The following is a 144,179-nucleotide window of genomic DNA, read 5'->3' as shown; positions in this document are numbered from 1 at the left end:
GAATCAAGCTATCCTGGCTGAAGAGGGGTGAAACCCCGAAACCGGTCCTAGGATGCTTGTTTCCAGTCCAGGGAGGACCTGGCTTGGCAGTTCGGTCTGGACTGTACCCATGAGGCACAGGGTCAAGACTGATTTGCATATGGCTGGGTTCAAACTGGAATGGCATGGTGAGCAAAATAACGATGGATTTAGGCCCAGATCTCTGTACTGGGGTGAATGTATGACATTGTTCTGCATTCTGTCCATCAATTGTTGTTTTTGCATTTGTCACCCCGAGTGGGACGGGTATGCTCAGACGTGAGTCCCGTGCTCTCCATGCCACTGGAATCAAGCTATCCTGGCTGAAGAGGGGTGAAACCCCGAAACCGGTCCTAGGATGCTTGTTTCCAGTCCAGGGAGGACCTGGCTTGGCAGTTCGGTCTGGACTGTACCCATGAGGCACAGGGTCAAGACTGATTTGCATATGGCTGGGTTCAAACTGGAATGGCATGGTGAGCAAAATAACGATGGATTTAGGCCCAGATCTCTGTACTGGGGTGAATGTATGACATTGTTCTGCATTCTGTCCATCAATTGTTGTTTTTGCATTTGTCACCCCGAGTGGGACGGGTATGCCCAGACGTGAGTCCCGTGCTCTCCATGCCACTGGAATCAAGCTATCCTGGCTGAAGAGGGGTGAAACCCCGAAACCGTTCCTAGGATGGTTGTTTTCAGTCCAGGGAGGACGTGGCTTGGCAGTTCGGTCTGGACTGTACCCATGAGGCACAGGGTCAAGACTGATTTGCATATGGCTGGGTTCAAACTGGAATGGCATGGTGAGCAAAATAATGATGGATTTAGGCCCAGATCTCTGTACTGGGGTGAATGTATGACATTGTTCTGCATTCTGTCCATCAATTGTTTTTGCATTTGTCACCCCGAGTGGGACGGGTATGCTCAGACGTGAGTCCCGTGCTCTCCATGCCACTGGAATCAAGCTATCCTGGCTGAAGAGGGGTGAAACCCCGAAACCGGTCCTAGGATGCTTGTTTCCAGTCCAGGGAGGACCTGGCTTGGCAGTTCGGTCTGGACTGTACCCATGAGGCACAGGGTCAAGACTGATTTCTATATGGCTGGGTTCAAACTGGAATGGCATGGTGAGCAAAATAACGATGGATTTTGGCCCAGATCTCTGTACTGGGGTGAATGTATGACATTGTTCTGCATTCTGTCCATCAATTGTTGTTTTTGCATTTGTCACCCCGAGTGGGACGGGTATGCTCAGACGTGAGTCCTGTGCTCTCCTATGCCACTGGAATCAAGCTATCCTGGCTGAAGAGGGGTGAAACCCCGAAACCGGTCCTAGGATGCTTGTTTCCAGTCCAGGGAGGACCTGGCTTGGCAGTTCGGTCTGGACTGTACCCATGAGGCACAGGGTCAAGACTGATTTGCATATGGCTGGGTTCAAACTGGAATGGCATGGTGAGCAAAATAACGATGGATTTAGGCCCAGATCTCTGTACTGGGGTGAATGTATGACATTGTTCTGCATTCTGTCCATCAATTGTTGTTTTTGCATTTGTCACCCCGAGTGGGACGGGTATGCTCAGACGTGAGTCCCGTGCTCTCCATGCCACTGGAATCAAGCTATCCTGGCTGAAGAGGGGTGAAACCCCGAAACCGGTCCTAGGATGCTTGTTTCCAGTCCAGGGAGGACCTGGCTTGGCAGTTCGGTCTGGACTGTACCCATGAGGCACAGGGTCAAGACTGATTTGCATATGGCTGGGTTCAAACTGGAATGGCATGGTGAGCAAAATAACGATGGATTTAGGCCCAGATCTCTGTACTGGGGTGAATGTATGACATTGTTCTGCATTCTGTCCATCAATTGTTGTTTTTGCATTTGTCACCCCGAGTGGGACGGGTATGCCCAGACGTGAGTCCCGTGCTCTCCATGCCACTGGAATCAAGCTATCCTGGCTGAAGAGGGGTGAAACCCCGAAACCGTTCCTAGGATGGTTGTTTTCAGTCCAGGGAGGACGTGGCTTGGCAGTTCGGTCTGGACTGTACCCATGAGGCACAGGGTCAAGACTGATTTGCATATGGCTGGGTTCAAACTGGAATGGCATGGTGAGCAAAATAACGATGGATTTAGGCCCAGATCTCTCTACTGGGGTGAATGTATGACATTGTTCTGCATTCTGTCCATCAATTGTTGTTTTTGCATTTGTCACCCCGAGTGGGACGGGTATGCTCAGACGTGAGTCCCGTGCTCTCCATGCCACTGGAATCAAGCTATCCTGGCTGAAGAGGGGTGAAACCCCGAAACCGGTCCTAGGATGCTTGTTTCCAGTCCAGGGAGGACCTGGCTTGGCAGTTCGGTCTGGACTGTACCCATGAGGCACAGGGTCAAGACTGATTTGCATATGGCTGGGTTCAAACTGGAATGGCATGGTGAGCAAAATAACGATGGATTTAGGCCCAGATCTCTGTACTGGGGTGAATGTATGACATTGTTCTGCATTCTGTCCATCAATTGTTGTTTTTGCATTTGTCACCCCGAGTGGGACGGGTATGCTCAGACGTGAGTCCCGTGCTCTCCATGCCACTGGAATCAAGCTGTCCTGGCTGAAGAGGGGTGAAACCCCGAAACCGGTCCTAGGATGCTTGTTTCCAGTCCAGGGAGGACCTGGCTTGGCAGTTCGGTCTGGACTGTACCCATGAGGCACAGGGTCAAGACTGATTTGCATATGGCTGGGTTCAAACTGGAATGGCATGGTGAGCAAAATAACGATGGATTTAGGCCCAGATCTCTGTACTGGGGTGAATGTATGACATTGTTCTGCATTCTGTCCATCAATTGTTGTTTTTGCATTTGTCACCCCGAGTGGGACGGGTATGCTCAGACGTGAGTCTCATGCTCTCCATGCCACTGGAATCAAGCTATCCTGGCTGAAGAGGGGTGAAACCCCGAAACCGGTCCTAGGATGCTTGTTTCCAGTCCAGGGAGGACCTGGCTTGGCAGTTCGGTCTGGACTGTACCCATGAGGCACAGGGTCAAGACTGATTTGCATATGGCTGGGTTCAAACTGGAATGGCATGGTGAGCAAAATAACGATGGATTTAGGCCCAGATCTCTGTACTGGGGTGAATGTATGACATTGTTCTGCATTCTGTCCATCAATTGTTGTTTTTGCATTTGTCACCCCGAGTGGGACGGGTATGCTCAGACGTGAGTCTCATGCTCTCCATGCCACTGGAATCAAGCTATCCTGGCTGAAGAGGGGTGAAACCCCGAAACCGGTCCTAGGATGCTTGTTTCCAGTCCAGGGAGGACCTGGCTTGGCAGTTCGGTCTGGACTGTACCCATGAGGCACAGGGTCAAGACTGATTTGCATATGGCTGGGTTCAAACTGGAATGGCATGGTGAGCAAAATAACGATGGATTTAGGCCCAGATCTCTGTACTGGGGTGAATGTATGACATTGTTCTGCATTCTGTCCATCAATTGTTGTTTTTGCATTTGTCACCCCGAGTGGGACGGGTATGCTCAGACGTGAGTCCCGTGCTCTCCATGCCACTGGAATCAAGCTATCCTGGCTGAAGAGGGGTGAAACCCCGAAACCGGTCCTAGGATGCTTGTTTCCAGTCCAGGGAGGACCTGGCTTGGCAGTTCGGTCTGGACTGTACCCATGAGGCACAGGGTCAAGACTGATTTGCATATGGCTGGGTTCAAACTGGAATGGCATGGTGAGCAAAATAACGATGGATTTAGGCCCAGATCTCTGTACTGGGGTGAATGTATGACATTGTTCTGCATTCTGTCCACCAATTGTTGTTTTTGCATTTGTCACCCCGAGTGGGACGGGTATGCCCAGACGTGAGTCCCGTGCTCTCCATGCCACTGGAATCAAGCTATCCTGGCTGAAGAGGGGTGAAACCCCGAAACCGTTCCTAGGATGGTTGTTTTCAGTCCAGGGAGGACGTGGCTTGGCAGTTCGGTCTGGACTGTACCCATGAGGCACAGGGTCAAGACTGATTTGCATATGGCTGGGTTCAAACTGGAATGGCATGGTGAGCAAAATAACGATGGATTTAGGCCCAGATCTCTGTACTGGGGTGAATGTATGACATTGTTCTGCATTCTGTCCATCAATTGTTTTTGCATTTGTCACCCCGAGTGGGACGGGTATGCTCAGACGTGAGTCCCGTGCTCTCCATGCCACTGGAATCAAGCTATCCTGGCTGAAGAGGGGTGAAACCCCGAAACCGGTCCTAGGATGCTTGTTTCCAGTCCAGGGAGGACCTGGCTTGGCAGTTCGGTCTGGACTGTACCCATGAGGCACAGGGTCAAGACTGATTTGCATATGGCTGGGTTCAAACTGGAATGGCATGGTGAGCAAAATAACGATGGATTTAGGCCCAGATCTCTGTACTGGGGTGAATGTATGACATTGTTCTGCATTCTGTCCATCAATTGTTGTTTTTGCATTTGTCACCCCGAGTGGGACGGGTATGCTCAGACGTGAGTCTCGTGCTCTCCATGCCACTGGAATCAAGCTATCCTGGCTGAAGAGGGGTGAAACCCCGAAACCGGTCCTAGGATGCTTGTTTCCAGTCCAGGGAGGACCTGGCTTGGCAGTTCGGTCTGGACTGTACCCATGAGGCACAGGGTCAAGACTGATTTCTATATGGCTGGGTTCAAACTGGAATGGCATGGTGAGCAAAATAACGATGGATTTTGGCCCAGATCTCTGTACTGGGGTGAATGTATGACATTGTTCTGCATTCTGTCCATCAATTGTTGTTTTTGCATTTGTCACCCCGAGTGGGACGGGTATGCTCAGACGTGAGTCCTGTGCTCTCCATGCCACTGGAATCAAGCTATCCTGGCTGAAGAGGGGTGAAACCCCGAAACCGGTCCTAGGATGCTTGTTTCCAGTCCAGGGAGGACCTGGCTTGGCAGTTCGGTCTGGACTGTACCCATGAGGCACAGGGTCAAGACTGATTTGCATATGGCTGGGTTCAAACTGGAATGGCATGGTGAGCAAAATAACGATGGATTTAGGCCCAGATCTCTGTACTGGGGTGAATGTATGACATTGTTCTGCATTCTGTCCATCAATTGTTGTTTTTGCATTTGTCACTCCGAGTGGGACGGGTATGCTCAGACGTGAGTCCCGTGCTCTCCATGCCACTGGAATCAAGCTATCCTGGCTGAAGAGGGGTGAAACCCCGAAACCGGTCCTAGGATGCTTGTTTCCAGTCCAGGGAGGACCTGGCTTGGCAGTTCGGTCTGGACTGTACCCATGAGGCACAGGGTCAAGACTGATTTGCATATGGCTGGGTTCAAACTGGAATGGCATGGTGAGCAAAATACCGATGGATTTAGGCCCAGATCTCTGTACTGGGGTGAATGTATGACATTGTTCTGCATTCTGTCCATCAATTGTTGTTTTTGCATTTGTCACCCCGAGTGGGACGGGTATGCCCAGACGTGAGTCCCGTGCTCTCCATGCCACTGGAATCAAGCTATCCTGGCTGAAGAGGGGTGAAACCCCGAAACCGTTCCTAGGATGCTTGTTTTCAATCCAGGGAGGACGTGGCTTGGCAGTTCGGTCTGGACTGTACCCATGAGGCACAGGGTCAAGACTGATTTGCATATGGCTGGGTTCAAACTGGAATGGCATGGTGAGCAAAATAACGATGGATTTAGGCCCAGATCTCTCTACTGGGGTGAATGTATGACATTGTTCTGCATTCTGTCCATCAATTGTTGTTTTTGCATTTGTCACCCCGAGTGGGACGGGTATGCTCAGACGTGAGTCCCGTGCTCTCCATGCCACTGGAATCAAGCTATCCTGGCTGAAGAGGGGTGAAACCCCGAAACCGTTCCTAGGATGCTTGTTTTCAGTCCAGGGAGGACGTGGCTTGGCAGTTCGGTCTGGACTGTACCCATGAGGCAAAGGGTCAAGACTGATTTGCATATGGCTGGGTTCAAACTGGAATGGCATGGTGAGCAAAATAACGATGGATTTAGGCCCAGATCTCTCTACTGGGGTGAATGTATGACATTGTTCTGCATTCTGTCCATCAATTGTTGTTTTTGCATTTGTCACCCCGAGTGGGACGGGTATGCTCAGACGTGAGTCCCGTGCTCTCCATGCCACTGGAATCAAGCTATCCTGGCTGAAGAGGGGTGAAACCCCGAAACCGGTCCTAGGATGCTTGTTTCCAGTCCAGGGAGGACGTGGCTTGGCAGTTCGGTCTGGACTGTACCCATGAGGCACAGGGTCAAGACTGATTTGCATATGGCTGGGTTCAAACTGGAATGGCATGGTGAGCAAAATAACGATGGATTTAGGCCCAGATCTCTGTACTGGGGTGAATGTATGACATTGTTCTGCATTCTGTCCATCAATTGTTGTTTTTGCATTTGTCACCCCGAGTGGGACGGGTATGCTCAGACGTGAGTCCCGTGCTCTCCATGCCACTGGAATCAAGCTATCCTGGCTGAAGAGGGGTGAAACCCCGAAACCGGTCCTAGGATGCTTGTGTCCAGTCCAGGGAGGACCTGGCTTGGCAGTTCGGTCTGGACTGTACCCATGAGGCACAGGGTCAAGACTGATTTGCATATGGCTGGGTTCAAACTGGAATGGCATGGTGAGCAAAATAACGATGGATTTAGGCCCAGATCTCTGTACTGGGGTGAATGTATGACATTGTTCTGCATTCTGTCCATCAATTGTTGTTTTTGCATTTGTCACCCCGAGTGGGACGGGTATGCCCAGACGTGAGTCCCGTGCTCTCCATGCCACTGGAATCAAGCTATCCTGGCTGAAGAGGGGTGAAACCCCGAAACCGTTCCTAGGATGGTTGTTTTCAGTCCAGGGAGGACGTGGCTTGGCAGTTCGGTCTGGACTGTACCCATGAGGCACAGGGTCAAGACTGATTTGCATATGGCTGGGTTCAAACTGGAATGGCATAGTGAGCAAAATAACGATGGATTTAGGCCCAGATCTCTCTACTGGGGTGAATGTATGACATTGTTCTGCATTCGGTCCATCAATTGTTGTTTTTGCATTTGTCACCCCGAGTGGGACGGGTATGCTCAGACGTGAGTCCCGTGCTCTCCATGCCACTGGAATCAAGCTATCCTGGCTGAAGAGGGGTGAAACCCCGAAACCGGTCCTAGGATGCTTGTTTCCAGTCCAGGGAGGACCTGGCTTGGCAGTTCGGTCTGGACTGTACCCATGAGGCACAGGGTCAAGACTGATTTGCATATGGCTGGGTTCAAACTGAAATGGCATGGTGAGCAAAATAACGATGGATTTAGGCCCAGATCTCTGTACTGGGGTGAATGTATGACATTGTTCTGCATTCTGTCCATCAATTGTTGTTTTTGCATTTGTCACCCCGAGTGGGACGGGTATGCTCAGACGTGAGTCCCGTGCTCTCCATGCCACTGGAATCAAGCTATCCTGGCTGAAGAGGGGTGAAACCCCGAAACCGGTCCTAGGATGCTTGTTTCCAGTCCAGGGAGGACCTGGCTTGGCAGTTCGGTCTGGACTGTACCCATGAGGCACAGGGTCAAGACTGATTTGCATATGGCTGGGTTCAAACTGGAATGGCATGGTGAGCAAAATAACGATGGATTTAGGCCCAGATCTCTGTACTGGGGTGAATGTATGACATTGTTCTGCATTCTGTCCATCAATTGTTGTTTTTGCATTTGTCACCCCGAGTGGGACGGGTATGCTCAAACGTGAGTCCCGTGCTCTCCATGCCACTGGAATCAAGCTATCCTGGCTGAAGAGGGGTGAAACCCCGAAACCGGTCCTAGGATGCTTGTTTCCAGTCCAGGGAGGACCTGGCTTGGCAGTTCGGTCTGGACTGTACCCATGAGGCACAGGGTCAAGACTGATTTGCATATGGCTGGGTTCAAACTGGAATGGCATGGTGAGCAAAATAACGATGGATTTAGGCCCAGATCTCTGTACTGGGGTGAATGTATGACATTGTTCTGCATTCTGTCCATCAATTGTTGTTTTTGCATTTGTCACCCCGAGTGGGACGGGTATGCTCAGACGTGAGTCCCGTGCTCTCCATGCCACTGGAATCAAGCTGTCCTGGCTGAAGAGGGGTGAAACCCAAAACCGGTCCTAGGATGCTTGTTTCCAGTCCAGGGAGGACCTGGCTTGGCAGTTCGGTCTGGACTGTACCCATGAGGCACAGGGTCAAGACTGATTTGCATATGGCTGGGTTCAAACTGGAATGGCATGGTCAGCAAAATAACGATGGATTTAGGCCCAGATCTCTGTACTGGGGTGAATGTATGACATTGTTCTGCATTCTGTCCATCAATTGTTGTTTTTGCATTTGTCACCCCGAGTGGGACGGGTATGCTCAGACGTGAGTCCCGTGCTCTCCATGCCACTGGAATCAAGCTATCCTGGCTGAAGAGGGGTGAAACCCCGAAACCGGAACTAGGATGCTTGTTTCCAGTCCAGGGAGGACCTGGCTTGGCAGTTCGGTCTGGACTGTACCCATGAGGCACAGGGTCAAGACTGATTTGCATATGGCTGGGTTCAAACTGGAATGGCATGGTGAGCAAAATAACGATGGATTTAGGCCCAGATCTCTGTACTGGGGTGAATGTATGACATTGTTCTGCATTCTGTCCATCAATTGTTGTTTTTGCATTTGTCACCCCGAGTGGGACGGGTATGCTCAGACGTGAGTCTCGTGCTCTCCATGCCACTGGAATCAAGCTATCCTGGCTGAAGAGGGGTGAAACCCCGAAACCGGTCCTAGGATGCTTGTTTCCAGTCCAGGGAGGACCTGGCTTGGCAGTTCGGTCTGGACTGTACCCATGAGGCACAGGGTCAAGACTGATTTCCATATGGCTGGGTTCAAACTGGAATGGCATGGTGAGCAAAATAACGATGGATTTTGGCCCAGATCTCTGTACTGGGGTGAATGTATGACATTGTTCTGCATTCTGTCCATCAATTGTTGTTTTTGCATTTGTCACCCCGAGTGGGACGGGTATGCTCAGACGTGAGTCCTGTGCTCTCCATGCCACTGGAATCAAGCTATCCTGGCTGAAGAGGGGTGAAACCCCGAAACCGGTCCTAGGATGCTTGTTTCCAGTCCAGGGAGGACCTGGCTTGGCAGTTCGGTCTGGACTGTACCCATGAGGCACAGGGTCAAGACTGATTTGCATATGGCTGGGTTCAAACTGGAATGGCATGGTGAGCAAAATAACGATGGATTTAGGCCCAGATCTCTGTACTGGGGTGAATGTATGACATTGTTCTGCATTCTGTCCATCAATTGTTGTTTTTGCATTTGTCACTCCGAGTGGGACGGGTATGCTCAGACGTGAGTCCCGTGCTCTCCATGCCACTGGAATCAAGCTATCCTGGCTGAAGAGGGGTGAAACCCCGAAACCGGTCCTAGGATGCTTGTTTCCAGTCCAGGGAGGACCTGGCTTGGCAGTTCGGTCTGGACTGTACCCATGAGGCACAGGGTCAAGACTGATTTGCATATGGCTGGGTTCAAACTGGAATGGCATGGTGAGCAAAATAACGATGGATTTAGGCCCAGATCTCTGTACTGGGGTGAATGTATGACATTGTTCTGCATTCTGTCCATCAATTGTTGTTTTTGCATTTGTCACCCCGAGTGGGACGGGTATGCCCAGACGTGAGTCCCGTGCTCTCCATGCCACTGGAATCAAGCTATCCTGGCTGAAGAGGGGTGAAACCCCGAAACCGTTCCTAGGATGCTTGTTTTCAGTCCAGGGAGGACGTGGCTTGGCAGTTCGGTCTGGACTGTACCCATGAGGCACAGGGTCAAGACTGATTTGCATATGGCTGGGTTCAAACTGGAATGGCATGGTGAGCAAAATAACGATGGATTTAGGCCCAGATCTCTCTACTGGGGTGAATGTATGACATTGTTCTGCATTCTGTCCATCAATTGTTGTTTTTGCATTTGTCACCCCGAGTGGGACGGGTATGCTCAGACGTGAGTCCCGTGCTCTCCATGCCACTGGAATCAAGCTATCCTGGCTGAAGAGGGGTGAAACCCCGAAACTGTTCCTAGGATGCTTGTTTTCAGTCCAGGGAGGACGTGGCTTGGCAGTTCGGTCTGGACTGTACCCATGAGGCAAAGGGTCAAGACTGATTTGCATATGGCTGGGTTCAAACTGGAATGGCATGGTGAGCAAAATAACGATGGATTTAGGCCCAGATCTCTCTACTGGGGTGAATGTATGACATTGTTCTGCATTCTGTCCATCAATTGTTGTTTTTGCATTTGTCACCCCGAGTGGGACGGGTATGGTCAGACGTGAGTCCCGTGCTCTCCATGCCACTGGAATCAAGCTATCCTGGCTGAAGAGGGGTGAAACCCCGAAACCGGTCCTAGGATGCTTGTTTCCAGTCCAGGGAGGACCTGGCTTGGCAGTTCGGTCTGGACTGTACCCATGAGGCACAGGGTCAAGACTGATTTGCATATGGCTGGGTTCAAACTGGAATTGCATGGTGAGCAAAACAACGATGGATTTAGGCCCAGATCTCTGTACTGGGGTGAATGTATGACATTGTTCTGCATTCTGTCCATCAATTGTTGTTTTTGCATTTGTCACCCCGAGTGGGACGGGTATGCTCAGACGTGAGTCCCGTGCTCTCCATGCCACTGGAATCAAGCTATCCTGGCTGAAGAGGGGTGAAACCCCGAAACCGGTCCTAGGATGCTTGTTTCCAGTCCAGGGAGGACCTGGCTTGGCAGTTCGGTCTGGACTGTACCCATGAGGCACAGGGTCAAGACTGATTTGCATATGGCTGGGTTCAAACTGGAATGGCATGGTGAGCAAAATAACGATGGATTTAGGCCCAGATCTCTGTACTGGGGTGAATGTATGACATTGTTCTGCATTCTGTCCATCAATTGTTGTTTTTGCATTTGTCACCCCGAGTGGGACGGGTATGCTCAGACGTGAGTCCCGTGCTCTCCATGCCACTGGAATCAAGCTATCCTGGCTGAAGAGGGGTGAAACCCCGAAACCGGTCCTAGGATGCTTGTTTCCAGTCCAGGGAGGACCTGGCTTGGCAGTTCGGTCTGGACTGTACCCATGAGGCACAGGGTCAAGACTGATTTGCATATGGCTGGGTTCAAACTGGAATGGCATGGTGAGCAAAATAACGATGGATTTAGGCCCAGATCTCTGTACTGGGGTGAATGTATGACATTGTTCTGCATTCTGTCCATCAATTGTTGTTTTTGCATTTGTCACCCCGAGTGGGACGGGTATGCCCAGACGTGAGTCCCGTGCTCTCCATGCCACTGGAATCAAGCTATCCTGGCTGAAGAGGGGTGAAACCCCGAAACCGTTCCTAGGATGCTTGTTTTCAGTCCAGGGAGGACGTGGCTTGGCAGTTCGGTCTGGACTGTACCCATGAGGCACAGGGTCAAGACTGATTTGCATATGGCTGGGTTCAAACTGGAATGGCATGGTGAGCAAAATAACGATGGATTTAGGCCCAGATCTCTCTACTGGGGTGAATGTATGACATTGTTCTGCATTCTGTCCATCAATTGTTGTTTTTGCATTTGTCACCCCGAGTGGGACGGGTATGCTCAGACGTGAGTCCCGTGCTCTCCATGCCACTGGAATCAAGCTATCCTGGCTGAAGAGGGGTGAAACCCCGAAACCGGTCCTAGGATGCTTGTTTCCAGTCCAGGGAGGACCTGGCTTGGCAGTTCGGTCTGGACTGTACCCATGAGGCACAGGGTCAAGACTGATTTGCATATGGCTGGGTTCAAACTGGAATGGCATGGTGAGCAAAATAACGATGGATTTAGGCCCAGATCTCTGTACTGGGGTGAATGTATGACATTGTTCTGCATTCTGTCCATCAAATTGTTGTTTTTGCATTTGTCACCCCGAGTGGGACGGGTATGCTCAGACGTGAGTCCCGTGCTCTCCATGCCACTGGAATCAAGCTATCCTGGCTGAAGAGGGGTGAAACCCCGAAACCGGTCCTAGGATGCTTGTTTCCAGTCCAGGGAGGACCTGGCTTGGCAGTTCGGTCTGGACTGTACCCATGAGGCACAGGGTCAAGACTGATTTGCATATGGCTGGGTTCAAACTGGAATGGCATGGTGAGCAAAATAACGATGGATTTAGGCCCAGATCTCTGTACTGGGGTGAATGTATGACATTGTTCTGCATTCTGTCCATCAATTGTTGTTTTTGCATTTGTCACCCCGAGTGGGACGGGTATGCTCAGACGTGAGTCCCGTGCTCTCCATGCCACTGGAATCAAGCTATCCTGGCTGAAGAGGGGTGAAACCCCGAAACCGGTCCTAGGATGCTTGTTTCCAGTCCAGGGAGGACCTGGCTTGGCAGTTCGGTCTGGACTGTACCCATGAGGCACAGGGTCAAGACTGATTTGCATATGGCTGGGTTCAAACTGGAATGGCATGGTGAGCAAAATAACGATGGATTTAGGCCCAGATCTCTGTACTGGGGTGAATGTATGACATTGTTCTGCATTCTGTCCATCAATTGTTGTTTTTGCATTTGTCACCCCGAGTGGGACGGGTATGCTCAGACGTGAGTCCCGTGCTCTCCATGCCACTGGAATCAAGCTGTCCTGGCTGAAGAGGGGTGAAACCCCGAAACCGGTCCTAGGAGGCTTGTTTCCAGTCCAGGGAGGACCTGGCTTGGCAGTTCGGTCTGGACTGTACCCATGAGGCACAGGGTCAAGACTGATTTGCATATGGCTGGGTTCAAACTGGAATGGCATGGTCAGCAAAATAACGATGGATTTAGGCCCAGATCTCTGTACTGGGGTGAATGTATGACATTGTTCTGCATTCTGTCCATCAATTGTTGTTTTTGCATTTGTCACCCCGAGTGGGACGGGTATGCTCAGACGTGAGTCCCGTGCTCTCCATGCCACTGGAATCAAGCTATCCTGGCTGAAGAGGGGTGAAACCCCGAAACCGGTCCTAGGATGCTTGTTTCCAGTCCAGGGAGGACCTGGCTTGGCAGTTCGGTCTGGACTGTACCCATGAGGCACAGGGTCAAGACTGATTTGCATATGGCTGGGTTCAAACTGGAATGGCATGGTGAGCAAAATAACGATGGATTTAGGCCCAGATCTCTGTACTGGGGTGAATGTATGACATTGTTCTGCATTCTGTCCATCAATTGTTGTTTTTGCATTTGTCACCCTGAGTGGGACGGGTATGCTCAGACGTGAGTCTCGTGCTCTCCATGCCACTGGAATCAAGCTATCCTGGCTGAAGAGGGGTGAAACCCCGAAACCGGTCCTAGGATGCTTGTTTCCAGTCCAGGGAGGACCTGGCTTGGCAGTTCGGTCTGGACTGTACCCATGAGGCACAGGGTCAAGACTGATTTCCATATGGCTGGGTTCAAACTGGAATGGCATGGTGAGCAAAATAACGATGGATTTTGGCCCAGATCTCTGTACTGGGGTGAATGTATGACATTGTTCTGCATTCTGTCCATCAATTGTTGTTTTTGCATTTGTCACCCCGAGTGGGACGGGTATGCTCAGACGTGAGTCCTGTGCTCTCCATGCCACTGGAATCAAGCTATCCTGGCTGAAGAGGGGTGAAACCCCGAAACCGGTCCTAGGATGCTTGTTTCCAGTCCAGGGAGGACCTGGCTTGGCAGTTCGGTCTGGACTGTACCCATGAGGCACAGGGTCAAGACTGATTTGCATATGGCTGGGTTCAAACTGGAATGGCATGGTGAGCAAAATAACGATGGATTTAGGCCCAGATCTCTGTACTGGGGTGAATGTATGACATTGTTCTGCATTCTGTCCATCAATTGTTGTTTTTGCATTTGTCACCCCGAGTGGGACGGGTATGCTCAGACGTGAGTCCCGTGCTCTCCATGCCACTGGAATCAAGCTATCCTGGCTGAAGAGGGGTGAAACCCCGAAACCGGTCCTAGGATGCTTGTTTCCAGTCCAGGGAGGACCTGGCTTGGCAGTTCGGTCTGGACTGTACCCATGAGGCACAGGGTCAAGACTGATTTGCATATGGCTGGGTTCAAACTGGAATGGCATGGTGAGCAAAATAACGATGGATTTAGGCCCAGATCTCTGTACTGGGGTGAATGTATGACATTGTTCTGCATTCTGTCCATCAATTGTTGTTTTTGCATTTGTCACCCCGAGTGGGACGGGTATGCTCAGACGTGAGTCCCGTGCTCTCCATGCCACTGGAATCAAGCTATCCTGGCTGAAGAGGGGTGAAACCCCGAAACCGGTCCTAGGATGCTTGTTTCCAGTCCAGGGAGGACCTGGCTTGGCAGTTCGGGCTGGACTGTACCCATGAGGCACAGGGTCAAGACTGATTTGCATGTGGCTGGGTTCAAACTGGAATGGCATGGTGAGCAAAATAACGATGGATTTAGGCCCAGATCTCTGTACTGGGGTGAATGTATGACATTGTTCTGCATTCAGTCCATCAATTATTGTTTTTGCATTTGTCACCCCGAGTGGGACGGGTATGCTCAGACGTGAGTCATGTGCTCTCCATGCCACTGGAATCAAGCTATCCTGGCTGAAGAGGGGTGAAACCCCGAAACCGGTCCTAGGATGCTTGTTTCCAGTCCAGGGAGGACCTGGCTTGGCAGTTCGGTCTGGACTGTACCCATGAGGCACAGGGTCAAGACTGATTTGCATATGGCTGGGTTCAAACTGGAATGGCATGGTGAGCAAAATAACGATGGATTTAGGCCCAGATCTCTGTACTGGGGTGAATCTATGACATTGTTCTGCATTCTGTCCATCAATTGTTGTTTTTGCATTTGTCACCCCGAGTGGGACGGGTATGCTCAGACGTGAGTCCCGTGCTCTCCATGCCACTGGAATCAAGCTATCCTGGCTGAAGAGGGGTGAAACCCCGAAACCGGTCCTAGGATGCTTGTTTCCAGTCCAGGGAGGACCTGGCTTGGCAGTTCGGTCTGGACTGTACCCATGAGGCACAGGGTCAAGACTGATTTGCATATGGCTGGGTTCAAACTGGAATGGCATGGTGAGCAAAATAACGATGGATTTAGGCCCAGATCTCTGTACTGGGGTGAATGTATGACATTGTTCTGCATTCTGTCCATCAATTGTTGTTTTTGCATTTGTCACCCCGAGTGGGACGGGTATGCTCAGACGTGAGTCCCGTGCTCTCCATGCCACTGGAATCAAGCTATCCTGGCTGAAGAGGGGTGAAACCCCGAAACCGGTCCTAGGATGCTTGTTTCCAGTCCAGGGAGGACCTGGCTTGGCAGTTCGGTCTGGACTGTACCCATGAGGCACAGGGTCAAGACTGATTTGCATATGGCTGGGTTCAAACTGGAATGGCATGGTGAGCAAAATAACGATGGATTTAGGCCCAGATCTCTGTACTGGGGTGAATGTATGACATTGTTCTGCATTCTGTCCATCAATTGTTGTTTTTGCATTTGTCACCCCGAGTGGGACGGGTATGCTCAGACGTGAGTCCCGTGCTCTCCATGCCACTGGATTCAAGCTATCCTGGCTGAAGAGGGGTGAAACCCCGAAACCGGTCCTAGGATGCTTGTTTCCAGTCCAGGGAGGACCTGGCTTGGCAGTTCGGTCTGGACTGTACCCATGAGGCACAGGGTCAAGACTGATTTGCATATGGCTGGGTTCAAACTGGAATGGCATGGTGAGCAAAATAACGATGGATTTAGGCCCAGATCTCTGTACTGGGGTGAATGTATGACATTGTTCTGCATTCTGTCCATCAATTGTTGTTTTTGCATTTGTCACTCCGAGTGGGACGGGTATGCTCAGACGTGAGTCCCGTGCTCTCCATGCCACTGGAATCAAGCTATCCTGGCTGAAGAGGGGTGAAACCCCGAAACCGGTCCTAGGATGCTTGTTTCCAGTCCAGGGAGGACCTGGCTTGGCAGTTCGGTCTGGACTGTACCCATGAGGCACAGGGTCAAGACTGATTTGCATATGGCTGGGTTCAAACTGGAATGGCATGGTGAGCAAAATAACGATGGATTTAGGCCCAGATCTCTGTACTGGGGTGAATGTATGACATTGTTCTGCATTCTGTCCATCAATTGTTGTTTTTGCATTTGTCACCCCGAGTGGGACGGGTATGCCCAGACGTGAGTCCCGTGCTCTCCATGCCACTGGAATCAAGCTATCCTGGCTGAAGAGGGGTGAAACCCCGAAACCGTTCCTAGGATGCTTGTTTTCAGTCCAGGGAGGACGTGGCTTGGCAGTTCGGTCTGGACTGTACCCATGAGGCACAGGGTCAAGACTGATTTGCATATGGCTGGGTTCAAACTGGAATGGCATGGTGAGCAAAATAACGATGGATTTAGGCCCAGATCTCTCTACTGGGGTGAATGTATGACATTGTTCTGCATTCTGTCCATCAATTGTTGTTTTTGCATTTGTCACCCCGAGTGGGACGGGTATGCTCAGACGTGAGTCCCGTGCTCTCCATGCCACTGGAATCAAGCTATCCTGGCTGAAGAGGGGTGAAACCCCGAAACCGTTCCTAGGATGCTTGTTTTCAGTCCAGGGAGGACGTGGCTTGGCAGTTCGGTCTGGACTGTACCCATGAGGCACAGGGTCAAGACTGATTTGCATATGGCTGGGTTCAAACTGGAATGGCATGGTGAGCAAAATAACGATGGATTTAGGCCCAGATCTCTGTACTGGGGTGAATGTATGACATTGTTCTGCATTCTGTCCATCAATTGTTGTTTTTGCATTTGTCACCCCGAGTGGGACGGGTATGCTCAGACGTGAGTCCCGTGCTCTCCATGCCACTGGAATCAAGCTATCCTGGCTGAAGAGGGGTGAAACCCCGAAACCGGTCCTAGGATGCTTGTTTCCAGTCCAGGGAGGACCTGGCTTGGTAGTTCGGTCTGGACTGTACCCATGAGGCACAGGGTCAAGACTGATTTGCATATGGCTGGGTTCAAACTGGAATGGCATGGTGTTAGACCTGGCACCTTGGCGTGAGTCTCCCTTCCTCTTTTTGTCGCTGTGCCTCATGTGTTTTTATGGTGTTGGCCGCTCAGCGCGCTGTGCCACTGCCAACCAGTGTCGCGGTGCGAGTGCTCCCTATGTAAATTGTATATGTTGGTTGGATTCCATGATTGGATTGTTTGATTTACTGTCAGACCCCAGTAAAGGGCGCCAGGGGCGCCAGGGCATGTAAATGCGAACACCGCTGGTGGGCTTGCAGCACTGGTTGTGCCACCCACAGAAGCGGCCGGTAAAATATGTCTGAGGTCTGCCACCGCAGAACCTGCGTGCAGTCTGGTACTGACATGCTGACCGGCAAGTGCCCACACTTGCCAGTCCCTAAAACCTTCCCTTAGCTGCATGTTAGTCACCCCTCTGGTAGGCCCACGGGCAGGGTGCGTTGTAAGCCTAAGGTAGGACAAACCCGGATGCGTGGCATGTCCTAGTAGTGAATTACCGCCATCTTGCTGTTCACTACTGCAAGGCTACCCTGTTCTCATAGGCCAGTATGGGACGGCCTGGATTATTACACCCTATGATCCTAACCGACCCAGGGAACATGGTAGAAGATCGAGTTTAGTATGCCTGAACTCGGAATAATAAGGTACATCTTTTCGCAAGGTTGATTTTAATATTCCGGGTTTGCAAATGCCGCTTTTAGAAAGTCGGCCTTTGCTTGCCTAAACATTTCAGCCGCCTCTGCGTGATGTGTATCTGATGTCTGGCTGGTGTGAGTGACAGGGCTGGGGGAACCCAGATGGGCAGGGCTAGGTAGCCTGATATGAATAGGACGATCGACAGGTAGATGGGTGGGAGGAGTGCTCCTAGGTTCTGAATAGGACAGTGCTCCGCTACCTCGATGCCGGCTCCACCCCCTGTGGAGCGTCTGATGACTCTGCCCTGCACTCTGAAAGAAGAAGCCTGCATCGCGTAAACAAAGTGCTCAGAAACCGGACTGAACTAGGCAAGGGCCCCCCTGGCCTGGGAGAACAAAAGATTTGTGGTATAAATGGAGGAGCCCTGCTCCTAAGAAACTAGATCCGCTTTTGACCAAGAAGAATCTCTGCCTGAGGAGGAGGCACCGGGAAAGCTGTAGGAGGAAGACTGTCCCTATCCTGGGGGATTGGCCTGCAGTGGTGACCTTGCTGCCAAAGGAGAGAAGAGAAACTGTTGCTGAAAACTTTACCTTACTTTTACTTTCAAGACTTGTGCTTTTCCAAAACGATCTCCAAGGGCTTGGAACTGAGCTTGCCCCCTGAACTGAGCCCCAGGACCATTGGGCTCTACCTGATCTTCACTCGCCTGCTGCTGGACTGTGGTGCCCTTTCCCTCGCCGGAGCTGTGACCCTCGTGCCCAGTCCCTCCTTGAGCCGTGACCAGGTCTGCTTAGCCGCCCCCGCCTTGGGAAGAGCCTCGCTCGATCGGAGCCGCTCCCCCTACGCTGTGCTGGGCTGCCCCGTCACCTCGCTCGTTGGAGGCTCGCTGTGCACCTTCACCCTCCCGCCGGAATCGGCGTTTGTGAGCATCTCCAAGCCTCGGACGGCCCGGACGCATCTGCGTGCCCGGCTGCCCCGCTTTGTTCACCCGCCACCTGCAACACCCCGCTCTTGTCGTGAGCCTGAAGATCAGACCCCCCTCGTGAAGTGTGGGAGCCCCGGACGCCGCCTCGCTCTTCTGTCGAAGAGCCGCTGAAATCCCGCACCCGCCTTTGCGTCAAGAAACAAGGTACTGTACTTACGAACTCGACCGCGAGCTCGCATCGGATCCAGGGTCCGCAACGTTCTTATTTCCCTGTCATCTGCTGTGTGCTCCCCGGGGCGCTGCCTCAGCCCGAAGTGCGCTGAGGCCTACAGTTACCTTGTGCCCGCCTAAAGAACTTTCCGTAACACAAAGAGAACTTTACCGTACTTCCAAGAATTGTGGCCCCATCAGTTCAACGTTACTGGGCCTTGTATTTGAATCTGCTGAAACTACATAAAAGCTTATTTTTATATACTTCCTGATTGGTGTCCATTTGTGGTGCATGCAAGGGGTTTGCTGTATGTGTAATTGCATTTGCTTAACCGTGTACGCCTGAGACTTAGCCTAGACTGCTCGCGCCACGCACCTAGAGGGTGAGCAGGGGTTATTCTGGGGAGTCATCCTTCGCCCTGACAAGAAGTAAAGGGTCCCTGCTTGTTGTGGGTTTACACCTGCGTCAACCAGAGCCCCCTCATTTCTAACATTGGTGGCAGCGGTGGGATTTACGGATTTGCATTTGTGGTTTGCGTATAGTGAATCACTGATCACCACGTAGTGAGAGCAGACCAGTAACACAGCCACAAGGCTAGCATTTGTTTTTGTTTTGCCAAGAGTCTCCGTTGTTAGAGCCATGCCTGGTTCACTTTCCGCCGGAAGGGCGGCTTCCATAATCTCTGGATTTGAAGACGTAGATTGGGAGGAAGACGCACTTCAGAATCGTACCAATGAAGACTTGAAAGGTCTTTGCTCCAAGTTCAGGATTGCCCAAACTGGATTGAAAAAGAAGGAACAAATTGTGAAGGCGCTGAGGGCCTGGTATGAGTCAAAGGCACCAGAGAATCAGGTGGAAGTGGTTCCACCAGAAAGTGTCCATGAGTTTGGCAGATGCCTGTCGCCAGAGGAGTTGGCGGACAGGGCAGCAACCCGGGCACACGAGGTGGAAATGGCAAAACTTCATGGGCAGATGGATATGGAAAAACAAAGATTAGCCATGGAAGAAAAGAAACTACAATTAGAGCATGACATGAAGCTGAGGGAGCTGGAGCTGAAAGCAAAAAGTTTGGAGCTTAATCCCTCTGGTGGCAGCACACCGCCAGTACCGGCGGAACCAAGAGTTTATATTCCCAAAGATGTAGTGAAGGAGTTCTTCAAGAATGACGACATCGGGCAGTGGTTCAGAGCCTACGAGGTAGCCATGTCTTCCCACCGGGTCCCTGAGAAAGATTGGGGAGCGGGGTTGTGGGGACGGTTCCTGAGTGAAGGGCGGGACACACTGTTAGATTTACCTGCTGATGTTCATAATTCTTATGCCCATATGAAGGAAGCATTGATGGCTAGGTATGGGTTGACCCCTGAGTTATATAGACAGAGGTTCAGGGGTTGCACTAAGATTCCCAATAGTACGTATGTGGAGTATGTGACTTTCTTTTGCAGAGCGCTGGATGGTTGGGTAAAGGGTAGTAAGGTGAATGATTATCAAGGGCTTCTTGATTTAATGGCATGGGAGCACTTGTCCAGTAATTGTTTTCCTGAGCTACGCCAGCACCTGATCGATAGTAGGCTGACTAACCCTAGGAAGCTTGCTGAGGAGGCGGACCGCTGGGTCAGTACCAGGGTCCACAAGGGTACCGTGGGGGATTCCGCCAAAGGTGGGCAGGGTCCCCAGCAGAAGAGTGGGGGGGACAGGGGTAAACAGAAGCAGTTCCAAAAAGGGCCCCAAAATAGTCCCCAAGGGAACCAAGGGAAGGGTTCTCAGCCTCCCCCACCCCAGAAACCGACCGGGGCCCCGACAGGTCCTCCTGTTCAAAAGGGGCCCGTAAGATGTTACAGGTGTAACAATTTGGGGCATTTTGCCTCTGATGTGAAGTGTCCATTGTTTGGTAAACCCGCGCCCACTGGTGCTCCACCCCGGCAGGTGACTAGTGTAGCCTTGGGGGAGGAGAGGGATGTCCAAGGTGGGTGGGGTCCCGCAGAGATGTCCCTGGTCTCGCTAGGAGACCGTGAAGTGGTCCCTCCAACCCAGCTGCCTGAGAACACTAAGAAGTACAGGCAGTGGGTGACCATAAATGGCCATAGAGTGGAAGCTCTTAGGGATACAGGAGCCAGTGTGACAGCTGTCAGGTGTCACCTGGTGTCTCAGGAGCAGGTGGTCCCCAATGCATTCTATCCCGTTGTTGCCGCTGACAACACAGAGAGACACTGCAAGGTGGCTCAGGTTCCCTTTGAGTGGGGGGGGGTCTCTGGTACTCTTCAGGTAGCTGTGAGGCCCGCCATGCCTGTAGACTGTTTGTTAGGGAACGATTTGGAGAGCTCACCTTGGGCTAAGGTGGAGCGGAGTGCTCACCTGGAGATGTTGGGTATGCCGGATTGGGCGTGTGTCACCACACGGTCCATGGCAGCCAGTAGAGGTACTCAAGAGGTCCTGGAGCCTGAGAGGGAGGCCCAGGAACCGGCCTCAGAGAGAAGGAGCAAGGGGCGCGGGAAGCCGGCCCCTGAAGTTCCCACGGTCCAGGAGGGAGCAGACCTTGAGGGGGATGCCCTGGAGCCTACAGGGGAGCAGATAGCTGAACTGGGAGACCTGCCGGAGCTGACCCATTGGCAGCAGGAAGGGGGTCCCACCAGGGAGGACTTTTGCAAGGCACAGAAGGAGTGCCCTTCTCTCGTGGGTATGCGGCAGCAGGCTGCAGACCAGGCCGCAGGTGATCAGTCAGGATCACATTTCGTTTACTGGGAGAACGACCTCCTATATACAGAGCCTAAGGTTGCTGAGCCTGGGTCAGCCCGTGCGCTGGTGGTACCCCAGGACTTCAGAGCCTTCCTACTGGGGCTGGCTCACGATGTGCCATTGGCAGGGCATTTGGGGCAGGACAAGACCTTTGAAAGGCTTGTCACCCACTTTTATTGGCCTCAAATGCGCAGGAGTTCAGATACTCACTGCAGGACATGCCAGACTTGCCAGGCAAGTAGAAAGAGTGGAAGGAAGCAGAAGGCTCCACTCCAGCCATTCCCTGTGGTCGGTACCCCATTCCAGCGAGTGGGGATTGACATTGTAGGGCCACTGGACCCCAGGACAGCGATGGGCAATAGGTTCATCCTGGTCCTGGTGGACCATGCCACCCGGTACCCGGAAGCCATTCCTCTAAGGACAGTGACGGCCCCCGTGGTGGGACGGGCACTGATGGGAATTTTCTCCCGAGTGGGATTCCCTCTAGAAGTGGTGTCTGACCGAGGTACCAATTTCATGTCCAAGTACATGAAATCTCTTTGGCAAGAGTGTGGTGTAACCTACAAGTTCACCACCCCTTACCACCCCCAAGGAAACGGGTTGGTTGAGAGATTCAACCGAACCCTCAAAGGCATGATAATGGGCCTAGAAGGAGCCATGAGGCGTAAGTGGGACGTCCTCTTACCATGCCTTCTCTTCGCTTACCGTGAGGTGCCACAGAAGTCTCTGGGGTTCAGTCCCTTTGAGCTTCTGTATGGCCACCCAGTCAGAGGACCTCTAAGTCTGGTCAAAGAAGGCTGGGAGCAATCTCCCAGGAAGCCTCCCCAGAATGTATATAGTTACATGCTGGCCTTCAGGAATCAGACTAGGCGATTCAGGCAACTTGCTGAGGCAAATCTGGAAGCCAGCCAGGAGGAGATGAAGCGGTGGTACGACCAGAATGCCACTCTGGTAGAGCTTCAGCCTGGACAAAAAGTATGGGTCTTGGCCCCCGTGGAGCCGTGTGCGCTCCAGGATAAGTGGACCGGTCCCTTTGAGGTGGTGGAGCGCAAGAGTCCTGTTACCTACGTGGTGGACCTGAAGTCTCCTAGGAACCCCTTAAGGGTCCTACATGTCAACCGCCTCAAGCCCCACTTGGAGAGGTCCCAAGTGGGCATGCTCTTGGCAACAGATGCTGGAATGGAAGAGGAGACAGAACCTCTTCCTGACCTCCTGTCAGCCAAGGAGCAAGATGGGTCAGTGGATGGTGTCATCCTCTCTTCCACTCTGACCCCTGAGCAACAGAATGATTGTCGCCAGTTGCTGGGACAGTTTTCTGACCTGTTTTCCCTGGTCCCTGGTGTCACTGATTGGTGCGTCCATGATGTGGACACTGGGGATAGTCCACCTGTGCGGCACAAGGCCTACAGGGTGACTGACAGGGTGAGGACATGCATCAAGGAGGAGGTCTCCAAGATGTTTGCACTCGGGGTAATTGAGTCTTCTAGCAGTCCTTGGGCCAGCCCCGTGGTCTTGGTCCCAAAGGCTGCAGCACCGGGAGCCACACCCGAACTCCGGTTCTGTGTGGACTACAGAGGACTCAATTCGGTCACTAGGACAGACGCCCACCCCATCCCCAGAGCTGATGAGCTCATCGATCGGCTAGGGGCTGCCAACTACCTCAGCACGTTTGATTTAACGTCTGGGTATTGGCAGATCGCCTTGACCGAGGGGGCCAAAGAGAGGTCAGCATTTTCCACCCCAGATGGGCACTACCAGTTCCGGGTTATGCCATTTGGGATGAAGAATGCCCCTGCCACCTTCCAGAGATTGGTCAACCAGGTGTTGGCTGGGCTGGATTCGTTCAGTGCAGCCTACCTGGATGACATCGCAGTGTTCAGCTCCACTTGGGAGGAACACTTGCGTCACCTCTGGGAAGTGTTGATGGCGCTGCGCAAGGCAGGCCTCACGATCAAGGCGAGTAAGTGCCAGATCGGGCAGGGTTCCGTGGTGTACTTGGGACACCAAGTTGGGAGTGGCCAGGTGGCACCCCTTCAGCCCAAGATAGAAACCATCCTGAATTGGGAGGCGCCCAAAACCCAGACGGAGGTGAGAGCCTTCCTAGGTCTCACCGGGTACTACAGGAGGTTTGTCAAGGGGTATGGCAACATGGTTGCCCCCTTGACAGCGCTGACTTCAAAGAAGCAGCCCAGGAAAGTGATTTGGACTGACACCTGTCAGAAAGCTTTTGAGGCCTTGAAAACTGCTATGTGCACGGCGCCCGTGCTCTTGGCTCCCAACTTCTCCAAAGAGTTTATCGTTCAGACAGACGCTTCAGAGCATGGTGTGGGGGCTGTGCTTTCACAGATTAATGAGGAGGGCCTAGATCAACCCGTAGCCTTTCTTAGCAGGAGGTTACTTCCACGGGAACAAAGGTGGAGTGCTATTGAGCGTGAGGCATTTGCTGTGGTCTGGGCGCTGAAGAAGCTAAGACCCTACTTGTTTGGGTCTCACTTCCGGGTTCAGACGGACCACAGGCCCCCCAGATGGTTGATGCATATGAGGGGTGAGAATCCAAAGCTGTTGAGGTGGTCCATTTCCCTACAGGGTATGGATTTCACGGTGGAACATCGCCCTGGTACAGATCACGCCAATGCTGACGGTCTGTCCAGATTTTTCCGCCTTAGTGATGAGGAACTCCCTGGGGTAGGGTAGTTCTCCCCACTTTTCAGCTGGAGGGGACACGTGTTAGACCTGGCACCTTGGCGTGAGTCTCCCTTCCTCTTTTTGTCGCTGTGCCTCATGTGTTTTTATGGTGTTGGCCGCTCAGCGCGCTGTGCCACTGCCAACCAGTGTCGCGGTGCGAGTGCTCCCTATGTAAATTGTATATGTTGGTTGGATTCCATGATTGGATTGTTTGATTTACTGTCAGACCCCAGTAAAGGGCGCCAGGGGCGCCAGGGCATGTAAATGCGAACACCGCTGGTGGGCTTGCAGCACTGGTTGTGCCACCCACAGAAGCGGCCGGTAAAATATGTCTGAGGTCTGCCACCGCAGAACCTGCGTGCAGTCTGGTACTGACATGCTGACCGGCAAGTGCCCACACTTGCCAGTCCCTAAAACCTTCCCTTAGCTGCATGTTAGTCACCCCTCTGGTAGGCCCACGGGCAGGGTGCGTTGTAAGCCTAAGGTAGGACAAACCCGGATGCGTGGCATGTCCTAGTAGTGAATTACCGCCATCTTGTTGTTCACTATTGCAAGGCTACCCTGTTCTCATAGGCCAGTATGGGCGGCCTGGATTATTACACCCTATGATCCTAACCGACCCAGGGAACATGGTAGAAGATCGAGTTTAGTATGCCTGAACTCGGAATAATAAGGTACATCTTTTCGCAAGGTTTATTTTAATATTCCGGGTTTGCAAATGCCGCTTTTAGAAAGTCGGCCTTTGCTTGCCTAAACGTTTCAGCCGCCTCTGCGTGATGTGTATCTGATGTCTGGCTGGTGTGAGTGACAGGGCTGGGGGAACCCAGATGGGCAGGGCTAGGTAGCCTGATATGAATAGGACGATCGACAGGTAGATGGGTGGGAGGAGTGCTCCTAGGTTCTGAATAGGACAGTGCTCCGCTACCTCGATGCCGGCTCCACCCCCTGTGGAGCGTCTGATGACTCTGCCCTGCACTCTGAAAGAAGAAGCCTGCATCGCGTAAACAAAGTGCTCAGAAACCGGACTGAACTAGGCAAGGGCCCCCCTGGCCTGGGAGAACAAAAGATTTGTGGTATAAATGGAGGAGCCCTGCTCCTAAGAAACTAGATCCGCTTTTGACCAAGAAGAATCTCTGCCTGAGGAGGAGGCACCGGGAAAGCTGTAGGAGGAAGACTGTCCCTATCCTGGGGGATTGGCCTGCAGTGGTGACCTTGCTGCCAAAGGAGAGAAGAGAAACTGTTGCTGAAAACTTTACCTTACTTTTACTTTCAAGACTTGTGCTTTTCCAAAACGATCTCCAAGGGCTTGGAACTGAGCTTGCCCCCTGAACTGAGCCCCAGGACCATTGGGCTCTACCTGATCTTCACTCGCCTGCTGCTGGACTGTGGTGCCCTTTCCCTCGCCGGAGCTGTGACCCTCGTGCCCAGTCCCTCCTTGAGCCGTGACCAGGTCTGCTTAGCCGCCCCCGCCTTGGGAAGAGCCTCGCTCGATCGGAGCCGCTCCCCCTACGCTGTGCTGGGCTGCCCCGTCACCTCGCTCGTTGGAGGCTCGCTGTGCACCTTCACCCTCCCGCCGGAATCGGCGTTTGTGAGCATCTCCAAGCCTCGGACGGCCCGGACGCATCTGCGTGCCCGGCTGCCCCGCTTTGTTCACCCGCCACCTGCAACACCCCGCTCTTGTCGTGAGCCTGAAGATCAGACCCCCCTCGTGAAGTGTGGGAGCCCCGGACGCCGCCTCGCTCTTCTGTCGAAGAGCCGCTGAAATCCCGCACCCGCCTTTGCGTCAAGAAACAAGGTACTGTACTTACGAACTCAACCGCGAGCTCGCATCGGATCCAGGGTCCGCAACGTTCTTATTTCCCTGTCATCTGCTGTGTGCTCCCCGGGGCGCTGCCTCAGCCCGAAGTGCGCTGAGGCCTACAGTTACCTTGTGCCCGCCTAAAGAACTTTCCGTAACACAAAGAGAACTTTACCGTACTTCCAAGAATTGTGGCCCCATCAGTTCAACGTTACTGGGCCTTGTATTTGAATCTGCTGAAACTACATAAAAGCTTATTTTTATATACTTCCTGATTGGTGTCCATTTGTGGTGCATGCAAGGGGTTTGCTGTATGTGTAATTGCATTTGCTTAACCGTGTACGCCTGAGACTTAGCCTAGACTGCTCGCGCCACGCACCTAGAGGGTGAGCAGGGGTTATTCTGGGGAGTCATCCTTCGCCCTGACAAGAAGTAAAGGGTCCCTGCTTGTTGTGGGTTCACACCTGCGTCAACCAGAGCCCCCTCATTTCTAACACATGGTGAGCAAAATAACGATGGATTTAGGCCCAGATCTCTGTACTGGGGTGAATGTATGACATTGTTCTGCATTCTGTCCATCAATTGTTGTTTTTGCATTTGTCACCCCGAGAGGGACGAGTATGCTCAGACGTGAGTCCCGTGCTCTCCATGCCACTGGAATCAAGCTATCCTGGCTGAAGAGGGGTGAAACCCCGAAACCGGTCCTAGGATGCTTGTTTCCAGTCCAGGGAGGACCTGGCTTGGCAGTTCGGTCTGGACTGTACCCATGAGGCACAGGGTCAAGACTGATTTGCATATGGCTGGGTTCAAACTGGAATGGCATGGTGAGCAAAATAACGATGGATTTAGGCCCAGATCTCTGTACTGCGGTGAATGTATGACATTGTTCTGCATTCTGTCCATCAATTGTTGTTTTTGCATTTGTCACCCCGAGTGGGACGGGTATGCTCAGACGTGAGTCCTGTGCTCTCCATGCCACTGGAATCAAGCTATCCTGGCTGAAGAGGGGTGAAACCCCGAAACCGGTCCTAGGATGCTTGTTTCCAGTCCAGGGAGGACCTGGCTTGGCAGTTCGGTCTGGACTGTACCCATGAGGCACAGGGTCAAGACTGATTTGCATATGGCTGGGTTCAAACTGGAATGGCATGGTGAGCAAAATAACAATGGATTTAGGCCCAGATCTCTGTACTGGGGTGAATGTATGACATTGTTCTGCATTCAGTCCATCAATTATTGTTTTTGCATTTGTCACCCCGAGTGGGACGGGTATGCTCAGACGTGAGTCATGTGCTCTCCATGCCACTGGAATCAAGCTATCCTGGCTGAAGAGGGGTGAAACCCCGAAACCGGTCCTAGGATGCTTGTTTCCAGTCCAGGGAGGACCTGGCTTGGCAGTTCGGTCTGGACTGTACCCATGAGGCACAGGGTCAAGACTGATTTGCATATGTCTGGGTTCAAACTGGAATGGCATGGTGAGCAAAATAACGATGGATTTAGGCCCAGATCTCTGTACTGGGGTGAATCTATGACATTGTTCTGCATTCTGTCCATCAATTGTTGTTTTTGCATTTGTCACCCCGAGTGGGACGGGTATGCTCAGACGTGAGTCCCGTGCTCTCCATGCCACTGGAATCAAGCTATCCTGGCTGAAGAGGGGTGAAACCCCGAAACCGGTCCTAGGATGCTTGTTTCCAGTCCAGGGAGGACCTGGCTTGGCAGTTCGGTCTGGACTGTACCCATGAGGCACAGGGTCAAGACTGATTTGCATATGGCTGGGTTCAAACTGGAATGGCATGGTGAGCAAAATAACGATGGATTTAGGCCCAGATCTCTGTACTGGGGTGAATGTATGACATTGTTCTGCATTCTGTCCATCAATTGTTGTTTTTGCATTTGTCACCCCGAGTGGGACGGGTATGCTCAGACGTGAGTCCCGTGCTCTCCATGCCACTGGAATCAAGCTATCCTGGCTGAAGAGGGGTGAAACCCCGAAACCGGTCCTAGGATGCTTGTTTCCAGTCCAGGGAGGACCTGGCTTGGCAGTTCGGTCTGGACTGTACCCATGAGGGACAGGGTCAAGACTGATTTGCATATGGCTGGGTTCAAACTGGAATGGCATGGTGAGCAAAATAACGATGGATTTAGGCCCAGATCTCTGTACTGGGGTGAATGTATGACATTGTTCTGCATTCTGTCCATCAATTGTTGTTTTTGCATTTGTCACCCCGAGTGGGACGGGTATGCTCAGACGTGAGTCCCGTGCTCTCCATGCCACTGGAATCAAGCTATCCTGGCTGAAGAGGGGTGAAACCCCGAAACCGGTCCTAGGATTCTTGTTACCAGTCCAGGGAGGACCTGGCTTGGCAGTTCGGTCTGGACTGTACCCATGAGGCACAGGGTCAAGACTGATTTGCATATGGCTGGGTTCAAACTGGAATGGCATGGTGAGCAAAATAACGATGGATTTAGGCCCAGATCTCTGTACTGGGGTGAATGTATGACATTGTTCTGCATTCTGTCCATCAATTGTTGTTTTTGCATTTGTCACCCCGAGTGGGACGGGTATGCCCAGACGTGAGTCCCGTGCTCTCCATGCCACTGGAATCAAGCTATCCTGGCTGAAGAGGGGTGAAACCCCGAAACCGTTCCTAGGATGCTTGTTTTCAGTCCAGGGAGGACGTGGCTTGGCAGTTCGGTCTGGACTGTACCCATGAGGCACAGGGTCAAGACTGATTTGCATATGGCTGGGTTCAAACTGGAATGGCATGGTGAGCAAAATAACGATGGATTTAGGCCCAGATCTCTCTACTGGGGTGAATGTATGACATTGTTCTGCATTCTGTCCATCAATTGTTGTTTTTGCATTTGTCACCCCGAGTGGGACGGGTATGCTCAGACGTGAGTCCCGTGCTCTCCATGCCACTGGAATCAAGCTATCCTGGCTGAAGAGGGGTGAAACCCCGAAACCGGTCCTAGGATGCTTGTTTCCAGTCCAGGGAGGACCTGGCTTGGCAGTTCGGTCTGGACTGTACCCATGAGGCACAGGGTCAAGACTGATTTGCATATGGCTGGGTTCAAACTGGAATGGCATGGTGAGCAAAATAACGATGGATTTAGGCCCAGATCTCTGTACTGGGGTGAATGTATGACATTGTTCTGCATTCTGTCCATCAATTGTTGTTTTTGCATTTGTCACCCCGAGTGGGACGGGTATGCTCAGACGTGAGTCCCGTGCTCTCCATGCCACTGGAATCAAGCTATCCTGGCTGAAGAGGGGTGAAACCCCGAAACCGGTCCTAGGATGCTTGTTTCCAGTCCAGGGAGGACCTGGCTTGGCAGTTCGGTCTGGACTGTACCCATGAGGCACAGGGTCAAGACTGATTTGCATATGGCTGGGTTCAAACTGGAATGGCATGGTGAGCAAAATAACGATGGATTTAGGCCCAGATCTCTGTACTGGGGTGAATGTATGACATTGTTCTGCATTCTGTCCATCAATTGTTGTTTTTGCATTTGTCACCCCGAGTGGGACGGGTATGCTCAGACGTGAGTCCCGTGCTCTCCATGCCACTGGAATCAAGCTATCCTGGCTGAAGAGGGGTGAAACCCCGAAACCGGTCCTAGGATGCTTGTTTCCAGTCCAGGGAGGACCTGGCTTGGCAGTTCGGTCTGGACTGTACCCATGAGGCACAGGGTCAAGACTGATTTGCATATGGCTGGGTTCAAACTGGAATGGCATGGTGAGCAAAATAACGATGGATTTAGGCCCAGATCTCTGTACTGGGGTGAATGTATGACATTGTTCTGCATTCTGTCCATCAATTGTTGTTTTTGCATTTGTCACCCCGAGTGGGACGGGTATGCCCAGACGTGAGTCCCGTGCTCTCCATGCCACTGGAATCAAGCTATCCTGGCTGAAGAGGGGTGAAACCCCGAAACCGTTCCTAGGATGGTTGTTTTCAGTCCAGGGAGGACGTGGCTTGGCAGTTCGGTCTGGACTGTACCCATGAGGCACAGGGTCAAGACTGATTTGCATATGGCTGGGTTCAAACTGGAATGGCATGGTGAGCAAAATAACGATGGATTTAGGCCCAGATCTCTCTACTGGGGTGAATGTATGACATTGTTCTGCATTCTGTCCATCAATTGTTGTTTTTGCATTTGTCACCCCGAGTGGGACGGGTATGCTCAGACGTGAGTCCCGTGCACTCCATGCCACTGGAATCAAGCTATCCTGGCTGAAGAGGGGTGAAACCCCGAAACCGGTCCTAGGATGCTTGTTTCCAGTCCAGGGAGGACCTGGCTTGGCAGTTCGGTCTGGACTGTACCCATGAGGCACAGGGTCAAGACTGATTTGCATATGGCTGGGTTCAAACTGAAATGGCATGGTGAGCAAAATAACGATGGATTTAGGCCCAGATCTCTGTACTGGGGTGAATGTATGACATTGTTCTGCATTCTGTCCATCAATTGTTGTTTTTGCATTTGTCACCCCGAGTGGGACGGGTATGCTCAGACGTGAGTCCCGTGCTCTCCATGCCACTGGAATCAAGCTATCCTGGCTGAAGAGGGGTGAAACCCCGAAACCGGTCCTAGGATGCTTGTTTCCAGTCCAGGGAGGACCTGGCTTGGCAGTTCGGTCTGGACTGTACCCATGAGGCACAGGGTCAAGACTGATTTGCATATGGCTGGGTTCAAACTGGAATGGCATGGTGAGCAAAATAACGATGGATTTAGGCCCAGATCTCTGTACTGGGGTGAATGTATGACATTGTTCTGCATTCTGTCCATCAATTGTTGTTTTTGCATTTGTCACCCCGAGTGGGACGGGTATGCTCAAACGTGAGTCCCGTGCTCTCCATGCCACTGGAATCAAGCTATCCTGGCTGAAGAGGGGTGAAACCCCGAAACCGGTCCTAGGATGCTTGTTTCCAGTCCAGGAAGGACCTGGCTTGGCAGTTCGGGCTGGACTGTACCCATGAGGCACAGGGTCAAGACTGATTTGCATATGGCTGGGTTCAAACTGGAATGGCATGGTGAGCAAAATAACGATGGATTTAGGCCCAGATCTCTGTACTGGGGTGAATGTATGACATTGTTCTGCATTCTGTCCATCAATTGTTGTTTTTGCATTTGTCACCCCGAGTGGGACGGGTATGCTCAGACGTGAGTCTCGTGCTCTCCATGCCACTGGAATCAAGCTATCCTGGCTGAAGAGGGGTGAAACCCCGAAACCGGTCCTAGGATGCTTGTTTCCAGTCCAGGGAGGACCTGGCTTGGCAGTTCGGTCTGGACTGTACCCATGAGGCACAGGGTCAAGACTGATTTCCATATGGCTGGGTTCAAACTGGAATGGCATGGTGAGCAAAATAACGATGGATTTTGGCCCAGATCTCTGTACTGGGGTGAATGTATGACATTGTTCTGCATTCTGTCCATCAATTGTTGTTTTTGCATTTGTCACCCCGAGTGGGACGGGTATGCTCAGACGTGAGTCCCGTGCTCTCCATGCCACTGGAATCAAGCTATCCTGGCTGAAGAGGGGTGAAACCCCGAAACCGTTCCTAGGATGCTTGTTTCCAGTCCAGGGAGGACGTGGATTGGCAGTTCGGTCTGGACTGTACCCATGAGGCACAGGGTCAAGACTGATTTGCATATGGCTGGGTTCAAACTGGAATGGCATGGTGAGCAAAATAACGATGGATTTAGGCCCAGATCTCTGTACTGGGGTGAATGTATGACATTGTTCTGCATTCTGTCCATCAATTGTTGTTTTTGCATTTGTCACCCCGAGTGGGACGGGTATGCTCAGACGTGAGTCCTGTGCTCTCCATGCCACTGGAATCAAGCTATCCTGGCTGAAGAGGGGTGAAACCCCGAAACCGGTCCTAGGATGCTTGTTTCCAGTCCAGGGAGGACCTGGCTTGGCAGTTCGGTCTGGACTGTACCCATGAGGCACAGGGTCAAGACTGATTTGCATATGGCTGGGTTCAAACTGGAATGGCATGGTGAGCAAAATAACGATGGATTTAGGCCCAGATCTCTGTACTGGGGTGAATGTATGACATTGTTCTGCATTCTGTCCATCAATTGTTGTTTTTGCATTTGTCACCCCGAGTGGGACGGGTATGCTCAGACGTGAGTCCCGTGCTCTCCATGCCACTGGAATCAAGCTATCCTGGCTGAAGAGGGGTGAAACCCCGAAACCGGTCCTAGGATGCTTGTTTCCAGTCCAGGGAGGACCTGGCTTGGCAGTTCGGTCTGGACTGTACCCATGAGGCACAGGGTCAAGACTGATTTGCATATGGCTGGGTTCAAACTGGAATGGCATGGTGAGCAAAATAACGATGGATTTAGGCCCAGATCTCTGTACTGGGGTGAATGTATGACATTGTTCTGCATTCTGTCCATCAATTGTTGTTTTTGCATTTGTCACCCCGAGTGGGACGGGTATGCTCAGACGTGAGTCCCGTGCTCTCCATGCCACTGGAATCAAGCTATCCTGGCTGAAGAGGGGTGAAACCCCGAAACCGGTCCTAGGATGCTTGTTTCCAGTCCAGGGAGGACCTGGCTTGGCAGTTCGGTCTGGACTGTACCCATGAGGCACAGGGTCAAGACTGATTTGCATATGGCTGGGTTCAAACTGGAATGGCATGGTGAGCAAAATAACGATGGATTTAGGCCCAGATCTCTGTACTGGGGTGAATGTATGACATTGTTCTGCATTCTGTCCATCAATTGTTGTTTTTGCATTTGTCACCCCGAGTGGGACGGGTATGCTCAGACGTGAGTCCCGTGCTCTCCATGCCACTGGAATCAAGCTATCCTGGCTGAAGAGGGGTGAAACCCCGAAACCGGTCCTAGGATGCTTGTTTCCAGTCCAGGGAGGACCTGGCTTGGCAGTTCGGTCTGGACTGTACCCATGAGGCACAGGGTCAAGACTGATTTGCATATGGCTGGGTTCAAACTGGAATGGCATGGTGAGCAAAATAACGATGGATTTAGGCCCAGATCTCTGTACTGGGGTGAATGTATGACATTGTTCTGCATTCTGTCCATCAATTGTTGTTTTTGCATTTGTCACCCCGAGTGGGACGGGTATGCCCAGACGTGAGTCCCGTGCTCTCCATGCCACAGGAATCAAGCTATCCTGGCTGAAGAGGGGTGAAACCCCGAAACCGTTCCTAGGATGCTTGTTTTCAGTCCAGGGAGGACGTGGCTTGGCAGTTCGGTCTGGACTGTACCCATGAGGCACAGGGTCAAGACTGATTTGCATATGGCTGGGTTCAAACTGGAATGGCATGGTGAGCAAAATAACGATGGATTTAGGCCCAGATCTCTCTACTGGGGTGAATGTATGACATTGTTCTGCATTCTGTCCATCAATTGTTGTTTTTGCATTTGTCACCCCGAGTGGGACGGGTATGCTCAGACGTGAGTCCCGTGCTCTCCATGCCACTGGAATCAAGCTATCCTGGCTGAAGAGGGGTGAAACCCCGAAACCGTTCCTAGGATGCTTGTTTTCAGTCCAGGGAGGACGTGGCTTGGCAGTTCGGTCTGGACTGTACCCATGAGGCACAGGGTCAAGACTAATTTGCATATGGCTGGGTTCAAACTGGAATGGCATGGTGAGCAAAATAACGATGGATTTAGGCCCAGATCTCTGTACTGGGGTGAATGTATGACATTGTTCTGCATTCTGTCCATCAATTGTTGTTTTTGCATTTGTCACCCCGAGTGGGACGGGTATGCTCAGACGTGAGTCCCGTGCTCTCCATGCCACTGGAATCAAGCTATCCTGGCTGAAGAGGGGTGAAACCCCGAAACCGGTCCTAGGATGCTTGTTTCCAGTCCAGGGAGGACCTGGCTTGGCAGTTCGGTCTGGACTGTACCCATGAGGCACAGGGTCAAGACTGATTTGCATATGGCTGGGTTCAAACTGGAATGGCATGGTGAGCAAAATAACGATGGATTTAGGCCCAGATCTCTGTACTGGGGTGAATGTATGACATTGTTCTGCATTCTGTCCATCAATTGTTGTTTTTGCATTTGTCACCCCGAGTGGGACGGGTATGCTCAGACGTGAGTCCCGTGCTCTCCATGCCACTGGAATCAAGCTATCCTGGCTGAAGAGGGGTGAAACCCCGAAACCGGTCCTAGGATGCTTGTTTCCAGTCCAGGGAGGACCTGGCTTGGCAGTTCGGTCTGGACTGTACCCATGAGGCACAGGGTCAAGACTGATTTGCATATGGCTGGGTTAAAACTGGAATGGCATGGTGAGCAAAATAACGATGGATTTAGGCCCAGATCTCTGTACTGGGGTGAATGTATGACATTGTTCTGCATTCTGTCCATCAGTTGTTGTTTTTGCATTTGTCACCCCGAGTGGGATGGGTATGCTCAGACGTGAGTCCTTTGCTCTCCATGCCACTGGAATCAAGCTATCCTGGCTGAAGAGGGGTGAAACCCCGAAACCGGTCCTAGGATGCTTGTTTCCAGTCCAGGGAGGACCTGGCTTGGCAGTTCGGGCTGGACTGTACCCATGAGGCACAGGGTCAAGACTGATTTGCATATGGCTGGGTTCAAACTGGAATGGCATGGTGAGCAAAATAACGATGGATTTAGGCCCAGATCTCTGTACTGGGGTGAATGTATGACATTGTTCTGCATTCTGTCCATCAATTGTTGTTTTTGCATTTGTCACCCCGAGTGGGACGGGTATGCTCAGACGTGAGTCCCGTGCTCTCCATGCCACTGGAATCAAGCTATCCTGGCTGAAGAGGGGTGAAACCCCGAAACCGGTCCTAGGATGCTTGTTTCCAGTCCAGGGAGGACCTGGCTTGGCAGTTCGGTCTGGACTGTACCCATGAGGCACAGGGTCAAGACTGATTTGCATATGGCTGGGTTCAAACTGGAATGGCATGGTGAGCAAAATAACGATGGATTTAGGCCCAGATCTCTGTACTGGGGTGAATGTATGACATTGTTCTGCATTCTGTCCATCAATTGTTGTTTTTGCATTTGTCACCCCGAGTGGGATGGGTATGCTCAGACGTGAGTCCTGTGCTCTCCATGCCACTGGAATCAAGCTATCCTGGCTGAAGAGGGGTGAAACCCCGAATCCGGTCCTAGGATGCTTGTTTCCAGTCCAGGGAGGACCTGGCTTGGCAGTTCGGGCTGGACTGTACCCATGAGGCACAGGGTCAAGACTGATTTGCATATGGCTGGGTTCAAACTGGAATGGCATGGTGAGCAAAATAACGATGGATTTAGGCCCAGATCTCTGTACTGGGGTGAATGTATGACATTGTTCTGCATTCAGTCCATCAATTATTGTTTTTGCATTTGTCACCCCGAGTGGGACGGGTATGCTCAGACGTGAGTCATGTGCTCTCCATGCCACTGGAATCAAGCTATCCTGGCTGAAGAGGGGTGAAACCCCGAAACCGGTCCTAGGATGCTTGTTTCCAGTCCAGGGAGGACCTGGCTTGGCAGTTCGGTCTGGACTGTACCCATGAGGCACAGGGTCAAGACTGATTTGCATATGGCTGGGTTCAAACTGGAATGGCATGGTGAGCAAAATAACGATGGATTTAGGCCCAGATCTCTGTACTGGGGTGAATCTATGACATTGTTCTGCATTCTGTCCATCAATTGTTGTTTTTGCATTTGTCACCCCGAGTGGGACGGGTATGCTCAGACGTGAGTCCCGTGCTCTCCATGCCACTGGAATCAAGCTATCCTGGCTGAAGAGGGGTGAAACCCCGAAACCGGTCCTAGGATGCTTGTTTCCAGTCCAGGGAGGACCTGGCTTGGCAGTTCGGTCTGGACTGTACCCATGAGGCACAGGGTCAAGACTGATTTGCATATGGCTGGGTTCAAACTGGAATGGCATGGTGAGCAAAATAACGATGGATTTAGGCCCAGATCTCTGTACTGGGGTGAATGTATGACATTGTTCTGCATTCTGTCCATCAATTGTTGTTTTTGCATTTGTCACCCCGAGTGGGACGGGTATGCCCAGACGTGAGTCCCGTGCTCTCCATGCCACTGGAATCAAGCTATCCTGGCTGAAGAGGGGTGAAACCCCGAAACCGTTCCTAGGATGCTTGTTTTCAGTCCAGGGAGGACGTGGCTTGGCAGTTCGGTCTGGACTGTACCCATGAGGCACAGGGTCAAGACTGATTTGCATATGGCTGGGTTCAAACTGGAATGGCATGGTGAGCAAAATAACGATGGATTTAGGCCCAGATCTCTCTACTGGGGTGAATGTATGACATTGTTCTGCATTCTGTCCATCAATTGTTGTTTTTGCATTTGTCACCCCGAGTGGGACGGGTATGCTCAGACGTGAGTCCCGTGCTCTCCATGCCACTGGAATCAAGCTATCCTGGCTGAAGAGGGGTGAAACCCCGAAACCGTTCCTAGGATGCTTGTTTTCAGTCCAGGGAGGACGTGGCTTGGCAGTTCGGGCTGGACTGTTCCCATGAGGCACAGGGTCAAGACTGATTTGCATATGGCTGGGTTCAAACTGGAATGGCATGGTGAGCAAAAAAACGATGGATTTAGGCCCAGATCTCTGTACTGGGGTGAATGTATGACATTGTTCTGCATTCTGTCCATCAATTGTTGTTTTTGCATTTGTCACCCCGAGTGGGACGGGTATGCTCAGACGTGAGTCCCGTGCTCTCCATGCCACTGGAATCAAGCTATCCTGGCTGAAGAGGGGTGAAACCCCGAAACCGGTCCTAGGATGCTTGTTTCCAGTCCAGGGAGGACCTGGCTTGGCAGTTCGGTCTGGACTGTACCCATGAGGCACAGGGTCAAGACTGATTTGCATATGGCTGGGTTCAAACTGGAATGGCATGGTGAGCAAAATAACGATGGATTTAGGCCCAGATCTCTGTACTGGGGTGAATGTATGACATTGTTCTGCATTCTGTCCATCAATTGTTGTTTTTGCATTTGTCACCCCGAGTGGGACGGGTATGCTCAGACGTGAGTCCTGTGCTCTCCATGCCACTGGAATCAAGCTATCCTGGCTGAAGAGGGGTGAAACCCCGAAACCGGTCCTAGGATGCTTGTTTCCAGTCCAGGGAGGACCTGGCTTGGCAGTTCGGGCTGGACTGTACCCATGAGGCACAGGGTCAAGACTGATTTGCATATGGCTGGGTTCAAACTGGAATGGCATGGTGAGCAAAATAACGATGGATTTAGGCCCAGATCTCTGTACTGGGGTGAATGTATGACATTGTTCTGCATTCAGTCCATCAATTATTGTTTTTGCATTTGTCACCCCGAGTGGGACGGGTATGCTCAGACGTGAGTCATGTGCTCTCCATGCCACTGGAATCAAGCTATCCTGGCTGAAGAGGGGTGAAACCCCGAAACCGGTCCTAGGATGCTTGTTTCCAGTCCAGGGAGGACCTGGCTTGGCAGTTCGGTCTGGACTGTACCCATGAGGCACAGGGTCAAGACTGATTTGCATATGGCTGGGTTCAAACTGGAATGGCATGGTGAGCAAAATAACAATGGATTTAGGCCCAGATCTCTGTACTGGGGTGAATCTATGACATTGTTCTGCATTCTGTCCATCAATTGTTGTTTTTGCATTTGTCACCCCGAGTGGGACGGGTATGCTCAGACGTGAGTCCCGTGCTCTCCATGCCACTGGAATCAAGCTATCCTGGCTGAAGAGGGGTGAAACCCCGAAACCGGTCCTAGGATGCTTGTTTCCAGTCCAGGGAGGACCTGGCTTGGCAGTTCGGTCTGGACTGTACCCATGAGGCACAGGGTCAAGACTGATTTGCATATGGCTGGGTTCAAACTGGAATGGCATGGTGAGCAAAATAACGATGGATTTAGGCCCAGATCTCTGTACTGGGGTGAATGTATGACATTGTTCTGCATTCTGTCCATCAATTGTTGTTTTTGCATTTGTCACCCCGAGTGGGACGGGTATGCTCAGACGTGAGTCCCGTGCTCTCCATGCCACTGGAATCAAGCTATCCTGGCTGAAGAGGGGTGAAACCCCGAAACCGGTCCTAGGATGCTTGTTTCCAGTCCAGGGAGGACCTGGCTTGGCAGTTCGGTCTGGACTGTACCCATGTCAAGGATTCCTGTCATACAAGGGAAACACGCCCTTATGTAAACAGGAGAGCTGTTACATAACTCAAGGAAAACACGCCCTTATGTAAACAGGAGAGCTGTTACATAACTCAAGGGAAACACGCCCTTATGTAAACAGGAGAGCTGTTACATAACTCAAGGAAACACGCCCTTATGTAAACAGGAGAGCTGTTACATAACTCAAGGAAAACACGCCCTATAAAGGGAGGAACCGGGAGGTACAACGCTGTCGGATATTGTGTTCACACCGACGTACCTGCTTCGTGAAGAGCAGTGTTCCGGAGTGGTGCTCCAGTAAGGCAAGAACGGAGGTAGGTCGAGTCGTTACTCCCTGGGCCGTGTCTTGCCCCATCGTCACCTGTGAAGGACCTGGAAGCTCTACCGGTCAACCATTGAGCTTCGCTTTTTGACTCGGCTGAGTCCAAGCGCAGTGGCGCTTTTGCTGGTTGGAGTCGTAACTCCCAGCCCGACCAGAGACACAGGGACTGCCAGCTGTAACGCACACCAGGAGGTGTTTGCCGCGTTACAGACTCGGAAGTCCACAGGATCGATCGAGCGGCTGCTCTCGGTTCAGTCTTCTTGCTTGTGATTGGGGTATCGGTGACGCATCACCAGGAGGGGACTCCGCGTCCCGGTGCAGTCTGAGGAAGAGGTTGAGCGACTGCTCCCTTCAGGTAGAGACCCCGGCTGGGTGTTTCCCTGACTCCTCGATTCTCCCCAACACTCTTCGTGCCCCTCACAGCCTACCGATTGGCATTGTCGGCCATTTCATTTCTGCCCTCTGTTGGCATACGCCGGGACCGGCGTATATGCAGAGGACGGTTAGGACCATCCATGCTGTGGGCTGGTAACGTACTTAGCCTGGAGGATTCCAGTGACTATAACTTTTGTTTATTCTTTGTATTATATTTGCCTTCATTAAAACAACTAACCCTTCACTAGTGGTTGCGTCCTCATTGTCGTGTCTGTTAAACGATCCTGAGACGTTCAGGGCGTTACAAAATATCCGACCTTAATAACACTAACTGTCTCCCGGTCGATAACAGACATGGCAACACTTGATGATGTGCTGGCTGCTTTAGCGGCCATGCAAGTTGAAGTGGCTGCCTCTAGGCAAGAAACAGCCGATGTAAAAGCCAGACTGGATGCTATCCAATTGGACCCGCTCACGCCCAGCACCTCCCTCACGAATCAGACCCCTGCGGTAGTAGTGGAAATGCCGGTAGCCATCCCCTTGGCGACACCAGAGAGGTACAGTGGGGATCCTAACACAGTGCAGGTATTCCTCACACAAGTGGCGCTACATTTATCGTGCAAACCAAAGGCGTTCCCCACGAGTCAGGCTCGTGTGGCTTTCCTTATATCCTATTTGGCTGGAAACGCGGCACAATGGGCCGTACCTCTGGTGAGCAGGGACGACCCCCTCTTATGTGATTGGGGTGTTTTTCGCGAGGAATTCCTGAAGGTATTCGACAGAAGGGCTGACTCGTACACGGCGGACCGTGAAATGCTTGAGTTGAGACAGGGATCCAATGACCTGGTGCAGTATCTCAACGCGTTCCGAAGGCTGGTTGCGGAAACCAAGTGGCCTGTTGCTAAACAGACGGCACTCTTCTATCAAGGGCTGTGCGATGAGCTCAAGGACGCCGTGGCTCATATTGACCCTCAACCCAAGACATGTGAGGGCCTTATCAACCTGGTATTACGGCTGGAACATAGGCTAAGTGAAAGAAAGGGGGATCATGGGAGAAAAGGAAAATCCCTTCCATCCTATGTGACGGTGGGAAGTCCTGAAACTTCCACCGCATCCAAGGGAGAACCCATGGACATCGGCGCAATACGAGCGAGCCTCACAGCCACGGAGAAAGAGTCACGCCGTAAACAAGGATTGTGCCTATATTGTGGCAAAAAAAGGCCACTACGTACGTGAATGCCCTGCCAAACCGAAGACGTCACGTTATCGGGCCAACCGGTCGGTAACAGCCGTGGTGGACATACCGGCGGAAAACTAGAGGACTCCAAGACCAGAGAAGGGGCATCTCGGAGTCACTCATCCATCCCTTCACTTTCCAACTCGGTCACTAAGGGACAACGACACCTGTTTATCACGGTGCACGTGGGAGTGCATGACCAGTGGATACCCGTTGTGGCCATGGTGGATTCAGGGGCCACTGGCATGTTTATGGACCACAACGAGGCATGCAGGCTAGGGCTAGTGCTTCTTCCCAAAGCTGTACCCGAAGACGTCTATGCTGTAGACGGAAGGCGATTGGTGACGGGGCCCATCGGGCAGCACACGGGGGTCCTTCCGATGAGATATGGGTGGAACCATTTGGAACAAATCGATTTTAACATCATCCGAGCGCCCCAATATGGCGTCATATTGGGATTGCCGTGGCTACAGAAACACAACCCCTTTGTGGATTGGCCAACACATCGCATCGAAATGACGTCACCGTATTGCATCCTGCATTGTGGAATAAGAACGGAATCCCTTGACGCAGATGAGAGCGGGAGTCAGACGGTGGCTACAGCGGCAGAAAAAGATGTGGCTCTCCCCCAGGCTTATCACAGTTTTGAGGATGTATTTGATGAGGTGAAGGCGGAAGTGCTACCACCACATAGACAGTTTGACTGCCAGATCGACCTGGTGCCAGGGGCCAGCGTTCCCAGCGGCAGGCTGTATGCCCTGACGGAGCCTGAAAACGTGCATCTCCGGGGGTACCTGGATAAACTCCTCAAGCTAGGATTCATCCGCCCGTCCAAGTCTCCGGCCGCCTCGCCACTCTTCTTCATCCCGAAGGCTAATGGGGAGCTGAGAGCCTGTGTGGACTTTAGGGCATTGAATGCGATAACCATAAAAAATCGGTACCCCTTGCCTCTCATCAGTGTACTTCTGGAACAGGTCAAGAAAGCTCGTATCTACACCAAGTTGGATTTGAAAGGGGCATACCATCTGGTGCGCATGAGGGACGGAGACGAGTGGAAGACCGCCTTTAAGACCAGGTTCGGCCTTTTTGAGTACCTCGTCATGCCGTTCGGTCTGTGCAACGCCCCGGCAGCCTTTCAGTACTTTTTGAATGAGGTATTCAGAGAGGAGTTGGATATCTACGTGGTCGTATATATCGACGACATCCTCATCTATTCGTCCAGTGTGGAGGAGCACGTACACCACGTCAAAGCTGTGCTCCAAAAGCTGAGGGAAAACATGCTGTTTTGTAAACTCAGCAAGTGTGACTTCCACGTCACATCCGTGGAATTCCTCGGAGTGATGCTGAGTCCAGAGGGACAGGAGATGGCAGAACGAAAGATCAAGGCGGTGAAAGAATGGCCGGTGCCCCAAAGCGTGAAGGACGTCCAAAGTTTCATTGGCTTCGCCAACTTTTACAGGCGGTTCATAGATGGATTTTCAGGAGTGGTGGCCCCAATCACACAGCTACTGAGGAAGTCCAAGGAGTTTGTCTGGTCCCCTGAAGCGAACAAAGCCTTTGAGGCCCTGAAAAGCGCCTTTGGTAAGGCGCCGGTGTTGGCTCACCCCGATCCGGATCTCCCCTACGTGGTGGAAGCGGACGCGTCGGATGTGGCGCTGGGGGCTATCTTATCCCAACGCAACCACGACACAGGGGTGCTTCATCCCGTTGCGTACATGTCCCGCAAACTCAACGACGCCGAACGCAACTACCATATTGCGGAGAAGGAGCTTCTCGCAATCAAGGACGCCTTCACCGAATGGAGGCATTTGTTGATGGGGGCAAGACATGTGGTATCGGTGTACACGGACCATCGGAACCTACAGTTCATGACGGCCACTAGACACCTTTCTCCCAGGCAGCTGCGGTGGATGATCTTCTTTGCAGGGTTCAACTTCCGCATCACATATCGGCCGGGGACGGAAAACCGAAAGGCGGACGCCCTGTCCCGTCAATCTGCAGTTAAGGAACCATTGCCTGCGACCGAGCGTTCCATCATTTCCCCGAGGATGGTATTGGGGGTTATCCAACCGGATACTTTCCTGAGGGGAATAAAGAGAGGGATCAGGTCATTCGCATGGCGGAGGTGGCTCCTCAGTCACAGAGAATGGCAGCTGAAGGACGGGATACCCCTGAAGGGCAGGTGCCTATTGATACCCACGCCTAGGCTAAGGAAACAAGCATTCATCTGGTGCCATGACTCTCCATGCGCAGGTCATTTGGGCTTTGAAAAAACGGTGGCTAGCATGGGACGGCATTTCTGGTGGCCAACCATGAGAGTGGATGTCAGGAGGTGGGGACAGGAGTGTCCTACGTGTGCTACCATGAAGGCCGACCATGGCCGAACCCAAGGGCTCTTACATCCACTTCCAACCCCGGATAGACCATGGGATAGCATATCACTGGACTTCGTGGTGGGCCTACCGGTAGACCAGGGGATGACGGCAATACTGGTGGTGGTGGATTACTTGACGAAAATGGGGCACTTCATCCCCTGCAAGAGAGTCCCTACGGCCGGGGAATTGGCGTCACTACTCCTAAAGAATGTGGTACGACTGCATGGATTACCTGGGGTGATCGTGTCGGACCGGGGGTCGCAGTTTACTGCGCAATTCTGGAAGACTTGGTGCACTGCGCTGCATGTTAAGACCGCCCTGTCCACCAGCTACCACCCTCAAACGGACGGCCAAACCGAGCGCCTGAACCAAACGCTCAAACAGTATCTGCGATGTTTTGTGGACCAGGGCAGGGAAGAATGGGTCGACTTGCTATGGGTTGCAGAGATAGCCTATAACAACGCCACTCACAGCTCCACACAGTCATCTCCGTTCTATAGCAACTATGGCCAACATCCCAGGTTCTTGCCATTTCTACATCCGTTCAGAGAGGACAGGATTCCCGCCACAGCGGACAGGGTGGCACACATAAAAGACACATTGATGCGCTCAAGGGCTGTCCTAATAGAGGCCAAGAGAAGATACAAGGCTGCGGCAGATAGGAAGAGAAGGCCCGGGCCACTGTACCGCACTGGAGACTACGTCTGGATATCCACAAGAAACATGAGGTTTCGAAAGAACAGTGTGTTCCATCCCAAGTACATGGGCCCCTATCGAATTACCAAGTGTATGGGTCCCGTGAACGTGAAGGTGTGCTTGCCCCAGTCATTGCGGATACACCCTGTCTTTCATGTATCATTGCTCAAACCAGCACCTTCCAAGCCGTCTGGGACACCTCGGCCGGTATGCGTGGAGTCGGAGGTGGAGTATGAAGTGTCGGGCATATGGGCGTCCAAATGGCGCAGGGGGAAGCTGTGGTACCTGGTTGCGTGGAAAGGCTATGGCCCGGAGGAGCATTCATGGGAACCGGCTGAAGGGGTTCATGCTCCGCGCTTGGTCTCCTTGTTCCATCGGCGTTTTCCTGCCAGCGCTGGACCCGTGGGGAGCCGCTGAGAGGGAGGATGTACTGTCAAGGATTCCTGTCATACAAGGGAAACACGCCCTTATGTAAACAGGAGAGCTGTTACATAACTCAAGGAAAACACGCCCTTATGTAAACAGGAGAGCTGTTACATAACTCAAGGGAAACACGCCCTTATGTAAACAGGAGAGCTGTTACATAACTCAAGGAAACACGCCCTTATGTAAACAGGAGAGCTGTTACATAACTCAAGGAAAACACGCCCTATAAAGGGAGGAACCGGGAGGTACAACGCTGTCGGATATTGTGTTCACACCGACGTACCTGCTTCGTGAAGAGCAGTGTTCCGGAGTGGTGCTCCAGTAAGGCAAGAACGGAGGTAGGTCGAGTCGTTACTCCCTGGGCCGTGTCTTGCCCCATCGTCACCTGTGAAGGACCTGGAAGCTCTACCGGTCAACCATTGAGCTTCGCTTTTTGACTCGGCTGAGTCCAAGCGCAGTGGCGCTTTTGCTGGTTGGAGTCGTAACTCCCAGCCCGACCAGAGACACAGGGACTGCCAGCTGTAACGCACACCAGGAGGTGTTTGCCGCGTTACAGACTCGGAAGTCCACAGGATCGATCGAGCGGCTGCTCTCGGTTCAGTCTTCTTGCTTGTGATTGGGGTATCGGTGACGCATCACCAGGAGGGGACTCCGCGTCCCGGTGCAGTCTGAGGAAGAGGTTGAGCGACTGCTCCCTTCAGGTAGAGACCCCGGCTGGGTGTTTCCCTGACTCCTCGATTCTCCCCAACACTCTTCGTGCCCCTCACAGCCTACCGATTGGCATTGTCGGCCATTTCATTTCTGCCCTCTGTTGGCATACGCCGGGACCGGCGTATATGCAGAGGACGGTTAGGACCATCCATGCTGTGGGCTGGTAACGTACTTAGCCTGGAGGATTCCAGTGACTATAACTTTTGTTTATTCTTTGTATTATATTTGCCTTCATTAAAACAACTAACCCTTCACTAGTGGTTGCGTCCTCATTGTCGTGTCTGTTAAACGATCCTGAGACGTTCAGGGCGTTACAACCCATGAGGCACAGGGTCAAGACTGATTTGCATATGGCTGGGTTCAAACTGGAATGGCATGGTGAGCAAAATAACGATGGATTTAGGCCCAGATCTCTGTACTGGGGTGAATGTATGACATTGTTCTGCATTCTGTCCATCAATTGTTGTTTTTGCATTTGTCACCCCGAGTGGGACGGGTATGCTCAGACGTGAGTCCCGTGCTCTCCATGCCACTGGAATCAAGCTATCCTGGCTGAAGAGGGGTGAAACCCCGAAACCGGTCCTAGGATGCTTGTTTCCAGTCCAGGGAGGACCTGGCTTGGCAGTTCGGTCTGGACTGTACCCATGAGGCACAGGGTCAAGACTGATTTGCATATGGCTGGGTTCAAACTGGAATGGCATGGTGAGCAAAATAACGATGGATTTAGGCCCAGATCTCTGTACTGGGGTGAATGTATGACATTGTTCTGCATTCTGTCCATCAATTGTTGTTTTTGCATTTGTCACCCCGAGTGGGACGGGTATGCCCAGACGTGAGTCCCGTGCTCTCCATGCCACTGGAATCAAGCTATCCTGGCTGAAGAGGAGTGAAACCCCGAAACCGGTCCTAGGATGCTTGTTTCCAGTCCAGGGAGGACCTGGCTTGGCAGTTCGGTCTGGACTGTACCCATGAGGCACAGGGTCAAGACTGATTTGCATATGGCTGGGTTCAAACTGGAATGGCATGGTGAGCAAAATAACGATGGATTTAGGCCCAGATCTCTGTACTGGGGTGAATGTATGACATTGTTCTGCATTCTGTCCATCAATTGTTGTTTTTGCATTTGTCACCCCGAGTGGGACGGGTATGCTCAGACGTGAGTCCCGTGCTCTCCATGCCACTGGAATCAAGCTATCCTGGCTGAAGAGGGGTGAAACCCCGAAACCGGTCCTAGGATGCTTGTTTCCAGTCCAGGGAGGACCTGGCTTGGCAGTTCGGTCTGGACTGTACCCATGAGGCACAGGGTCAAGACTGATTTGCATATGGCTGGGTTCAAACTGGAATGGCATGGTGAGCAAAATAACAATGGATTTAGGCCCAGATCTCTGTACTGGGGTGAATGTATGACATTGTTCTGCATTCTGTCCATCAATTGTTGTTTTTGCATTTGTCACCCCGAGTGGGACGGGTATGCTCAGACGTGAGTCCCGTGCTCTCCATGCCACTGGAATCAAGCTATCCTGGCTGAAGAGGGGTGAAACCCCGAAACCGGTCCTAGGATGCTTGTTTCCAGTCCAGGGAGGACCTGGCTTGGCAGTTCGGTCTGGACTGTACCCATGAGGCACAGGGTCAAGACTGATTTGCATATGGCTGGGTTCAAACTGGAATGGCATGGTGAGCAAAATAACGATGGATTTAGGCCCAGATCTCTGTACTGGGGTGAATGTATGACATTGTTCTGCATTCTGTCCATCAATTGTTGTTTTTGCATTTGTCACCCCGAGTGGGACGGGTATGCCCAGACGTGAGTCCCGTGCTCTCCATGCCACTGGAATCAAGCTATCCTGGCTGAAAAGGGGTGAAACCCCGAAACCGTTCCTAGGATGCTTGTTTTCAGTCCAGGGAGGACGTGGCTTGGCAGTTCGGTCTGGACTGTACCCATGAGGCACAGGGTCAAGACTGATTTGCATATGGCTGGGTTCAAACTGGAATGGCATGGTGAGCAAAATAACGATGGATTTAGGCCCAGATCTCTCTACTGGGGTGAATGTATGACATTGTTCTGCATTCTGTCCATCAATTGTTGTTTTTGCATTTGTCACCCCGAGTGGGACGGGTATGCTCAGACGTGAGTCCCGTGCTCTCCATGCCACTGGAATCAAGCTATCCTGGCTGAAGAGGGGTGAAACCCCGAAACCGGTCCTAGGATGCTTGTTTCCAGTCCAGGGAGGACCTGGCTTGGCAGTTCGGTCTGGACTGTACCCATGAGGCACAGGGTCAAGACTGATTTGCATATGGCTGGGTTCAAACTGGAATGGCATGGTGAGCAAAATAACGATGGATTTAGGCCCAGATCTCTGTACTGGGGTGAATGTATGACATTGTTCTGCATTCTGTCCATCAATTGTTGTTTTTGCATTTGTCACCCCGAGTGGGACGGGTATGCTCAGACGTGAGTCCCGTGCTCTCCATGCCACTGGAATCAAGCTATCCTGGCTGAAGAGGGGTGAAACCCCGAAACCGGTCCTAGGATGCTTGTTTCCAGTCCAGGGAGGACCTGGCTTGGCAGTTCGGTCTGGACTGTACCCATGAGGCACAGGGTCAAGACTGATTTGCATATGGCTGGGTTAAAACTGGAATGGCATGGTGAGCAAAATAACGATGGATTTAGGCCCAGATCTCTGTACTGGGGTGAATGTATGACATTGTTCTGCATTCTGTCCATCAGTTGTTGTTTTTGCATTTGTCACCCCGAGTGGGATGGGTATGCTCAGACGTGAGTCCTTTGCTCTCCATGCCACTGGAATCAAGCTATCCTGGCTGAAGAGGGGTGAAACCCCGAAACCGGTCCTAGGATGCTTGTTTCCAGTCCAGGGAGGACCTGGCTTGGCAGTTCGGGCTGGACTGTACCCATGAGGCACAGGGTCAAGACTGATTTGCATATGGCTGGGTTCAAACTGGAATGGCATGGTGAGCAAAATAACGATGGATTTAGGCCCAGATCTCTGTACTGGGGTGAATGTATGACATTGTTCTGCATTCTGTCCATCAATTGTTGTTTTTGCATTTGTCACCCCGAGTGGGACGGGTATGCTCAGACGTGAGTCCCGTGCTCTCCATGCCACTGGAATCAAGCTATCCTGGCTGAAGAGGGGTGAAACCCCGAAACCGGTCCTAGGATGCTTGTTTCCAGTCCAGGGAGGACCTGGCTTGGCAGTTCGGTCTGGACTGTACCCATGAGGCACAGGGTCAAGACTGATTTGCATATGGCTGGGTTCAAACTGGAATGGCATGGTGAGCAAAATAACGATGGATTTAGGCCCAGATCTCTGTACTGGGGTGAATGTATGACATTGTTCTGCATTCTGTCCATCAATTGTTGTTTTTGCATTTGTCACCCCGAGTGGGATGGGTATGCTCAGACGTGAGTCCTGTGCTCTCCATGCCACTGGAATCAAGCTATCCTGGCTGAAGAGGGGTGAAACCCCGAATCCGGTCCTAGGATGCTTGTTTCCAGTCCAGGGAGGACCTGGCTTGGCAGTTCGGGCTGGACTGTACCCATGAGGCACAGGGTCAAGACTGATTTGCATATGGCTGGGTTCAAACTGGAATGGCATGGTGAGCAAAATAACGATGGATTTAGGCCCAGATCTCTGTACTGGGGTGAATGTATGACATTGTTCTGCATTCAGTCCATCAATTATTGTTTTTGCATTTGTCACCCCGAGTGGGACGGGTATGCTCAGACGTGAGTCATGTGCTCTCCATGCCACTGGAATCAAGCTATCCTGGCTGAAGAGGGGTGAAACCCCGAAACCGGTCCTAGGATGCTTGTTTCCAGTCCAGGGAGGACCTGGCTTGGCAGTTCGGTCTGGACTGTACCCATGAGGCACAGGGTCAAGACTGATTTGCATATGGCTGGGTTCAAACTGGAATGGCATGGTGAGCAAAATAACGATGGATTTAGGCCCAGATCTCTGTACTGGGGTGAATCTATGACATTGTTCTGCATTCTGTCCATCAATTGTTGTTTTTGCATTTGTCACCCCGAGTGGGACGGGTATGCTCAGACGTGAGTCCCGTGCTCTCCATGCCACTGGAATCAAGCTATCCTGGCTGAAGAGGGGTGAAACCCCGAAACCGGTCCTAGGATGCTTGTTTCCAGTCCAGGGAGGACCTGGCTTGGCAGTTCGGTCTGGACTGTACCCATGAGGCACAGGGTCAAGACTGATTTGCATATGGCTGGGTTCAAACTGGAATGGCATGGTGAGCAAAATAACGATGGATTTAGGCCCAGATCTCTGTACTGGGGTGAATGTATGACATTGTTCTGCATTCTGTCCATCAATTGTTGTTTTTGCATTTGTCACCCCGAGTGGGACGGGTATGCCCAGACGTGAGTCCCGTGCTCTCCATGCCACTGGAATCAAGCTATCCTGGCTGAAGAGGGGTGAAACCCCGAAACCGTTCCTAGGATGCTTGTTTTCAGTCCAGGGAGGACGTGGCTTGGCAGTTCGGTCTGGACTGTACCCATGAGGCACAGGGTCAAGACTGATTTGCATATGGCTGGGTTCAAACTGGAATGGCATGGTGAGCAAAATAACGATGGATTTAGGCCCAGATCTCTCTACTGGGGTGAATGTATGACATTGTTCTGCATTCTGTCCATCAATTGTTGTTTTTGCATTTGTCACCCCGAGTGGGACGGGTATGCTCAGACGTGAGTCCCGTGCTCTCCATGCCACTGGAATCAAGCTATCCTGGCTGAAGAGGGGTGAAACCCCGAAACCGTTCCTAGGATGCTTGTTTTCAGTCCAGGGAGGACGTGGCTTGGCAGTTCGGGCTGGACTGTTCCCATGAGGCACAGGGTCAAGACTGATTTGCATATGGCTGGGTTCAAACTGGAATGGCATGGTGAGCAAAAAAACGATGGATTTAGGCCCAGATCTCTGTACTGGGGTGAATGTATGACATTGTTCTGCATTCTGTCCATCAATTGTTGTTTTTGCATTTGTCACCCCGAGTGGGACGGGTATGCTCAGACGTGAGTCCCGTGCTCTCCATGCCACTGGAATCAAGCTATCCTGGCTGAAGAGGGGTGAAACCCCGAAACCGGTCCTAGGATGCTTGTTTCCAGTCCAGGGAGGACCTGGCTTGGCAGTTCGGTCTGGACTGTACCCATGAGGCACAGGGTCAAGACTGATTTGCATATGGCTGGGTTCAAACTGGAATGGCATGGTGAGCAAAATAACGATGGATTTAGGCCCAGATCTCTGTACTGGGGTGAATGTATGACATTGTTCTGCATTCTGTCCATCAATTGTTGTTTTTGCATTTGTCACCCCGAGTGGGACGGGTATGCTCAGACGTGAGTCCTGTGCTCTCCATGCCACTGGAATCAAGCTATCCTGGCTGAAGAGGGGTGAAACCCCGAAACCGGTCCTAGGATGCTTGTTTCCAGTCCAGGGAGGACCTGGCTTGGCAGTTCGGGCTGGACTGTACCCATGAGGCACAGGGTCAAGACTGATTTGCATATGGCTGGGTTCAAACTGGAATGGCATGGTGAGCAAAATAACGATGGATTTAGGCCCAGATCTCTGTACTGGGGTGAATGTATGACATTGTTCTGCATTCAGTCCATCAATTATTGTTTTTGCATTTGTCACCCCGAGTGGGACGGGTATGCTCAGACGTGAGTCATGTGCTCTCCATGCCACTGGAATCAAGCTATCCTGGCTGAAGAGGGGTGAAACCCCGAAACCGGTCCTAGGATGCTTGTTTCCAGTCCAGGGAGGACCTGGCTTGGCAGTTCGGTCTGGACTGTACCCATGAGGCACAGGGTCAAGACTGATTTGCATATGGCTGGGTTCAAACTGGAATGGCATGGTGAGCAAAATAACAATGGATTTAGGCCCAGATCTCTGTACTGGGGTGAATCTATGACATTGTTCTGCATTCTGTCCATCAATTGTTGTTTTTGCATTTGTCACCCCGAGTGGGACGGGTATGCTCAGACGTGAGTCCCGTGCTCTCCATGCCACTGGAATCAAGCTATCCTGGCTGAAGAGGGGTGAAACCCCGAAACCGGTCCTAGGATGCTTGTTTCCAGTCCAGGGAGGACCTGGCTTGGCAGTTCGGTCTGGACTGTACCCATGAGGCACAGGGTCAAGACTGATTTGCATATGGCTGGGTTCAAACTGGAATGGCATGGTGAGCAAAATAACGATGGATTTAGGCCCAGATCTCTGTACTGGGGTGAATGTATGACATTGTTCTGCATTCTGTCCATCAATTGTTGTTTTTGCATTTGTCACCCCGAGTGGGACGGGTATGCTCAGACGTGAGTCCCGTGCTCTCCATGCCACTGGAATCAAGCTATCCTGGCTGAAGAGGGGTGAAACCCCGAAACCGGTCCTAGGATGCTTGTTTCCAGTCCAGGGAGGACCTGGCTTGGCAGTTCGGTCTGGACTGTACCCATGTCAAGGATTCCTGTCATACAAGGGAAACACGCCCTTATGTAAACAGGAGAGCTGTTACATAACTCAAGGAAAACACGCCCTTATGTAAACAGGAGAGCTGTTACATAACTCAAGGGAAACACGCCCTTATGTAAACAGGAGAGCTGTTACATAACTCAAGGAAACACGCCCTTATGTAAACAGGAGAGCTGTTACATAACTCAAGGAAAACACGCCCTATAAAGGGAGGAACCGGGAGGTACAACGCTGTCGGATATTGTGTTCACACCGACGTACCTGCTTCGTGAAGAGCAGTGTTCCGGAGTGGTGCTCCAGTAAGGCAAGAACGGAGGTAGGTCGAGTCGTTACTCCCTGGGCCGTGTCTTGCCCCATCGTCACCTGTGAAGGACCTGGAAGCTCTACCGGTCAACCATTGAGCTTCGCTTTTTGACTCGGCTGAGTCCAAGCGCAGTGGCGCTTTTGCTGGTTGGAGTCGTAACTCCCAGCCCGACCAGAGACACAGGGACTGCCAGCTGTAACGCACACCAGGAGGTGTTTGCCGCGTTACAGACTCGGAAGTCCACAGGATCGATCGAGCGGCTGCTCTCGGTTCAGTCTTCTTGCTTGTGATTGGGGTATCGGTGACGCATCACCAGGAGGGGACTCCGCGTCCCGGTGCAGTCTGAGGAAGAGGTTGAGCGACTGCTCCCTTCAGGTAGAGACCCCGGCTGGGTGTTTCCCTGACTCCTCGATTCTCCCCAACACTCTTCGTGCCCCTCACAGCCTACCGATTGGCATTGTCGGCCATTTCATTTCTGCCCTCTGTTGGCATACGCCGGGACCGGCGTATATGCAGAGGACGGTTAGGACCATCCATGCTGTGGGCTGGTAACGTACTTAGCCTGGAGGATTCCAGTGACTATAACTTTTGTTTATTCTTTGTATTATATTTGCCTTCATTAAAACAACTAACCCTTCACTAGTGGTTGCGTCCTCATTGTCGTGTCTGTTAAACGATCCTGAGACGTTCAGGGCGTTACAAAATATCCGACCTTAATAACACTAACTGTCTCCCGGTCGATAACAGACATGGCAACACTTGATGATGTGCTGGCTGCTTTAGCGGCCATGCAAGTTGAAGTGGCTGCCTCTAGGCAAGAAACAGCCGATGTAAAAGCCAGACTGGATGCTATCCAATTGGACCCGCTCACGCCCAGCACCTCCCTCACGAATCAGACCCCTGCGGTAGTAGTGGAAATGCCGGTAGCCATCCCCTTGGCGACACCAGAGAGGTACAGTGGGGATCCTAACACAGTGCAGGTATTCCTCACACAAGTGGCGCTACATTTATCGTGCAAACCAAAGGCGTTCCCCACGAGTCAGGCTCGTGTGGCTTTCCTTATATCCTATTTGGCTGGAAACGCGGCACAATGGGCCGTACCTCTGGTGAGCAGGGACGACCCCCTCTTATGTGATTGGGGTGTTTTTCGCGAGGAATTCCTGAAGGTATTCGACAGAAGGGCTGACTCGTACACGGCGGACCGTGAAATGCTTGAGTTGAGACAGGGATCCAATGACCTGGTGCAGTATCTCAACGCGTTCCGAAGGCTGGTTGCGGAAACCAAGTGGCCTGTTGCTAAACAGACGGCACTCTTCTATCAAGGGCTGTGCGATGAGCTCAAGGACGCCGTGGCTCATATTGACCCTCAACCCAAGACATGTGAGGGCCTTATCAACCTGGTATTACGGCTGGAACATAGGCTAAGTGAAAGAAAGGGGGATCATGGGAGAAAAGGAAAATCCCTTCCATCCTATGTGACGGTGGGAAGTCCTGAAACTTCCACCGCATCCAAGGGAGAACCCATGGACATCGGCGCAATACGAGCGAGCCTCACAGCCACGGAGAAAGAGTCACGCCGTAAACAAGGATTGTGCCTATATTGTGGCAAAAAAAGGCCACTACGTACGTGAATGCCCTGCCAAACCGAAGACGTCACGTTATCGGGCCAACCGGTCGGTAACAGCCGTGGTGGACATACCGGCGGAAAACTAGAGGACTCCAAGACCAGAGAAGGGGCATCTCGGAGTCACTCATCCATCCCTTCACTTTCCAACTCGGTCACTAAGGGACAACGACACCTGTTTATCACGGTGCACGTGGGAGTGCATGACCAGTGGATACCCGTTGTGGCCATGGTGGATTCAGGGGCCACTGGCATGTTTATGGACCACAACGAGGCATGCAGGCTAGGGCTAGTGCTTCTTCCCAAAGCTGTACCCGAAGACGTCTATGCTGTAGACGGAAGGCGATTGGTGACGGGGCCCATCGGGCAGCACACGGGGGTCCTTCCGATGAGATATGGGTGGAACCATTTGGAACAAATCGATTTTAACATCATCCGAGCGCCCCAATATGGCGTCATATTGGGATTGCCGTGGCTACAGAAACACAACCCCTTTGTGGATTGGCCAACACATCGCATCGAAATGACGTCACCGTATTGCATCCTGCATTGTGGAATAAGAACGGAATCCCTTGACGCAGATGAGAGCGGGAGTCAGACGGTGGCTACAGCGGCAGAAAAAGATGTGGCTCTCCCCCAGGCTTATCACAGTTTTGAGGATGTATTTGATGAGGTGAAGGCGGAAGTGCTACCACCACATAGACAGTTTGACTGCCAGATCGACCTGGTGCCAGGGGCCAGCGTTCCCAGCGGCAGGCTGTATGCCCTGACGGAGCCTGAAAACGTGCATCTCCGGGGGTACCTGGATAAACTCCTCAAGCTAGGATTCATCCGCCCGTCCAAGTCTCCGGCCGCCTCGCCACTCTTCTTCATCCCGAAGGCTAATGGGGAGCTGAGAGCCTGTGTGGACTTTAGGGCATTGAATGCGATAACCATAAAAAATCGGTACCCCTTGCCTCTCATCAGTGTACTTCTGGAACAGGTCAAGAAAGCTCGTATCTACACCAAGTTGGATTTGAAAGGGGCATACCATCTGGTGCGCATGAGGGACGGAGACGAGTGGAAGACCGCCTTTAAGACCAGGTTCGGCCTTTTTGAGTACCTCGTCATGCCGTTCGGTCTGTGCAACGCCCCGGCAGCCTTTCAGTACTTTTTGAATGAGGTATTCAGAGAGGAGTTGGATATCTACGTGGTCGTATATATCGACGACATCCTCATCTATTCGTCCAGTGTGGAGGAGCACGTACACCACGTCAAAGCTGTGCTCCAAAAGCTGAGGGAAAACATGCTGTTTTGTAAACTCAGCAAGTGTGACTTCCACGTCACATCCGTGGAATTCCTCGGAGTGATGCTGAGTCCAGAGGGACAGGAGATGGCAGAACGAAAGATCAAGGCGGTGAAAGAATGGCCGGTGCCCCAAAGCGTGAAGGACGTCCAAAGTTTCATTGGCTTCGCCAACTTTTACAGGCGGTTCATAGATGGATTTTCAGGAGTGGTGGCCCCAATCACACAGCTACTGAGGAAGTCCAAGGAGTTTGTCTGGTCCCCTGAAGCGAACAAAGCCTTTGAGGCCCTGAAAAGCGCCTTTGGTAAGGCGCCGGTGTTGGCTCACCCCGATCCGGATCTCCCCTACGTGGTGGAAGCGGACGCGTCGGATGTGGCGCTGGGGGCTATCTTATCCCAACGCAACCACGACACAGGGGTGCTTCATCCCGTTGCGTACATGTCCCGCAAACTCAACGACGCCGAACGCAACTACCATATTGCGGAGAAGGAGCTTCTCGCAATCAAGGACGCCTTCACCGAATGGAGGCATTTGTTGATGGGGGCAAGACATGTGGTATCGGTGTACACGGACCATCGGAACCTACAGTTCATGACGGCCACTAGACACCTTTCTCCCAGGCAGCTGCGGTGGATGATCTTCTTTGCAGGGTTCAACTTCCGCATCACATATCGGCCGGGGACGGAAAACCGAAAGGCGGACGCCCTGTCCCGTCAATCTGCAGTTAAGGAACCATTGCCTGCGACCGAGCGTTCCATCATTTCCCCGAGGATGGTATTGGGGGTTATCCAACCGGATACTTTCCTGAGGGGAATAAAGAGAGGGATCAGGTCATTCGCATGGCGGAGGTGGCTCCTCAGTCACAGAGAATGGCAGCTGAAGGACGGGATACCCCTGAAGGGCAGGTGCCTATTGATACCCACGCCTAGGCTAAGGAAACAAGCATTCATCTGGTGCCATGACTCTCCATGCGCAGGTCATTTGGGCTTTGAAAAAACGGTGGCTAGCATGGGACGGCATTTCTGGTGGCCAACCATGAGAGTGGATGTCAGGAGGTGGGGACAGGAGTGTCCTACGTGTGCTACCATGAAGGCCGACCATGGCCGAACCCAAGGGCTCTTACATCCACTTCCAACCCCGGATAGACCATGGGATAGCATATCACTGGACTTCGTGGTGGGCCTACCGGTAGACCAGGGGATGACGGCAATACTGGTGGTGGTGGATTACTTGACGAAAATGGGGCACTTCATCCCCTGCAAGAGAGTCCCTACGGCCGGGGAATTGGCGTCACTACTCCTAAAGAATGTGGTACGACTGCATGGATTACCTGGGGTGATCGTGTCGGACCGGGGGTCGCAGTTTACTGCGCAATTCTGGAAGACTTGGTGCACTGCGCTGCATGTTAAGACCGCCCTGTCCACCAGCTACCACCCTCAAACGGACGGCCAAACCGAGCGCCTGAACCAAACGCTCAAACAGTATCTGCGATGTTTTGTGGACCAGGGCAGGGAAGAATGGGTCGACTTGCTATGGGTTGCAGAGATAGCCTATAACAACGCCACTCACAGCTCCACACAGTCATCTCCGTTCTATAGCAACTATGGCCAACATCCCAGGTTCTTGCCATTTCTACATCCGTTCAGAGAGGACAGGATTCCCGCCACAGCGGACAGGGTGGCACACATAAAAGACACATTGATGCGCTCAAGGGCTGTCCTAATAGAGGCCAAGAGAAGATACAAGGCTGCGGCAGATAGGAAGAGAAGGCCCGGGCCACTGTACCGCACTGGAGACTACGTCTGGATATCCACAAGAAACATGAGGTTTCGAAAGAACAGTGTGTTCCATCCCAAGTACATGGGCCCCTATCGAATTACCAAGTGTATGGGTCCCGTGAACGTGAAGGTGTGCTTGCCCCAGTCATTGCGGATACACCCTGTCTTTCATGTATCATTGCTCAAACCAGCACCTTCCAAGCCGTCTGGGACACCTCGGCCGGTATGCGTGGAGTCGGAGGTGGAGTATGAAGTGTCGGGCATATGGGCGTCCAAATGGCGCAGGGGGAAGCTGTGGTACCTGGTTGCGTGGAAAGGCTATGGCCCGGAGGAGCATTCATGGGAACCGGCTGAAGGGGTTCATGCTCCGCGCTTGGTCTCCTTGTTCCATCGGCGTTTTCCTGCCAGCGCTGGACCCGTGGGGAGCCGCTGAGAGGGAGGATGTACTGTCAAGGATTCCTGTCATACAAGGGAAACACGCCCTTATGTAAACAGGAGAGCTGTTACATAACTCAAGGAAAACACGCCCTTATGTAAACAGGAGAGCTGTTACATAACTCAAGGGAAACACGCCCTTATGTAAACAGGAGAGCTGTTACATAACTCAAGGAAACACGCCCTTATGTAAACAGGAGAGCTGTTACATAACTCAAGGAAAACACGCCCTATAAAGGGAGGAACCGGGAGGTACAACGCTGTCGGATATTGTGTTCACACCGACGTACCTGCTTCGTGAAGAGCAGTGTTCCGGAGTGGTGCTCCAGTAAGGCAAGAACGGAGGTAGGTCGAGTCGTTACTCCCTGGGCCGTGTCTTGCCCCATCGTCACCTGTGAAGGACCTGGAAGCTCTACCGGTCAACCATTGAGCTTCGCTTTTTGACTCGGCTGAGTCCAAGCGCAGTGGCGCTTTTGCTGGTTGGAGTCGTAACTCCCAGCCCGACCAGAGACACAGGGACTGCCAGCTGTAACGCACACCAGGAGGTGTTTGCCGCGTTACAGACTCGGAAGTCCACAGGATCGATCGAGCGGCTGCTCTCGGTTCAGTCTTCTTGCTTGTGATTGGGGTATCGGTGACGCATCACCAGGAGGGGACTCCGCGTCCCGGTGCAGTCTGAGGAAGAGGTTGAGCGACTGCTCCCTTCAGGTAGAGACCCCGGCTGGGTGTTTCCCTGACTCCTCGATTCTCCCCAACACTCTTCGTGCCCCTCACAGCCTACCGATTGGCATTGTCGGCCATTTCATTTCTGCCCTCTGTTGGCATACGCCGGGACCGGCGTATATGCAGAGGACGGTTAGGACCATCCATGCTGTGGGCTGGTAACGTACTTAGCCTGGAGGATTCCAGTGACTATAACTTTTGTTTATTCTTTGTATTATATTTGCCTTCATTAAAACAACTAACCCTTCACTAGTGGTTGCGTCCTCATTGTCGTGTCTGTTAAACGATCCTGAGACGTTCAGGGCGTTACAACCCATGAGGCACAGGGTCAAGACTGATTTGCATATGGCTGGGTTCAAACTGGAATGGCATGGTGAGCAAAATAACGATGGATTTAGGCCCAGATCTCTGTACTGGGGTGAATGTATGACATTGTTCTGCATTCTGTCCATCAATTGTTGTTTTTGCATTTGTCACCCCGAGTGGGACGGGTATGCTCAGACGTGAGTCCCGTGCTCTCCATGCCACTGGAATCAAGCTATCCTGGCTGAAGAGGGGTGAAACCCCGAAACCGGTCCTAGGATGCTTGTTTCCAGTCCAGGGAGGACCTGGCTTGGCAGTTCGGTCTGGACTGTACCCATGAGGCACAGGGTCAAGACTGATTTGCATATGGCTGGGTTCAAACTGGAATGGCATGGTGAGCAAAATAACGATGGATTTAGGCCCAGATCTCTGTACTGGGGTGAATGTATGACATTGTTCTGCATTCTGTCCATCAATTGTTGTTTTTGCATTTGTCACCCCGAGTGGGACGGGTATGCCCAGACGTGAGTCCCGTGCTCTCCATGCCACTGGAATCAAGCTATCCTGGCTGAAGAGGAGTGAAACCCCGAAACCGGTCCTAGGATGCTTGTTTCCAGTCCAGGGAGGACCTGGCTTGGCAGTTCGGTCTGGACTGTACCCATGAGGCACAGGGTCAAGACTGATTTGCATATGGCTGGGTTCAAACTGGAATGGCATGGTGAGCAAAATAACGATGGATTTAGGCCCAGATCTCTGTACTGGGGTGAATGTATGACATTGTTCTGCATTCTGTCCATCAATTGTTGTTTTTGCATTTGTCACCCCGAGTGGGACGGGTATGCTCAGACGTGAGTCCCGTGCTCTCCATGCCACTGGAATCAAGCTATCCTGGCTGAAGAGGGGTGAAACCCCGAAACCGGTCCTAGGATGCTTGTTTCCAGTCCAGGGAGGACCTGGCTTGGCAGTTCGGTCTGGACTGTACCCATGAGGCACAGGGTCAAGACTGATTTGCATATGGCTGGGTTCAAACTGGAATGGCATGGTGAGCAAAATAACAATGGATTTAGGCCCAGATCTCTGTACTGGGGTGAATGTATGACATTGTTCTGCATTCTGTCCATCAATTGTTGTTTTTGCATTTGTCACCCCGAGTGGGACGGGTATGCTCAGACGTGAGTCCCGTGCTCTCCATGCCACTGGAATCAAGCTATCCTGGCTGAAGAGGGGTGAAACCCCGAAACCGGTCCTAGGATGCTTGTTTCCAGTCCAGGGAGGACCTGGCTTGGCAGTTCGGTCTGGACTGTACCCATGAGGCACAGGGTCAAGACTGATTTGCATATGGCTGGGTTCAAACTGGAATGGCATGGTGAGCAAAATAACGATGGATTTAGGCCCAGATCTCTGTACTGGGGTGAATGTATGACATTGTTCTGCATTCTGTCCATCAATTGTTGTTTTTGCATTTGTCACCCCGAGTGGGACGGGTATGCCCAGACGTGAGTCCCGTGCTCTCCATGCCACTGGAATCAAGCTATCCTGGCTGAAAAGGGGTGAAACCCCGAAACCGTTCCTAGGATGCTTGTTTTCAGTCCAGGGAGGACGTGGCTTGGCAGTTCGGTCTGGACTGTACCCATGAGGCACAGGGTCAAGACTGATTTGCATATGGCTGGGTTCAAACTGGAATGGCATGGTGAGCAAAATAACGATGGATTTAGGCCCAGATCTCTCTACTGGGGTGAATGTATGACATTGTTCTGCATTCTGTCCATCAATTGTTGTTTTTGCATTTGTCACCCCGAGTGGGACGGGTATGCTCAGACGTGAGTCCCGTGCTCTCCATGCCACTGGAATCAAGCTATCCTGGCTGAAGAGGGGTGAAACCCCGAAACCGGTCCTAGGATGCTTGTTTCCAGTCCAGGGAGGACCTGGCTTGGCAGTTCGGTCTGGACTGTACCCATGAGGCACAGGGTCAAGACTGATTTGCATATGGCTGGGTTCAAACTGGAATGGCATGGTGAGCAAAATAATGATGGATTTAGGCCCAGATCTCTGTACTGGGGTGAATGTATGACATTGTTCTGCATTCTGTCCATCAATTGTTGTTTTTGCATTTGTCACCCCGAGTGGGACGGGTATGCTCAGACGTGAGTCCCGTGCTCTCCATGCCACTGGAATCAAGCTATCCTGGCTGAAGAGGGGTGAAACCCCGAAACCGGTCCTAGGATGCTTGTTTCCAGTCCAGGGAGGACCTGGCTTGGCAGTTCGGTCTGGACTGTACCCATGAGGCACAGGGTCAAGACTGATTTGCATATGGCTGGGTTCAAACTGGAATGGCATGGTGAGCAAAATAACGATGGATTTAGGCCCAGATATCTGTACTGGTGTGAATGTATGACATTGTTCTGCATTCTGTCCATCAATTGTTGTTTTTGCATTTGTCACCCCGAGTGGGACGGGTATGCTCAGACGTGAGTCCTGTGCTCTCCATGCCACTGGAATCAAGCTATCCTGGCTGAAGAGGGGTGAAACCCCGAAACCGGTCCTAGGATGCTTGTTTCCAGTCCAGGGAGGACCTGGCTTGGCAGTTCGGTCTGGACTGTACCCATGAGGCACAGGGTCAAGACTGATTTGCATATGGCTGGGTTCAAACTGGAATGGCATGGTGAGCAAAATAACGATGGATTTAGGCCCAGATCTCTGTACTGGGGTGAATGTATGACATTGTTCTGCATTCAGTCCATCAATTATTGTTTTTGCATTTGTCACCCCGAGTGGGACGGGTATGCTCAGACGTGAGTCATGTGCTCTCCATGCCACTGGAATCAAGCTATCCTGGCTGAAGAGGGGCGAAACCCCGAAACCGGTCCTAGGATGCTTGTTTCCAGTCCAGGGAGGACCTGGCTTGGCAGTTCGGTCTTGCAGAGGCCCGCCGTTCCTCCCCGGAGGGGGGGAGAGGCTAAGGGGCCGGCGCCATAACCCGCGCCGCGCCGAGAGGGGGACAAGAAGGAACCGGTTTTGGGCGCCCGAGGCGACCAAAGACGGCGGGAGGTAGCACCTCCTGCCCACGCGCTGGCCTCGCGTCTAACACCCCCCCCGCAGCCAATAGGGGGGCAGGACACGAGGCAAACCCCCCAATGGGGGGGTAGGCCTGTTCAGGCGGGAAGAAAGAGTCGGGGATATAAGGGGCCGCTCGCCCAAGGGACTCCCAACTTCGGGAGCAGGGAGAGCGGCGCCCCAACGTTGTCACGGCAAATACTGTTTTGCTATCTGTAAAGACGGACGAAGTACTGCCCGGACGGGAGACAGCACAGGAGGAAGACCGGCGGAAGAAGGACGGCGACCAGGCAGCGGGCTACTGACGCACCAGTCTCTCCGTAGGTGTGAGTTTGATTCACACTACTATCGCTGAATTTTGGCAGCAAACGACTGAGATACAGACGGCCAAGGGCTAATCCCGCTCTCCCGGAGCCCCTGCACCACCGCCGGGCGAAGAACCTACCGGAACCCCAGGAGCGAGACCGGACAGGACGGCGGAGGACGGGCGCACAGCCCCGAAGTTGGTTGGAGTGTGGGCACCGCTCTCGAAAGAACTTCCAAGTCGCCTGGCTGGCGAGAGACACCTGGCTGTTTACCTGGCGCGCACCGGGGCTGGGCAGCATCTCCATTACCAGTCGGTCGCGTCGCGGGTAGCGGCTCCGCCTTTGCAGCGCAGGCGCGTGGTGTGCGGGTGCATCCAGCGGGGCACGAGAACGCAGCCTATCGGGACAAAGGCCCCCCGGAGCAACCCGGAAAGGAGGGGAGGAGCTCCACGGAGAGGAAGTGCTGACAGCGAACAGGTGCTTCGGAAGAGTTATCGGCGGACGAGTCACGGACGGTGATTTGTTTTGTGTGTAGCTGGCTTGGCGTATTTAACACGCCGGGTGCATACAGCGGCGGAGCAAGCACGCCAGAACGGGGGTCATAGGCCACAGCAGGAATCCTGCTTTGCATCGTGCGCACCAAGCGCCTTCACCCTCACGCCCCCACTTCGTTCTGAGCAAGAACAGCACGGGAGGAGCGTTACCCTCCTAGGTAGGCTTGGGGACATCACAGCAAATTTGGTGCATAATTGAGCGGCTGCACCCCGCTAGCAGGAATGGCAGAAGGGCAGCCTGAGGAGCTTGCCGACCTCCTCAAACGCATAAAGGAAGCGTCGGAGGTGCACGGCAGGGAGTGGCTGAAGCCTCATCTGGACCCAGAAGCTGAGGAATCTACGGAGTCGCAGGGGTCGGAGGACGTGGACCCACCATCGCCCAAAAAGCGGAGGACGGCGGCGCCGGCGTCTGCCACATCAGGGCTGGCCCAGAGGAAGGTGCCCAGAAGGAAACCACAAAAGAGGAATCCACCGGCAGGAGGCGCGCAAAAAGGGGACAGCGAAGGAGAGCCCAGCAAGACGACCAGTGGTGAGCATATCGCAACTATTGTGCAGGAATGCGTTAAATCAATGGCGCCTCTATTACTTAAGGGTCTTGGGCAGGGGGTCGGGGAGGCCCAGACACAGCGCGCAGAAGACACGACCGGCTTGCCATGGCACCTGATAGATCCCGGGTGGGCACGGCAGGCAAGATTGCAGGGACAAAATGGGCAGAACAGCCAGGGCGATGCAGGGTCACCCGTGGCAGCATGGGGGTACACTGGCGGCGTGGGTACCCCAGCGAGCGATCCGCAGGCCACCGAAGGTTACGGCAGGCCATCTCCTGGTCCTGCATCCTTGACCACGAGGGCCACGGGCCTAGCAAGTCTTATCCCGTTAGCGGTGAAAGAAAGGATATGGCGGAAAGAATTCATAGACATTTTCTCCTTGCTTGAGGTTCAAATGGAGGGGTTGGATCTCACCGCCTGTGATAGGAAAGAGGAGGACAGGAGGGAGAGGCGCGGCGCCAGGAAAGAGCGGAACTTTGATAATTGGTTGGATGCATTCCGCATTATGGCATGCATCATTGTAGAGAAATTCCCGCGCTGCGCGGCGGATTTATGGCTATACGAGGCTAACATTCATTGGGCCCAAAGGCAATTCCCGGGTGATGCATGGTTAGAATATGATAAGGGGTTTAGGTTGAAGATGCAGAGGCATCCAGAGATGGAATGGAACGAGGAGGATGTCTCTGGATTCATACATAAGATGCTAGTGGCCAAAGAGGTAAAAACCTGGGCAGGTAAGAGTGACCAGTCCTTTCGGACCTCCTATAGAGGGAAGGGGAAGTCGTTTCACAGGCCCAAGTTTGGCGGGGGAAAACCGAGCCCACCTAATGGCCCGGCGGCAGTTTGCTGGAGTTTTGAGGCCGGGGACTGCACGTGGGGTGCAGCATGTAAGTTCCGGCACGCATGTTCCAAATGCGGGGGGGGCCACCCGTCAGCCAGCTGCCGAGGCAAGCACGAGCAAAAGAGGGACAAAAAGGACAAGAAAAGTAAACAGTGATGGAGAGCAGCGGGGTCTGGAGGATTGCCAGTTAGCCAGGTCCCCAATTCAGATTCAGCAACTGCGTAAACTGGCGAACAAGTACCACAATAGGGCAGACGCAGCAACATTAGTCAAGGGTTTTGAAGAGGGTTTTGTTATACCGTTCAGTGGCACACCTCCCCTGGGGGGGGCAGAGAACTTGAAGTCCGCCAAACAGCACCCAGAGGTAGTCACCAAGAAGTTGGCGAAGGAAAAGTCATTGGGCAGGATAGAGGGCCCCCTACCACTGCACCTCCAAAAGGGCCTGGTGATCTCCCCTTTGGGGGTCGTGCCCAAAAAGGAGCCAGGACAATTCCGGCTCATCCACCACCTTTCCTTCCCAGAGGGGTCTTCAGTGAACGATGGCCTAAGCCAGGATGCATGCTCGGTGAACTATGCATCCGTAGACGACGCCATTGATATGGTAAAAATGGCAGGGCGGGGTGCATTGATGGCCAAAGCAGACATAGAGTCCGCCTTTCGGCTGTTACCTGTCCACCGCTCTAGTTTTTATCTGCTGGGTCTCCAGTGGGAAGGGGACCTGTATATTGATAAAGCCATGCCCATGGGCTGCGCCATATCATGCGCATACTTTGAGATGTTTGCCACATTTTTAGAATGGGCACTGCACGATAGACACCCAAAAGGGGGGAAGCTCCATTACCTGGACGACTTCATGTTCACGGGTCCCGCACAGTCACCGATCTGTGGGAGCACGTTGGCAGCGTTTGTGGAGCTTACGGAGGCACTAGGGGTTCCCCTGGCCCCAAACAAAACAGTGGGGCCTTCCACGCAACTCACATTCCTGGGCATAGAGCTGGATTCCGAGGCCGGAACGGCTAGACTCCCCCGAGACAAGGTGGAGTGTTTTAGGGCGGAAGTGCGAGGCTTGTGCGGGAAGAACAAAGCAACTCTCAGGGAATTGCAGAGGCTGATTGGGAAGCTTAATTTCGCCGCCAGGGTTATACCTGCGGGTAGGGTGTTTGCGCGGCGACTCATGCAATTAACGACAGGCCTCACACATCAACACCATCACGTAAGGCTGGGAGCTGGGGTCAAACAAGACCTATGTATGTGGGATAAATTCCTCTCAGGCTTCAATGGCATCCTCATATGGAGGGAGGGCTGGGTGACAGCCAAGCAGATAGCCCTGTTTACCGATGCAGCAGGCAGCGCAGGATTTGGGGCAATTCTTGGACGGAAGTGGTGTGCTAGGCAGTGGCCAGAGAGATGGCACAGAATAGGGCGCACGAGCAACATAACATTTTTGGAGCTGTTCCCCATTGTGGTGGCCATGACAATATGGAAAAAGGAACTGAAGAACATGAAACTAACACTTTGGTCCGACAACAAGGGGGTGGTGCAGGCCATTAACAGGGGGGCTGCCAGGTGCCCCGATATATTAAGGCTAATGCGTCAGTTGGTTCAATTGCAGCTGGAAGGAAATTTGGAGGTGAAGGCCCGCCATGTCCCAGGGGTGGACAACGCGGTGGCGGACGCCCTGTCCAGGGCACAGATGGACCGTTTCAGGGAATTGGCGCCAGGGGCAGACGAGCATATGACACCTTTCCCAGTGCAACTGTGGGACCTGGGGGGGTAGACCTCTCAATCCTGGTTAACCAGTCCCTTACCCCCGACGCGGCCAGGCGCTACAGGAAGTACGCTGCAACAGTCATGGAAATAGGTGGGGTCCAGTCCCTGTCCGACAGGGAGGGAACAAGAACGGCGGCGGAGCGTTTTATACAGTGGGCATTTGCCAGCAAAAAGTCAAGGTCCTGGGCACAGGCACATCTGGCAGCCATAGCCCATTTCGCAAAAATCCATACGGGGGAGGACCCGACAGCATCCTTGTACCTCAAAGCAGCCATGAAAGGGTGGAGGCGGGTCGAAGGAAAAAAGGTGGACGGCAGGAGGCCTATAGATTTTAAAAAATTAGGCAGCTTGTTGGAGGCCTTAGTGGGGTGCACAAAGAATGACTTTGAGCTCCTCCTTTTCCAAGCAGCATTCTCGGTGGCGTTCTTTGGTGCCTTTCGCATTGGTGAGCTAGTGGCCCCCAGGAGACAGGGGCCGGCAGGGCGATGCATTCAAGCGGAGGACGTCACGCCCGGCCTAGCCTCGGTGCAAATAAAGCTGCGAAGGTCCAAAACCGACCAGGAGGGCAAGGGCGCGGTGGTGCAGCTGCGATGCATCCAGAACAACAGATCATGCGCAGTGTGCTGCCTCCAGAAATACATGGTGGCGCGCCCCGCTGGTGGGGGGGCATTGTTCAAGCATCAGGACGGGAGTAACCTGAGCAGGTTTCAATTTACTGCATTGATGCGCCAAGCCCTGGATAAAGCAGGGCTGCCCTCGCGAGCGTTCGCGCCCCACTCATTCAGGATCGGCGCGGCAACGGCAGCATCACAGCATGGCATGCCGGAGGCAAGAATCCAAGAAATGGGCCGATGGCGGTCCAGGGCCTACAAAACATATATCAGGCCGCAGCTGCTTTGAGCTGCGGATGGGGGATCGCGCCACTCACCTTGGGATGCCGTACGGCAGGGTCAGTGGCGCGCAGCATGCCACCTTGGGATGCCACACGGCAGGGTGGCACGCGGCAGGAAGGCCAAAGGAAAAGAAAAAAAAAAAAAGATAATTTTGATGATGAGAAACAAGGTCTGGATGATGATCTGACATGCACCCCATTGTTCAACAGGAAAACGAAAACGCCCCCGGCTAGTCTGGGTTGTGGGCCATTCGTTCATCGCCAGGATGGGTACTTGGTGGCGGCAGACGGGCCACAGGCTTGCAGGAAGGCCCAGGGACACGTGCATACGGTGGCTGGGGCAACCAGGGATGAGCTGGAGCAAGCTGACAACGACGCTCGAGCACCTCCTGGCGGACACAGCATGGCACCCGGATATACTGATCATCCATCTCGGGGGGAATGACCTGACGGGCATGGGCAGGAGAGTTCTAAGCCACACGATGCAGGGCGACCTCGTAAAGACAGCGGCGGCATTCGGGGGAACGACCATCATCTGGTCTGAAATAGTAAGCAGTGTTTCCAGTCCAGGGAGGACCTGGCTTGGCAGTTCGGTCTGGACTGTACCCATGAGGCACAGGGTCAAGACTGATTTGCATATGGCTGGGTTCAAACTGGAATGGCATGGTGAGCAAAATAACGATGGATTTAGGCCCAGATCTCTGTACTGGGGTGAATGTATGACATTGTTCTGCATTCTGTCCATCAATTGTTGTTTTTGCATTTGTCACCCCGAGTGGGACGGGTATGCTCAGACGTGAGTCCCGTGCTCTCCATGCCACTGGAATCAAGCTATCCTGGCTGAAGAGGGGTGAAACCCCGAAACCGGTCCTAGGATGCGTGTTTCCAGTCCAGGGAGAACCTGGCTTGGCAGTTCGGTCTGGACTGTACCCATGAGGCACAGGGTCAAGACTGATTTGCATATGGCTGGGTTCAAACTGGAATGGCATGGTGAGCAAAATAACGATGGATTTAGGCCCAGATCTCTGTACTGGGGTGAATGTATGACATTGTTCTGCATTCTGTCCATCAATTGTTGTTTTTGCATTTGTCACCCCCAGTGGGACGGGTATGCTCAGACGTGAGCCCCGTGCTCTCCATGCCACTGGAATCAAGCTATCCTGGCTGAAGAGGGGTGAAACCCCGAAACCGGTCCTAGGATGCTTGTTTCCAGTCCAGGGAGGACCTGGCTTGGCAGTTCGGTCTGGACTGTACCCATGAGGCACAGGGTCAAGACTGATTTGCATATGGCTGGGTTCAAACTGGAATGGCATGGTGAGCAAAATAACGATGGATTTAGGCCCAGATCTCTGTACTGGGGTGAATGTATGACATTGTTCTGCATTCTGTCCATCAATTGTTGTTTTTGCACGTGCGTTATAACATAGGCATCGAGGAAGGCACGTTAGATGGAGCAATATAACCCGTGCGAAGGCAAATGTGGCATGACATATTCACGGGGTGGTGTTACAGTGCACATGGGCTAGAGAGTGTCATAGCATACGCACTAGCTGGTGGAATACAACACAGAGGTGTGAGGCACTCGGCGGGCACTGGTGGGTGTAACACAGCATTGGGCTCAGCCAGGAGCACGCTGTGACTTTCAAGTGAGGTTCGTCTCCTTTCCAGAGAGTATAATAAAAAGTATTACACATCCGGCGGTGAATGTGTGTTTTATTAACCTTGAGGGGGGTTTCTTGCATAGTTTGGTCGAATTTTTGTCGAATCCCCTTTGAATTGCTTGGTGTGCGTGTGTATTAAATGTGCCCGTCAACAGCTACCCATGTTTGTATAAATAAACGACAAGGGTGTCTACTTGGAGAGTACCCACCGGCGGGGGCGCCGGGATTAGGCACGGTAGGGCGTCTGACACGTCAGAGCTTCACTAGCGGTGTAAATACATTCCACGTGGATTCATTGTATGCATAGTCGCCTTTTAATGAATATCACGCAAATCGTCATGGTGATAGGTACATACGGTTTGTCCAGCATGTCGTAGGTGTTTCTATAAATATATATTTTTATTAAAATAATAAAAATCAAAGGCCGGCCCCGGGGGATGGGGTCCCCGGGGCCATAAGTGGCCTGAGGAGGGGGGAACGCAGCCCCCTTCCTAAAGAATGTTTTTTTTAAAAAGGCCATGACCCGGGGGTTGGGGTCCCCGGGGCCGATTAAGGCCTTGGGAGGGCCAAATTTATTTTTTTCAACAACAAAAAATTAGGGTGCAGGCCCTGGGGGATGGGGTTCCCAGGGCCAATAAATTAGAAAAAGAAGGGGGGCCAGACAGCCCTCCTTCTTAAAAAAATAAAATAAATAAAAGACCGGCATTGCGCCGGAGGCCACGCACCCTCCTTGCAGCACTCTGCAAACGCGCCCCCTGGCCAGTTGTAAGTTGGGGAATTAATTCCACTTCAATACTGAGGGTCCCTGAGGGCCAACTAGCCCAACAGGTATCTCCAGTATGTGCCAGGGAGCTGCGTTGCAGACAGATGTTCTGAGGCCACGCCCCATTTTACACCTTTATGCAACGCAGCTCTGTGGCGCTTACTGGAGGTACCTAGTGGGCTAGTTTGACACTAGGGTCACTTAGGATTCAAGGGGAGTTAATCTCTCAACTTAGAACTGCCACAGGGCGCGTTTACACAGTGGTGAAGGGAGGGGACGGGGCCTGAGGTGACGTGTGCAAACACGCCCTGTGGCGTGTTTTAAATTGGGGAAATAATTCCCTTTCAATCCTGAGGGACCCTGGGGGCCAACTAGCCCACCAGGTGCTAACAGTAAGCGCCACTGCTCTGCGTTGCAGAGAGGTGGTGCAGGCCGTGCCCCTTTTTACACCTCTCTGCAACGCAGCTCTGTGGTGCTTACTGGAGGTACCCAGTGGGCTAGTTGGACCCTAGGGATCCTCAGGATTCAAATGAACTTAATCTCCCAACTAAAAACGGCCACAGGGCGTGTTTACACAGTGGTGAAGGGAGGGGACGGGGCTTGAGTTAACGTGTGCAAACAAGCCCTGTTGCGCGTTTTAAGTTGGGGAAATAATTCCCCTTCAATCCTGAGGGCCCCTGGGGGCCAACTAGCCCACCAGGTGCTTCCAGCAAGCGCCGCTGCGCTGCGTTGCAGAGAGGTGGTCTAGGCCATGCCCCTTTTTACATCTCTCTGCAACGCAGCTCTGTGGCGCTTACTGGAGGTACCTAGTGGTCTAGTTGGACCCTAGGGAACCTCAGGATTCAAGGGGACTTAATCTCCCAACTTAAAACGGCCACAGGGCGTGTTTACACAGTGGGGAAGGGAGGGGACAGGGTCTGAGGTGACGTGTGAAAACACGCCCTGTGGCGCGTTTTAAGAGGTAGTTTTAATCCCCTGCCCTATTATATACTAGGGGCTTACAGAGGGGGTCATGCTAATCACAAGGGGACCCCAACGCATAGTGTTCCCTCGTGTATGTAGGTGTTTTCACTGTATTCTGAGTGTCTTTTAACATAGCACTGGCTCTAGGAATGGTTAGTCAGACTCAGTTACCACCAGTATCCGTCTGAAAAAGTTGAGGGTACAGGATGATTTTGCAACAAGGCTTCTTTCTGCTCTTCTGTTTGTTCTTTCTGCACGTTATCCTTCTTCCTGCACTTTTCTTCGTCTTTGAGGATTTCTTTTTTTCTTTCTGTGCGTTTTTTCTTCTTTCTTCACATGTCCTATCTCTGTAGGCATAGTTAGAAATTAGCATTTAAAAAACCTTTGAAATTCACTGAAAAAACCATAGGTTTCAGGCACGTTATAGTTAGGAATTAGCATTTAAAAAACCTTAGAAATTCACTGAAAAAAACCATAGGTTTCAGGGGCGTTATAGTTAGCTGGACTTTTTACTCGTACAAAACCATTGAAATTCCCCCGTTATAGTTAGTTCAGCTAACTATAACTCGCGCACCCGCAATGCACTGCTGATGACGTCACATATTACATCACTCATGACATGGTCAGTGACATCACTCATGACATCACTGATGACATCTCAAATGACATCACTGATGACATCATCCTTGTGATAGAGTGGCAGACCTCCTCTCCCCCTAATATAACCTTTGATACACACATTCAAAAATAGAAACTAAAATTTTCAAAACAATGGACATACCAATACCAGTTACAACAACCTATTCAGTAATTCTAAGATCCACATACACATCCACTCATTCACCAACAGTCCTATACAGTCACTCATACATTTACTCACTCATCATATGTACTCATACACCTATACATCCTGTTACACAACGCCACTCATCCATAGAGTTACTCACACACATAGTCACTCATGCTAATAAAGAATCAAACATCCATTTTTCTTGCATATACAGTTATACACACACCACCACACTTACTTCTACAGAAACTTACACATACTTAGTCTTTTAAAAAATCACTTATACAAACATATAGTTATTCATACAGGAACTCTTTCAATCTCTCACTCTCACATATACTCACTTATATACACCAATAGTCACATATACTAGTTTAAAACATATGTAGTTACTCATAAAGACACTATTGAGACAGTCATTCACTCACTAACACACCCATGCACACACTCATCCACCCATACAGTCCTGCACACATGCTGTCTTCAACACATACAAACAGTGAGTCACTCATTCATGCACCTATGCACTACGTAATACCCCCCACCGAACCACACAGACACTCATACTGATACTCAAAAAACCAACTAATAAGCTATATAGACACTCATGTAGCTACTCACCAACCCATGCAGCCACTTATACACAAAGTGAGAGACTGATACAGATATTTACATATTTAAACATTACTCACTAAGCCATGTATTCACTAAGATACACTTAATCAGTCAGTTATACAATCAATTTTTCAAAAACAAATCATCCATTTAGACACTTATATACCCATTTAGTCTTCCATCGACCTTGAGATATACATATATAAAACATATGTAATTTTCAGAAAAACACATTCACTGGATGATGTCATCAGTGATGTCATCAGTGATGTCATTTGAGATGTCATCAGTGATGTCATGAGTGATGTCACTGACCATGTCATGAGTGATGTAATATGTGACGTCATCAGCAGTGCATTGCGGGCGCGCGAGTTATAGTTAGCTGAACTAACTATAACGGGGGAATTTCAATGGTTTTGTACAAGTGAAAAGTCCAGCTAACTATAACACCCCTGAAACCTATGTTTTTTTCAGTGAATTTCTGAGGGTTTTTAAATGCTTTTCAGTGAATATATATATATATATATATATATATATATATATATATATATATATATATATATACACACACACACCCCACACCCCCCCACTCTCTCATGTAGAGTGTGTGACTATTAAACCCTACCTCCTCAGCCATTGCAGCTGCTGTCTGCCTGTGGAACTTCAGAAATGTCAGACGAGATATTATTCAGTAACCAATGTAGCCCTGTCGCTTAGAGGCGGCCACATGATGCCGCACTGGTCACCAGGCCAGTGAAAGACACATGCACTGTTCTTAGACCTGGGTGAGCCACTGAAGGCTCAAGCCAGGCTTGAGCTTGAAGCCTGGCTCTGGCTCAGCTCAAGGTTGGCTGGAAGCTGAAGCCCATAATCAGCTGAGTTTTCATGTAGCTTCTACCTGCCTCTCTCCCTTCACCCAGGATGTTGCCTTACAGCCAGAGCTGCTGACTTTGAAACTTGAGAGGCAGGTTTGAGTATCGGACTTGGATCAACATCCTCTGATTCTGGGCAAATCACTTAACCTCCCCATGCTGAAATACAATGAATGTAACTGGTGCTCATGTAAAGTACTCTAAGTTTGGGCTATATAGAAAAATGCAGAGAGGTAAAAACAAAGCCTTAACATAAGGAAATACAAATAGATACTCATTTACTGGTGGATTTGCACAAAGTGAATCATGAAAATCTGGATAAATCGTGGCTTCTCTGCTTAAATTGTGCGATCTTAGGCAAATATTTATTTCCTCAAAACTCTTTTTTTGTCATCATTGCGCTTGAACGCACTTTCAAATATGTGAGTTCATAATTCCAGTTGTACAAAATTATATTATGTTTCATTCAAGAGGCTTTAATATTGTGCTATAATAATCCGGGCCAAGTACAGGGTTTACCCGACAACTGTCTTGCCTCATAGTTCACTAATGGTTCATGTTAAAAACCTATCACTTTTAATAAGTACTTCTCACCGCAGAACTATAATGTGACTTATTAACATCAAAGCTTTGACATGTAAATAAAGGCTTTTTTTTCAATTTTGAAGAGACTTCATATTTTATGTGATGTTTATTGTTTATACATGCTCGGCATGTGCATGTGCTCTAAGATCCGAAGCAGCTCGGATCTGACTGTTAATTTGTTGGCCTGCCCATCTCTTCTACTTGATCTATGTATATGTATTATACATGAACAGACGCCCTCGGCGACTAAGTGTAAAGTTGTTGCTAGCATTGCCACCTGGCCTGTTTTATACCGGCATGAACTGTACTCTAATGTCCTGGCCGGTACAAAAATGATGAAAGTCACCTGAAGAAAGTATTTTTTCCCTTTATCAGTACATACTTCAAACAAAAATCAGAAGAAATCACTTTAAAGTGTGCTTTTAACTTGCCTAAACGACCTCTGACTCTCAAGTAAGCAAAAACAGAAACGTCACATTACAAATGAATACAGATAATATCATACATGCCAACATTTTAGAGCGGGCAAGTGGTAGATTTAAACAATAAATAAAACATCGGGAGATTGTATTTTCCTCACTGACATACTGGAGCAGAGGCCATCTGCCAGAATCGGTCTATTGGTATAGACCATCAGCATTTGCATTTTGGAGGCTTAATAACAGTACAAACAGAGTTCTAAACTCTGTTTTTGTTTGAGCTATGTAAATAAAAAGTCGAGGCCTGTCACATGCTCTAATCTGCCCCACCAAGAGTTAAGGACAAAGTGTTAACCTTTAATGTCAGAGGTAATTCTTGGAAGGGGAGATTGAAGCCTGTGCGACAGGTATCAACATTTTATTTCTGGCAGTGTTACAAAACTTGGAATAGGATTTCTGCATGTAGGAATCGAGAGAAGGGAGGCTACACTTAAAATCGGTAGTCTTCCACCTGAATTGGGGGTGGATGGGGGGGGGGGGGGGGGGAGTATATGTCCATCTACATTTTTATCAGCAGTTTGCCATCGCGGTTACTAGACTCGCAGGTAGCACTCACGCTCATGTTGTCTCATGGATCTGCGTCGTTGCCAGGGACGCCACGAGATCTTTTCTCTACAGGAAGTAGGCAAATATACAGCGCACGCTCACTTGTGGCTGGACTACGTCTTCCGGGGCAGTGGGCGGTTTATTGTGGGGAGTGGTAGGCGTGGAGTCTTTTGTCGGGTGGAGTATTTTAAACCAATCGCAGCGCTTACCAGGAAGTAGTGTCGCAAAGATCCACCTAGTTCGCACCCCCACCCCCTTAGCCTGTCAATTCGTTTAATTAAATTAAAAAATCATGGCTTTCTCATTGCCTGCAAATGTGTTGAGAGGTTGGTTAGTGTCAGACGCGAAATGAAGAGAGGTCTGTGTTTGAGGTCCATATTCGGGAGGTAAGGTTCCAGTTCTTGAGCACGCCTGATTCAGAACGTTTAGCCTCTGCAGCATACCGCTCTTTAGATTATGTGGACGAGTGGGGTGTGTTTTCTGTTTCGAGTGGGTGTTGTGATGGTGAGAACGGCGAAGAAATTAAATGGATACCAGTGGCGGGTACGAAGGCAAGCTTGTGAAACTGCCAATTAGTCTAGTTCGTTTAGTCTTGCCCAGGCTTGGGTTCCTTTTACCTGAGTGTGGGCACTTCACTAAAAGTGGAATGAAAGCCTACTGATGGATATTGTTGAACATTGTAATTGAGAAAGGGGTGTGTGACGTCAATTGCGTAATATGTTTAAGTTTGCAGTATGCGGTGGTTTGACCGTATTTTACATTTTAGCCTATTATGTGCGCTACATAGGTAGCTCCCTAGAGCTTCTGGATCAAAACCCTCTTTACAGAGATATGCGTATTAAGCATGGGTGAAGAACGAGAACCACATACTGTCTCGCAGTAGTCTTCGTTGCCTGGCTGAAAAAGCATTCCCCCGTCGACGAATACGTGCATTGTTGTATTGAATTTGAAAGATTGAGACATCTAGTAACGCTTTCTTTTCCTGTGTCAAAGCATTGCCCCGTGACTTGCTGGAGCTATGCCTGGTTGGTCCTGAGAGGAGGAACTGGACAGAGTGCGCCGGTGTCTAGGCACTGTGCCTTTCCCTCTGGATGCTGGTGCCAGAAGAAACGGGAGCTGCTTCCCTCCAGGAGCAGGTGGGGGAGGAAGAGTATTACTATGACGATACCGACGAGGAGCCAGAGATCATGATGAGTGATTGCATTGCTACACTGGCCATGAATCCTCCTGTGCCGGTGGAGCAGGCTGTGCTGGAAACATTTTTCTCTCATCTCGGAATCTTCTCCTACGACAAAGCCAAGGACAATGTGGAAAAGGAAAAGGAGGGGAACAAGGCGGCTGGGGTCAGCTGGTCCTCACTGCTGGCGGCGTTGGCCCATCTTGCAGCAGCAGAAAAGGCATATCACAGCATGACTTTTCTCGGCCAGAAACTTGGTAATGTTCTAATCTTTAACATTGCTTACTTATGTGATATTATTTCGCACATTATAACCCACTTAGTTTTAAGACGAGGCTCAGAAAGTCTGTCAGTGGCCGTTGTAGCTGGTGGGGTTCTTGAAGAAGTTCGGATTGGGGATTTGCTGCAGTAGTCCACATAATTTGTAGCCCGATTGCAAAGTGTCTATTTCTCTGACTTGCAGAGTGGTGAGCCTTGAGTTTTGACGTGGAAACATTTGTTTCTCCAACATTGAGTGAGATTTTGCTGGTGTAGTAAGGATACATGTTAACAGTGATTTGTATTTGTGGGTTAAACAAGGAAAGTTAAGTTATAATGAATTCTGACACTCACTGCGAAGTAGAACATTTGTTTTATGTCCATGTGCAATTCATTTTGTTTTGCATGTCTTCCATAGAACGCCTCTATCGTGTATACCACATTCTAACTCTGGTAACTCACTGCTGGAACATAGCAACAGTTGACAACAAAACTCTTTATCCACTGTTACTACATCATAAAGTCCTTCGTGGCCTGGCTGATAAGGCTCTTTGAGAGCCTGTCAGCGCAGTGCTGTCTGTGAGCTTTTATTGAAGGCGGAAAGCACAGCTGCAGGAGGGGGAAGGAAGGCAGAGATGGTGATGGGGGTTGGTTGAGTATGACAGGAAAAGTATTTTATTTTTTCCATTTGGGATAGGAAGGAGAGTATTGTATGCATGGCCAGGGGTGCAACTAGACCTGAACTCCAGGGTGGGGCTAAGACTCCTAGCCGAGGTCTGCTTGAGCGCTGGTGGCGGTCGTTACAATAGTCTTTTTTGGCGCTCTTCTCCCCCATAACCTCCTTCTCCATGAATTCCCTCACTACCACTCTCCAACACTACACCTCCTCTCTCCATAGCCTCTTTCTGATGTACATTTCATTTTTAGGTCTTGCGCCTAGCGGTGCAGTGCGCAGCGCGAGACATTCAGTAAGGGAAAAACGGGGTTTGGGTACCTGACCTAGGAATCGCACACGCTCGTACGTGTGCTTTTACTTTAGTGCTACCCGATAGGCCGTTGCGTGCGTCTTTTTATAAAAGACTGCACGCAATTGGCCACAGGCGGGCGCATTGATCCGCCCATGTCCTATTGGTGTCTATTACGCGCTTGGTGCGCCATAGGGTTGATGTCTCGGCTTGTTTTGTAACTTTACTGTTCGTGTTTCACTTTGTTCCCGCCCCCTCCCGCCATAGTTTGTGTTCATTTCTCCCCCCCCCCCTCTCGTAGGCACTTTGTCTCCCACCCCCCCTCCTGTTGCCCGTGTTTACTTTGTTCCCGCCGTAGTTTGTTTATTTCTCCCACCCTCTCATTGTCCATATTGTCCGTCTTCCCGCCACATCCCACTGTACTTTCTGTTGACAAGCGATATCACTGCATTTTGTGGCGTACATATTACTTGTATTTATATTTATTATCAGTATTGAAAATTTACCAGTTTTCATACAGAATGCTGTGTCTCAGGGAACATAAGGTATACACCTTTCAGTGACCCACACGTAGTGGACAAGCTCCCATGTTTCTATTACACAACGCTAACCCTCTGGCTTTTTCAGGCTCTGATGGAAATGTTTCTGTTGTACTCATGGGTGTTTATGTTGGCCCGAGGCATTATGACACATGCATCCTTATGTGAACGTACAACATAGCGTTGCAATCCAGCTGCTCCGTGCAGTGTATGCAATGGAGGGACACGGATTACCTACATGTTTAAATTGTAGGACAGGCACTGACTTTTTCAGAAGGGCCGCCTTCACTGAGCATGCAAACAAGGGGCAGAATGCTGGCTAACAGTTCTAAACTGCCTCACAGCTTGCTGGCGGTGAGGGGCAGGGAGGTGCTTGAGCCCAAGAGGCGTATGAAGAGTGACCAGCTCTTATTTGACCACATTTGGTTTCACAGCGGTCACCACGTGCCTTCTTTCTGCTGTCACTCACGCTGCACTTTTTTCCCCATAGTGAAACTTTGTTCTCGAATCTCAGAACAGTAATTTGCAATGCAATAGGGCTTGCATTTGCGAGAGTTTGAGCTATTAGCAATGCTTTTTTATTTATGTGTTTTGAAATCCTGCAAGTGGTGCGTAAACACGCACTTTGTACTTATAGTCCTTACGAGAAGCAAGGCTGACAGTAAAAGAGGCGCAGTTACCGCCAACCTTGCTTCTCGTAGGCAATGACTAAAAGTACAAAGTGTATGTTTACGCACCGCTTGCAGGTTTCAAAACACATAAAAGGCATTGCCATTTACAATGGCATTATCTCAAACTCTTGCAAATGCGAGACCTATTGCATTGCCAATGCTTGTTTTATAGTGCTACTCATAGTTTACTCATATTCATTTCTGTGATCTGCATGGTACATGTTCTTTACAGCATGCACATTAACCCTCTGTGCTACTTTACGATGAGCCAAAACTGCCACTAGACAAAATTCCGAACTCTCAACAGTAGGAACATTATTCACCTGAGTTATCTTGACATTTTAATTTTTGCCTTAAAACTGCCTAATGCACAAGGAAGTTCATGTGCTTTTAAACCAAAGATAAGGTTTCCCTCTGGTATGCAAAGGTCAGCATTTTGCTGTTGACACCTGCTTTAAAATGAGTGCAGAAAATCTTTATGACAAGAGTTCTTTCAAATATCAGTTGCAACATTTTGATAAGGATCCACCCCAAATGCTAAGAATTAAATGCATTATGTCAGGGCCTTCAGCCAGGTGTGGTGGCACGTGTTTTGTTTCCCTCCCGCTGGGGTAGCGGCTTTCTCAGAGAGTTCGAGTCTCCACAGCCAATTATGGTGTCTTCATAGAGGCATGTCAGGGCCTGCAGTTTGCCATAAATAACACCTCCCATCCATATGCTATTAGTGCCCTTGTTCATAAGGCACGAATAGCCTCTAGTATGCCAGACCAGCAGCACACTTGCAGGCATAACACACGTATTCTCAAACACACATTCTCATTATATCTCTTGCACACTTTCGTACATTTGTACTCTGTCACACTTGCACACAAACACACTGCCAATAACACTTCCATTAGTCAATCTGCTTTTATTGTGTTAGAAAAGCTTGACCTGCTGCTTCTGCTGTACCTGCCTGGCCTTTTAGTGAAGCTTAGTAAAACATATTCTATACACGCTATTCAAAAATAATAATATATTGCCTAGTCAATGTTTGTTACAAGTATGATGTGAATGAAAAGTGCACATCCAAAAAATAGCTGTATGGGTCTTGTATTTGGTTTCACATGTGGATCAAGCAGTTACAGTATTGGAAATAAACGAATCCACGTTCTAACATATAATATCATAGCATCCAACTGACCTTATGAAATGCTTGACGACGACTTCAACAACCATAGATTTCATCCAGTAACACTTTGCATTTTTGGGATTTTGAGACCCAACGTACAATGTAAAGAAAACACACAAAAAACGATGTCTCGGACTGAAGCATTGTGGTGAATGGAAAGACCAGGAATGGCTGAAGGTGTCAGATGTTCCTCCGTCCATCACCATACCCCAAAGCCTCAGCCCAAGTTGCCCTCATTTTGCCATTCCACATTCTCAGTCCACTTGTCCCTCTTGCACCAGCCCCATTACTGCAGATGAAATTAAGTAGGCCTCTAGTACTACGGAAAGAGTGGTATTCTATGGGTGCCTTTGTAGAAATATGTGTATATTCTGAGTGTTGTGTAATTTGTATATGTGCAGAGTAAGATCTTTGCTCTTGTAAGTGCTGGGTGATGGGGAACAGTGTGAGTGAATGCGGCGTGAGTGGTGCAAATGTAAGGGGAAAAATGTGCCCATGTGTCGGGTGAGCTGCATGAATGCAGTGTGAGAGGAGGGCCCATTTGAGTGTCAAGTGAGAGGTGTGCGTGCAGAGTGAGAGGGGTGAGTGCAGGGTGATGTGAGCGGTGTAAATGCAGGCTGAGTGGTGTGCCTCTGTGTGGTGGGCCTGTGTGTGGTGCAAGGTGAGCGGCAAGAGTATAGAGTGAATGCATGACTGTGCAAATCCTGCCCCTATCTTTAATATATTAAAACAATAATGTTTAAAATGGGTGACTTGATCGCAATCAGTAACCTCAGGGCTAAACTTCTGTTCTGTGTACACATTGTATTCCACCTGTATTGCCTAATGCGTTTTATGTGTATTTATCGTTGTATGATACTTGAACCTAAGATTGTTGCACGTCATTTACTTAGTGATTGGGTTATTGCTTTACTCTTGATTCTGTAAAGCGCTCTGATACCTTAGGGTTTAGCCAGCGCCATATAAAACTCATAAATAAATACATCTGTGAGAGTGAATGGTGAGTGCATGGTGACAGGAGTTAATGCAGAGGGAGTGGTGTGTCCCTATGAGTTCCGGCAGACTATTTTCCATGTGTGCAGCCAGGATGAACAGACTGCCTGTATGACTGCAGGCTGAGAGGTTTGTCCGTATGAGTGAAGGGTGAGTGCTGTGCTTGTTTGTAGGCTGTGAGTGCAGGGCGAATGCTGTGCCGATGTGAGTGAAGGGTGAGTGACTGGAGTGCCTATGTGAGTGCTAAGTGAGCGATGTGATAGTAGAATGAGAGGAGTGACAGCAGGGTGAGTTATGAGACTTATATTTGGATGCAGGTGAAAGTGCCGAGTGGGAGGAATGATTGCATGGTGAGAGATGTGCTTGTTTGAGTGCGATTGCAGAGTGAGCTGTGAACTGATGGGTGAGTAGTGTGCTCGTGTAAGTGCAGGGTGAAAAAAATGAGTGCATGGTGAGTGGTGGATGTTCTGTGTGATCACTGTGATTGCCGGGCGAGCGGTGTATGCTCATGTGACGACAGGGTAAGTGGTGGGAGAACGGCATGAGTTCATGCCAAAGGAGCATGAGTGCAATGTGGTCGCTGTGAGTGCGGGGTGAGTGTTGTGCTTTTGTGAATGCAGGGTAAGAGGAGGATGAATGATGTGAATGCAGTGTGATAACTATGAGTGTAGGGTGAGTGGTGAAAGTGACAAGTGAGTGGAATGTCATGGGCTTGCAGGGTAAGCGGTGTGCTCGTGTGAGTGCAGGGTAGGAGAAGGGTGAATGGTATGAGTGCATGGTGAACAGTGTGAGTGCAGGGTGAACCTGAAAGTGAAGGGCGAGCAGTGAGAATGAGGAGTGAGTTGTCGTTGGGTTTCAGATAGGGATTCTTTAGATTACACGTATAAGCTAAACTATACTATTCTGGCATCGATCAGGAGTGGAGGAAATAATGTGCTGATCCTGCAACAAACGCTGTCTCCTGATTAGGGTTGCGAGCTGATCGGATTTATACCAGCACCACTGACAATTTGATGTCCCAATTAACAAGCATTTTCTATGCAATAGGTCTCGCATTATTAAAGTTTGAGCTGTTGGCATTGCTAATGATAATGCAACACCAATAGCAGCTCAAAGATCCAGTAATGTGAGACCTATTTTCATTGCAATTATTATTTTTTTATATAGCGCGAACTTGAGTGAAAGGTGTGTATTTATGTTGCATTGAGTACAGTGTAATTAAGTGTTGTGTTATTATGTGGCACAGAGTGGTATTGTGTGGAGTGTATTTATCTTGCATTAAGTAGAGAGTAATTATGTGACGTGCAATTATGTAGTACTGAGTGGTATGTGGAGTGTATTTATGTTGCATTGAATACAGTGTAATTATGTGATGTGTAATCACACACACACCCTTCCCCCTCCCCCCCCCCCCCCCCCGCCATGCCCCTAGGCAGTGTTTTCTATTGATTTATAGATGATTAGGAGCCACTTAAAACTTCTTAGTTCTAGCTTCAGTGAGGACCTTTTGATTTTACTAAAAATATATGTATGATAATAATGTATTTACTTATATGAGATTGCAGCCATCCCTGTACATTTATTATTCAGTAATGGTGGTATTCACATTTTTCTCCTGACCACCACATCTCACAGTATGAGGCAATAGGTCAGCCCACATCAGCAATTGGCTAAAATCACTGAGTGACTGCATTCTGCCCTTTCATAATGAGCACATGCATGCACAAGGTGATTCCATTCAGTGGCAGGTTCTAATATAATAACGTGTTCTTTTTGAGCCAACGTTTACTTTCCCTAAAATGAAGAGGGCCCAGCAGCTTCCTTCAAAAGAAAGGTTTGCAAAAACCGACACAGAACAAAACAAACATTCATAAAGACAAAAGGGTGGCAGTCAAGACCAGAGAAATCGGCTTTGTGGTGAATGATTGTTTTTCCAATATATTTTGCCTTAAACCTGAAAAGGTTGTAGTTGTCCACCTACCTAAGTTACTGGTAATATTCAAATCCAAAAGCATTGGATATGCGGTGGTGCCATTTAGATCTAGGTGCATTATGAAGGCCCGGAGTCATTCTGCACTTGAATGCTTTTAGTAGATGTGCAGAAGATGGCTTTCTCAGGGGAGTTGCAAGGAAATACACCGCAAAGAGGGTGAATGCTCAAATAGTAATAATTTGATAAGTATCCCCTCAAGTTTTCAATGTAGTCCCCACATTTTACAATCTAAGGTGTGAGTGGTGTGGAAGAATGTATCAGTATTAGAATTGTCACTAGGTACATGTGAGATGAAAAAACCTTTCAAGAGGAAAAAAATCCTGTTTTACAATTTTCCTGCCCATGTTCATTCGCAGACCACTCAATAATTATATGACACAAGCCGCATAGGTTACACGTACATGGTGTAGCAAAAAAAAGTGTTAATCAGTAATGGTATTAAATAAGGTACCATTTCTGCATAGAACCCATGACATTTAGAATTTGCACATTTGCACATAGCTGGCAAAAGCACAACCAGCAAATATAAAAACTGAGAAATTCATGGCGCCAATCATACCATGTGTATTTTTTTTTTTTATATTTCCTGCATGCGTTGACTTTGATCAAAGCACCCTTTCAAAGAAGTCAGGCGTGACTTTTTATGGTTTACAGGTGAGACCTTGTTACTGGACTGACAGCAGATCAAGCATGAAAGAACATGCCATGGCAATACTTTATTTGCAAGCATGCATACACGCCCGCATGACTTAAGTTTCCCAGACACTTTCCCCTATAAGGCGCCTAGTTAAATGCGTACAGGAACCACCACAAAAAAGCAAGGTGTTTAGTTCTTATCTGCCCTCCGATCACCCTTACTAGTAAAGTGTGGGCACCTCTATATGTGCGATCTGAGTTGGCTGGAGGGACATGGCCTGTCTTGTTTGAAGACTCGAAGCTTGTGGCAGAGAATGACGGATTCTCCAATTCTCATGTAGAGAGAATCTAGATTTCATTAAAGACATACATAACTAGCCACCAAATAAATATAATAGGATTGTCAAAATATAATTAAGTAAGTAACTGTAACTGTCACAACAAAAGGGAGTATGTGGCTGTGTCAGGAGCAGCGAATAAAAGAGGAAGATTAGAGTGTACACAGTCCTGTTATCTTACAGTTAAAGTTCTACTTATTGTGATGTATTAACATTCTTTAAAGGGCTGCATGTTGGGCAGCAAATAAAAGTATTTGCATAATGGTAGCCTCCGGTCTTGTAATGAAATCCATACTTGTATGTTATTACTTACCACCTCTTCCACAGTTGGAAGTCAGTCTGGGAGACTGCCTCCGATTATGACAGCCAGAGGTGTAGTTGGGTTTCTGGCTAAACAGAGATGTGCCTCAGGGTTTCTGGCGCGCAAGCATATGGTCGATAGAGGAATCTTGTTCAGACTCCGGGGATCAGCCCTTCATAAGATGCTTAAGGAGTGGGCCTAGCACCCCACCTCGCCATTCTTATCCCTGCCGTAACTCCTCGAAGCACCCCGCTACTGTTCGACTCGTGTAAGGTACCGTTAACCCAGCTGGCTGTGGGGTGGTCTGGGTGTCCGACTCCTTCGCCTTATCCTGTAGCCTGTTTATGACATAGGGGCACTCCCATGAATCGGGAAGTGTTTCGTTGGTGGGATGCACAAGTTACCGGTGGCATTTACATATCTATCCTCCTTGGCACTTGTTTACGAGCCATGGGTTGCTGTGTTTTTGGTTCGGAATGAGCGGGATTGGAAGAGGGCGTCTACCACTGAAGGAACGGTGTTAAGGTCCATAGGCCTCTGGTGGCATTTACCCATTTACATCACCACCTCCGTCCGACCTCACTCGTGCAGGCTAGTGAGAAGCGGGTCTGGAGAGGGGGATGAGGGTGCCCCCCCCCCAATGGTGGCTAGCTCGGCCCTGAATATTCTTTACATACCTATTGTAAACCGGCCTGACAACCTCCCTGTCTATTGGGCCAGAGGGGGATGGTGAGGGGCTGGATGTGGCTGGATATAAAATGGGGCCTCCTACGTGGGACTGGGGAGCTGTATGGGCCCTTACCTGCTGCCTCCTCTCTGGGCCCCTCTCGCCGCTCTGAGCCGCGGCGGCCTGTACTGCTTTTAATAACCGTCGTAACGAACCATCAGAGCAGGGGCGCGCGGCCCTCTGTGAGAGCTGTCAGATATCGCTGCTCTCCCCTTGTGGCTCCTACCTTGGTGCCCGTAGTCTGCACCGAAGAGGCCGTGCACAGGGCCAAAGCGTTCTCCCAGAAACCCTCCGATTCAGCCCAGGAGCGGCGAACGCCGCCCGCAGCCCCCGCAGATACTGGATGGTTTGACCGGAGACTGGAGCTACCAAGGGATGTCCAAGGGACTATCAGGAAGGGGTGCCTCGGCATGTAATCCTCTGCAGCCCGTCTCCAGCAACCGGGGGTGATCTCGACCCAGTTCATCCAAGCGCACCACCAGCTCTCTCGGCATTAACAGAGCTCTGAGACCACCTCCCCTGCTGGGCAGGATGGAATCGACACGCAATAGGGCCGCCGGGATGTGTAGTTCGCGGATGAGCTGTAAAACCGCACCTGCTGAGGGAGGGGCTGCAACCCAGGTTGGGGACCAATAGGCCAGTATGGTTACCAAGACAAATTCCAACAAGACATGCGTTCCACTGCCACACTGGAGCACGGAAAGATCACCTGTTGCACGGGTCCTGTCAGAAGGCTGGCGCAAGCTTGGCCGGTGCCTGCAAAAAGCACTTCTCCTTCCCTTTTACGTTCGCCCTTGCGTGCGAAAACAGATAAAACGTGGCAGTCGCCGGAGCCTCTTCAATGCCCACAAAATAAAGAAGCCCGCGAGTGGTGCGCGCGCTACTGCGAGCCATGGCCTATTGGTGTCTATTACGCGCACCAAGCGCGTAATAGACACCAATAGGCCGTGGGCGGAGCAATGCACCCGCCATTTTCCAATTCCGTGCAGTCTTTTATAAAAAGACGCACGCCAAGGCCAATCGCATAGCACAAAAGGAATCGTGCACGAGCGTGTGCGATTCCAGGGTCCATTTCTGGACCCCGGACAAAAGGACTCTCGCCTGCGCGAGCACTGCTGCGCAGTGCAACGCAGGTCGCGAGACCTAATAAAAAAATTATTAAAACCAACTAAATCTGTGGTTTTTTTGCACTTATTTGTGCATACTTCAAACAGCAACTATAAATAGATAGCACTTTTAAATGTGTTCTAGGGCTGAGTTAATTATCCATGACTAATAATTAAAGGCAACAAAGTCCTGTTACAAATGAATACATACCATTTTATTTACAACCCTATTTAGTGTCCAGGCCAAGCCTTTGCAAACTCTTTAAACAACAAATGGCCGGTATTTTTCTTTTGGAAATGTGGCATCCCTACTCGTGAGATGCCTTTTCACTAGATGCATTCTCCCACTGTGGCGGTAAAAATAAAATACAAATGTATGGCATAGGTAGAGTTGGGACCCGGGTACACTGGAACAAGTAAAAAAATTAAAATAAAACTAAGCCTTGTTAACCAGTTCACAAAATGCATGTAAATGTTAGTTTAAAGACCAGTGAAAAATTCTGGTGTGATAACATTGTAGATGGGTAAAAAGTGAATTACGGGGATGTCTTTCATCTCATGGTTGTGCATGAAATCATAAACCACTTGCGCATCGGTCTCGTTATCTATTTGATGTAACTCAGATCTCATAGGTGAAAAACCTCCTCGAAACTCACTGATACCCATCTATATTTCTATGTGTTATGCATTGCTTTCATAGGAAGTCTGTATTGTTCACACCAGATTCTAAATCTGGTAACTCGCCGCTATGATGTAGCAACAGTTGCTATCAAAACTCGTTATCTACTGTGTCGTAAAAGCCTTCCAAGCCTGGCTGACAAGGCTTTCTGAGAACCTGTTAGCACAGGGCTGCTTTTCTGTTTTGACAGAAAGCACAGCTGCAGGAGGGGGAAGATGGTGGAAGTTTAAGGATGGCAGGTAAGATATTTTTGTACATTTTCAATCAGGCATGATAGGCATGTATAGATCCCCCATTACTCCTCTCCCCCTGCATAGCAGTTGAAACGAGGGAGTAGAGTTTGGGGTTATACATAACATAAAATTGAAGATGCATACAAAGTGAATTATGGGGATATTTTTACTTCTGGTTTCTGAGTGACATTATTGACAACTCGACCGTGTGTTTTGCCGTGACCATGAGCTAGTGGTAAATGTGGAGAAAACAAAGTTCATGGTGTTCCACAAATATAAAGCTATAAAAGGGAGAGTATACATGAACAACGCCCCCCTGGAACAGACTGACGTATTTAAATACCTGGGGATAACTTTAGGTAGGAAACTAAATTGGAAGCCCCAGATTAATATGCTGGCCCTCAAACATGTACAATTAGCTGGTGTACTGATAAAAGAACAGTGGCTCTCACAGACAAGCCTATTGCCCCTGCTTTAAAGAGCTACAACACTAAAATCAGTACCTCAATATTATATGGTGCTGAACTTTGGGGCTTTGAGGACATATAATCTTTGGCATTAGCCCAAAACAAATTTGTGAGGGCATTAACAGGCCTCCCGCAATCTACACCACTCAAGCCCCTATATCTAGATTTGGGTTATCACAGTATAGAGGACTTAGCCCGTTTCAGACCCATAGCATTCTGGCGAAGGCTTTGGACTACTCCTGAGCTTTCCCTGTATGCCAAAGCTCTCTCTGAAGTAAGGGCGCTGGGTTGTTTTCGTAAGATCGCATGGTTAAATAACATAAAAATCACCTTGACTAATATGGGGATGATTATTTTGTGGGAGGACCCAGCTGATAACATATTTCCATCGAAAAAGGACTTTAAGGCAGCATATTGGAATATGGTTAAAACCAAGCGTTTTGCATCCTCCATGAGGCCCACCCTGGAAAGGGAATTTTTGGAGTTCAAACATGAGATCAAGTTTGAAACCTATTGGGACCTCATTACCAGACTGAATGATAGGAAGTTGTACCACCAGTTTAGGGTGGGTTCACTTCCTAATAAAGCACTTACCAGTAGATGGCACCCCCCCCCAACGGATGACAAATGTTTTTCATGCCCAGCTCAAACTGAGACTTTAGCACATATTTTGTTTGTATGTCCAGCCTAAAAGTCACCTAGGAGTAAATGGCTCAAACCTATTTGTAAGAACCTGGGCACAAGATTAGCCATGGAGGCGCTAAGAATTCTAAAGACAAACACACAGGAATCCCGTGTGACTGCCATGGCAAAATTGTTTAGCTGGATGTGGGTCATCCGAGCTAATAAGTTGAGGGTACATTAATTCTGCCAGTTTTTTGTATGAGGTTTTAGATATTATGGTCACATGCTGCAGACCCACTATTTGTTTAGGTCTTGGAAATTGTTATCCAGGAAATGACTCCCTGTTGTCCCCTGCCGCAATATGGGCCTAGTAGTATTGGCAAAAGATAGGATGTATCTGTTTTTCATTCATTTCTCGTTCTTAAGTATTTTATACATTCTTACCAAATAATATTGATCATGTTTTAATATCATGTTTTTATATTATTGTGGATCTATCATAATCATGTTTTAATAATACATGTTCATACTGCTGTGGTTTGAATTTCTTTTTTTTTAGATGGTTGTGGAAATTTTAGAAAACCTTCGTACTACGATTTCCAAGTCATTTTGAATTGTAGATGTATATTGTCTTTTATGATTGCGATAATCGAAATAAAGACCATATTGATTGACAACTCGACCTTCGCTCTCCTTGTGTATTTGACGTCACTCAGAACCCTTGGCGAAAACCCCTCTTAATGCAGTTACCTATTTATAATTCTATATATGATTATGAAAAAGTGTTCAAATAAGATATAACCCCCATCAACATTGAATTCTTGGTTCATAAATGTCCTCCATTCGTGGTAGCACCTGCAGAAAACCATAGTTTAGTATCTCAAATATATTGCGCTGACGTTTGCCAGGATTAACTGTTTGTTTTCTTTTTTTTTAAAGTTATTTTTATTGATCAGTTAGATGTTCCAATTCACATTATAATCGTACATAACTCTACTTATTACACGAAACTGGATCAAAATCACTTATCAAGTCAGTACAGGGTTTAATTGGAATATATTCGCCTTGACTACACACAAAACCTAACCAGTAGCCTTGATCATTTACACCTCAACGATGCAAAACCACAGGTTATAGATATGTCCATCTTATCTCCTCTCAGATCCCTCTGAACTCTCTCCACTTGCTCCAAATATTATCCCATTTCCCCGGGCAACCTCGGCTCTGGTAAATTGTTTTTTCAGCTGCACTACACCAGTCTACGTCTGCCTCCCAATCTTTGACTTTGGGGGGGTTCTTTTGTTCCCCAATTTTTGGCTATGTTCCTTTTTGCTATTATGTTGGCTATCTTGAGCCATAGTGTGGTAACTTAGGCCACTTTGTCTCTCCTGTAATGCATAGTATATGCCACTTGGCATCTAACGGGACACTTTGCTCAATAACAGTTGTCATCACCCGTGTGATTTTATTCCAGTATTTTTTTTTATTACAAGGCAGTCCCATAATGTGTGAAAAAAGTGCCTACCCCATCACATCCCCTCAAACATATATCCGTATCACTCCTCCCCATGTGGTAAAGCCTGGTCCTGGTTGTGTAGGATCAGTGTAGTATTCATATTTGTATGAGCCGGAATGTAGCTCGTATTGCCACTTCTCTAGGGCTCTATATAGCCTCTGCCCAGTCATCGCCCTCTAGGCTCCCTATCTTACTCTCCCATGCCTCTCGGATAGCACCCAGGGGGTCTGCTGTATTATTCATGATTATATTGGGTCAATTAGTACTCTGTCTTCCAGAGGTGAATATTTGGGTATTTGATCCCCTGGTGGAATATGTGACCTGAGAGCATGTTTTAATTGTATATAGCGGAAGTATTCAGTATCTGACATCTGAAACTCAGCCTGTATTTCATGAAAGTCCATCAGTCCCTGTCTCGTCCAGATATCTCCCAAGTACTCTATGCCTAGCAGAGACCATCGACAGAAACCCCACAACCCACCTACTTCCTTTAGCAGGTCACTGCACCATAGGGGAGTGCATTCCGACATTCATCTATCCCAGCCCGGGAATTTAGTTGCTTCCCTCCATACTCTGACCATGGTTTGCATGTGAGCAGGCAGCGCTCTCTCCAGTTTTTTCGTGTTCAGTGCTTCCAGGTACCCATTCCATCCCATGGCCCGTCTGTCCACCTGATATGCAGGTTCCTCCCTGTCTGCAAACACCCATTCATTAAGTGTGAACAACTGTGATGCCCAGTAATATTTCTTAATGTCCGGAACCGCTAGGCCACCCTCATATACTCCTCGTTGTAGTTTATGGAGGGCTATCCTGGAGTTTTCCCCTCCACACAACCGCTGCCTGATTTCTGAAACCACTTTACGGAAGAAATCTACTGGAATGTTATTAGGTGTGTTCTGGAAAACATATAGCAGGCGCAAGAGCACAATCATTTTGAAGATAGTCGCTCTCCCCATTAGTGATAGTGGTACCGTTCTCCAATTGGCAATAATACTATGCAGTTGGGACCACAGGTTACCGTCGAGGAAGTCTGCCTCAACTCAGGAGGTGACCATTCGGAGGTATTTAAATTTGTCCTTAAACATTAGTTCCTTCCCTATGGTCGGTAGATTCGGTGCCTTCCCCGGACAGGACAAACGCCAGGGATTTGTTCCAATTTGTCAGGTAACCTGAATAGCTGCCAAATAGGTGAAAAATGTGAAGTATGCGGTTGATTGTGGAACGGGGCTTTGTGACATAGAGAATTATATTGTCAGCATACAACGAAATTCTATCTTCCCAGCTCCCGTCAGCCCCGGAGATGCCCTTTATAAATAGGTCAACCCTTACCCATGCCGCAAGCGTCTCCATTGCCAGAGCAAAGAGCATGGAAGAGAACGGGCATCCCTGTCTTGTACCTTTATGTAACCTTACTTGTCTCAATACTGTACCATTCGCTTTTACTCGCGCCAGGGGGTTGGTGTATAGCAATTGAACCCACGCACAGAATTTGGGGCCTAGGCCCACCCATCTCAAGACCTCGAATAAATACTGCCATTCTATGCTGTCAAAGGCCATATGTGCATCAAGGGACATCAGTACTGCACTTTCTTCAGATGTGTCCTCCATAGAGGCGTCGCAGGTATAGCCTGGTACTCCGATGAGGCTTAAATCCGGACTGGTCCGGGTCGATAATGTACGTTATTACCCTGGTAAGCCGAAGTGCCAGGACCTTGGCCAGGATTTTAACTTTGGCATTTAGGAGCGAAATCAGCCTATAGGAGGTGCACTCTTCCAGGGGTTTGCCCTGTTTAGGAATAAGTAGAATTAATGCCTGATGCTGATCATCCGGCATGCAACTCCATTCCAGCCATTCCTCAAACGTGTTTAACATGTGCGGGGCTATTACCGCTGCGTTACTTTTATATAGTTCAATAGGTGTGCCATTAGGACCTGCCGCCTTACCAGATTGTAGGGCGCTAATCGTTCCACAGTTCTCCTCCATGGTTATGTCCCTATCCAGATTTTCTCGGTCCTCAGGTGTTCTAGTGGGGAGGGTCATCACCTGCAGGAGCTCTGCAAAAATCTAGTTGTGGAGGTTATATATACAAGTTTGCAAATTCCGTGACTATTTCTTCACCTGTCCTACAGTAGTCTCTCTTTGGAGTTTTGATCTGTAGTACCAAATTTCTCTCATGGTCTCGCTTTTCCAACCACACCATCAATTTAGATGCTCCGTCTCCAATTTCATATAACTGCGTCTGTGGCGCTCTAGCGTATTCACTGGCTTTCTCCTCCGCTATATCTCGTAACTCTTGTTGCTTAAGGCGTATTCTATGTTTCGTGTGAGGGTTCGATACTTCAGGCCCCCCTAATGCTCCCTCTAGCTGGGTTATCTCTCCTTCCGGAGTTTCGCATTGCATTTTTGGCTCTTTTTGTTTTCTAGGAATCGCCTGTGCATGCCCTCTTATTGCTACCTTGTAGGCCTCCCACAGAGTACAACTTGAGTCTACTGACTCCATGTTCTTCTTAAAGTACAGCTCAGTTCGTACCCTAATCTCCTCTCGGGCCTCTCCATCTTTGAGGAGCCACAGGTCAATTTGTGTAGGTAGGGCTTGTGTTCTACTGGGTTCCATTAGTTCAACCTCAACTGGTGAGTGGTCAGGTATGCCTCTCGCTTTCCCCTTTAAAGAGGCCTATCCCAAGGGAATGTGTTAATAAATAGTCCAGTCTGGAAAAGCTCCCATGTGGTGCTGAGAAGAATGTGAATTGCTCCAGTGAGGGGTTATGCTTCCTTCAGAGGTCTACCAACCCCAAGGCATGAACAAACGTTCTCAGAGCATTTGACCCTTCGTCCCTCCCAGCTTTCGAAATCCGATCTTTGTCCGGGCCCATTACTGCATTCCAATCTACACCCAAAACCAGTGTTCCCTGTGGGAATTCTAGGAGTAATGTGCTTAAGGCAGGTATTGTGGTAGTATGCATTCTGGGTGGTATATAAACTGAGCATATGGCGAGGTCCTGACCCTCCCACACTCCACTGAGGGCCACATATCTACCCAGTTTGTCTCTCCATATCTTTTTGGGGACAAAAGTTTTGTTGGTTTTGACGAGTATCCCACACCCCGTGACCCTGTAGTAAATCCTGCGTGGGCTTGCAGCTTGGTGCTGAATCTATCTAGGGCCCTACAGGTGTCCCCGATCAAATCTGTCTCCTGTAGCAGCACTATGTCCGGTGCCTGCCGTCGGATGTATTGCATTACCATTGTGCGTTTTTATTTTGTTGCCTAGACCATTCACATTCCAGGTCATAATTCTCACCATTCGTCTCCCGGGGGTGGGTTGAGCAAGCGGAGTCTTTAGGTATGCGTCATGTGCCCGTGTGGCTGTCTGATTCATTCGGTATTGTCTCAGTTCGGTTCTGACTAGATGTGTGTTGAGGTGTAGTCCCAACCCTGATTCCCTTGTGTAACATGTCGGCCCATCTGTTGATCAGAAGATATGATGCCAGCAAACATATAAACTTGAAACCAAACCCCATGAAACTCCCTCCCCTCCATGCTACCCTGCAAGGCGGAATCAAAACCTCCGACCTTCCCAAACTGCAGAGCGCCTGTCGCTCTAAAACTGACACACCAAACCTTACAGCATGCATGAGCGAAGCCTAGGCTCGCCGGCCTACCTCCCCGGTTCGTCCCCCTTAATACTGGCCCTTCCTCCCTGGTTCTTCCCCATTAATACTGCTACCATTTAGTTAACCAGTTTGCATATATTGTCCATATTGGGAAATGAATAAATGTAAAACCTATAGGGAAATTGTAATCCACATTCTTCTCTGGGGGTCCCGTGTCGGGAGGCTTACCCTCCTCGGTCTGTTAGGATCGGGTTTTAATCTCATGAACCGTTCCTAGTTGTGATGTTGTTTACCGGCCTTGCGTTATTCACTTGCCTCCCCTCCATTTTCACAATTAGTTGGAGAGTCCTTGGGCTGATTTAAGCTGCTGTAGGTGTTCCTCTCCGGACCGGCTGTGGCACTCTGTCCCGAGTTTGTGTCTCCGTTTGCCATCCGTCCAACCAGTCCCAGGCCTCCTCTGGGGCAGCAAATTTCCACACTTTTCCCTCAGCAGTTACTTGTAGCGTTGATGCATAGAGCATGGACTATTTAATTTCTTTAGCGCGTAGGGCTCTCTTGACTTTTAATAAGGTCCGTCTCGCTTGTTGGACCTTCATCTTGAAATCTGTTAAAGATGCGATCATTGCGTTTTCTATTGTGAGCTGGGGGCCGCTATGGGCAGCCTGTAGAATCACTTCTCTATCCCGGTAATTAAAACGGCGGGCAATAAATGGTCTCGGTGGGGCCCCCTGATGTGGCTGGTTGCCCAGGACTCTGTGGGCTCTTTCCACTGAGAGGTCTTTTGACAGACTCTTGGGTTTGAGTGAGTTTAATATGAGGTCTTCCACATACAGGTCAACCGCAGGGCCCTCCGCCCTCTCCGGAACTCCAATAATGCGCACATTATTGTGGCTTGAGCGGCCTTCCTGATCTACCAACTTAGCCTCTAGCACTCTCGTTATGTTGGTGAGTTCTTGTACTCTACTTTGCACTCTTTTGGCATCAGCTGCCAAGGTGGTCGTCACGTGTTCCATTTCTTTTACTCGGTTCCCCAGATTTCGAAAGTCGGCCCTCGGTAATCGAACCTGAGAGGAAACCGTGTCGATTCGTCTGACCATACTCCTTGGATGGCTACCATAAGGTCTTGGAGCAAGAGCTCTGAGGCTATCGATGAGGGCTGCGGCTCTTGTTCAGATTCTGTTCCCGCCGCGAGCCTCCTCAATGTGTCCCTAGGGAGTGTGCATTTATCTAACTTGGTTTGTTGAGTGCCTCGTGGGCCCCTGCCTCCTGTCATGGCGCTCCTATCTTGTGGTCAAGAGGACACTCGCGTAGCGGGCCCCCGAGTTCAGTCTGCCCTCAGGGCCCCTCTCATTGGCACAAGGTAATATCCCAGTTTCACTCCTGATGTCTCGACGTGCAGCAATTTCCGCTTTGCGGGGCCCCAGCTGGACTTCTCTTTTCCACTCCGCACCTCTCCTCCCATCTGTGGGGACCAGTCTCGCTGCCACCAGGAATCACCACCCCAGCGGTTCACCTCTGATGTCTCTGCTGCCCTTACTGTTTAATTTCAGTTCTGGTAGCACCGGCTCAGTCACGTCGTTCTGCTCGAGGCCCGCCCTCCTGGGATCTGGTCCGGTCTGAACGTCTGACACGTACGCAGTTCTTCCTCGGTGGGCCCCGCTCTCCAGCACAGAGCTCCGATGCTGATCACGCAAGGCTTCCGCTCTGCGGCCTACTGTCTTCAGCGCGGGCGATCTGATCTCTCAGGCCTGGGACGGTTTTGTGGAGCATCGCTGCCTCCGATCCTTGATAATGCTGACTATCTTTCCCTTTTGGATGCCTATTTCGGGTCAGCGACGGATGTTACAGGGGATTCACTATTCTACGGCCATCTTGCTTCGTGGCTAGCCACGCCCCCCAAATGTTTGATTTCTGATACTAATTCCCCAATTCTTGCTAGACCATTGGGTTTCTAGTAAGGAGTGCAGTACATGTTTACCTACAGTCATCTCGAGGTGCCATCCTTTTTCCATAGAATCTTGCATCAAGTTTCGAGGACCTCTCTGACCCATAGTGACTCAAAACATTTTGTTTTCCTTTGTTGAATGCGATGTACAAGATAATTTGGAAATTAGTGTGGGCATTTCCGTGGGGCCTTGTACCAAGCTTGGAGTATAGCAAGCCAACATAGTCTGGAATGCGTAGTTCAAGCAAGAGGATCTTGGCTGAAGAGATTTCATTTTAATCACATTGTACTCTGTTTAGTTGCACCGTGAGCTTCGGTTTCAATGCTTCAGATGCTTCACTTTTACAATTAAAAAAAAAAAAAAAAAAATTATTTCATTTTTAATGAAAGTTGCACATAGTTAACTATGTGAAAAAGAACACATCGGCGCACTCTGTAATAGCAAAAAAACCTCCACATTCAAGTAACTTTCCAGATTTGCTGGCCAAGAGCCCGTTAATATTAAATTACATTGTTCAGTGTTGCACATCAGGTTGTACATATCTATGATGATTCTACTGACAGGGTCATTATAAGGGTTGGGACAAGTTGAGAGGGGAGGTATGAATACAGAAGGATGGCAAGTGAGAATACACCATACATAAATTACCAATTTTGTTATCACAAATAGGCTAACAGAGAACATTACTAACAAATGGAAACAAACGGTGTCTATTAGAACAAAACATAATCTGTAAAAGAGACCTCTTTCACCCCACCTGTAAAAAGGATGTAGTCTCCTCAACATATGGAAACTAGTAAGATTTTCCTCCTTATATTTTCAGCTTGTCCCAGAGCCTTAGTGATGCTTGTGTTCTCAAATTTAGTAGTTCACTTCACCGTATCATAATCTGTTGCATTCTCAATTAATTGGTACCCTACTCCTGGGAAAAACAATTTTCGCATTCTGGAAATCCTGTATGCTCTCTGTACGTGAGAGTAGCCAGAACTACCTAGAGGAATCAGGTGGTCTGTTGAAGAAACCAAGTACATCCTTCACATCCACTTCCTCAGCAGGAGTTGGAAGTCCATGAACTCGTATATATGCTGTATGTCATCCTCGCATTTTCCAATACCTTTTAACTGGCTCTGTATATACTATACCAAAGTAAGATATTGTGTGCACAGAGTCCAGGGTGTCCCCAGAGGTATACAGAGGCTAAATTAGGTACGCACTAACCGGTCTCTTTGTGGTAGTGTGGGCGAGCAGTTAGGCTTATCCAGAGGGTGTGTTAAGCATTTATTGTATTCACTCAATAAAGGACTGATACACACACTCGGACAGAATCCAGACCAATTAGGTAGTATAAAAAAGATATATTTAGGTTTTATTGTAGAACCAAGCAGGACTTGCCACAGGTGAGTAAAATATACTTTCAGATGCAAGACTTTTAAAGGAAATGCAGAAGTGCCTGGAATTACAATTCTCACCGGTTTGTATCACTTTTAAATGAAGTTTGTATCATACCGTAAGTACTTTTAGATTACTTTTGAGTTGCTTTAGATTACTTTGAGTACTGGGGGGTAGGGAGGGGTAATGCCTAGATACCACACCTTCAGAGTTCTGCATACAAGGGAAGAATGACTTTTTATAATTCGCTATTGAACTCACTTTTCTCTATACATTAGCATGTCCACACTTAAAACAATTTGAGGCCCAAAATCTTATAACATGGGATCCTATGGAAGAAAAATAGTTATCGGTTATGGAGGTAATTACTTGACTAACGAGGGTGAGTTTTGGGGGTTAGAACCAAGGTTCCCCAAGGTCTGGGAGGGCACTCAAGTTGTACTACCAGCAGGACTGGGGCGGCAGGGTGCAGAGTGCAGGGGCCTATTGTTAGCCAATGAGGGCTAAGAAGCCTTCAGTTAGGGTCTGCTGACGAGGTTGTGGGAGCCAGCCTCCTGGAGTTAAGGTCAGCACTGCAGGGGCCAACGACCAGCACAGGAGCTGCACCACCAGCGGCACTGGGGAGGCTGGGTGCAGGGTGCAAGTCGGACGTCAGGACCCCTGTGGTTTCAAATAGACTTCCTGAAGGCGCCCATCGCCTGGAGAGGTAAGTTCGGATCTTGGGGGATGCCTGGACACCGTCGGTCGGCCACCCAAGGCTGTAGGGGTGTCTTCTAGGGTTGGGTCTCCTTACCAGTCGTGGTTGGGGGGCACCCATCCGGTTGAGGCTGCAGGTGTCGGCGGGAGTCTTGAGGGAGGTCAGGATCACCAGATCCCAGGTCAGGATCACTGGGAGACCTCCTTGGGGTGTTGGGCCCTTCAAATTCGGGCCGTGGGCGTCGGGTGCATAGTGGTGCAGAATTGCAGAGTCTGCGAAATCCGGATTCTGGAGGGGAGTCTGCTTGAGCAAATCCGGTGCTCTCGGGAGACATTCTTTGTGGGAAGGTCGCAGGGCAGGTCCTCCGGGCGCTGGGGGTTGCTGGCTGCTGGTCTCGCCGGGGTTCTTGCTGTAGTCACGCTGTAGACGGGAAAGACCGGTAGGGCTGGGGCCAAGGCAGTTGGTGTTGTCTTCATCACCTTGGGTCAGCACTGCTCTTCGGCGCATCTGCTTTCTTCCTTGAATCTGAAGAGGCATGGTTCAGGATCGTCCCTAAATGCTAGATTTTGTGGCGCTAAAGGGGTTTGCAGGTCGGGACCAATAGGTCCCTTCCTTGGGGTGGTTACACCCCTATTATACTACCGTCCAGTGGGAGGGGGCATGAACCTCTTTCTAATTGGCTGAATCTCCAAGATGAAGGGGACTGAGATGTGTGCTTCACCTTACCTTCCCCACCTGAGGTATGGGGTTGGCATAGGTGGGCACACCTCTCCTAGTTTGGATTTCCCGCCGATTCTACTGCCCAAAGTGGGCGTCAGAACCGGTGGGAGCCAGTTGCTGGGGTCTGCAAAAGGCAGGGACAGCGTCCAAAGGCGGCAGGCCTTCGAAGCGTCCCCTTTCGTGGAGCCAGCCCATCCGGGTAGAGGAGGCATGGCACCTCTGCCTAGGATGGGCTTTGTTTCTGGACCCAGTGAGCGGATGCTCTCTACCCAGGGGTCCAGAAACCTGCCTGGTGGTAGCAAACGGTGGACAGCCATTCAAGAACCACACCAGGGCTGGTCCATTTTCAGGGGGCATCTAAGATGCCATATGCATGCTTTTTACATTAATCCCACACTAGCATCAGTGTGGGTTTAATGTGCTGAGAAGTTTGCTATCAAACTTCCCAGTTTTTAGTAAAGCCATTCGGTAGCTGTGGAGTTTGTAGTGACCAATTCCCAACCATATACTTTTTTATGGCTTTACTACACTTGCAATGTCTAAGAATGAACTTAGACACCGTAGGGGTACAGGGCTCATGCCTCTGTACCATCACCTTAGGGCTAGTGCACCCTGTTAGAGGGGTAACTTACCTAGGACTTAGGCATCTGATTGCAGGCATGGCACACAGGGATGTGTGCCATATCGACTCTTCACTTTTCTCTGCACAAAACATGCAGCCTGGGAGAGGAGAGGAGGGGAGGGGAGGGAGGGTGTGTGTGTTTGTGGGTTTGTGTGTTTGTGTGTGTGTGTGTGTGTGTGTGTGTGTGTGTGTGTGCCAGTGTGTGTGCAGGGCCCCTAAGGGTGGCACAATAGGTGATGCAGCCCTTGGAGGCCTTCCTTGCTCACAGTCCCCATGGTACATTTTACAAAGGGCTTACCTGTGGCAGGGAGGTGCCAATCGAGGATACAAAGGTTCAGTCTTGGGAAAGAACACAGGCCCTGGGAACCTGATTGGCAGGGACCCAGGGCACCTCAAGTCAGGTTGCATCAGATGTTGGGCAAAAAGTGGGGATAGCCATGCAAAAGGGGCACTTTCCTACAGTCTCCCATAGCAAGTAGGCCTTTCAAAGTGCAATGGTAAAGTGCTGATATCGGCAGTTCCACACATGCCGCCTCAACCTGTCCTACAGTCCCTGTAGTCTTGGGTCCAATGATTGCCTTTTGCTTTCCACTCTGTTCATCATTTTCCCATGCCTCTTTTTCCACTGCAGACACATATTTCACATTAGCTTTTTTAGGATGTCCATTGCCCCCAATAACTTCTGCCCCCCACTAGAAAGTTGTATCTCTGCTGTCATTCTCCTTTGTGTCTTTATTCCACCATGTTTAATTGTTGTTGCATTTATATAGCGCTTACTACCCCCGATGCGGCATTGAAGTGCTTATCGGTGAGTAGCACGCTACTTCAGAACCCAAAAAGGATTAGTGGTGAGTTAGTATAGGAAGATATGAAATTTAATTTGAGTAGTGGATGTGTGAGTTTATTTGGATTGAAAAATGATAGTGGAGGGCTAGAGGAGGGCAGGGTTTGCATTTATGTGTGAGGATTAGAAGGTTCTGTTTATGCTTTTTGAAGTGTCTAGCATACTACTATTCACCCAGTGTCTGCTCTACCGTAAATCCATCGATTAGTTCCCACCGAGGTCAACATGAAGAGACATTCACTTGCTGACCCTCTTGCTTCACTAGGTACTTGGCTCTGTGTGTCCCTACTCACTGCAGTTTTGGTAAAGTCAGCGCACACTGATGAATGTTGGAAGGGGAGGCCCGGCCTATAGCAGTTGTTAGGTCTCGCCTACGCAGCGTGTATGCTCTGCATAGGATGGCCTTTAGCCGTCGCTCTGCTCATTTTCAAGCACACACTCGTGCTTGTGGCGGCATCCACGTTGCGCTAGCGAGCAATGGTGCGCCACAAGCACGATTGCAGTGCTTGAAAATGAGCAGACTGCTCTCCCAAGCACGCGTGCATGAGCCTCTCTCATCGCCCACACGTCCAGGCCACTCACTCGCTCTGCCCTCTCCGTCTCCTTTTTGCTCACACTTCTTGTTTAACTTTCAGCGCGAGGCGTGCGCGATTGTGTTTAACTAGTTCAAGCATTGATGCAACGTCTTTTCCTTGAAAAGGAAATCGAGCAAAAATGTTCATGTACATCCCATTTTTTTTAATTCTGTGTCACTTTCTGGCTAACTGGTTAAATTCCACTTGAAGTTGTCCTGAATGTGAACAATACACGTACCCCGGCACTCATATGTAATATTCTTAAATAGTGAGAAAAACAGTATTATGCACAGAATTTCATTCTCATCTCGTACTAATTCAACACAGAGAGGTTTTTATGCGAAAGTATAAATATTTTTAATTTCATCAAAAAAGTTTAGTATGTGATTCTGAACAAGACGTTAAGATAACATTCCTAAGACAGAAACCAATGGAACACCTTTACATATTCAAAACATTGTTATCTTGGAATTCGTTTGTAGTTGGTGACATTGGTTCCGTAATCTTGATCTCAAGCGCACTACAGCCGACACGTGTTTCGTCACGACAGTGACTTTCTCAAGGCTGTAAGGGTAATAATATGAACTCAGATTCTGTACACGTTAAAATCAGATAGTCTACCTTGTGCAATTGTTATTCGAAGTCATGCACTAAGTACACCAATTTAAAAAATATGCGTACCATGTACGAGAAGAAAAGAGAAAAGAAACGAGCAAAGAATGCCAACAGGAAAAGAGGAAAGAATGATACATAAAGACACACAAATGTGCAAGTGTTGACAAAAATAGTGTCATTGTGAAAAGACGCAGAATACAAACGAACTAGTGCAAGCAAAAGAATTTTTCCAAAGCCCGGTAGGAACTTTTACTGTCCACTTAACCCATAGATATTTAATCACAGGGAAGTGAGCTCCATTGAGGGGGACAGATAACCAAAATGAGGAGAAGACAGGTTCATACTCAGAATTACTAACCTTTTTTCAAATACGAGATGCCAAGCTTAAATATCAAATGTTCATCACCAGATTCTCAAAGGTTAGAAATTCGGATCCATGTCCATATTACCCAAGGTCCTAGGAATTGAGAATTTCAATCAGAGATGCCATACAAAGTAACTTGATCAATCCTCTTTAAAGACTTATGAAAAAACAAGAGACGAAAAGAGAACTACCAATCATGATTACTTCTAATTTATCAAAGCGGACCTTAGTGATAATCAGACCTAGGAAGTGATACGGCCTTCTCTGGAGCGAACCTAGGAACCTGTTTTTGTCACCCTCCTGATTTGTGAACTCGGAAGAAGAGAATACAACATCCGGGATTGTTGGAAAGTTCAGGATTTTTACCAGGTACTTAGAGTATATCCCCATATGACTTACTAGATAAATGCATGGAGACTTTCATTCATCATTTTCCTGGCTATGTCGTGGTTATTTCGAAAACAAACTTCGTCCCCAAGAAATCTCACGTCTGGATGAGCCCACTCCTCAAAATGTCAAAGAATCTGAAACATAAGCCCAATGAGCGTATTTATATTTATAGACTGGATTCACAGGTCATTTGTATTTAGACCTAATGTGACTTACTTATAATAGTTGTGATGGGGATATCCAAAAATAAATGGGTCCCATGTTGTTACAAAAATAAGAAAGTTTGTTACATTACCTTGTCTGATGATGTACTGATTACTGAAGTGCGACACAATCAAACACTACTACCGCTTTTACAATTGTCCTGAATGTGATCCAGCTTGCAATTTTTTTTTGCATTCCAAGGCAGACGTAATACCTGTACAAATGTTTGCAAATGACGCTGACCGTTTTTCATTTTCGAGCTTCTACAGGCAGGAATTCATTTAGCTTTCTGGGGTTCAAAGCACTCCAATCAAACAAGCATTGGCATAGCCAATAGGTCTCACCTTTGGGACCTTATAAGTGTTTAGCCATGCAACAGTTGATGATGTTGCACCAAGGATATTGTGCTGCATAACTAAATACTTATAAGGTCCCAAAAGCGAGACCTATTGGCTATGCCAATGCTTGTTTATATATCGCACCCAACATATAGTATTGCCATTTCTGATTAAAGAAAAATCCAGGAAGAGAAGCACCCCTCTGTTGAACCCTTTTTTAACATATATCAGTGCAAACAAGCAATTTTTAAGTGTGCCCTGTGGGCTGTTTTAGCTGTCTCGTCAGCCTTCTGTTTTCAGAAAAAATCATAATGAAAACACATACACATTCACACAGGGGCTTTGGATAATCTGTCTTCGATCATTGGCCTATTCAGCTGTCATTCATGTTTTTTGGTTCCACACACCAAAGCGTACAACATGGGGCAATGGCTCAGACAACTTAATCCATTGGCTTTCCTGAACCCTGAGTGATAGAATTGTGCCTGATCAGATGTGCACAGCCACCTCAAAGAAGGCCAGGTCTGGTGTGACTGGACTGTTGGGTCACTTCATTGATTTTTATGTGTTAGCCAATTTTATGCATACTTCATGTTTGAAGTAAATATATAGCAAATAAATATTAATGCATTGCATGCTCGCCAAGCCAGACCTACGGACTTTGCCAGTGTTTGTTTTTTCTGCAAACCAAATGTTACTTCAGTCTGACAGTTATGTACCAGTGGTAACCTCTTTTAAGAAGACAAGGCAACGGCTGCTGAGGTGTATGTGTAAACCGCAACTCTTGAAGTATGACTCTGGCAAGAAAATTCATCTGTTTAAAGCACTTGTTGCAGAGATCTGAGTGGAAACTCCGGTAAAATGTTTGAATCGTCTTAAAACTTCTTGGAGGGTAAATGGCCTTCTGTAGAACATGTGCAACACCTGCAGGTGACCGATTCAAACAGTAACAAGATATAACCGTGGAGCCCTGGATTTGTGGCAGAGATCCCTGTATAGCCTGCAGGCCACATGTTCACAGCATGGCAAATATTACAGTGGGCTCTAAGCCTGCTGCAAACATTTCCATATTCATCAGGCAGGTCATTTTAAAACACTGTGAATGGACAATGTGCAATGCAGACTATTAGTACACAGGTCCCATCACAAATTGCATTACCCTTCGCAAACCAGCTAGTACATCAAGTTTGCAAATGGGAATACTACATCAGGCCCTACATTTCTTCTCCTTGCCCTCTAATGACAGAACAATTAAACAATATTGGTTCAAAACCATTACAAATGCTAGTGATACACCCAAAATAGCTACCATTGTGAATCCGTGGGTGTCTTTCTACTGCCAGCTTATGCACCGAGGGACACAATCAAGCTAAAGGCAAAGTCTGCAATATTTCAAGACTCAAAAGCTTAAAAATGTCGCACGCTGCACAAGAACTAAAACGAGCAGTTCAAGCTTCTTGATTAGACTGTAGTTAAGCTTTCCTCAAAGGCCTCCTAGAAAACACACTTGCCCCCTCTAAGAGCTGTTCTTCACGCTGCTGTCAGGTTTCTAATACAAACAAGCATTGGTAAAGTCAACTGTTCTCATCATTTCGACCTCTTGGCCTTGGCAATGTTGTTTAACGAGGCTGTACAGCATTGGCAAAAAAATGGTTTTTGCTGAGGTTGTGCAGTATTGGGAAAATAAAAATGAAAAAAGGAGGCAATGACATGCACGCCCCTTGACGCTATGGCGGCTCAAGGTAATGAATGGTGTATGCACGCGCACTCGGAAGTCCCCATATTATGCAATCTATTGGGTACTCTGTGGCCCACTCTGTACTGTGCTGTCTGATGTGCACTGTGCAATATTTACTTTCTAGTGAGAAGTCTGCAAACGAGTAGTACGTACCGTGCTCTCAGAGCCCCAAGACCCCTCTTATTGGACTGGTCCCAGAGAGAATATCCTTCCGCTACTGTCACAATATTGCTTGTCCTCAAATTAATAGAGCGCAGACTTGGGACACTCTGGGCGACGGGGATGGGGTTCCGTGGGACACATGCTGCCAAGGGGAAGAGATGGCGCTTGAGCAGCTGGCCATATCCTGCCGTTCAGGAGGGTGGGGGATGGTTATCGAAAAAATGGATCCAAAAAAGAAGCTCGCGAGTGGTGCACGCGCGCGCCACAGCAAGCCATGTGGTTTCAATTATCGCGCCCGTGTCTGGGCACAATAATTGAAACCACATGGCAGTGCTGCGCGTAATAGACACCAATAGGCCATGGGCGGAACAATGCGCCCACCTTAGGCCAATTGCGTGCTGTCTTTGATAAAAAGATGCACGCAAAGGCCAATAGCGTGGGCCAAAAGGAAAAGCGCACGCACAAGCGTGTGCGATTCCTAGGTCCGTTTTCAAATCCCGTACAAGAGGTCTCTCGCTGCGCGAGCAGTGCTCTGCACTGTAACGCTAGGCGCGAGACCCAAAAAGTGCTACCTCACAACATCAATATCCTATTAATTCAGATGGAAAAAAAATTGCAATTTGTCTTTGACGAAGGTGGCTGTTAAAATGTGTCATGGTCTGTTCGTATCTAGACATGTCAGTAGCTTTATGGCGTCTTGATGCTAATGATTGCTGTGTCTTTCTGTACCTGTCTCTCACTTACTTTCTTGTCTGCCTAGCTCGTGTCTAGCTGACTAGTTAGCCGAAAGCAGACACCCACACATGTATATCTGTCAATTTGCTCGAGCTGTTTTTCTTGATCTTCGTCTACCTCTGTTTTAGTGTGTTTGTTTGTCTTTCTGTTTCTCAACTTGTCAGTTGTTTGCTCTCTGTATGTTTTTCTGTAGATGCTTTTCTGCTTAAATACCTTAAGCTATGCTTAGCTGTCCAACTACCAGCTAAGCTGCATGCATGTCTTTGTAGGCCATTGTCTAGCTTATCTTTCTTAGTTGCCTATCTTTCTTTGTTTTTCTTTCCTTCTTTCTTTGTTTTTCTTTCTTTCTGTTTTTTCTTTCTTTCTCTCTTCGTATTTTTAAATGTTTGTCTCACAGCTGTATTTCAGTCGGCTTAGCTGGCAGCTGGCATAGCCACCCATTTATCTTAACAGCTGCGTGTCTTTTTAGGTCTCGCCTGATCCAGCGCATGCGCTGGTCTGGCCGAGACATTTTGTATGCGGGGTTTCCAAGTGCTGCCTGTGGCCTAAAGCCTGCGTGCATGTGAGCGTGCACACGTGCGCAGCCGCCATGTGTACCTCCGCCGTGCTTGATCGCGTCCGCGATCACTTTCACGGGCCGCGCGGCCAATGCTTGTTTACATTGTTTGCGGCACCCTTCAAGCGCGATCACTTTTTCCTGCTTGTTTACTTGCAATCACTAACGTTTTTTTTTTAACCATAAACTATACCTAAAGAGAAGGCTCACGTTGCTTTAAAAGTTTTATGCTTACAAAGCTTATTCCATCTCCTACTAGGATTCTCTGGTTACATCGAAGTCACTTATCTGCCAGTAGTTTCCCTGATCATTTGTCTAGGAAGAGAGAGTAAAGGGTTTTAGGATACAGGAAAATTATATTGATTTTTGTTGATGAAATAAAATCTGAAACATGGATGGCAAAACGGATTACGATCAAAGTTTGCATTTTAAGTAATTTGCTCCTTGAGTAAGAGAATCGCACTGAGATCTGTAAATCAGTACGAGGATTTTTTCCTGAAGACGTGCTTGCCCTCTGGTTTGCTGCATTTCCTTAGATCGGAATTGATGAAATGTGGTTTTTGATAAATAGACATTATCTATATTACAGGTCATTCGGATGACGAGGAGGGGCATAAGACCATCATAAGATACGGTCTTTGGCATCCGGACCCGCAAAGTATTGCACCTATTGTACTTACATGACCCGCCTCAAAAAGTTTGAGTTACCTGAAGCAAACTTTAACGCATTACACAGGAGGGAGTATGCCTTCGGGGCGTGCTAATAGAATCAGTTTTAGAGTGACTACATTTCTCAGAAAAGACTTTAACATGTGTACACAATGAAACAGCATGTTTGTAAAGTGCAATTTCTATTAGAAGTGATAAATAATAATTGTATTTTTTGCTCTTAAGGGGCCTCCTTGTTATCTGAAGCTCAGTAGCGCCTCTGTTTTTAATTTTTTTTTACAGTGTTCAATTTTAATGCCTCTTTTTAGTTGCACTTTACCACCTATTGCTTACGAAACTCTTTGGCAGTTGGGCGGTTTTCACTGCAAATGCATAGATTGCATCAGTGCTTAATTTGTAAAAGATTAAGTGCTGGTCCCAAGGTTTTGCTCAGACTGTGCCTGGGGTGCCGAATGCCAATCTTGTCTCCACCACCACCAGAATCCTGTACAGTCATCCCACTTCCAGAATTCCGAACGGCCCTCCAAACCTGTCTGTTCAAATAAACCTCCGGGACCTGCAAGCGCAAGGATACACTAATGAGTAATTAGCCGCGCTTTATAAATCCTGATTGATTGATTGAAGGCTGCACAAGCCTGATTCCACTTCATGCCTCTCTCATCCACTACCAGACACTCCCTGGACTTTTATCTCACTCTTGTAGGTTCTTTTTCATCCCAATTTTCTCTTTCACTGTTTTTCTGTCTTCCTCTTTTTTTTGTAGGTCGCACCTGGGCAGCGCATGCACTGCTCTGCAAGGCATGCTGTATTAAGGTATGGACTTGAAGCTCCGCCCATTCTCCGCCCATATTTTTCACTGGCTTGTGTCACTGTCCTTTGGCAACTGTGACTTTTCACTGGTCAATAGGCTTAGTTGTCCCTCCTTCGTGCCGCCTTGTCTCATTTTGTAACTTCCCCCCGTTACATTTGTTGTTAATCGGTTACATGTGTTGTTACTCGGTAGGCTTTAATTACAGCCTCCAAGCACTATTTGCTTAAATTGTTTTCTCCAGCCTGCTGCTGCAGGCAGGACACTCTCTCTCCATTGCTTATTTATTTATTAATTCATTGCATGGCACGCTCATACAGCGGAGGCCGTGCCTCTGGTTTATTTGCAGCACCTAACGCGGCCGCCAAAACTTCCCCATGCGGCACTTTCACTTTAATGGCGGCCGTGCTCTGTTCCTTACAGTGAAACCGCAGCATGGGGGCTTTTACAAACAAGCATTTGCAATCCAATTGGTGTCACATTTAAAAGAGTTTCTTAAACGTGAGACCAAATGCATTGCAAGGTTTTTTTTAGGGAGATTAGCATTCTCCAATGTGCTAAAAGAATTTTTTGTGTAAAACCAAGATTGGTTTTTACCCTCACTTGTCCAATATAATGCGTTAAAATCTCGATAGTGATGGTGTGCAGGCTTTCAGTACTCTTAATTTGTTGCCTCAACTCAATATGTCAAACGTCCTTTTGGACTTGTAGTGTGGTGTGACCTATAATGCTGTCCCCCTTCTAGAACCTCGCGAGTGACCTTTTAGACTGAGTTTTAGGTGATTGATATCAAAATGTATACCGTGTCGGTTGAAACGATAGGGCCTGTGTCCTCAGTCCTTGAGCTATCTACAGGTTCAGGCAAAGTCGAGCAATGATCTGGTGTGTACTCTGATTGGGCACCATGGACCGGCCTCCTGCTGTCTATTTTCGCTTGTTAACTTAAGTTCACGTTGTAAGGAAACTCATGGGGGGGGTAATAATCCTATGCAAATCTAATTGCGTCATGTGCAGTGAATGTCATGCCCTTATAATAATTCTCATTAAAAAGTCCAATCTCCTTTGCTACAAAAATAGGAAATAAACATAATCACAGAAGAATGTAAATAGAACATTTTTGGTTTTACTTTTTACAGGTCATCAGTTTTTTCCACTTGTAAATTTGTAGCAAAGTTCGTAAATGGCTGCAAGTGACAATATTTTTAAACCGACATGTTGAACTTGAAAATTACATTTAAAACAAGCATTTGCAATGCAATAGGTCTCACATTATGCGAGTTTGAGCTATTGGAATTCTAAACAACAATGCCTTTTTTGTTTTGTTTTGCTTTTTAAAAACATAAATAAAAGGCATTGTTATTTACAATGCCAATAGCTTAAACACTCATAAATGCGAGACCTATTGCATTGCAACAGGTCTCACATTTACCAGAGTTTGAGCGATTGGCATTGCAAATGACAATGGCTTTTATTTATGTTTTTGAAACATAATTAAAACGCATTGTCATTTACAATGCTAATAGGTTAAACTCGCGTAAATGCGAGACCTATTGCATTGCAAATGCTTGTTTACCTCATTCTCTAACTGCTTTCTAGGGTTTCTCTTTAATCTTTGACGTTTAAATAGTCTGGCAACTTCCCTTATGTCTGGATCGATATAAAGCCGTATGTGCCTTCTTGTCCGTGAGCCCACTGTAGTTCCAGCTGTCATTTCACATCAAGACTCTTCACAGCATCCTGCATCATTAATGGCATAAATATTGCTGGATGCTGGTATTTTAATATTTACACTTGCCGTTCTTGACTTTATTTTACAATGTATACATTTCACGAAAAATTTACCTGAATTGAAAAAGATGGCTGAACTCTGGCAGATAGCCCTGAAATGGTGCTGTCAGTAATGCAGACACGTGAGCCTTGTGACGTCATCAGAAGGCCAGATCCGATGCCCAAATTGCAGGGGCGCGCATAGTCTGGGGCCTTCCTCCAGTGGTTTCTGTTTCTTCTGAACGGGGTGCAGACACCCTTTCCTGTGTGTCCTGTGCACTGGGGCAGGCCTCTGAAGGGTGGTTGGACCTGCACAGACATTCACTGTTGTGTCAACAGCAAACGTTATGCATCATGGATGTTATTAGATATTTAGAAATATTAGAGTAATCATCCATTCTGATGGATACATCTGCCAGTGGATTCCTCACCTTGTGAATATCCCCTGCGCCAGCATTCCACGGAACTTTTCTTCCCCAGCATTCCACGTCGACGTGGGCGACGTCACAATACATCGGCTCCGCACGCGACTCCGTGCGACGTCATCGGAGCCATAAGAAGCCCACGTCGGCGTGATGACGTCAGTTCCCTTTTTTCCGCGCCGTCGACGCGCAACGGTTTTTTCCCAGTGCTCTCTAGATACTTTGTAGTCTAGTGGTGTATTCTTGTTAAAATCGGTATGTCTTCGACGAGGAAGTCGGGCTTTAAGCCCTGTAGGGAGTGCGGAGGCCTGATGTCCATGACGGATCCGCATCAGAATTGTTTATGGTGTCTCTCCTCTGATCATGATGTGGATGAGTGCGGGTGCTGTAGGAGCATGAATCCTAAAGCACTGAAGGAGAGGAAGACCAAACTCTTCATGAAGAAGATCGGTGAGGAGAAGAGAGGGAGGAAAAAGGAGAAGTCCAGGCGGGAGTCTTCGACTTCGAGGTCGTCGAAGTCGAAGAAGCACCATAAGAAGAGGAAGCATTCTTCTCGGCGTCGGTCCTCGAAGTCTAAGAGGTCGAGGTCGGCTTCGCCTCGTCGACGTCAGAGCAAGGTCTTGTCTCCTTCGCCTTCTCCGGATAAGTCTTCGAAGTCTCCCTCTCCGAAGCGGACTCTGGCTCGTTCCCCGACGCCGTCGCCGGCGCCGTCCAAGGCTTCGACTCCGGGTCGGGTGGAATCTGATGTGGAGCAGGAGCAGGAAGAGTCTGTCCCGGTGCCTGATGACTCCGCTGTTCCGGTGGAGGATTCGGAGGAGCCGACGCCGGTGGCTCCACAGGAGGATACAGGGGCAGTTCCTTATCCCCAATTCCCGGCTCCAGGTACGGATCCTTCGGGATTTCTGAATGCCATGTATGGCATTTTTCAGAGAGCATCCTTCCCATCCGGAGCACCAGCAGGTCCCGTGGGTCCGATGGCATTTTCTCTGGGAGTGCCGCAGCAATACGCTCAGGCTCCTTTTCTGCCTTTTATGCCGATGGCGCCTTCTTGGCAGTTTCCGGCGCCGGTTGGGAATCCGGCTCGACCTCGGATGGATGGTCAATCTTCGGAGCCTTCTTTGACGCCGAGGCCGGCTCCATCGACGCCGCATCCGGCGCCGTCGACTCCACCTGTAGCGCCTCCGACGCCGATGCCTTTGGCTCCACCGACGCCGCGTACGACGTCGACGACGCCGGCTCCCCGGAATCGATCGAGGTGTGAGGCCCAAAGGGTTTTGGAGGAGGAAAGATTTCGTGCTGAGGTGGAAGAAGGTGAGGTCGACTCTTCTTCGGATGAGTTTGGAGGTATAGAGGTAGCAAGTGGTTTGGATACCACCCCGGAGTGGGAGCATGCTTCTTCAAGGTCTTCTCCACCACAGGAATTGGCGCCCTACCATGTTGTGATCAAGAAGGCCGCGGAGTTGTTAGATCTGCAGCTGCCCTCTGTGGAGTACAAGTCCAATCTGCTCACAGAGGTGTTGCACTCCCCGACGTCGGCTTCGGAGCCTTTGCTACCTTTCAATGAGGCTCTCTTGGAACCAGTGTTGGAGGTGTGGAAGAAGCCTCTATCAGCTCCAGCAGTTTGCAGGCAGGTGGCAAGGAGATACAGGGTTGCGCCAGGAGACCCGGATTTTTTATCCGCGCATCCTTCTCCGGAGAGCCTAGTGGTGCAGGCTTCATGTTCTAAACATGCTTCGGGTGCTTTCCCCCAATCTCCTGCTGATAGGGAGTCAAAGAAGGTTGATCAGGCGGCCAAAAAGTCTTTCTCCTCAGGAAGTATGGCGTTGAAGTCATCAAATGCTACGTGCTTGCTGGGGCGTTATGTTCATGCCCTGATGGACTCTATAAAAACTCTGGCCCCTAAGTTACCTGAGGGGGATAAGTCGTCCTTTATGGAGGTTGTGGCGGACACTCAGGCAGCTGCCAGGCAGGTGATCCAGTCTGGGCTGGATACGGCGGACTCTGTGGCGAGGATTATGGGGTCGTCCATTGCCGCAAGGAGACAAGCTTGGCTCCGTTCCTCAGGGTTTTCTGCAGATGTCCAGGCCACGCTGGTGGATCTGCCCTTTGATGGACAAAAGTTGTTTGGGGAGAAGGCAGATTCTGCTCTTCAACGTTTTAAGGACAGTAGGTTAACGGCGAAGTCCTTGGGTCTGCAGGTTCCTGTGAGAGGTTCAACTTTCCGTAAGGCTAGGGGATTCGGAAGGTCATCCTTTCGCTCCTTCCGACAGCCACAACAACAGCAGCAACAACAGCAGCAAAATCCCCTCTATCGTTCCTATAGAGGGAAGCAAAGGGGTCGGAGAGGTTCTGGTCGTAACCCCTCTTCTTCCTCCTCCTCCTCTGCTCCAAATGAGGCTTCAGGGAAGCAGCCCTAGATCCCCCATCCCGGATCATGTAAGACCTGTGGGGGGTCGGGTGTCCTACTTTCTACGGGGTTGGAAATCTGTTACAACCGACCTTTGGGTTTTGAACCTCGTAGAGACTGGGTACGCCCTTCCCTTTCGGGAGTTTCCTCCCCCTTACCCTCCTTGCCAAGGTTATTGCTCGGAGGACCACCTGCTTCTCCTGCAGAAAGAAGTTCAAGCTTTGTTTCAGAAGGGCGCAATAGAGGTGGTTCCGGAGCAGGAAAGGGGTCAGGGATGCTACTCCCGGTATTTCCTGATCCCCAAGAAGGACGGCAGATTGCGTCCGATTCTGGACCTCAGAATCTTGAATTTTTACCTGAAACAGGAGAAGTTCAAGATGCTGACCCTTGCGCAGGTTCTTCAAGCGTTGCAGCAAGGAGACTGGATGGTGTCGCTCGACTTGCAGGACGCGTACTTCCATGTCCCAATCCTGAAGTCGCACAGGAAGTATCTCCGTTTTACGGTTGGGTCGCAGCATTATCAGTTTGCGGTCCTCCCGTTTGGTCTTACTACTGCACCTCGAGTCTTCACAAAGGTGATGGCAGTGGTGGCTGCTCATCTCAGGAGGTCGGGGATTCCGGTTTTCCCCTACCTGGACGACTGGCTTCTGAAGGCAGAGTCCCCAGAGATGGTGCAGCGTCATCTGCAGGTGACAACTCAGCTGTTATTCGACTTGGGTTTTTCGATCAATGTGCCCAAGTCTCACCTGGTGCCCTCTCAACGCAACCTGTTTATAGGGGCAGTACTGGACACTACTGTGTGTCGAGCATTCCCTCCTCCTCAAAGGATTCTCGACATTCAGGAGATGGTCCCTTTATTCCACAGTGGAGCGGTTGTTCCAGTTCTGAGGGTCCTTCGCCTGCTCGGTCTATTCGCTTCCTGCATTCTGTTGGTCAACCATGCACGCTGGCACATGAGGGCGCTCCAGTGGTGCCTCCGCAAGCAGTGGTATCAGCACAACGGGGATCTCGGGGAGTCGATCAAGATCTCCGGAGAAGCTGCAGCGGATCTGTCTTGGTGGAGCGTGGAGGGCAATCTGTCCCAAGGAAAGCCTTTCCATCTACCTCCATCGGTGGCCACAGTGATAACGGATGCCTCCACCCTAGGGTGGGGGGCTCATCTGGGGGATCTGGAGATCAAGGGTCTTTGGTCTCCAGAGGAGAGGTTGTTTCATATCAACCTTCTGGAATTGCGGGCGATTCGTTTGGCACTCAAGGCCTTTCTCCCTTCCCTTCGCGGTCAGTCAGTTCAAGTCCTGACGGACAACACGACCGCGATGTGGTATATAAACAAACAGGGAGGGGTAGGGTCTCTTTGTCTCTGCAGAGAGGCCCTGCGGCTGTGGTCCTGGGCTCAGGACCATCGGATTTGTCTGATGGCAAATCATCTGGCCGGGGTGCTGAACGTGCGTGCGGACAGTCTCAGTCGGCAGTTCTCCGCCGACCACGAGTGGAGGCTCCATCCGGAGGTGGTTCGTCACGTCTTTCGGACGTGGGGGACTCCTTGGGTGGACCTGTTTGCCACCCGAGAAAACGCGCACTGCCCGTCATTCTGCAGTCTCCAGTATCCGATGCAGGGGGCGTTGGGGGACGCGTTTCAGTTGAGTTGGAGCTCACGACTCCTTTACGCGTTTCCTCCCATACCCTTGATTCCTCGGGTTCTGAGGAAGATTCGCCAAGACCGGGCCCAAGTCATATTGGTCGCCCCGGACTGGCCAAGAAGGGTGTGGTACACAGATCTTCTCCACCTCTCCTCGTGCCCTCCGCTCCGTCTCCCTCTGAGGGCAGACCTCCTCTCGCAGTCGGAGGGGCAGGTTCTACACCCCCACCTCCAGAGCTTACACCTTCATGCCTGGAGATTGAACGGGGCAACCTGAGTTCCTTCTCTCTCCCACCTGATGTGGTGGACGTTATTTTATCGGCCAGGCGACACTCCACCAAGTCCATATACTCCTACAGGTGGTCTAAGTTTGTAAAGTGGTGTGGAGAGAGGTCCATTGACCCTTTAGAGGCTCATCTTTCTGATGTGCTTCAGTTTGCTCTTTCCTTGGCTCAGCAGGGCTGTGCGGTGGCCACGGTTAAGGGCTACCTTTCGGCCTTGTCGGCATTTCTGTGCCTTCCAGATCAACCTTCGTTATTTAAATCTCCGGTTGTTCTGAGGTTCATCAAGGGTCTTACAAACATGTTTCCTCCCACTCCATTTGTAATGCCTCAGTGGGACCTTAATCTTGTCTTAACCTTTTTAATGGGGTCCCCATTTGAGCCTCTTCATAATTGTCCTTTGAGGCTGTTGTCCTTTAAGGTGGTCTTTCTTGTAGCCATAACCTCGGCAAGGAGGGTAAGTGAGCTTCAAGCTCTTAGTTCCAAACCTCCTTTTCTTACCTTACATGCTGAAAGGATGGTTCTCAGGACCAGGGCTGCTTTCCTGCCAAAAGTTGTTACTCCTTTCCATTTGGGGCAGTCTATTACCCTCCCTGTTTTTTATCCACCCCCTCATCCTTCCAAAGAAGAAGAAAGACTCCATCGCCTTGACCCGAAGAGGGCTATGAGTTTTTATTTGGACAGGACCAAGGACTTTCGTGTTGATGACCAGCTTTTTATTGGCTACGTTGGTCGTTCTAAAGGTAGAGCGGTGCACAAGCGCACGCTGTCAAGGTGGATTATACTGACCATCAAGATCTGCTACGCCTTGGCTGGTAAGACTCCTCCTGAGGGTATTCGTGCTCACTCTACTAGAGCTAAGTCTTCAACATCTGCTCTGGCCCGGGGTGTTCCTGTGGCAGATATTTGTAAGGCCGCGACTTGGGCCTCCCTCCATACTTTCGCAAAGCATTATTGCTTGGACTCTGAGATGAGGAGGGAGGGCCACTTCGCGCGCTCTGTCTTGCAAGACTTTCTGGTATAGGAAGGTGGACACCCTCCTCCGGGAGTGGGGACTGCTGTGGGAATCTATTCACAAGGTGAGGAATCCACTGGCAGATGTATCCATCAGAAGAACAAGTTACTTACCTTCGGTAACGCTTTTTCTGGTGGATACAGTATCTGCCTGTGGATTCCTCACCAACCCACCCGCCTCCCCGTTGTCCACCTTTTGTATACCATGAAATTGGTCTTGTTTGAAATGCTTATATTTTCTCTTGTACATTTGTAGGTAATGCTTGTTTGATTAGCATTCCTTTGTTTTGTATGCTATGTATATGTATTGGTTTTTCTATATACTGTGTATACTTGGGATTGTCGTTGGTTCACCTGTTCGCCTCGAAGGCACGGAAAAAATGGGTGGAACTGACGTCATCACGCCGACGTGGGCTTCTTATGGCTCCGATGACGTCGCACGGAGTCGCGTGCGGAGCCGATGTATTGTGACGTCGCCCACGTCGACGTGGAATGCTGGGGAAGAAAAGTTCCGTGGAATGCTGGCGCAGGGGATATTCACAAGGTGAGGAATCCACAGGCAGATACTGTATCCACCAGAAAAAGCGTTACCGAAGGTAAGTAACTTGTTCGTTTGAAGGATTCCAGAACACATTTAAATGAAGAAATTTCACATTTTTAAACGTCATTTTACGGAGAAAACGTTCATTTTTCTTATGTAAAATGCAGTCAGTTAACATCACTTTGAATCGTCACCAAATGTGCGTATATATTTTTTTACCAGCTGATAAGCCTCTGAGGTTAGAAAGATAAAAGGGCTCATGTTTGCACGAAGAGTTAGTAATATTTAATACGAGTACAGTTACTTAAGCCATGCATCACTCTTTTTTTGTGGAAGTAACATCTGATTTCCTGCTAATAATCTTGTGACCCCCCTGCCATTTCTCATAAGTGAGGTCCTGTGTTAATCTAAAAGAAACTGTTTTTGTTTTGATGTTGCATGGTGTTGAAAAACAAACCTTTCCCTACCTGATGTCTGTAATAAACTCGAATACATCACCCACGCAAAAAAATAACAAGCATTGGCATAGCCAATAGATCTCGCCTTTGGGACCTTATAAGTGTTTAGCCATGCAACACTTGATGTTGTTGCACCAAGGATATTGTGCTGGATAACTAAACACTTATGGTCCCAAAGGTGAGACCTATTGGCTATGCTTGTTATTTTTTTGCGTGGGTAATTTATTCGAGTTTTTATTACAGACATCAGGTAGGGAAAGGTTTGTTTTTCAACACCATGCAACATCAAAACAAAAACAGTTTTTACTGTGCCCTTAAATTGTTACCTGCAAGTGCCAGGAATTCTAAAATGTGTTTTAAGAACTGTTATTTATAGTGCTAGGCCCTAACTTAATCACTTATTTCTTGTTGATGTTAAATGACTCCGACAAATACAACATATATAATATAATTCCTTAACACTGATCTGTTTCCATGTTACATTTCTAAGTGCTGTGGTCCCAGAAAGTTGCTGTTTGATCAGTTGTTCCGCTATCCCACATACTGAGTTGCAGGTGATTTTTCTTTCTTTGTGCATGCCTTTTAATCCTTTATTTAACTGTGGAACAAATTGATGCTGAGATGTAGAATACTTTTGTTAACCTCTGGGATACAGGTGGGGCATAGTTACATCTTAGGTTACTATTGAAAATGCAGTATTAACAATTTGGTAGCTGGCACTGAAACTTCCAGGTCATATTAAAAAAAAAAAAAAAATCATGGATATCGCTCCGTCTGAACAAGCTTTGTTGGACGTTCTAGACCAACAAGCTAAGTGCCCATTTAAGCAAAGACGTTTCGTTTGGAAAAGCATTTGGAACAACTGGGATGTTTAAAGAACCCCTCTGTACATTTCGTCCTTAAAGGGGAAATCTACTGCTCAGTTTTATGTCGGAGACTAATAATGACTGAGGCAGATCAGGATAGACCATCACTGGCGGTGCTTCTTTACATGCTTGCTGCATTTTATACTATTGATCGTTCTGATGCTACAGAGAGCGAGGGACTTGGATGAAGCCCTAAGATGATTTGATAATTTTCAACAGAACATTCAAATTGAGTGTAGGTATGGTTCAATCTCCAATTGCTAGTTTAACATGCAGAGATCAACAGTGTTTCTTGTTATCCACCACCTCTTAAAGGTCTGTGTATTTAGCAATTCAAGGGGTGGAGTTTCATAATTATGCAGTTGATGTGCAATTGTTTTACCCGCGGTAATTATGAATAAGACTTTAACACTGGACAGTTATCATCATACCTTTACTTATTAACAAAAAAAAGAAACCTATTTTGCTCATTTTAAATTATAGCATATTTATAGATTTTATTTCCAGATTTTCTGTTTTTATGCCGCTCCCCGTTTACGTTAAGAAATATGCTTATAAAAATAGGCTATATGGAAAGATTTATTAATGTGAAAGTCGAATAGCAGTTGAGGCATTCATAATAAGGAGCATCTTTTTTTCTTTTAAAAAATACATATCCTCTTTTAATTACAACCTTTAACTGGCTAATCATACTGCCAATTTTGGATCGGGCACACCTGCCAACTCATCCCATGTTGTAGGTCAGGTTACGGTTCTGAGATAATTTTTGCTCAATCCCCGGTAGCTATGGCACAGCATGTCCTTGAAGCAGGTAAACTGAAGGTCAACCACTCGACCTTGGAGAAAAGTTCTAGTAACTGGGTGCCAGGAGGGGTCCGTCATTGTGAGTCCTCTTCTTCCAGCAGCAGTCAGAAGTCAGTTTTTTTTTTCCAGCAGGGCCTTCTTTTTCAGATGCAGTTTTCCAAGTCCTGGATTGTTCAGAGGAGATGGTGGTTGAGATGCCAGATTTATCCTGTTAACAAGCCAGTGACTGGAGAAAATCTACCACCCAGTACAAACTATTTTCTTGTTACACCCTACCTCCTTTTGCAGCACTTCCTCTTTGCTTTACTATAATCCAAGTTTCGAAATGGCAGGATATAGCAGTGTTGGTGCACATGATACTTGAATAGCAATATAATCAACAAGCAATCTGACTAGAAATTAAAGTCCATAATCCAAATTGAACAGTCTTCCAAGGACTTGTTGCAGAGGCCTAATGAACAACCTAGTGTAAGAGAAATTTCAAGGCCGTTTTCAAGTAGCCAAGTACCAGGTACTCCCGGGCAGACTTTATCAAGGCTGCAATATAACATAAACGGTCATTATGTCTTTGTGTTTTTTTATGTTGTATGAACAGCAGTAAGTAAACATTATAAAAGATGGGAGTGTGAAGATGTTAAAAACGTACCTAGATTTCGTGTATACGTCTGAAAAGAGAAGGGTATATGGGAATGTTGATAGGAAAGGGAAAAGGGGAGGCAAGGAGAAAGATTTGAATACACGGATGTGTATCTAGATGGTAAGAACACCCGTCAATAAAAAACGTGATTACTTCAGTTTTATGTTGACCCTCTCATAAAAAGAAAAATCTCAATTGAAAACAGGAGAATATTATCTAAAAAGAAAGTTATTTACACCAAGTGTTTTTTCAAGCAACCAGCACTGGGGGTGATAACGGAGTGTTGTAGAAAATTACTACCCCAGATGCCTGCTCAGGATATGTGAGCAGACATAGAAATGATGGGGTGACCAATGTAAATACCATGCTATACCCGATGGATTTGATAGATGTTGTCCACATATTTGAAATTCCTAAAGTAGCCATTCTCATACATGAAACTGAATCAGGAAATTCTGATAGTGGAAACCCAGTGTAGGGGAGTAAGGGAGGAGGGAAGGAGAAAACCGTGACATTAGGTTTGTGCCCAGATCATACAAATGGCAAAAGCATAAACATAGTAACGAGTTAGATGGTACATACAGCATTCAACAAGGTAAGGAAGCAGTTTAATGACAACTGACTTTCTTGATCTCTACATTAAAGGGGAAGGAAGTTGAATTGGGTCCTAGGGGTTCTTGGTTCATAACCAAAAAGAATCTAATTATGAACAAGCCGTCCAAGTTAAAAGGACCCCTGCAGATACAAGGAATGTGTTCATCAAAACAATGAACATCATGTAAAATTGGGCCCCAAGTCCTTCTATCTAGACAAAAGTAGGAATGCTTGACTGTCCAAATTTGATGAACTCAAGCACTATGAATTACTACTGCGACTTATTTTAAAGTCAAGCTTCTAGTCAGAACAATAAATACCTATTAGCCAAAGGAATATAAAGGTCGTCAACGTTATGGGATGAGGTGCAAAGCAGAAAATAGTCCCAGAATTAGCAAAAAAAAGAATGTAATATAGAAAACTGCAGTATGCTAAAAGTTAACATTAACTAGTGAGTTCGAGGAAAAGACTGTACTTATAATAGTTTGAAAACAGAGGTATGATATAGTTGTCATAGCTGTATTAAAACAAAAGTCGGACCCCAATTATATAACCCATAACTTTGTGATAGATGTAAATAAAAGGGGGTGCCCCAAAAACTGATAGTTAATGCAGTTGGTATATGTGAAAAAAAAAAGGACAGAAAATTGGAAGTGATGCAATCTAATCCCAAAATGAAGTCGCACTCAACCAAAATTTAGCACTGCAACATTTTGTGCAAGTGTTAAGTGGCATGGTGAGCATATGCTGCAGAATAGATCCCGGGAAATAGAATGACCAAATGTAACCGTGCTCTGTAGTGGGAAAGATTAAAGCGTGAGAAAAACAAGGCACCATGTTGAAAGTGGTTCAATGGAATAGAAGAGGGACTTGCATTTCCAAAAATAAAAATAGCAGAGCCAAGATACTGGTAGTAACCCAAATTGACTTGAATAGGGTATTATAAAAAGGGGTAAAGTTGTAATGGTCTGGAAATGAGATAATTTAAATAGAGTTTGGTTGAGCTGTGTACAAAGGAACACATAAAATGGTCATAGCAAGTAAAAACTACATTTCAATGAAAAGACTATGCAATAAATAAAATAAAAAATTGTTCATAATGTAAAGACCCAGGTCCGAAAAGAGGGACATCTATTATAGTTACAAATAAATATAATGAGTTAAATACATGATTTCTGATAGCGAGAATGATACAAAGGTAAAAGCAGAAAGTTCCAAGAACTTGTGTAAAAATCATTTGAGGGTACATACTTTCTCTTAAATGCCGAAGCTAAATCAGCACAAAAATAAAGCAGATATAGTACAAAGTCACAATGGGAATGTTGGGGTGTTAGTAAAGAAAATACATGTCAATCGGTATAGTTGCTTAGTAAGAAAACAGTTAAAAAAAAAATACAAACATTACTGTTGTGGAAATATGGGATGCATGCAATTCCGGGGCAGGAGCACAATTCGTGGGCCAGTGATTCCTTCAGGTAAGGGCATAAGCAGCAGGATTCCCCAGCCCATGTAAATTTCCATCTTTGGGCTATTTCCTCTCCCCATCAAATATACTCCTTCTCAATCTTAAAAACCTTAATTTATAGGATTTTTATAAAGGGAGTGGCAGACAAAGTTGCCGAGTCCACTCACCATAGGTGACTACTACAAATCCGTTGTGAGTCTTGGATTTTAGAATGGAAATATTATATTTTACTGATTTATTTTTTATTTTTATGGCCTTGCGTAGAAGGCTTCTAAATGAGTCATATGAGATCTTCAGAGACCAAGGGGAGGTCACTTGTAGTTCGGTCAGAATCGTCCAAGTCGCCTCATGCCAAGGTGATGAAGATAATTTGAACGTTAGTTGGCCTAGATGGAATTTGAAAGTGCCAGCATTTGCTTATCTTAGTTTGAACCACAATTTTAATAGATTGACCCTCTGTGCCAATATTTGGTCTGTGAGGCCGAATTCTAATAGAATCTGACATTCCCTGGAGGAATTAAGAAGCCAGAAGATTTGTTGGTATAACTTTGATTGGTTGGTGCTAATTTAGCCAGTGCCCAAATTTGTCAGGAAAGGCTTCCAGGCCTTATACGAGCGAGGGCAGGAACTTGGCTTTTATAATTCACAATAAAGGCAGTAATGAAGGGCCTGTGAGAGCAGACACAGCATAACACAGCCTGGTGGCAATCCCTGCTGCTCGTTTTCGCAGGGCTTCCTTGTGATGACAGGAGATGCCTGAGGCCTGAAACTAAATTCCAAGATATTTATATGCAGTTGTCTTGTTGATGATGTGGTCTCCAAATTTCCACGACCAAGAGGGCCGCTTAGGTAGCCTTGTAAATGTAACTATTTTCGATTTTTCTAGGTTTATTTCTAGCCCTTTGGTGCTGCAGTACATAACCAGTATACAACCAGGATATTAAGTGAGGCTTGCCGAAAAGTCTAACAGAACTGTATCATCAGCATAATACATGACGGATAACGGTTGATTATTAAGTCTTGGGGGCACAATTTTGGATTTGTGCGAGTGGGTGATCTGTCCGAAGAGGGTAGGTGATAAAACACGTTCCTGTTTTAGCCCTTTGTTAATAACAATTCTGCTAGATAAGGTGCCTTCCTCACTTAGTTAAACTTGCACCCAATTGTTTGAGTAAAGTGTGATAATAGCATTAAGTATTTTTGTCAGGAGACCCTGGGAGCTTAGTTTTTGCCACAGCCTTGACCAATCAATGCTATCAAAAGCTTTTTTTATAGTCTATAAGCAGGCATGTAGAGCATGCTTATTGGCTTGTTTTGAGTGGATTTGGAAGGCCAGTGCTGGTAAGTTATCTGTGGTGACTGTATTTTTTGCAGAATCCATTCTGGAACCATGGAATTACGTTTGCTTGAGAAGCCCAATCCTGGAGATCTGTAAGGACTAATAAGCCAAAAGATTTAGCGTCTACATCGAGCAGGGCTATCAAATGATAGTTCAATGAATCAGCCCAACTTCCCTTTTTATGGATAGCGACAATATATGAGCCCTGCCAGGACAGGGGGTGCCAGCTTGGTTAGCAAAGCAGTGTCAAAAACACTGTTCATTCCGCCCCTCCAGAATTGAGGGATTGCTGTGAAGATTCCTCTGGTCAAACCGTTCGGTCCTGGGGCGTTGTTACTTCTTCCCCTGATGTTGATCTTTCAAATAACTGCAGGATTAGACCAAACAGGGCTATCCCCCATTACTGGCAATGGCTACGTTTGGCAGGTGTTTGCACGCTTGGGATAAACTGGTACTACTTGTATGGTATCCTTGTGAGTGCTGTACAGGCCAGCAATGATCATCTGAGCTGAAAATGGGAAATTGATTGGAAGGGCCTGGACACCTGCAGTTCTAGTTGTGTGTGTTTTCCTGGGGTTACCTAGCATTGATCTGGCCGATGGCAGAGTTGATCCTGGATTATTGCCTGTTGGCAGGTGTTGTGACTGATGTAAAGAATGTGGAGCTGCCAGGGTGGCAATGTCAGGAAATCTTGTTTGAGCTCAGCCCAGTTGGTATGATGGATAATAGCTGATGTCGGCTGGCCAACCCTATTATCCAAAGGAGATGGTCTGGTATTTGTTGTAAATACAACTTGTTTTTTCATGAGCAAATTATATAATTTCTTCCCAATTCTGATGGACTGCACCATGCTAGTACTCTTTTTATTCAGTGTCCTTTACCTTTGACGATTCTTTTTGGACAGCCATGGTGTAAAGACTTCTTTAATGTTGGGACCAGTGCTAGAAATTCATTGTGAAGAACTGAGTTTTAGGATTGACTTTGCATCCTCCGAAAAAGGCTTGCTCGGCTTCTTTGTTTGTTGTATATGAGGGTACTCACATTGCTGAGAAACAGTTGATGGATTTCCTGTACGATGTTGCACATTATCAGAACTAGGATCTGTATTGATGTGCACGTGGAGTAAGGGAGAGCATGGTCGTGGATTTTTTGGGTTCTCCAGTTGGTTTGCCAAGTGGGCTTTCTTTTCCTGCCTCTACATTCCTGGCAGCATGGATGAATGCCTATGAAAGCTTGCAATGCATATCAATCATGGTAATTACTACATTGGTTTGAGTGCCTGTATTTTACTCGAGTAGCTTTGACTTATTGGGTGCCACAGCAGACTTCAGTGCTTCAAGAATGTTACTCATAGACGTCAAGATGGCAGGGGCCTCTTCTACTTTAGATATGATTTCTTGGAATTAGTTCAAACATATTATTGGTTATGAAGGGGATACAGTTGCTTGGGCTTTACTTATTAATGCATTCAGACCCTGGAGTTTTCTTGGAATTAGTTCAAACATATTATTGGTTATGAAGGGGATACAGTTGCTTGGGCTTTACTTATTAATGCATTCAGACCCTGGAGTTTTCTATCTAACCTTTTCACGTGAGAGCTTAAGGCCAGTGTGTCTGTTAACTGCTTTTCCATAATCCGGCATTGTCTGGTGAGGGCTGAGATCATTACATTTAGTGCTGCCGTAAACTCATACCAATTAGAAGAATGTCTTTTATAGCCTATGATCTATTAATTTTCACCTCAGTTGAAGAATGATCAATATATGGCTCTTTAGAGCTTAAATCTGTAAGTTTGGTGTATTTGACATAGTAGGTGCTCTTTGCCTTAGCCTCTGAGGCTGCGCCGATTTTCGCTGGATAGGTTTGAATATCCATTGTTAGACTTGGATCTGCGTGGTTGTTAGAAAGAGCAGCTGTGATGATAGTGGGAGAATACGCGGTTGACCTGATGAGAAGCGGAGTACAGTCAAGAGTAGTGTTGCTGCACTGATGCATTGTGAGGTGTTTTTGTCTTAATCCTTTGACGTAAGGTGGACTGCCTGTTTGATGGGAGGCCATCTTTTATGTGCTTCCTTTCCCATCTCGGTAGCCTGATTTATATCATATTAAACATATTGACATCATTGCTTTATAGTGATGGTAAAATTGTGAAGTTCTGAAGTGTGAATAATATGTAATTCTGAAGTGAGGACAGCGCAGTTTTCCCAAAGGAATCCCCTGGAGAGGGCAATTGATCCCCTGGTGGGGGTGGTATGCCGGAGCGTGTTGAAATGTGGTGCCTTTGTTGAGTTTAAAATAATGTTGTCTTGCTTCTATCCACATCGTTTGGCTCTTGGCGTTTTGTTCTGTAATTACCATAGGCTACTGAAGGGGCAGTCAACTGGGCTCATTAGGCAGATAGGAGTGCTGGCCGTACGTGCGTGTTCCACAAAAGCGCCATGGGTGGGGTGAATGCCCATATGTGGTCGCTTTCACCCTCCTCACTTACCTTTTCCAGGGGTGTTTGATGCACACTTTCTGAGCCCATTCGCCTGAGGGCAAAGCTGTGTGTAATTGTCTTGTCTGGGATTACTGGCTGGAGAAGGTCAGCGCAGGCGGCAGCGAATCTCTTTCAAAATATGGGGGCCGAAAGTGCAAAGGGACCAGAATCGGCAAGGAAGGTAAGTGCAGGCAGGTGGGAGGGGGGTAGGAGAGGGTGTTTACACTCTCAAGCTCAGTGAGTAGCAATCTGGAGGCGGCAGGCAAGCAGGCACCAGAGCGAGCACAAGCGGTGCCAGCCTAACGCTGGCCCGCATCCGTGCAGCTCAAGGGGCCTGCGGCCTATTGCTATCACCGCCACTCTACCACTACCCGTAATGGTCAAAGAATCCATTCTCTCCTCTTCTCACCTCCTGCCCCACGAATTCCTATCAGTACCTGACCCTGCCTGGGTGATAGGCGCTGGAACCTTAAAAGCAGCTGTCGCTGCTCAAGATCCAGATTAGTCAATTCTGAGTTGCGGCCTGCACGTTGGAGCAGGGTGGCCAATGGCTCGTAGGAGGAGGGCAGAGCAACAGAGCATGTCAGACTCCCTCACTAGGTAAGTGCAATATTATTTTTACAATTCTATTATCTCCATCCTTTCTTATTATTAAAACTATTTAATTTGAATCACTTATTAATTTGGAACCTTTTTTTAATATCTGAAAATGTAATGCATTTAGAAAACTGGGTATTTATTGAGATGGGTGTGAGTCCACCATAAGGAACAGGACCACAAACCTATAAAGTAATACACAGTTTCAATAATTTAAACCTGGGCTCAACCCCCTGGTAGCTATGGCACAGCGTAGACAAAAATGTGTACAGTGTTTAGCAGTAACAAGAGAGTGTCAAAACCTAAAGTAATAATCCCACAACCAGTTTTTAAAAGTAGACATTTTTAAAGAACAAAAATATACAATAGAAATCCAGTCACAGGAACCAGAGATTTAAGGGCAAAAGTGCTTAGAGAAGTAAAGAGCCAATCGGTAGCCACTGTTCACCATTGACTGGGACCTGCGCGTGGTTTCAGACTGACCATGATGGAGCATGGGTGAGAGACATTACATGGGTCATCCCAGTCAAAGATTTTACCATCTGACGTAGACTCTGAAATCCTCTAGTGGTGCAAGGTTGCAGGTTGTATCAGACATAGCTGTTGGACCACAGTCCCACTGGAGCAGTTGGTTTTGGCAATAAAAGCTCTGACTGGAAGAAATTCAAATTTTTGAGTCCCCAAAGTCCTTGCGTCAAGTAGATACTTTTCGCACGTTCGCCTGGTCAAGATTTCTACCTTCAGACTTTAGCCTTTTTCTTTTAATGGAGCTTAAAATCCTCCAGTAGGGCAAGATTGTTGCTGTATCCGATGAAGTCTGTTCAAGAACAGAAGTCCAAAACTGTACTCTTTTCAGACTTTCTGGAGCTGTTCCTTTTGGTCCCTTCTAAGCCTACCAGGACCTCATTGTCGGCCAGGACTCACTCCAGCAGACGCCATCTGGGCACTTCAGGAAAAAGACCTCTTAAAACTTGTTGTGTCCCTGTAGCCACACAACCCTAAGAGTGCACTACTTAGTCATGGGTACAAGTGGGAGTAGGTCCAGCCCTTCAGGTCTCCGCAGACTGCTCATACAGCAAGTCCATCTACAAGTTTAGAGGGTGTTCCAGATGAAGTGTGGGTGAGGTGCCACCTTTAGTAGGATTCACTATTGTGTGGGTGGGGCTGTCACATGCACACTCCCTAACCAATGAGGAAAAAGTTCCCAAGTTAAAATCTTCCTACTTTTACAGTACATCCTGTTTGCCTTACTGCAAACTTTCACACAGTGTACCATTCTAATTAAAATCCAAGATGGCACAACCTTTCTTACCTTGGAGATGGCTGGGGTGCCAGCTAGGGGTGTGTTTATGGAAATGAACAGCCTCCCCTCTTCATAACCTACACCAAATTGTTTTTGTGACTTGCCCGCCTTCCAGCTGGACTGGTGTCAAGCTGGCTCCATAGAGCTCAGGCAACAAAAGGCTCTTCTCTAGGACTCCCTTTACTCTTAACTATGAACGGGCAGGCCACACCTTCATCCCTTTCAGGTTTAATGAAGTTCCTGAACTCTCCCCAACTTCCCTTCCTGAGCTGATATGTCCCACACCTCACACCAAGGCATTCCTGTCAAATTCCTAAGCCATGATTTCTGCTCTGGGAGGAATTTACACTTGACCAAGGGCAAGCACCTGCAGTGCCATCTACCAACAGGCTAATGCTAATTAACCTATTGCAGGTTCAGGTAGATAAAGGTTAACTTTATAAAGGTCACTTTTCCTAAATATTCATTAAAAATCCAACATCACCTCCGATTTGGATTTTCAATAAAATTTAAAAATAGTGTGTGAATTATTCTAGTAGTGTGTCACAAACCAGAAGTAGCAGAGTTATGATTTTATTCTGAACTTTAGTTTTACATTTGGGACAATTAAAGTACTTCATAATGAAACTAGCTTTTGGGGGACTTGTCACTAAAAGTACATGCAACATTAAATTCCTGTTTAAATACTAGGCACCCTACCTTGTGGGCTACAAGGCCTACTTAGGGGTGACCTGTTTAATGTTTCAAAGTAGGCTTTCTTATCAAAAAGGTGTATTTTGACCACTTCCCTAGCATGTTTAAAAGCTGCAAGGCTAAGGCTACACAGGTAGGCCTGAAGGCATATTTCCTATATCAGCCTTGTGCATGGCACAATGTGTTGAAGTACACAGGTGATGCTTTTTTGTGTATTTCCTGCACCATATTCAATGCCCGTACTTGGAAGTTAAGTACAGTAATTAGGAGTTAGCCAATTTTACCATGTTTTAGGGGTCAGAGTACATAAACGGGGACTGGACAGCAGTGCTCCAGTTGACCGATCAAAAACCAGCAGTGTCCGTCCACAAACAATGTGAAGGTAACCACGCAAAAAGAGGCACTTTATCACAGATGTAATTAAATATGTGTTTATACAACTGGTGAAATCCAGGTTTTTTTTCTTCTTTTTTTGGTTTATAAACGTTACTTTTAAAAACCATTTCAACACCTAACTAAATTGTCACTTTAATCTTAGTTTTTTTCAGTGAAAATAGATTATGCAAATTATTTTTTAATTTCTAAAATGTGTAGGATTTTTTCATTTATATTTTTATAATTTATATTTTTATAAACTGTTCCCCCTTTCGTTATTGCTCTGTTTTTGTGATTGAAACGTAAAGCGCCTATTTTTTTCCTTCTGTCCATCTAGCTATCAATTAATGTACACGTACATGTGTATTCTTATTGGAGGGAGGGGAGGGGTGGGATTGAGGGTAAACTTTATTTATACTTAACCCTATTAACCTTCTCTATAAATGTGTATGTATGTGGATTTGATGCTCGAGTTCTACAGTCACCTGGATTTTGTGTTTGGTACACTACACTAGCCTCCTTAATACCCAAAGGGAAATGTGCTTACCTGTATTAGGAAATGTGAGCTGCTACAGTAAATTCTACACAGATTTCCTCACCTGCGTAAAACCTACTGTAGGAAAATCCAAAAAACGTTTTACAGGAAAATACAAATGGAAATTCTTCTACTTTAAATTGGAACGTATAGTTTTGTTATTGTTTATTGTAGTGCCATCTTGTAAGAAAGAAAAGTTTGAAACAACATTTTGAGAGTCTCTACAGTACTGGCATGTCTTCGTTCAGATTTTTTTAGTTCGTTAAGCCTATTTTCTCTGCGTTTGTAGGTGGCCAGTCATTCTTCAGCCGAAAGGATTCAATCCGGACAATCTACACGTCGCTCTACAATGAGCTGAAGAAGGTGGTGGTGACTGGTCGTAATGCAGTTGGAGGAACAGCACCTCACTTTGAAGAGCTGCTTTCACACTTGGCTGAACAGCTCTGCTTTTTCATCCAAGCCCGAATGGAAATTGCTGATTTCTATGAGAAAATGTACGCTGTCAGCAGCCAAAAGTTTATTAACTCCGAGGAACTGGTGAACATTTTGGAAACCATCCTGCAAAAGTACAGCTCACGGTAAGTTATTTATGTATTTAAAATTTCTGTATTTATTTGGATCTATTAAAAGTAAAAACAAAACAGTAAAAGAATGTGGCTAGAGCTTTGAAAAATCACTTATTCCTGCTCTCATATTTGCAATCCACCTTTCTCTATTCTAATGGAATATCTTTTTCATCCAGTAAACCGTGTCGGGGTTATTGAGGCATAAAATAAATGATTTACTGGAATGCAATAGTTCTCTGCCTTTACTCTCTAACTTCATTTATGTCTTCCTGTGTAATACAGCACGTAAAAAGTACCCTGAATGTCGCCACATCAAGTATTAAATGCATTGTGCCAAAGTATATTTTTAGCAACACATGCTTATAATAATACATTTAGGTAAACTATTTATTTTCCTCAAATAATGTTATATTAACTTGTTTTGCGAAACTGGTGATGCATTCTTTTTATAGCTCAACTTGTCTGGTCCCACTTCTACCTTTGTGATTAATTACAATCCTTGAGACCTACAGAGACATCACCTTGCATCAAAATCCTGTCTAGCTGCTGCCAGTTATGTAATCATTCTGCTGTGTGGTCAAGTACTGGATTAATTAAGAGCACAAGAATAAAGTCTGAATTAAAATCCCCAAATATCGCTTTAAAAATAGTTAGCAGATGGCTCCAATATTCCATTGAATCGTATGGGAAAAGGAGCTGCACTATATTCTAGTAGCATTATAGTGTCTAGTAAATTCGGTTTTCATAACTGTGCTTGTGAATTGAAAACTAGGGATCTATTCAGCATAGACATCCTTGTGGCATACCCCTGTCAGAATAGTATATCCAATAAAAATGCTAAAGTGGTGGCAGACTGAGATGATGGGCTCTGACATGAGGCTACTGGTACAAACTAGCAAATGGACTCTTGAAAATTAACTCCTGCTACTGGAAGGTGGGTGAGAATATATAGCGGCTCTAATTTAATTTTATTCAAGTAAACTCTCCTGTTTCTGCCTTCCTTTATGTGTTTGTGAGTCGATGAGGTTCTGAAGGCAGAAGGTATCTCATCCCACTCTGAAGTTAATTGGGAGTGTCAGACCAGCGGAGAGACTTGAGGTCAGAGACGCTATCAAGGCCATGTGTATGCTGTCTGCGCTATGCTGTTTTGTGGTCTTGAACACAGGTGGTTGGATGTGATCCAGCACAATTTTGCAAGGTTTTATATGCAAAGTCTGGTTTGCAACTCAGTCGGTAGTAATCATTAGTGCACCCATCCAGATAATGCCTGGTCTCCATGATGCTTCTGCATCAAGCTCTAATTGATGGCCTTTGTGTTGAATTATGTATTTTTACATGTACGTGTGCCTTTAATCCTGTATAGAATCAATCTATTCACTGGAATCTCTCGGCGACATTCCAGGTGAAACAGTTAGCTGGAGATGAGCTTGGAGGATTTGCAGTGAGATGCCAACGCGGACTTCTTTTAATTATATTATTAAACTGGAGTACTTGACCTTTCTTCGTGGCGGATCACTTCATACACACCATTTACTTCTTTGCCAGCCTCTTTGCTAATGTTGTCTGCTCCTCCCAGCCTCCTGTCTAGTGAACCACAACACTCTTAAAATATACTTTGAAACATCTGTAAACATGAAGAACTGAGCAGAGAATCTCTGAAAAACAAGATGTATCCCTTTCAGGGGGCTCACCCTTAAGCCAAGCTAAATGTAATTCTTCCCTGTTTGTATGTTATCCATGGAACTGTTTTATCATCTGCTGGTCTGCTGAAAAAGGCCAGGAGTTGATTTCCAATCTCCTTTTGCCAATTGTCGTTTTTTTCTTTTTTAAACATATCTGTAATTGCCCCCTTGATTCTTTCCATACCCCCTCTTTGCCCCATGCACAAGTCATAGTCCCAGAGAAGACTCTGATTTATTTTCCAAGTTTGTCTGTTCATCAGAAGCAGTGGGTCAGCATCAGGGCGGTGGATCCCCTTCTCACCTCTTTCAACCTGCTTAATCGCCTCTTTCTTGCTTAATTTCGTTTTTCTTGTTTTTGGGAGGGACGTTGGGGGTGGAGGGGGAGAAGATACTTCTTGCAGCATCTTTCCATCTCTTTTCTTCTATTTTGATGCTGCTGTTTCAGAATCTGTGGGCAGGTAACCCTTGATACTTAGTATGGCTTCAGCTTCTTGAGGTGCTTTGACCTTGCAGTGTTGAGAGTTCAAAGGAAAGACCAACGAAAATGGGTGTTCTAACTGGTAAAGAATTTCTTGTTTCCTTCTAAAAATTCCCTAATCAGTCCGAACTTGTGCCATCTTTTTAGAGAGCTAGCAGCTAGATCATTTTTGGGGGTCAACTTGTGTCCTTCGAAGGTTATAGTGCGTTCATTACGAATTAGCCCCATGATCTCTTCTTTTTCTACACTGTGGAACGGTGCCTTTTGGCGACCAGCACCCAGGACATGGTTTCCAAAGGTTCTAAGTTACTTGGTCTAGAGGCAGGCCCTCGAGTGTCTTCAGTGGGGCACTCTCGGTGACCCAAGCAGGCCCCCCTAAATTTGCTATTGGTGCTCTCGTTTCAGAACACTTGCTTACAGGCCCACCTTGAATAATGCAAACCTGTGGGCATGCAACATTCTCTTTCAGTCCTTTGGTCCTCTGGACTCGGCCCTGACATCAGCTGCCCTACACAAAGGCTCCAGTTCCCAGGGCCTCTGCAGTTGAAGCCTCTTTGTCATCTCTGCAGTGATTCCCCACTTTTGAAAATCAAAGTAAGTCCACCCTGGTGTCATTGGTCCAAGCCACCCGTCAGCTTAGTAGCTCCCAATCCCCGAAATGCATGGTGGCCCTGAGTAAGGTGCTCTGAGTATGTCTCTCCCTCTGGGCCTAAATAGCCGACAAATCCTGGTGCTTTCATTCAGATTCAGTAGGCTTATTCTGATTTAATAAGCGTCGCATTTACACAATCTCTATTTTTCTTTTCCCTTTTCCTACTTTAATTACACCTAAATTATTTCTTAATAACTCGGTTGGTTAGCATATTAACTTGGGTATATAATTTCATTATAAATGATTGCTAAGGGGGAAAGAAAAGATAAATCTAAAGATTAAGAATGGAAAAGAGTAGTAAAAGAATAAAAGGAAAGACGAAAATTGAGTTTTTTGGTTCAATCCTTTCACTGTTTATTTATTTATTTTTTTTTATTTTTTTTTTAAAAACCTTTATTTGTGCATCTTAAAAGAACAAATACGGGCCTACAACCGTCAGGCCGGCCACGATACAATGAAGCACTGATACCCACATTACATCCCCCGTGCGTCAATGGTCAGGATTAACAACGAGTTATGAGTCACATACTGGAGATATCTTTGACACCCGGGGAAGGAGAAGTGAAGGTTAATTTTAAGTTTTTAGATTATTTTATCAAAGAAAAAAGTCAATGAAGGATAAGAACAAAGGAGATTCGAGTCCGCAAGATAGCCTCATCACACGGGAGAGCAGCAACATCAGTAAGAACAACAATGGAAGTAAAAAACTCAAACAGTGAGGCGGTGCCGAAATATAACAGGATAGTCACATGAGCAGGTACGCACCCCTCCGGAGCCGCCCCCACTTGATCCACCCCACACCCGGACCCCGAATCGAAGAAAGTAGAGCGCAGAGACATAGAAGAAAAAAGGCCCATAGAACTAATTAAGAACAGAGTATTATCCCCCCACCCTACACCAATGCGGAGGCTACGGCCTACCCCCCCCCCCGACATAGTGCCTGTCGCCCAATGAACCCGAAATATAGAGAAGAGAGAAAGTGGGAATAGAGTAAAGAAAATAAGAAAACAGAAAAGAAGGTGAGGAGGAGCCCACGGGACACCAGAGCGCCCCGAACCATCAGCCAGTCATGGCCCCCACACACTGAGAGCCCACTACTCCAAAAAACGGCATGCGAAGATACCATGGCACCACAGTGTAAGCGAATGGATACAAGTCGCGATGAGTGCGCGCAAAACAGACATACAGTTCCAGTCCCAGGCCAGCCCGTCCATAAACCCTGGCAATAGAAGTCAGTCTAGCCCTGGCCCGATCGCGGGCGTGGGATTAAACCAGCCCCTGCATGAAGGCCCCGTGTCCCGAGCAGACAAAGACAAGATGGCCGCTCGTGAAAGGATGGTGAAGTAGGATCACGAAATGGCCGCCAACCATCGGTTGAGGTCCCTCTTTGCACCACATAAAATCCAAACCTGGCAATTAAGGTACAGGAGTTCCACAAAAAGTAAGCCGTGGACCACCGCGGACGGTTCCACGACGCCGTTAGGTATCGCTCAACAGGATAGTCCAGCGGACGCGGCGAGGCAGGCAACAATGAGGCAGGCAGCCATGACCAGGGGGACAAAGTGTCCGCAGTTGAGGTGTAGAGCGGTGTACCCTGAGCGCCGGGAGCGCCAGGTGAAGGCATCAGTGTAGTACAGTCATACATCGCCGTTGCGTCCCCGCAAGTGGACAAAAGCACCGGGAGATCCACGCCCTGTAGATGACAAACAGTGCGCTCACGACCCGCAGCCGACAGTATGGGGTCAAGCCGCTCACTCAGCGCTTGCAGGCCAGCGCACATCTGTAGTTGGAAGTCCCGCAGGGCAGCCAGAACGGAGCCGCATGTCGGCGGAGGCTGGGCCCCCACAGCGGCAGCAATCCGGGACGGCACCGTGGAGCTGGTGTCCGTAAGAGGGAGGGCGAAGTGGGCAGCGGGCGAGACCGGAGTAGCACCCCCCAGCCTCGAGCAGGCACTCAGCGCCATGTTTTGCCGCTATACGGTGCAATGGCCGAGGGGGGGGGGGGAGTCGTGGCAAGGAGTCAATTCCCCTCAGGTCTACGCCGCAACGGGAACGGCCGACAGTCGCTTCTCTTCTCGCAGGTTCCCTTCGCCGATGGCTAGGCAATAGGCGAAGGGGGCAGCAGCATCCCACAGCGCGGTCATCAGAGCGGGACAGGAGACACGCCGCACCGGGGCCCACCCCACAGCTCCAGCCCAGCCGGCACAGGGTGCAGAAGGTGTCCGGCCGTCCCTCTCCGGGCTCATCCGGCAGCGATCCGTGGTGCGAGGGGAGATCGGGACCGCGGGGCTCAAGTTAGCGCTCGCTGGTCCGGTAACTGCGGAGCTTCCAGGGGGCCAGCAAAGGCCGTAATGGCGCAGGATTTCAGTGCCGAAGACAAAAGCACCCAGAACTCGGGCATCCGGGCGGGCTGAGACTCCGGGAAAGCGGCAGCACGGTCAGCGCGTCTTCGCACACGTTTCACCTCGAAAATCGGCGAGGATGGGCATCAGGATAGTAGTCCGAGGCCACGGACCGACGGAGCCGGGCGCTCAAGCGTCTGCTCCGGTCGCCATCTTGGCTCCTCCTCCCCTTTCACTGTTTAGATGTTTGTGCACCCTGGTGAAAGAGCTTTTTTGCACTTAAAAAAAAATCTGTATGTTTCTTTTGTTTTTTGTTTTTCTTTGTTAAGGACATTTCTTAATATTTTGTTCTGTACTCAAATAGACAATAATTCCTGGCATTCAGCCCATAAAAATATTGCCCTGAATTTGTGGAGACTGAAAGATATCTCTATATATAGGATTTTCTATGGGATGTGGATTGCACAATCAGTTAGGAAAAATTAGCACACATCACTCGCTTGGCGCAGGATTACGGTTTGTGGTGTACGATTCATTTGATAACTGAAATCAAACCCAGGACTGAATGGAAAATATAGGAACTAACTTATTTTTAATAAAAAGTACAACCTAAGGTCTCTACTGGTGCACGCCAGACCTCCCTCGCCCGGATTAGTTGGCAGGCACAGTGCATTGAACATATTTGTCCGTATTTCCGCAGTTTTTCCCTAGAACATGGAACTTTTCTCTAGTCTTCATCATGCAGGAACATATTACTGCCTGAGTGTATGTGCATCATACATGTAGGGCTTTTCAGTCGGTTTGAACAATGATCCCACCACTAAACCATGGGATGGGTATTTTTCATGGAGGAAGCTTGCATAGGGTTTTTTTGCCGTATTTGGGCAGGTGTACGCCAGCACCAATGGAGCCCTACCAACCACAGACCCTTCTAAAAACTTGAGACCCTAAAGAGTTCATGGTAATGTGGCTTTATGAATCCAAACACATTTTATTACATCAAATGCACATCAAATTTGTAAGGGTGAAAAAGAAATCCCAATTTCTGCACTTTCCTGTGAGAGAAAATCCAGAACACCTGCTAGATGTCAAAAGTCCGACCATCAAACCTTCCCACGCTTCTCACAATTAAAACAGTCTTCCACATGTGTGGGTGGACATATTACACTAATACTTTAAACCTGTGAAGACCATAAAAATGGCATACACATGCAAGTTTTGGCCTTTTTCAGTCCATTACTACAGGCCCACCCACACACTATTTATTGTTCGAAGTATGGGAATGCTGCTTGATGAGACTTTGGTGTTTCCCACAAATTTCAGAGCTTTTTGTCATAGAAATGTGCTGAAAATATATTTTCTGAACCAGAGTTTGACATTTTCATGGCATTCTGAGGAAGAAAATTGGAATCCATGCAAGCGATGCCACCTTGGACTCCCCCCTTACCACACCCCCCTCCACACTCCCTCCCCCCAGGAGTCTCGTTACATTTCTGGGGTTGGTTGCCTTCCTGGGCCCCAGCTGATTTGAGCACAAGTTCTATAGCTTCCGACATCCCAAAAATCAACCTATTTGTAGTCTTGTTTCTTGTGCTTTCCGTGGTCTCAATCTTGGGCCTTTGCTCAACCTTGCCATCCCACATTTGTGGGGTTCCGTTTTATTCAGGGGAATTTGAAAACACAGGATGGTTGATAATGTCAGTTGAAGTTCCCTATTTTTGGCTTCCTACTGTCGGCCTGTAGCCACAAAAAAGACTTTTTGGAAAAACCATCCTCACCACTAACTGGTATTGTAGGTAGTGCAGAATTTAAAGTTGTACAAATGACGGCTAAACTCTGATTATTGGGTAAATTAAAAAAATACATAACTTTCATGCACCCTTAATTCTTACTCATTAGATTTTTCATGATCAAGTGATGCACGGTCTGTACATGGTGAAAAAACTTTGTAAATCCTGGTTTGGTTGTTGGCTTTGGGTTTCATGGGCCCAAGAATTGAGACCCAAGCTATTTGGATTTCCATTAATGCTAAGATAAAAAAATCCAAACAGTGTTGGACTTTGACGGGGCTCCTTACTCTCATGTTTCTTGTGGCGAGAGTGTCATTGGAGTGGATGAACTGTTTGAAATGAACTAGAAGTAGAAATTGAAAGGAGAGTGATATTGAGAGGGACTGAGCTGTTCCTCCTGCCTATCCCCACTTCCTTTACTCCCCACCTTCAGACAAACTGGATTGGGGCCAAAGAGCATGGCTTGGAAGGAGCTAGAAGCAATGATAGCTGTCCTTGGGCTCTTATACAACCAGTCTGATCCAGGGAAAAAGCATTGGAGGGGCCAGTGACTCCTGTTTGATCATTTTGATATCTGTGTTACACCACATGTTACATCAAGTGCATGTCCAAGAAGTGGTCCATAAGTTCGGACTTTGTCACGTGATTTGTGAGTTTCAGTGCCCAGGAGGGATCGGACACCAGTAAACTTTCTGCCAGTACCCTGACATGTAACTAGGGAGATGGGAGGAGATTGAAACAAAAAAGGTGTGTTGGACCATGGGAAAGAGATGTTGACATACATATGTCACCATGCCATCTTATTTGTATTTGTAATTGAATTTATAGGGCGCACAGCTACCCGCAAGGGGTCTCCCGGCGTCAGAGTTGAAGGACATCCTTTCATGATTTAAAGATACATCAATTGGGGAGTGAAAAGATAAAGGATATTTTCTTGTTCTGTAGATGGTGTCCATTGTCCCATTATTTTCTCTGACCTGTTCGGAGCCAGTTGTGCCAGTGGCCCATAAAAAAGTGGCTTCCAAAGGACGGTGTTGATGGGGGGTTGATGCCTGGAGCAAGAGTTAAAAAGTCCTTAGATTACTTTTTGTATGTAAAGGGCATGCAAAGAGAATAGAGCAAATTAAAGTTGGAATCAGATCTTAAATAATGACTAAGAACCGTATAATAAATTAGGAGAATGCTAATGGTCTTTGACATAATGGGCAGAAAGGAAGGCTATCTTCCGGGTATTGGATTCTAGGGCTAACATACCTCTGTTGTATGAGACCTATAATCATTTGAGCATTACAGCAGCTGAAAGGTGGTAAAGCTTCAGGGCCTATAGGCTAGCGGGGATTTTTTTTTATCTTTTAAATGGTGACTCTTCAGATTCTGTAGCACTTCACTTCTTCTAGATGGGCACTTCCCAATATTGTGGCAAGAAGATAATACCACTCGTGTTTGTAAACATAGCAAAGTATTAAAATTATTAATGTATATTACCAGATCGGAAATGTATTTAATAGCTACCCATGTGTTAGGAAATATAATATGCATAGACCAGCAAAGTTTCCATCTTAACTTGTCATTTCATCACCATTTTGCTGCCATTCTGGCTTCTATTGACATGTCCTCATACTTTTCCATGCTCTGATAGATCTTTGTGGAAGCAAAACAATGCCCCATTCCAAAAGGATTTCCTGTGGGCAGTCTTGTCTAGATTTGTTTTTCCTAATACAAGGATTAATACCAGTAAAGCCTTTAATGTTAATCCTAAATCTTCTGTGATTTTAAAAGAACTTGTTAATTAATTTTCTTTAAAGTGTGGTATCAAGAAAGATTACCTCCTGTCTTCATTACTATTTGTTTTAAGCAGTTAACTCTTGAAAGAAAACCCAGAAAGGCCATGTTTTGAGTTTGACCATTAACTGTTAACGTGCAAAAATATGCTGATTGCTTTTGATCTGAGCTAAGACTGCGGATTCCTAAGTCATTCAGACTGTAAAAATATTTGGCACATTCTCTGGTATAAAATCAACAGTCCAAAAACTGAAGTAGCCTTGTGGCATATCCTGAAGATTGAAGGGGACGGGATGCCATATTCCAATAAGCATTTGGCAAAGCCCGTAGTTTTGATGTTGGTATTGGAGTATAGAAATATACAATAAAAAGCTTATTTGTAGTACAAAAGAAAAAAGGGATGCTTTGTGTGTACTTTTCACACAAACCAGGCAATGGAAAGGTGAGCATGGTGTAAGGAAATGGATATTGTCGCACTATAAACTCTAACTATAGCCCTTGTTCTTGGTGACAGGTTGTAATTTTAGCAACTATACTTTAAAGTGTGACCAGTTGGATATTTGTTTAGCCCTTAGAATCTGAGGCTTGTAAAACATTTATTTGGTTGAGGCTTGCAGCAGAAGCATGGGCTATACCTACGACACAAGTCTGCTGACTGATAAGTATGTTTTTTTTTTAGCTGTGCTGAGAACACTTGTTACAGCATCAAATACTTCTGTGATTCCAAGGATTCAGGAATCCGGTGATTCAAAACTTTGTTTTGAACTATATTATCTCATGTACTCACCACTCTTACTCCCATGTCTAAGTAAGATCACTGAAAAATTAGTTAATTCTCATCTCATGACCTACCTGGAAGGAGCAGACATCTTACACCAAAATCAATCTGGTTTCAGACCTCAGCACTCTACGAAATCGGCCCTCCTGTACACGACTGAATCGCTTACAGCCGCCCTTGACCAGGGATAGAATGAGTTGTTGGTGTTATTGGACCTATCAGCTGCCTTCGATACGGTCTCACATGTCATCCTCTTAGACCATCTCGAATCCCAAGGTATCTCTCACATCGCCCTTGCCTGACTAAAATCGTTTTTACAAAATCGAAGACAGGTCATCGCCCTTGGACAATAGCTGTCAACTGAAAAATCTCTGCTCTCCGGGGTTCCACAAGGGTATATCCTCAGCCCAGTGCTTTTTATTGCCTATATGGCTCCACTGATTAGTCTGATATCATCCTTCAACATCGAGAGCATCTCTTATGTGGACGGCACGCAGCTAATCTTGGTCCTAGACAAAAATTCCACATCGGCTGAGGAAAATCTTTGTCATGGTCTCACAGCGTTTTTTTATTGGATGAAGGCCAATCATTTAAAATGTAATTCAGAAAAACCAGAAATTATACCACTAGGGAATGGGAACACGTTTTCACTAGTCTATGGTGACCCTCGTACACCCCACGCTTCCCCTAATAGTTACGGTAGCCAAAAATTTAGGGGTCAAATTTGATTAAGCACTGTCTTTCCATCAGCAATCCCTAGAAGTGGCTGGCACCTGCTCCCACCTGATAGTCACTTAAAATGTTCTTTGACTTACTCACCAGGACGGAGAGACAGGCAGTCGTAGTGGTCTTAATTACATCTAGACTGTATTAATGCAACAGCCTCAATGCAGGAGCTAACAAGTTGGTCCTACACAAATTACAGATGGTACAACACTGTGATGGTGGGGAGTGGCCCCGTGCGTGGAACAATGAAGATCACTAGTCCGGATCAAGAGCTATAGACTTCTTTAATGATCACGCTGCAGTACAAGAGTGAATAACTGTTTCTATCCCTCGTTCTTGGCTTCTGTTCCTCCTTCTAGGTCCGATGGGATGGCTCCGGCGGTCATGCAAGGAAGAGAAAGACCACTCTTAGATTCACTGTTCACCGGTTTAATAGTGAAGGGGGGGGGGGAAAGGAGTGATGAGTCACCGGGGGTCCGCCACCAACAATGCTACCGTTGGCCGTAGGGAGGTAATACGTGTGGAATGCCCTGTCAACCAGCCCCAAAGAACCATCCCCGTGACCTCCCTGCTAATGATACCCTGGCTACTTCCCTCCCCTTGGTGAAATAAAACCCAGGGTTCGACCCCGTACCTTTCCCAGCTACGCTCCTCCCGTGGGTGCGTGGCAGGGCGAGACGCCGTGTCGTTGGCCTCCAGGCACTCCGTCCCTCTCGTTGCTGGGGCAGCCATCTCCTCCGCTCCCGGTCCTCCCGATTCTTCCTCCGTGCGCTTCCTCGCTCTCCTCGACTCTCCCTCCGTCTGCTTCCTCGCTCTCCTCGACTCTCCCTCCGTCTGTTTCCTCGCTCTCCGTCTCCACTCGCTTTCCGACTTCCTCTCCTCCGTGGGCTTGCGCGCCGGTCTCTTTGAAAACTTCCTCCTTACGTGCACTGCTCAGACCGGATTGGTGCGCCTGGGGCGACGTCAGGAGGGGCGTGTCAGCCTCCGAAGCAAGCCAGGCTGTATTAAAGGGGCCACGGGCGTCCTGCAGAGATGGTGGAAAGGCATAGTCACTAAGGGTTCTTTCCGTCCCCTCCTCCTCTCCAGCGACCATGCGACAAACACGCTGCAGCCGCTTAACACTAAAATGACCCAGGAGGTAATCCGCATCTGCTGCACTGGAAGCCCCACCCTGGCTTCCGATCCACAAAAGAATTCTGTTCAAAATCCTGATATTTACCTTTAGAATCTTTCACTCCTCAGGCCCCCACTACCTTCGGCCTAGATTTGTGCACTATACACCTTGTCTTACTCTCAGATCATCCAATGCAAATCTAGTAAAACATCCAGCTTTCAGACACGTCTCCAAAGGGGGAAAATCAATTGCAGTGATTGGGTCCAAGGCCTGGAACTCCCCAATAACCTTCGTTCCATCTAATCAGAAACCCAGTTCAGGAAAGCCCTGAAAACCCGGATTTTTACGGCCCCTGATGCACAATGTAGAGCACTCCTCTAAACCATTTCTCTTCTGTCCGCTTCAGTCACCCTGTCTGCCTAGCGATCCGCTCAGCTCCATGATGCTCCCCGGAGTGATAGCTGCGCTTTACAAAACCCCTTTAACATAACAGAACTTGTTGACCTAATAATAAGGTCTTCCAGGAAGAATGTATTGGTCCTCCCTGCTGTATGGTTCGTGTTGGGTTGGCAAGGGTAGCAAATAACTATAAGCTGGGCGTGGTTAGTTATGTCGGTAGGGATTTTTGTTTTCTGAATAATGTAATGCAAGTTTTTTTATGGAAAAGTGTAGTGGGCCTTAACGGATTGAAAGTAAACAGTATGGCATTTGGGGCTCTCAGCTTATCAATGCTTTAGGTAGCAATAGTCAACCAGAAAAAACTTCTTAGTGCGTAGGAAACCACTTCACCGGTCAAGTACCAAGTCGCTTTGATGGAAAGAGCTTGGCTGAAATCTGGTCTGTGCAAGTTTAGGGTCCGGTAACACAAGTGTTAATGATCATTTCCAAGTCTTCTGGTACAAAGGTTTATACTATTTTGATACTACCCTTAAAAATGTTACTGGTTGTCTCATTTCTACTGACCAGAATATTCAGGTCCAGTGCCTGAGCACCAAGCAGGCAGAATCCTTCTGGCTTGCTGTGCAGGGTATGTTCAGGACAGCTCTGGTCTTCCCTGGCCAACCACCAAGGGGAGGAGGTTGCTGCGGTCTTAGTGACTACAGCATCTCCGACTCCAATGTTTTGAGAGGCTGCACCACCAGTGTCACAGTCCTAAGTACTGAAAAAAATCATCAAACTAAAACATAGACAGTGGAGTTATCATAAGGTGTAGGTGTCTTGTTTCCCCCAAGGGCATAACAGAGTATATGATAGGTGGAGGCGCGGGCATCGGTACAGTCGTAACTCAGAGGAGCCATGACAAAACAAGAGTTTTAAGGTCTGTTTTGAAAGTTCGGAAAGAGGTGGTGGTCTGAAGGATTGGAGGTAGCGAGTTCCAAATTCTAGTATTATTACCGGAGAAGGATTGTGCTATAAATGTTTCCCTTTTGAAAGTAGAAGGTTCGAGCAGTACGTTTTCAGCATTGCGTGAAGGTCTGGAGCAGCCTAATATTTTGAGTTTGTTCGCCAGGTAGTGAGGGGATGAAGTGTGTATGGCTTTATGGGTGATGTAGGCAGTCTTGTAAATTGACCTAACTTCAGTAGGAAGCCAGCGAAGAGGAAACAGTATGGGTGTAATATGATGATTTCTTTTGGCTCCATAGATGAAATGTGCTGCTGAATGTAGGATGGATTTTAGAGGGGAAAGGTGGGTTTTAATGAGGCCAGCAAGGAGAGAGTTACAGTAGTCCAATCTGGAAAGAACCAATGATTGGACCAAGGCTTTTAGGTCCTGCTCAGGAAGGCGCAGTTGGTAGTGTGCGTTCTTGACAATGGTGTTGATATGCGAATGATAGGTTGAGTCTTTTGTTTAGGATGGCGTTTAGGGATTTGGCGCTGTCAACGATGGTAGGTTTGTTTTTAAGTATGTTCAGATTGTCCATCCATGATTGAACAGGAGGAGGGGAGTTTAAGGTAGGGAGAAGAAGGAATTTTCTTTTGGAGGGATTCATAATGAGTTAACATCCAATCTTGGATGGAGTTGAAGGTGGTGTTGAGGATTAAAATGTGTGCGGAGGACACCTTTTGGTAGATTAGCGTGTCGTCAGCATAGAGATGATCATGGATCCCGGATTTTTTTTTTTAGGAGATTTCCCAGCGGTTCCATGTAAAGATTGAACAGGGTGGGCACAAGGATCGAGCCTAGAGGGACTCCTTGTTCCACAGCCTTTGATGTAGACAGATAGTTTGCTATTTTGATCATCTGAGATATGCTCGAAAGGTATGATTCAAACCATTTGAGCACTGTACCTTCAAAACCCATTCTTTAGTGTAATGTGTTAAAAAGAGTGTTGTGATTAACAGTGTCAATGGTCCAGAAGGATCAGTAGACATGGCTTGCCTCAGTCAAGTACGCGCAGGGCATCATCGATAACTTGTAGCAGAGCTGTTTCAGTGCTGTATCATTGGGTGAAGCCAGATTGAAATTCGTCAAGAAGGTGTTGTCCTTGATATGTTGAGAGAGTTGCTAAATACACATCTTTCAGTCATTTTAACCAGAAAAAGGAGGTTGGAGATGGGGCGGAAATTGTTAAGGTCATTCACATCAGTAGAGGGTTTCTTTAGAAGTGGGATAATCTGCCCTGTTTTGAGGGCAACAGAAAGGGCGCCTTGGTTGAGGAAATGGTTAACCAGATTGGTCCAGTTGGGTAGCATGTAGGTGTAGACGTCCGAGGCAATGTCGCTAGGGATGGTGTCAATAGAATGGTTTGAATGTCTTTGTTTTCAGAATGCTCTTGAGGAGGGCATCTTCAGTGTTGACATCAAAGCTCTGCCAGGAGACTTTGGCTTTGCAGTCCTCAAAGGGGGAAGAATGAGTGACACGGTTAACGAGCGATTTGTTTTACTTTTTAATCGAAGAATAGGGCAAATTCTGCTGCTTTCTTGGGAGGGTTGTCAAATGTAATGGTTGAGGAAGAGTTGCTGGTAGTTTTGATAAGGTGAAATAGCTTTTTAGGTCTCTTCTTGGCGGAGTCGAGGAAGGTTCTGAAGTGATTCGCATTTTCACTAAAGATGTGTTTGTGATCGCACAATCTTGCATAACAGAGATTAGAGATTAATGGTGGAAGGGGATTGTCTTCATTGCTTCTCCAGGTACCTCAAGTTCTTTCTTTATTCATAGAGGGATTTATTGAACCAAGGTGCTTAAGGAGTGGGCCTTTTCTTTTTGGATTGTAGTGGAGCAACTTTGTCAATCATGACTGTAAGACTGGTGAGACGTTGGGTGGTCAAATCATTGACATCAGAGTTTGGGCCAAAGACTGAAAGTGCCCTCATAGCTGTGTTGCAGAGAGTGTCAAGGTCCATGTCCTTGAAATGCTTTGGTTTTGTGCTATGTTGTAAGAGAAATTCCTCGGAAAAATGTGGCCAGCTGGTTAGCAGCTGAATCTTCCAAAATGCTCCAGTAAAGACTAAAGTCTCCAAGAAAGATCAATTTGTCGCTTTGTGAGTATTGGTCACTAGCAAAGTCGGTGAATTCCTCCGTGAAGGCAGAGCAGTCGCCTGGTGGGTGATAAGTGGCATAAAACCTGATAGGGGAGCTGTACTGTAATTTAAGTTCCAGAGAAAGCCATTCGAAGGTGTGAAAAGAGCTGCTGGAAAATTCCTTGAATTGAAGGGAGTTTTGGAAGACCACTGCAACGCCTTCCCCAACTTTACCCTCTTTCAATTCTGATGATGGAATAGTCTGTGGGGAGCAGAAGATCGAAAGTAGGATGGAAGGTGTCATTGAACCATGTCTCAGTGAGGAAAAGTATATCAAGATTGTATTGATTGATGGTGTCTGACTTTTCCAGCTTGTGTTTAGTTGCAGATCTACAGTTGTGAAGCAAACAGCGCAGCTCTGATAGGACCTTTTTGGTGAAGGGGGTGTCGGGGCTTTTAGAAGCTATTGGGGTGATGTTCCTGTATGTTGGTGCCTGTGCTGAAAATGGCTGGTGTTTGGTTCGAGACAGGGAGATGGTTAGTATAGTGCAATGATTAATGTTGGCTGGAGAAGAGAAGGTGGGGGGGGGGGTAGAAGTATTCTAGCTAGCCAATAAATTGGAAATATCTGTTGGTGACAGATTGTGTGCAGCTTTTTTGGGGCGTAGGAGAAGGGTACTCCTTGGAATAAGGAGTTTGGGGTAATGAGCATTCGCCTGGGGGAGTAGGGAGTCGGGTAAAGTGTATATTTTAGAGTTTATGTGGGAGATGGTAGCTTTTAGCTGGGAGATGAGGAGGCCTTGTTTATTTTCTAAGGGGAGTAGAGAAGAGCACGTAATGTTATGATGCTCGACTGGTTAAGACAGGAGTTCGACTTAAGAGGGAGAGCGGGGGGGAGAGAAGATTTGCTGGGGTCTAGAAATCTAAAGTCTGGTAAAGTGGTGCTGATTGGTAAGAAGTGTGGGTGCAGCTGTGGTGAAGAGAACCTTTTACGGGCGTTCATTGTAAGAAATAGAAGTATTGTGTTTTAAATGAGTAGGAGGAGAAGGATGAAGGCTTTGGTGGGATGATGGTAGGTGGGGAGGGGAGAAAAGGGCATCAAAGGAAACGATGGGCTCTGGGGAGGAGAAGACGGGAGGGGGGTGAAGGCACGTGAGCTGGTTAAAGTGAGTGTATGTGGCCTGGAGACATGCACGATGGGAAAAATTGACTCTGAGGGTAGATTTAGAAAGTATATGGTTCTTCTTGGCTAGGGGAAGGGGAGGGGAAAGGTAGAGGTTGACATAGGTGGGTAATGTGTCAAGCGGCAGCACAGGATTGAGGGAGGTGAGTGAAAAGAGATGTATGGGCTTTGGGAAGGATTCATGTTAAAGGGAGAGGAAGCAGGAGAAGAAGGGTGGGGTGGATAAGAAGGTAGAGCGTATGGTGGTGAAGTCACTATGTGAGCTGGGAAGTCTGGCTGTTGGAAAAATGGACTGGATGAGGGGGTGAATGACCTGGTTGGGGGCAGGTTTCTTTGGAGTCCTGAGATGGTACATGGGGGCGAATGAGTGTACTGGCCAGTGGCTGAAGTAACGTTAAATGAGTTATTGAAGATAGTGGTCCAAGATGAGATGTTGAAGAAAATGAGGTGTTTCGAGCATCCCATATTAGCACCTATGGTATTGATCAACGAAAAGGGAATCGGGAAACTGTTTAAAGGTGTTATGTTTGAATATTTTTTCTGATGCTTTGGACAGATTGGGAGGGTCAATAATATTTAAGGAGCTGGCTACAATTTTCACTTGTTTGTGTCGACATAGTTATGAAGTAGAGAGGATGTGGTGAGGATGCTTTTCACGTCTGTGTGTTCGATTCTTCGTGCTTCCTTTCTACTATTCTCTTGAATTAGTCATCACCTTGCCGAAGAATTTATGAGCACCATGCCACCATAGGTTGAATCTGTTTCATCTGTCTTAGGCGCACTGCACAGCCTTCTTTTTATCACTAATGTCTACCATTCGTATGCGTGATTGACTCTCCGTTTTACTTACTCTGCTGCCAACATTTGAATTCCAGTATTGGTTACGCTCTTTACAGTCTTGAATTGTTTGCACGAATCGAATTCCTTCTCGAATTATCCATCTTGTTGATTTATCCACTTAACCTAAGGAAACTTCACATGTATAACTTAATATTATAACTGACCAACATAATTAAGTATTCAGGGACGACCTTTAAACAAATGTCATTTTTCCTTATCCTATAGATTCCTCATGCTCACATTTTCGTCCTGATGATCTTAAATTCTTGACATCGAAACGCCGTTGACGTTTATACAATGAAAAAACTCCATTCATGTTTAAATTTATCTACATGTTGTCAATGCGATGTATAGATTTTAATATTACCTTCACTCGTCACATCACGCTTTTTTCACAATTTTGTGAGCATGTGAACTAAACCTTTTGAAAAAGCTTTGATTATAATATTTATGAAATAAATATTTACGAAATAAATATTTACTATGTCAATACCTATCTGTGTCCCTACGTACATTGCCAGGCTGAGCGATATAAAACCGATTCGCAATTACTAAATACAATTTGCTGTATGCTAAATGATTTAAACTGTATTAAATTCAATAGTTCGTGCTACTTTAGGACCTTTTTGGCTTAATATGTACCTCTGTTACCTGACACTACTACTGACTACCTCAGGTTCAAATATCGGTGTTCCCTTGTTCTGTAATGCACACATATAGAACTTTGGAACTAACTGGAGCCTTAACTCTGGAAGGTCAAGTCCATTACTACAGCATTCTGGCCGGACTCCTATGTGTCATCAGGGTATAGTCTGAGTGGCGACTTGGCCTAGGAGGGCTGGCCTTAGAGAGCTCTATTTCTCTTTCTCTCAGAGAAGCAGATAACATGTATATTTCCCTCTGTATTTAAGCCTTGCTGACATAGGGACACACGAGTGCCAACTCTGTCGCCTCTCATGGTGGGGGAACTTCCTTAATGGTTTACTCTCCCTAAACCAGTTTGCTCACTCGCATGAATTAAGAATTTCTGGACCCAATGTCCGTTCATGAATAGAATAGTCATATGCATATAAAAAGGAGTTATTATCTGTCTGTACTGTGCCCTTTCATAAAGACTTCTCTACCCGATGCTCCGCTCCCCTCCTAATCCTGTACAATACATTTACTGTTTTCAAACAGTAGCATTACAGCCTGCATAAGTGTAACATTGTTTGTACAAACATTTCATTGCTGATACCTTTTGTTTATTATTCTTAATTTTGGCCAGATTCTGCTTGTTTGTGATGCTTGTGGTCCAGTTCCTACAGAGCTGTAGCACTACTGCACAATCCATCTATTTGACTGATGCTTTGTTTTTACTCCTTAGATTCCATCATCCCATCCTGTCCCCTCTGGAGAGCAGTTTTCAGCTCGAGGTAGATGTCCTTACACACCTCTTGAAGGCCCAAGCTCAGATCTCAGAGTGGAAATTTCTTCCTTCCCTTGTCAATTTGCACAGCGCTCACACCAAACTGCAGACCTGGGGCCAAATCTTTGAGAAACAAAGGGAGACCAAGAAGCACTTGTTTGGGGGGCAGTCTCAAAAGGCTGTCCAGCCTCCACATCTTTTCCTCTGGCTGATGAAGCTCAAAAATAACCTCCTAGCCAAGTTCAGTTTCTACTTCCATGACGCCCTTAGCCGGCAGACAACAGAGATGAAAACTCTGACTGCCAAAACCAACCCAGACTACTTTGGAAAAATCTCGAGTTTCATCAGGAAGTACGATGCCATCAATGTTTCCCTCATCTTTGACAACCGTGGCTCGGTGAACTTCCAGGGGCATGGCTACCACCATCCGGATTCCTACAGGGAAGCTCCCAAGGGGGTGGACCAGTACCCAGCGGTGGTGTCCCTGCCTGGTGACCGGCCAGTGATGCACTGGCCGAATGTGATCATGATAATGACGGACAGAAGCTCGGACCTCAACACGTTGGATAAGGTTGTGCATTTTTATGATGATAAAGTACAAAGCACTTACTTTCTAACCCGGCCGGAGCCACATTTCACTATTGTGGTGATTTTCGAGTCCAAGAAGTCTGAGAAAGATTCTCATTTCATTTCATTTCTCAACGAAATATCACATTCCCTTAAGAATGCCAAAGCCTTTGCTACTCTTAAGCCTGGCTCGAAAGGCTAAAATATGCTAGGCAGCTGCTGCTATCTTCTCTACATGTAAAAAGCTTTGTTACGTGCTTGAATATTGGAATAAATCATTTGCAATCAGTTGCTTGTCTGTAATAAATAACCTCCAATTTTTCTTTGAGTCTACTTTTAACCTTTAAACAATTGAAGTAAGGTGCACGTTTAAAAAAATATATATATACACAAAGGAGCTGGTCTTCAGTTGGATAAAGAAATTGATTTGCTTTATTTGTAGGAAGTTTATTTTTTGGGCTACGATTTCCGCCACCTATCGATAGTAGGGGTAATATCCAGTGTATTTTCGTTTCAAATATTTTTAAATGAAAGTGCAAGTTTACTCGGAGGGTAAACACAAGCAACTTGACGAACAAGCATTTGCAATGCAATAGGTCTCGCATTACTGAAAGTTTGAGCTATTGGCATTGCTAATAGTAATGCAACGCCAATAGCCCAAACTTCTAGTAATACGACACAAAGGCGCTTCAGCGTGCTGTGGTGGGAGGCGGGAGGGGTCTGAATGCGCCGCCAACCGCAATCTTCCAATTTCAGCAGCCTTGCTTATAGCT

The 144,179-nt window shown here is 48.3% G+C and overlaps 1 protein-coding gene across 1 annotated transcript; it reads left to right on the top strand.

The window, feature by feature from the left end:
• Positions 1-72,541: 72,541 nt before the first annotated feature.
• KICS2 (KICSTOR subunit 2) lies at positions 72,542-143,694 on the top strand. The gene is made up of 4 exons (XM_085653405.1): positions 72,542-72,828; positions 73,436-73,876; positions 124,327-124,615; positions 142,798-143,694. The coding sequence occupies exons 2-4, from the start codon at positions 73,534-73,536 to the stop codon at positions 143,606-143,608; spliced, it is 1,443 nt and encodes a 480-aa protein (XP_085509531.1). The 5' UTR covers positions 72,542-72,828; positions 73,436-73,533; the 3' UTR covers positions 143,609-143,694.
• The last annotated feature ends 485 nt before the right edge of the window (positions 143,695-144,179 follow it).

The sequence above is a fragment of the Triturus cristatus genome, chromosome 4_1, assembly GCF_964204655.1.
Source record: "Triturus cristatus chromosome 4_1, aTriCri1.1, whole genome shotgun sequence".
NCBI lineage: Eukaryota > Metazoa > Chordata > Amphibia > Caudata > Salamandridae > Triturus > Triturus cristatus.
Note: the sequence above shows the minus strand (reverse complement) of the source record. Positions and strands in the feature narration are given on the sequence as shown.

Excerpts from the sequence above, each read along its gene's own strand:
- KICS2 (XM_085653405.1), top strand. The coding sequence starts at position 73,534 with ATGCTGGTGCCAGAAGAAACGGGAGCTGCTTCCCTCCAGGAGCAGGTG. Across the intron at positions 73,877-124,326 it reads TTTTCTCGGCCAGAAACTTG|GTGGCCAGTCATTCTTCAGC; the intron begins GTAATGTTCTAA and ends CTGCGTTTGTAG. Across the intron at positions 124,616-142,797 it reads CTGCAAAAGTACAGCTCACG|ATTCCATCATCCCATCCTGT; the intron begins GTAAGTTATTTA and ends TTTACTCCTTAG.